Source organism: Pseudophryne corroboree, chromosome 8 (assembly GCF_028390025.1).
Source record: "Pseudophryne corroboree isolate aPseCor3 chromosome 8, aPseCor3.hap2, whole genome shotgun sequence".
NCBI classification, from domain to species: Eukaryota; Metazoa; Chordata; class Amphibia; order Anura; family Myobatrachidae; genus Pseudophryne; species Pseudophryne corroboree.
In genome coordinates this window covers 23,905,277-24,028,851 of record NC_086451.1, presented here as the reverse complement: position 1 = coordinate 24,028,851, position 123,575 = coordinate 23,905,277, and the positions used below count along the sequence as shown (strand labels likewise).

Here is a 123,575-nt window from a genome sequence, read left to right as displayed (position 1 = left end):
TGTCTGACCTTTTTTCCATGTCGACCTTGTTCCTGTCGACATTTTGTCCATGTCGACCTTTTGTCCATGTCGACCTAAGGTTTGTCGACCAATTGGCGTCAACCTAAGGTGGTGTCGACCTTTGTGCTGTCGACCTGGAGTCCGGATACCGTGCAGGGCGCAGAGGACCTGCAGGAACGATTCACAGAGGGCTGATGCACAGGGAAGACTTGTTTTTAAGAATCCTATGGCCTAATTCAGACCTGATCGCTCCGCTAGGGGTTTTTTTTACATATAGTCGCCGCCCACCGGGGAGTGTATTTTAGCTTTGCAAGTGTGCGATCTCATGTGGCAGCCGAGCGGGTACATAAACACTTTTGTTCAGTTTCTGATTTGCCCAGGACTTACTCAGCCGCTGCGATCACTTCAGCCTGTCCGGGACCGGAGCTGACGTCAAGACACCCGCCCTGCAAACGCATGGACACTCCCAGAAAACAGTCAGTTGACGACCCCACAAATGCCCTCTTCCTGTCAATCTCCTTGCGATCGGCTGTGCGAATGGATTCTTCGTACAATCCATCGCACAGACACCGATCCGCTTTGTACCCCTACGACGCGCCTGCGCATTGCGGTGCATACGCATGCGCAGTTCTGACCTGATCGCAGCACAGTGAAAAAATCCTAGCGTGTGATCAGGTCTGTATGACCCCATATGTCGGCTTGTTGTTGTTGTTGTTGTTGCTGCAAAGACTGGTGCGGGTTCCAGGTATCAGCAGTAGGAGCCACAGACGGGCCCCTCTCTGTCTGAGCCCAGGACTCCAGTACCGTCAGTCTTCCCCCCCTGATGGCGGCCCTGGGCCTGTGATCTGTGGTGTTGCGGACCCACCCCTTGCATGGAAAATTGTGTGACTTGCTGCAAATTACGTCGTTAAGCCCTGGGACCACCTACTGCGCAGGGATGCCGGCCTACACCCCCGGGAGCCAGGGAGAGATACCCTAAATACAGAGTCTTCCAGACATTCCGGGACTGTAGGCTTGTACCCTGCTGTTCTTCTGCTTGGCAAAGAGGTAGTTGATTGGAAGAAATGGGAGATTTATCAAGCAGTGAAAAGAGTGTAGAAGCGGAGTAACTCACAGTAAGATTGTAACTAGTAACATGGGGGATCATTCCGAGTTGATCGATAGCTGCATTTGTTCACAGCGCAGCAATCAGGCTAAAAAATGGCAGTTCTGCGCATGCGTATGTGGCGCAATGCGCATGCGCGTCGTACAGCCACAACGAACGATGTAGTTTCATACAGGGTCTAGCGATGCATTTCAGTTGCACTGGTTGCCGCAGAGTGATTGACAGGAAGTGGGCGTTTCTGGGTGTCAACTGACCATTTTCCGGGAGTGTTCGGAAAAACACAGGCGTGCCAGGAAAAAAGCAGGCGTGGCTGGGCAAACGCTGGTGTGAGTTGTGACGTCAAAACAGGAACTAAACACTCTGAAGTCATCGCAAGCGCTGAGTAGGTTTTGAGCTACTCTGAAACTGCACAAAAAAACTTTGTAGCCGCTCTGCGATCCATTCGTTCGCACTTCTGCTCAGCTAAAGTACACTCCCAGTGGGAGGCGGCATAGCGTTTGCACGGCTGCTAAAAACTGCTAGCGAGCGATCAACTCGGTATGACCCCCATTGTGTTGTAATAATAGTAATTTGCCTGCAGCTCCGGAGAGATGCGAGACAGGACTTACTGCGATCGCTAGCGAGACGGCGTCCAGCTCCACCTTCCCCAGGTGTCCGCAGAATGGAGCTCACCCACGCTGATCATGAAGGTCATCAGCTGAGACAGGAACTGAAGGGAGGACGAGAAGCAGCGTTAGCCCGCACAGAGGGCGGAGACACAGAACGCAAGCATTGCAAACCGCAGGCAGTTATTAGACATCTGCGTTATTCAGTCACTTTAGTTCAACCGAAATTAATCTGAAATGTACATAGTGGTTATATTCTTGTACGGAATTCACCGTTTTAGGATTTGGCCGTATCCCGAGTCCCCAGAAATACATTCAACAAATCCTGAACTGAATACGAAGGGGTATATTCAATTGAAGTCGGATACATTCCGACAAGGGCTATTCAATGACCATCAAAATCGAATTGAGATGAGGGAGCCGCCAGGAGGAGATGGGGGTTGGGGGGAGGGGGGTTTGGTTGGGGGGGAGGACATGGGAGGGAGAGCCGCAGGGAGACGGGGGGAGAGCCGCAGGGAGACGGGGGAGAGCAGCAGCTTCAGTAGCGTAGCGTTGCAGCAGGAGAATGTGGCACCGCTGCCAGACCACACGGCAGTGTCCACCCGGCTCCAGCAAGCGGGACCTCACTTTGCTGGAGCCGGGTGGACGCTGCCGTGAGCGACGGCGGTGCCACCATCCTCCTGCTGCACTGTGCTGTAGCCACTGCTCTCCCCCGTCTCCCCGCTGCTTTCCCCCGTCTTCCTTCTGCTCTCCCCCGTCTCCCCGCTGCTCTCCCCCGTCTCCCCGCTGCTCTCCCCATCTTCCTTCTGCTCTCCCCCGTCTCCCCGCTGCTTCTCCTCCCCCGTCTCCCCCCGCTGCTCTTCCCCGTCTCTCCCCGCTGCTCTCCCCCCCGTCTCCCCGCTGCTCTCGCCCCGTCTCCCCGCTGCTCTCCCCCGTCTTCCTTCTGCTCTCCCCCATCTCCCCGACTGCTCTCCCCCATCTCCCCGCTGCTCTCCATTCCCCCGTCCTTCCGCTGCTCTCCCCTGTCTCCCCCGCTGCTCTCCCCCCGTCTCCCCGCTGCTCTCCCCCGTCTTCCTTCTGCTCTCCCCCATCTACCCGCTGCTCTCCACGGTCTCCCCGCTGCTCTCCCCCGTCTCCCCGCTGCCTCTCCCCCCGTCTCCCCGCTGCTCTCTCCACCGTCTTCCCGCTGCTCTCCACCGTCTTCCCGCTGCTCTCCACCGTCTTCCTGCTGCTCTCCCCCGTCTCCTGCTGCTCCTGCTGCTCTCCACCGTCTTCCTGCTGCTCTCCCCCGTCTCCCCGCTGCTCTCCCCCGTCTCCCCGCTGCTCTCCCCCATCTTCCTGCTGCTCTCCCCCGCCTCCCCGCTGCTCTCCCATCTCCCCGCTGCTCTCCCCCATCTCCCCGCTGCTCTCCCCCGTCTCCCTGCTGCTCTCCACCGTCTTCCTGCTGCTCTCCCCCATCTTCCTGCTGCTCCCCCCCCCCCCCCCGTCTTCCTGCTGCTCTCCCCCGTCTCCCCGCTGCTCTCTCCCATCTCCCCGCTCTCTCCCGTCTCCCCGCTGCTCTCCCCCGTCTCCTCCTGTCGGCTCCCTCATCTCAATCTGACTTTTTTTAAAGTCGGATTGAGATGGTCGGAAAGGGGGCCAAAACCTGTCGGATTTGGCCCCATTTCCGACAGAAACACGCGGATCGGCAGCTGTTCCGCCGATCCACGTGCTTCCCGACAAATCGAATTCCCAGACTTGTCGGATAATTTCTCTAACGTCCTAAGTGGATGCTGGGGACTCCGTAAGGACCATGGGGAATAGCGGCTCCGCAGGAGACTGGGCACATCTAAAGAAAGCTTTAGGACTATCTGGTGTGCACTGGCTCCTCCCCCTATGACCCTCCTCCAAGCCTCAGTTAGATCTTTGTGCCCGAAACGAGAAGGGTGCACACTAGGGGCTCTCCTGAGCTTCTTAGTGAAAGTTTTAGTTTAGGTTTTTTATTTTCAGTGAGACCTGCTGGCAACAGGCTCACTGCATCGAGGGACTAAGGGGAGAAGAAGCGAACTCACCTGCGTGCAGAGTGGATTGGGCTTCTTAGGCTACTGGACATTAGCTCCAGAGGGACGATCACAGGCCCAGCCTGGATGGGTCCCAGAGCCGCGCCGCCGGCCCCCTTACAGAGCCAGAAGACTGAAGAGGTCCGGAAAATCGGCGGCAGAAGACGTCCTGTCTTCAACAAGGTAGCGCACAGCACTGCAGCTGTGCGCCATTGCTCTCAGCACACTTCACACTCCGGTCACTGAGGGTGCAGGGCGCTGGGGGGGGCGCCCTGAGACGCAATAAAAAAACACCTTGGATGGCAAAAAATGCATCACATATAGCTCCTGGGCTATATGGATGCATTTAACCCCTGCCAGAATACATAGAAAAACGGGAGATAAGGCCGCCGATAAGGGGGCGGAGCCTATCTCCTCAGCACACTGGCGCCATTTTCCCTCACAGCTCCGTTGGAGGGAAGCTCCCTGTCTCTCCCCTGCAGTCACTACACTACAGAAAGGGTTAAAAAAGAGAGGGGGGGCACTAATTACGCGCAGTATTAAACATACAGCAGCTATAAAGGGAAAAACACTTATTTAAGGTTATCCCTATATATATGTAGCGCTCTGGTGTGTGCTGGCAAACTCTCCCTCTGTCTCCCAAAGGGCTAGTGGGGTCCTGTCCTCTATCAGAGCATACCCTGTGTGTGTGCTGTATGTCGGTACGTTTGTGTCGACATGTATGAGGAGAAAAATGATGTGGAGACGGAGCAGATTGCCTGTAATAGTGATGTCACCCCCTAGGGGGTCGACACCTGAGTGGATGAACTGTTGGAAGAAATACGTGACAGTGTCAGCTCTGTATAAAAGACAGTGGTTGACATGAAACAGCCGGCTACTCAGCTTGTGCCTGTCCAGACGTCTCATAGGCCGTCAGGGGCTCTAAAGCGCCCGTTACCTCAGATGGCAGATATAGACGCCGACACGGATACTGACTCCAGTGTCGACGGTGAAGAGACAAATGTGACTTCCAGTAGGGCCACACGTTACATGATTGAGGCAATGAAAAATGTTTTACACATTTCTGATAATACGAGTACCACCAAAAAGGGGTATTATGTTCGGTGAGGAAAAACTACCTGTAGTTTTCCTGAATCTGAGAAATTAAATGAGGTGTGTGATGATGCGTGGTTTTCCCCCGATAACAACTGATAATTTCTAAAATGTTATTGGCATTATATCCTTTCCCGCCAGAGGTTAGGGTGCGTTGGGAAACACCCCCTAGGGTGGATAAAGCGCTCACACGCTTGTAAGGGCTCTACCCTCTCCTGAGATGGCCGCCCTTAAGGATCCTGCTGATAGAAAGCAGGAGGGTATCCTAAAATGTATTTACACACATACTGGTGTTATACTGCGACCAGCAATCGCCTCAGCCTGGATGTGCAGTGCTGGCTTGGCGTGGTCGGATTCCCTGACTGAAAATATTGATACCCTAGTTAGGGACAGTATATTTTTGCCTATAGAGCACTTAAAAGATGCATTTCTATATATGCGTGATGCACAGCGGAATATTTGCCGACTGGCATCAAGTTCAAGTGCGTTGTCCATTTCTACCAGTAGAGGGTTATGGACACGTCAGTGGTCAGGTGATGCGTATTCCAAACGGCATTTGGAAGTATTGCCTTATTAAGGGGAGGAGTTATTTGGGGTCGGTCTTTCAGACCTGGTGGCCACGGCAACAGCTGGGAAATCCACGTTTGTACCCCAGGTCGCCTCTCAACATGAGAAGACGCCGTATTATCAGGCGCAGTCTTTTCGTGGACAAGCGGGCAAAAGGTTCCTCATTTCTGCCCCGTGACAGAGGGAGAGGAAAAAGGCTGCAGAAATCAGCCAGTTCCCAGGAACAGAAACCCTCTCCCGCCTCTGCCAAGCCCTCAGTATGACGCTGGGGCTTTACAAGCAGAATCAGGCACGGTGGGGGGCCCGTCTCAATGAATTTCAGCGCGCAGTGGGCTCACTCGCAAGTAGACCCCTGGATCCTTCAGATGATATCTCAGGGGTACAAATTAGAATTCGAGACGTCTCCCCCTCGCCGTTTCCTAAAGTCGGCTTTACCGATGTCTCCTTCTGACAGGGAGACAGTTTTGGAAGCCATTCACAAGCTGTATTCCCAGCAGGTGATAATCAAGGTACCCCTCCTGCAAAAGGGTACGGGGTATTATTCCACACTGTTGTGGTACCGAAGCCGGACGGCTCGGTGAGACCGATTCTAAATCTAAAATCTTTGAACACTTACATACAGAGGTTCAAATTCAAGATTGAGTCACTCAGAGCAGTGATTGCGAACCTGGAAGAAGGGGACTACATGATGTCTCGGGACATCAAGGATGCTTACCTTCATGTCAAAATTTACCCTTCTCACCAAGGGTACCTCAGGTTTATGGTACAGAACTGTCACTATCAGTTCAGACGCTGCCGTATGGATGGTCCACGGCACCCCGGGTCTTTACCAAGGTAATGGCCGAAATGATGATATTCCTTCAAAGGAAGGGAATTTTAGTTATCCCTTACTTGGACGATTCCCTGATAAGGGTAAGATCCAGGGAACAGTTGGAGGTCGGTGTAGCACTATCTCAGGTAGTGTTGCGGCAGCACGATTGGATTCTCAATATTCCAAAATCGCAGCTGGTTCCGACGACTTGTCTTCTGTTCCTAGGGATGATCCTGGACACAGTCCAGAAAAAGGTGTTTCTCCCGGAGGAGAAAGCCAGGGAGTTATCCGAGCTAGTCAGGAACCTCCTAAAACCGAGCCAAGTCTCAGTACACAAGGGTTCTGGGTAAAATGGTGGCTTCCTACGAAGCAATCCCATTCGGCAGATTCCACGCAAGAACTTTCCAGTGGGACCTGCTGGACAAATGGTCCGGGTCGCATCTTCAGATGCATCAGCGGATAACCCTGTCACCAAGGACAAGGGTGTCCCTCCTGTGGTGGTTGCAGAGTGCTCATCTTCTAGAGGGCCGCAGATTCGGCATTCAGGACTGGGTCCTGATGATCACGGATGCCAGCCTGCGAGGCTGGGGAGCAGTCACACAGGGAAGGAATATCCAGGGCTTATGGTCAAGCCTGGAGACATCACTTCACATAAATATCCTGAAGCTAAGGGCCATTTACAATGCTCTAAGCTTAGCAAGACCTCTGCTTCAAGGTCAGCCGGTGTTGATCCAGTTGGACAACATCACGGCAGTCACCCACGTAAACAGACAGGGTGGCACAAGAAGCAGGAGGGCAATGGCAGAAGCTGCAAGGATTCTTCGCTGGGCGGAAAATCATGTGATAGCACTGTCAGCAGTATTCATTCCGGGAGTGGACAACTGGGAAGCAGACTTCCTCAGCACGACCTCCACCCGGGAGAGTGGAGACTTCACCCAGAAGTCTTCCACATGATTATAAACCGTTGGGAAAAACTCGACAGGTATTGCGCCAGGTCAAGGGACCCTCAGGCAATAGCTGTAGACGCTCTGGTAACACCGTGGGTGTACCAGTCAGTGTATGTGTTCCCTCCTCTGCCTCTCATACCCAAGGTACTGAGATTGATAAGATGGAGAGGAGTAAGCACTATATTCGTGGCTCCGGATTGGCCAAGAAGGACTTGGTAACCGGAACTTCAAGAGAAGCTCACGGAGGATCCGTGGCCTCTACCTCTAAGAAGGGACCTGCTCCAGCAAGGACCCTGTCTGTTCCAAGACTTACCGCGGCTGCGTTTGACGGCATGGCGGTTGAACGCCGGATCCTGAAGGAAAAAAGGCATTCCGGATGAAGTCATCCCTATCCTGATCAAAGCCAGGAAGGATGTAACCGCAAAACATTATCACCGCATTTGGCGAAAATATGTTGCGTGGTGCGAGGCCAGTAAGGCCCGACGGAGGAAATTCAACTGGGTCGATTCCTACATTTCCTGCAAACAGGAGTGTCTATGGGCCTGAAATTGGGGTCCATTAAGGTTCAAATTTCGGCCCTGTCAATTTTCTTCCAAAAAGAACTAGCTTCAGTCCCTGAAGTTCAGACGTTTGTAAAAGGGGTACTGCATATACAGCCTCCTTTTGTGCCTCCAGTGGCACTTTGGGATCTCAAATGTAGTTTTTGGGTTCCAAAAGTCACATTGGTTTGAACCACTTAAATCTGTGGAGTTAAGATATCTCACATGGAAAGTGGTCATGCTGTTGGCCCTGGCCTGGGCCAGGCGCGTGTCAGAATTGGCGGCTTTATCCTGTAAAAGCCCTTATCTGATTTTCCATTCGGACAGGGCGGAATTGAGGACTCGTCCTCAGTTTCTCCCTAAGGTGGTTTCAGCGTTTCACCTGAACCAACCTATTGTGGTGCCTGTGGCTACTAGGGACTTGGAGGACTCCAAGTTGCTAGACGTTGTCAGGGCCCTGAAAATATATGTTTCCAGGACGGCTGGAGTCAGGAAAACTGACTCGCTGTTTATCCTGTATGCACCCAACAAGCTGGGTGCTCCTGCTTCTAAGCAGACTATTGCTCGTTGGATTTGTAGTACAATTCAGCTTGCACATTCTGTGGCAGGCCTGCCACAGCCGAAAATCTGTAAATGCCCACTCCACAAGGAAGGTGGGCTCATCTTGGGCGGCTGCCCGAGGGGTCTCGGCTTTACAACTTTGCCGAGCAGCTACTTGGTCAGGAGCAAATACGTTTGTAAAATTCTACAAAATTGATACCCTGGCTGAGGAGGACCTGGAGTTCTCTCATTTGGTGCTGCAGAGTCATCCGCACTCTCCCGCCCGTTTGGGAGCTTTGGTATAATCCCCATGGTCCTTACGGAGTCCCCAGCATCCACTTAGGACGTTAGAGAAAATAAGAATTTACTTACCGATAATTCTATTTCTCGTAGTCCGTAGTGGATGCTGGGCGCCCATCCCAAGTGCGGATTGTCTGCAATACTGGTACATAGTTATTGTTACCAAAAAATCGGGTTATTGCTGTAGTGAGCCATCTTTTCTAGAGGCTCCTCTGTTATCATGCTGTTAACTGGGTTCAGATCACAAGTTGTACATTGTGATTGGTGTGGCTGGTATGAGTCTTACCCGGGATTCAAAATCCTTCCTTATTGTGTACGCTCGTCCGGGCACAGTATCCTAACTGAGGCTTGGAGGAGGGTCATGGGGGGAGGAGCCAGTGCACACCAGATAGTCCTAAAGCTTTCTTTAGATGTGCCCAGTCTCCTGCGGAGCCGCTATTCCCCATGGTCCTTACGGAGTCCCCAGCATCCACTACGGACTACGAGAAATAGAATTATCGGTAAGTAAATTCTTATTTTTGGGGTATATTGAATAGGTCGGAACCCCTTCCGACCTATAAAAGTCGAAAACTGATGTCTTAAGTTTCTGACAGACGGCAGCTTTCAACTTCAATTGAATATACCCCGAAGCCTTTTATATTGGTTGCTATCGGCAAAAACACTATTTTTTATATAATAATTTGTTTTATTAAACTTTCATATTGCAAAGCCCACCTTCACCCAAACCTCATATCTTCTGCCGTCATACTGTATCTCTAGGATAGTCAGTGACAGTGGGCAGTGGTGGCGTCTAAACCAACTGATGGCACGAGGGGAGGTCTGACGGGCATTTAAAGGGCACTCAGCTCCAGGGGGGGAGGGGGTGACAGAGCATGCGTTTGCTCCAGGCGACATGCCTCTCCGCTTGGTTATCTCTGCATCCACTCTGCCTGTAGGAGTAAGGTGGTCAAGGAGCAGGGAGGGCTGTCTTGTATTTGTGCTGGGCCCTACAAATTCTGATGGCAGCTCTGGGGTACCCCGACCATTCCGCTGATGGAAAGACTTACGTCCGAATTACATTTTCACTGTAAAAAACGCGAATTTACCGCGAATCGCGGTAAATTCACAAAAAGGCCTATTCAATTGTTTGTGAAAACAGATTCGCTTTTCAATTCACCACCTCCGAGCAGGTGATAAACTTGGGGAAGATACCTATTTTAATTTAAAAATGTCTGGATTTGATTCCGGACCCCTGGGACACCCCCCTGAATGACTAATTAGGCATTTAGTAGTTTCTAATTATTTTTAGTTAGCCAATAATGACATGTCATTTTGGGGGTGAAAAAGTGCAAAATTATGGAAATTGGGGTACAAGGTATGGGACAGGTATATTATGGTGCGTTATGAGTGGGATAAGTGTTTTTAGAATTGCAGGTGGGAGTAATCGGTCTGTTTCCACTTTTTTTTAAAGTTCCCTAAAATGACCCAAATAATATATTTATACCCATTTTTATGTACCCCAAATTTAATTTTAGCACTTATTTTACTGGGGGGGGGGGGGGGGGGGGGGACGACGACCTGCTTTCTATAGTTTTTTTTTACATTTAAAAATAATGCATATAACTCATATGACCCAATTTAAGTACCAGAAATACTTTTATTATAACCAATAATAAACTTTTATACTGTTATCTGACGTTAGTTTAGCTTGTTTTGAGGGGTACAGGCAGATTTAACAATTTTTTCACTTTTCACAGCCAGCAGCAATTTTTGCAGTAATCCCGCAATTGAATAGGTGAATCTGAATCAGCAAAAAGCCACAAACCTGTCCTGCTCTGACCCCGTGGTTGATGTTGCCCCAGATTACACTGTGAACCTTTGGTGTCATGTTCTCGAAGTGTGATAATAGTACATATATTTGCTTTTGAAATACTCACTGTTAGTACATGTTAATTTATAAAGCCCAGAGGTCGATGATAAGAATTGCAACACATTTGCAGAATTAGGGTAATGGGTTTGCGTCAGTATTGCAAATAGGTGCAAAGAATTCCAGAGAGGAATCTGTAAAACCTGGTGATATCCCTAGAGACGTGGCAGCTGATTTACCCTCCCCTTCCCTGTAATTGATGTCAATGTCACCATGATCCTTCTCTACATGGCTCTGACTCCACCTGGGGCAACAAACACACTCCCGTAATCCAATCCTATCATCACATTGTCACTTGTGTAATATATTGGCTACACTATAGGATTATGGGAAGTCTCTCGTTCCTATATGGCGTCAGTTGGCTCCGGTTTGATGTGTTGAGCGGATATGGCCAAAGCCGAATTCTTTGGGGAAAAGCTGGACCTGAGCACTGCGCTAAGGGGCTGATCCTGAGCCGCACAAAATTCATGTAAATCAGAGATGTTTTTTCGTGACTGCGCATGCGTTTAAATCTCTACAAAGTTGCGTCCTACAATGGGGGTCATTCCGAGTTGATCGCTCGCTAGCTACTTTTAGCAGCCGTGCGATCAGATAGTCGCCGCCCACGGGGGAGTGTATTTTAGCTTTGCAAGTGTGCGATCGCCTGTGCAGCCAAGCTCAGCAAAAACAGTTTGTGCAGTTTCTGAGTAGCTCAGAACTTACTCAGCCGCTGCGATCACTTCAGCCTGTCCGGTCCCGGAATTGAAGTCAGACACCCGCCCTGCAAACGCCTGGACACGCCTGCGTTTTTCCAACCACTCCCAGAAAACGGTCAGTTGACACCCACAAACGCCCTCTTTCTGTCAATCTCCTTGCGATCGGCTGTGCGAATGGATTTTTCGTTAAATCCATCGCCCAGCAACGATCCGCTTTGTACCCGTACGACGCGCCTGCGCATTGCGGTGCATACGCATGCACAGTAATGACCTGATCGATGCGCAGCGAAAAACGGCAGCGTGCGAACAGGTCGGAATGACCCCCAAAGTCTGCCTACAGAGTAGCAGGACCGACTGAGCCGCACTGGCATGTATCGGGTGCTTTTGGGTGGAGACTGGGAGGTGGTTATGGAGATGCGCAAAGATATTGCGTCTGATAGGCGTGCTATGGGAGTGTTGCAGACGTGTCGTAGGAGTGATTGTGAACTCAGACACTTAATCGCGTACATTGGCGGCTATACTCTGACGGAGGCCCTGCGGTATCCAGATGATAGGTCAACCATGTCTAGGTCGGCAGTCAATATGTCGACAACAAATGGTCGACGTGCATCAGGTTTACAGGTACAAAAGTTCAACAGATGAAAGGTCGACCTTCATTAAGATCAATAGGTTCAAAAGGTTGCCATGACAACTGTCGACAAACAAATGGTCAAAACCAGTTTTTGGGGGTGTTTTACATGTTTTTCCAACTTTTGTTTGACTTACTATCCACGTGGACTACAATTGGGAATAGTAACCTTGGCCAAAGTTTGTCGAGCGAAGCCAGTCCACGAGGGTATACTTTTGCACTGATTGCGGTCACATATGATGAAACATACAAAATGACACCCAATAAAAACAAAACAAAGAACTTGTGTCGACAATTGTCATGTCGACCTTTTGACCTATCGACCTAATACACGTCGATCATATGGGGTCGAAGGAATGATTGTCTACCTAGACACTGTAGATCCTCTATACAACACCTGTCTCGGCATCGCGCATTGGGCTGGTGCAAGTCCCGAAGGTACTTGCGGCAAAAGGTGCCAAAGCAGTTGCAGCTCGTAACCCGGAATCAGCACCTAAATGTGGCATCACTAATATTTTCCATCAAAGGCAGATACAATTGGCGATCACCGCTGTTGTTATGATGCCAGGAAGAATTGTGATTTTTACTGGCATACACTGTGTTTTGCTGACTTTGGCTGCTTTTTGGAAGGGTTGGCGGTAAATTTGGTGGCAGATGGCAACCCTGGTGATTGTAAGAGACTGGAATCTGTCTCTGAAGGTAGGTACGTATGCTTAGATCTTACCTGGTAGAGGAAGGTGGGAGCTAACAGACATTGGGTTTGATTCATGTTTGTAAGTAAAGCAAAAAAAGCAAGCAACTGGTTAACACCGTGCTGCACTGCAGGTGAGGCAGATGTAACATGTGCAGAGAGAGTTAGATTTGGGTGGGGTGTGTTCAAACTGAAATATAAATTGCAGTGTAACAACGAAGCTGTCTAACGTGTGGGCTACATGTAGAAGCAGCCAGTATTTACCCTGCACAGAAACAATACACATGTATTTACTCCCCTTGCATGGCAATGCGGCAAAGTTACTTGCTTTTTTACTTTACTTACAAATCTGAATCAGGTTCATTGTGCATCCAACTAATACATAATATTATGAACATTTCTCATTTTCATTGTGCAGAAATTTTTAGTTCTGAATTTGAAGCTCTAAAAACAGGTTCAGCCAGATGTAATATTCCACTATAAGGGCCTAGTTCAAGGTTGGTTGCAAAAGCAACATCTTTCTGTAATGGGAAAAACCATGTGCACTGCAGGTGGGGCAAATGTAACATGTGCAGAGAGAGTTAGATTTGGGTGGGTGGGCCAGTAAATACTGGCTGCTTTATTTTTGCACTGTAATTTAGATTTTAGTTCGAACACACCCCACCCAAATCTAACTCTCTCTGCACATGTTACATCTGCCCCACCTGCTGTGCACATGGTTTTTCCCATTACAGAAAGATGTTGCTTTTGCAACCAACCTTGAATTAGGCCATAAGACTGCAAAGGTGAATGTTGCAGACAAGCCTTGTTTCATTTAGGAAAATAAGTTCTTCACTGAAATAACCCAACCTTCCTGGCGCTGTGATTAATCAGGTGAAGTGCCGCAATTCTCAGGGGTAATTGGTCAAGCCCCTTATAATAAAATCCAAGAAAAAGAAATATGTTTTTTTTTACAAAAACAATGAGAATGCGCTACCTCAATCTGATATGATTTTTAATATTTATATAAAACAATACACATCACATTGATACCGGCCAGTATCTTAAATCTAAAAAACAATTGCTATACACATATACAATTCAAGGTATATATATATATATATATTCACTTAATAAAATGTGTTCTTTAAGGAATAAAACCTGTTTAAATGACCAATGTTAAGGCAATCCATATATTTTAATATTCCATTAAGCAATTCAGGCATTCCTATGCACATATGGTAGTCCGTGCCCTCTCACACCTGTGAGTTTCCCATTCACATGTAATGACGTTTTTGCAGCATTATAATACTCTTGTGCAAATATCAGTCTTTGTTTCACTGCACCGTGTATCCAGTGTACTATTATAGCTACCTTGTAGCAATGTCTCTTTGCCCGTGTTTCCTCTGGGCAATCCTGCGTTCCCCTCCCGGCTAGTGCTTTTAATTTCAGCCTTATCTGGAGTCCCGTGGGTACTTGGAGATAAATGCTCACCAGTAAACCCTTAGCACTGGGGTTTTCCGATGTTCTCACCGTCCGTCCGGTATACTCGTGCTGTGTAACAAGCTGTGCCCCGTGTAGGGAGATCCCGACAGCTGCGCTCCGTGTACAGAGATCCTGACAGACGCGTTTCTCCGCCTCCTTGCTTACGTCAGCGGTTTCACCAGTGATGTAAGCAAGGAGGCGGAGAAACGCGTCTGTCAGGATCTCTGTACACGGAGCGCAGCTGTCGGGATCTCCCTACACGGGGCACAGCTTGTTACACAGCACGAGTATACCGGCCGGCCGGTGAGAACATCGGAAAACCCCAGTGCTAAGGGTTTACTGGTGAGCATTTATCTCCAAGTACCCACGGGACTCCAGATAAGGCTGAAATTAAAAGCACCAGCCGGGAGGGGAACGGAGGATTGCCCAGAGGAAACACGGGCAAAGAGACATTGCTACAAGGTAGCTATAATAGTACACTGGATACACGGTGCAGTGAAACAAAGACTGATATTTGCACAAGAGTATTATAATGCTGCAAAAACGTCATTACATGTGAATAGGAAACTCACAGGTGTGAGAGGGCACGGACTACCATATGTGCATAGGAATGCCTGAATTGCTTAATGGAATATAAAAATATATGGATTGCCTTAACATTGGTCATTTAAACAGGTTTTATTCCTTAAAGAACACATTTTATTAAGTGAATATATATATATATACCTTGAATTGTATATGTGTATAGCAATTGTTTTTTAGATTTAAGATACTGGCCGGTATCAATGTGATGTGTATTGTTTTATATAAATATTAAAAATCATATCAGATTGAGGTAGCGCATTCTCATTGTTTTTGTAAAAAAACATATTTCTTTTTCTTTAAGTTCTTCACTGGCTTGTGCTGTTCATCAAAGGATAATTGCAGGAGAAATAGACCTCCGTGCAATCAGCTATGAGCATGCGTGATCTCCAGGCACACGTGCGTATTGCACTTGAGCCTTTCACAGACAGCTTTCCTGCTGAGGAGGGAGACACCGCCGCATGGAACAGAACAGGTGAAAAAAAATTGATAAATATCGGCGGTACTCGTTATGTATCACTGTGAGAAGCACCACTGCTAAACAAAACCAGTAGGGGCTACTGGTTCGGGACCATCTTGATAAACAGAGCCCCCACAATGGTACTTTGCAATTAATCATTGTGTTAACTCCTGAGCGATAACACTGTCTCATATTCACTAATATAGGTGGTCATTCCGAGTTGATCACTAGCCGCATTCGTTCGCTGTGCAGCGATGAGGCAAAAAAACGGCACTTCTGCGCATGCGTATGCGGCGCAATGCGCACGCGCGTCGTACTATTACAACGAACGATGTAGTGTCACACAAGGTCTAATGAAGCTTTTCAGTCGCACTGCTGGCCGCAGAGTGATTGACATGAAGTGGGCGTTTCTGGGTGTCAACTGACCATTTTCAGGGAGTGTTCGAAAAAACGCAGGCGTGCCAGGAAAAACGCAGGCATGGCCGGGCGAACGCAGGGCGTGTTTGTGACGTCAAATCCGGAAACTGAACAGTCTGAAGTCATCACAAGCGCTGAGTAGGTTTTGAGCTACTCTAAAACTGCACATAAAAACTTTGCCGCCGCTCTGCGATCCTTTCGTTCGCACTTCTGCTGAGCTAAAATACACTCCCAGTGGGAGGCGGCTTAGCGTTTGCACGGCTGCTAAAAACTGCTAGCGAGCGAACAACTCGGAATAACCACCATAGTTACACAACGAGCTTACAAAGTGCTACAGCTGACACTCTCCCAGACCTCCTATTGGCCTCAATTTCAGAACCGGTGAATCGTGTTTGTATATTTGATACAATGATTAATCTGGTTCCTCAAATACGTCCTTACCGCTGGAGCAGCCAATACAAAGATCTTCCGCATCTCCTGGAGGAATGTATCCGGCAGATGACACTTCTGTAGACATCCGCGTGTATCTGGAACCTGTACTGCGGGGACGGAATGGTTTGAGATGCTGACGACAGCTCTGTGCCGACTTGCGTCGTTTTCCTCCTCGTCCGCCTTGTCCATGGTGGGACGGTATCACGAGCAGCGCCTACGGATAAGCAAAGGACGACTGAACACTGAGAGATAACAATAGACAGTCTGTAAAATGCTCAGTTCATTCCTATCCTGACTTTGCACCGTAGTCTTAAAAATTAAAATGAAAGGAATATCCCCCCCCCCCCCCCCCCCACCTTCCTCTTTCTATAGCCAACAAGGCACGTTCGAGGGGCTGGAGGTAATGACTAAAAGGCTGCTTATATGGGCAAAGGGCAAACCTGGTTACAACTGAGAGGATCATTTACTAGCATTGCTGAAAGGTGCAAAACTGGACTCAAATCAGCAAACTAGCAATTAGCTTTTCTCTGTATAGCGCCAGTCAGGCAACGCATGCAAACAGCTGATTGGTCGTTTTATACAGGGCCGGTCCGAGACAAATTTATTTGGTAGGTGAATACATATTTTGGCGCCCTTAGTGGACTATATAGCGGTGTGGTTTCATGGGGAAGGGGGCATGGCCACAGAATAGCACCAATTCTCATTAACCACACAGTAGTGTCTGCTGTTCACATTACACTGCACAGTAGAGCCCCTTTTAAACATTACACTACACAGTAGAGCCCCTTATACACATTACACTACACAGTAGAGCCCCTTATACACACAGTAGAGCCCCTTATACACGTTACACTACACAGTAGAGCCCCTTATACACGTTACAATACACAGCAGAGCCCCTTATACACATTACAGTACACAGTAGAGCCCCTTATACATGTTACCCTACACAGTAGAGCCCCTTATACACGTTACACTACACGTTACACTACACAATAGAGCCCCTTATACACATTACACTACACAGTAGAGCCCCTTATACACGTTACACTACACAGTAGAGCCCCTTATACACGTTACACTACACAGTAGAGCCCCTTATACATGTTACACTACACAGTAGAGCCCCTTATACACGTTACACTACACAGTAGAGCCCATTATACATGTTACACTACACAGTAGAGCAGCTTATACACGTTACACCACAGTAGAGCCCCTTTTACACATTATACCAATGGTAGAACCCATCATACATGTTACACCACAGTAAATTTGCTTATACACGTTATGCTACAGTACAGTCACTCACTTTTACTTATACACATGTTATATAAACATATATATGAAGGCACATAGGAGATGGATGTAATTATGGCTCCCAGGGGGCACCCCCCACGGCCGCTCCTCATAGCCCTGATACATCCCCTCCAGCCCCCTGGATCCCAGCTCTCCAGCAGCACCTGCATACAAGTCTGTACCCAGAAGCATCGCTGTAATGCTGCCGCCTGTAAGAGGAACCATGCCAATTATGAGGGAAAACAAGGGAACAATTTTTAGGTAGATAACCTATGGGGGTTTCTGCGGGACCACCAATGGGTGGTTTACAATTGTAAACATCATAATAGGGAAAACACAGGCACTGGGGCACAATGCAGTACATATGGAGGAGGGGGGGTCAGTAATGAACTTACAGATGGAGGTATGGAACACAATAAGGAGCATACAAATATATGTGTGTGTATAGGTATATAGACATCAGGCGGCACTTGGCAGACTCGTTAAAAAGTGAATACCAGCAGGTCCTTTATTCACCTATACACATACACTTAAATATCCCCACCAGACCCCATTTGCAGATGCAGTATATGCAAAGTCACGTTTACAATATACTTTTTCACTTTTAAGTCCTTGAGTGTTTATTCCTTTTCTCTGTGCATCTATAATGATGCAATTCACACCAGCCCACCTAGTGGCCACCTACATCTCCCCTCCGAGAGGTGGTGGTGGTGGTGGTGGGGTTTACAGGTTAGGGGGAGCTAGGCTGAAACTTTGCCTAGGGTGCAGAGAGACCTTGCAATGACCCTGCATACAGTAGCGGATCTTGCCACGGGCAAGCAGGACTTTTGCCCGGGGCGCCGCCTTCCGGAGGGCGCAGGGCGCCATCCGGAGGGCGCCGCACCAGGGCACGATCCGCTGCTGTGTGCCCCCCGCTGCCCCCCTGCTGCCGCTGGCCGCTGCCGCTGGGAAGGGAAACTAGACGCGTCATGGTCGAGGGGGCAGAGCTTTCAACTGGCGCTGCCACTTACAGGCTGTCTACAACAGCACTACCCACCGCGGCGGGACCTGCTCATGATCTGAGGCTGCGGCTGTGATCGAGCTCCAGGGACCGCTTCCCTGCAGTTGCGGTCGGCAGGCCCAGGAAAGCATGTAAAAGCCAGGAGGTAGAGCCACAGTTAGGCTACCTCCAGCTGGTATATGCGTTGGGCCGGCCCTGGTTTTATAACAGAATTGTACCTTTAAGGAATCCACCAATCCACACCAAAGAATACCTTTCTGGAACAGGGCAAGATCATTTTTTCTAACCTACAACAGAAAGCTGAACTCCACCCCCACCCCTTTCAAAAGGTAAATATGGGGGAAAGTCTGGAAAAGCAAAATATTACTTTTATTTATATGCATTAAAATTGGTCATAGATCTGACAATATCTTCTTAGGAAGAAACCACCTCAACCTGAATCTTGGACACCTACTGTATGTTCCAGGTGAATATATTCCATTTAGTACACTCCTATAAATCTCTAGTGTACTTTCATGCAGCAACAATAATGTTATAGCAAAGGCATACCATAAAGAGGCATATAACTTAACTAAAAGTGAATATAAGCCAAAACTATCAACACATAGGGGTGTACGTACTAAACCTCAGAGAGATTAAGTGGACCGAGATAAAGTATCAGCCAATCAGCTCTATGGGTTAATGGCATAAATCACCATGTTTATACAAAAAAATAATAATGCTATAAAGTACATGTAAACTCCACACTCAGAGAAACATTCAGGTGTTTGAAATGATTCATCTGGAGCATTAGAAAGCACATATGTATGAATAAAACAGTACTAGCACATACAGTATGAGAGAAAGCTTACATGCCTGAGTCAAATAGTGTTTGCACAGCACACCAATGAATGTGGCATATAATCTAAGGTTGTTTTAGCTGCACTGAGGAGAAAGCAACCCCTCAAAGTGAGATGAGACGTCTTATATAGTATTATCATGCTGCTATATCATTGTTACTGTGTGACAATTCTCAGAAACCCACAGAAGCATATCATAGAACACAATGTTACTGTGCAGTTTAGAAGATACAGTGTGGCTGTGCTGTTAGACCTAAAGGGCCCTACACATTGCGCGATCCGCCGCCGAGCTGCCCGATGGTGGATACGGCTGACGGGCGACCCGGCGGCGGGGTGGGGACCAGTGACGGGGGGAGTGAAGTTTCTTCACTCCCCCGTCACCCGGCTCCATAGCAGTGAGGCAAATATGGACAAGATCGTCCGTATTGGCCTGCATGCACAAGCGACAGAGCACCAATGATAAACGAGCGTGGGGACGCGCATCATTCATCACTGGTGCCTCCACACTGAAAGATATGAACGGTATCTCATTCATTATTGAACAAGATCGTTCATATCTTTCACTCATATCGACCAGTGTGTAGGGCCTATCAGGATGCTGTTTAAATAGATGGGTGTAGTATGGTATGGCGGCGGCCGTGCTCCCGGCGACCAGCATACCGGCGCCAGGAGCCCGACCGCCGGCATACCGACAGTGTGGCGAGCGCAAAGGAGCCCCTTGCGGGCTCGCTGCAGTCGTCACACTGCGCTCGCCACGCTGCGGGCACGGTGGTGCGCTACGCGCGCCACGCTATTTATTCTCCCTCCAGGGGGGTCGTGGACCCCCACGAGGGAGAATAGCTGTCGGTATGCCGGGTGTCGGGATCCCGGCGCCGGTATACTGTACGCCGAGATCCCGACATTCGGCATACTGAAGACCACCCAAATAGATTACAGCTGGTTGTGTGAGAAGGAGTAAATGAAAGATCTAACTGCAGAGTCCTGTTGCTTCTGCTGCCCTTCCGTGAGACAACATGTCAGTGAATGGAATGTGAGGGAGCATCAAGTGTAGTCAGAAAGAAATGCAGTAAAAGGGCACTTCTGCTATCATGGGGGGCGTGCTAGCTCTGTCCTGGTATCATGTGAAATTGCAGGACCGAGTGCATGCAGAACCTGCTGAGAGAGTGCAGAAGGGGGCGGGTCTCATGTGTGCACCATGAGTACCGGGCAGAAGCCTTCAAGACACGTACGTTTCACCCACAAGTAGGGCTTGATCACTTGCAGCCTTGCCATGTAAGACATAGATACACGCTAAGGAGGCAGTTCTTCGTCCAATGCAGGGAAGTCATCGGACGCCTATCCAATGGTTCTTCTCTGCAAATGCATCTGGGCCACATCATGACGATTACAGAGGCGCAGATCAAAATTGCAATTACGACGGGTGTTTCTAGTTGGTAACTGTGGGTGGATAAGCAGTCGCATGTGTGCCGGTGTCAGCAGCTGCCTCTAAAGACGCAGTAGCACTGACACCAACGGCCATGGTCAGTGGTATATTCTGCGCAATGCCCTATGGTTCGGCTGATGGTGCGCTGATAGTTTGTCTTTGTACGCACATTGGCAGAATTTAGCCACAGCCAGTGGTGTTCTCAATAGGACGTCCATCACCACGGCATTAACATAAAGATGCAGAATCTATTATAGATCTAGTGATGTTAAGGAATCCTATTTTAATGTACACATTTTCATGTACCGCTGCAATCTCTGATCGCCATGGCATCTCCGCCAGGTGTGATAGAGGATAACTTGCTTTTTTCATGAAACCATTTTACTTTACTAATTTTTTAATTATTTCAGGAATCTGCAGCGGAAGCCCAAAACCATGTATAGGGCACATGCAGGATCCAGAACCAGGGCAGGCATCAGGGGGGGGACTGTGGGGACTAGTGTCCCGGGCCCTTACAGAGAGGGGGGCCCACCCCTGGCTCCTACTGCCAATACCTGGAGAGCTGCGCCAGGCTATAAAACAAGCCTTCGCTGGGCATCAGCTCTCTGTGAACTGTTCCTGTAGGTCCGTAATGCGGAACCTATATGTAACATCACAATGTATCACATCACATAGGGGTGGAGCGGTGCCGCAGAATGTTTTTTTTCCAGGGGGAGGGGCCTTGTCTATTTTGTCACTCCCAGGCCCCATAATTTCTGATGGCAGCCCTGTTCTGAACACATGCGTGCTGAAAGACCCTAACTGGCTGGCGAAGGGATAAGTTTGTTCTTACCTCTGTTGGGCCAATATCACTGAGGATCTGAACCCGGTTGGTCTTGCCTATTAAGGGATTGCTGCTTTAAAAATATTGCCAGGCCCGCCAAAATCTTTCAGGCTAACATACTAGCCCAACGGCCTACTTCAGGTTACCCATCCACCACCCATTTTGAACAGTTCAGGCGATTAGCTATGCTGAAAGCCCGAACCACATGCTAAGAAAGGAAAAAATACCTATCCGTTACTTATGATATATAATACACATGGAATGATAAATAATGAGAGCACAACTAAACATAAGACATTTAAAAATTAATATTAGTTGGTTGCATAGTCCTCCTAGTTGGAAAGGTCACTCGCAATAATTTGTGCCGGATGTATAGGTTCCGCTAATAAGATGGAGAGAATCCTGACTTGAAATAAAAAGTAATTAATAGAGAGCTCATGAACATGGGGGGTTAGTCCGAGTTGTTCGCTAGCTGCATTCGTTCGCTGTGCAGCGATGAGGCTAAAAAACGGCACTTCTGCGCATGCCTATGCGGTGAAATGCGCACGCATGACGTACTATTACAACGAACGATGTCGTTTCACACAGGGTCTAGCGAAGCTTTTCAGTCGCACTGCTGACCGCAGAGTGATTGACATGAAGTGGGCGTTTCTGGGTGGCAACTGACCGTTTTCAGGGAGTGTTCAGAAAAATGCAGGCGTGCCAGGAAAAACGCAGGCGTGGCTGGGCGGGTTTGTGACATCAAAACAGGAACTGAACAGTCTGAAGTGATCGCAAGCGCTGAGTAGGTATTGAGCTACTCTAAAACTGCACAAAAAAAGTTTGCCGTCGCTCTGCGATCCTTTCGTTCGCACTTCTGCTAAGCTAAAATATACTCCCAGTGGGCGGCGGCATAGCGTTTGCACGGCTGCTAAAAACTGCTAGCGAGCGAACAACTCGGAATGACCACCATGGTGTATAAGGTCCGTTAATTTCCAGTGGTAATACAGACATTAAAGTGTAGATGATTATTATCTCACCGCTTTTAGGGAGTCCTTAGCAACCATCCCGTTGTAGCAATAAGCGGTGGTAAGGAAGTGGCCGGGATCCGTCCTGCAGCAACTGACAGGTGTGGAGGAAGCTCCACTGTGGAGCGTCATCTCATAAGCCGGTTTGTGGACGTATTTCCTCCTCATTCCAGGGTACTCCCATCTATCACAACATCCAGCATTGCAAACTGCCCGCTGCCGCGGCTGTCATCAGCCTACCCCCGCTAAGCAAGCAGGCCAGGTATCATCGGGTGTGGATCATCAAATCGACAGTGTCTAGGTCAACAATGTTTAGGTCAGCCACTATAGGTCGACAGTCACTAGGTCGACAGGGTTGGAAGATCGACAGGGTTTCTAGGTCGACATGCTAGGTCGACAGGTCAAAAGGTCGATATGAGTTGTGTGTCGTTTTCTCTGTACAGTGACCGGGAACCCCAATTAGTGCACCGCGTCCCCTCGCATGGCTCGCTTCGCTCGCCATGCTTCGGGCAAGGTGCCTCGCTCCGCTACCGCTTTGCTCGGCACAGATTACTGTTCTAATCGTAGTCCACGTGGATCGTTAAGTATGAAAAAGTTTTTAAAAAAGAAAAAAAATTTGAAAAACTAATGTCGAACTTTTGACCTGTCGACCTAGCCCATGTCGACCTAGAAACCCTGTCGACCTTCCACCCCTGTCGACCTAGTGACTGTCGACCTATAGTGGCCGACCTAAACATTGTCGACCTAGACAGTGTCGATCTTCAGACCGGATCCCGGATCATCTCTTCTGACGCCATCTCTGCCCCTCGCACCTGTCAGTTGCAACCGTCTAATATTCATTTTTAAATGTCTTATGTTTATATGTGAATTATACTACTAATTTTACATTAGCGTTGCGCTCTTATTATTATCCATTCCATTACTATTGTCCAGGGTGATATTCCTGATCACCCATTGGGAGCTGCGTAGCAAGTCTAATTACTAATTATCGAGTGCTGTTTTTCTAATTTTTCAAGTATATTGTAGTTATTTATATTGAATAATTGCGCCCAATATATATGTGTAGTTTAATATATAATACACAGTATAGTACTTAATAAAATGTAAAAGTATACCTGTGCTTTAATGGCTAATATTCATCATTGCTTCTTCTGCTTTATTCCTTCATTTTGCCGATTCCATCATCAACTGCGCTGAAAGTATAATTAGACATTGAAATATACTGTATGTATATAACTTGCTGTTCTACCCGTTCTTCACACGGGAGTTTCTGATTTTCACGGTTGTACATATAAATGGGTGATGATAATTTGGTAAATCTATAGAGATGTAAATTTGAGACGTCTTGATGTAAGTAAATATTAATCCATGGTTCTTGGCGTTACCCGAGGAGCACCCATAGCAGATACGGTAAAAAGTGACAGGACCATTTCTGTAGTTTATTAAATTCTACACACTGGAGGCGCAATCCAAATTATGATCCAATGTCCGTCTATGCGTTATCATTTACACAACGCAAGCCACGCTTCGGTAATGATGTCATTATGTCAACCCCCTTTATTATACCCTTAGAGGAGGGTTATTCAAATTCTAATTACGTTTGTTTTTCTATTTCCCACCTGAAGAATACCCTGTGTTACATTTCATCTTCCTAACATATCGGGAAGTAAGAGAATTAGTGATGAGTGAGTGAGTGATGAGTGAGTGAGTGAGTCAGTGAGTGAGTGAGGGCTTTCACATTTATATACAGTATATAGATAACTTATTAGCAGACCCCTAGGCTGGACACTGCACAATGGGGCTTAAGGTTTGGGGGGAGATGTATGAAAGCTAATGGTGCCCATACACTTATGAGATAATCGGTGCTATCCTTCGATTTCGACCACATCTGTGAGAGAAATCGAAGGATTGTATGCACATTTTAGGTACCTTGAGACGCGATGCGCTGGCACGCCACTCGAATATCGCGTCTCAAGATATTATGTGCTGCACTTAATATTTCTCGCATCGCAGTGCGATCGCATGTGGTTTTAAGCCCACATGAGATATATCGCACTGCGATGGGCACCTGCCGGGAGCGGACAGAGGCCACTCCCACTCGGCGGTGACGTGCTGATCTATCGCATGATCGCATGGTAATCATTTTGGCAGTTCAGGTGCGATGCCCCGCGACGTGTATGGCCAGCATAAGAGAGAGATACAGGATGTGTTTGAAAAGTGACAGCTCTTTGAAGTTTGTTAGATCACCTCTTAAAGCAATGTAAGATTGGGGAGGGGGTGTTGTAAAATGCTGCATTATATACAAAATGATTATATATTAACACTGATATCAACACAGAAGTATATCTCTGGCTTGCTTTATAATTCCTTGTTACTGCAAGACGGCACAAGTTAGCTGCGTTTGGCAGGTGGCAGGATACGTTTAGCGAGCCCTCTCACTCAATCCCCGGATTTATGCTGCCGGCTGTGTTTTCATAACAGAAGGGATTTTGTTGTTACATTTTTAATCCCTCTACCTAATTACAAAGTAACAAGAGCCTCATTCAACTGCCGGACCTGCTCTGTACACTGTTATAAAGAGACTTGCTTGTGTTTATCCGCTGGCTGACTTATGCGGCCAAACTATGGGGCTTGATTCAGACCTGATTGCTGCTGTGCGTTTTCGCATAGCGGGTGATCAGCTAGTAACTGCGCAATGTGTACGTGCGTCGGACAACAACAAAGGGCAGTGATGGGACGGTGCGAAAAATCCGATTGCACAGGCGTTTGCAAGGTGATTGACAGGAGGAAGCCATTTGTGGGTGGTAACTGACCGTTTAGTGGGAGTGCCTGGAAAAACGCAGGCGTGTCCAAGCTAACGCATATCACGCCGATTGGCAATTAGCTTTTCGGGGCAATGTATTATCCTCCACCACTTCACTTCCAGGTTCAGATCAGGCCACGCATATGCAGTGCAATCAGCTCCAGTGCACCAGCGTGGCTGCTCCCATTGTAGTAACAGCATGGTTGGCACAGTGGTTAGTAGAGATGCCTCACAGCACTGAGCTCGTGAGTTCAATTCCTGAACAAGGCAGGGCCGTAACTAGGGGGGGCTAAGGGGGCATGCGCCCCGGGTGCAGGATTTGAGGGGGCGCTGATGAGTTACAGAGGAGCAGGGTTTTTTTACTGGCAGTGTTGTGCTGCTCCAGTGAGACAGCAGATGGCTCCCGGGGCAGTGTCTCTGACCGACCTGTCTGGCTGCAGCTGCCTGCGATGCTGTGCAGGTGAGCTTCAGTACCTGGAATTTCTCCTATGTCTGCTACTTTCTTAAACTCTCGTCTTTGCCATGCAGTGCTGCGACTAGTGTGCGGTGCACTATACATGCTATAGAAGCTAGCTGTTGGTGCTGTGTTTTTCAGCAGGCTATGATTGCGGCTGCCTGCCCAGCCCCAACCGATAACAAGCTGCAGGCTGCACCACACTGCCCCAGGCTGGGTGGTCTTCAGGTTGCCGGCGGCCGGGCTCCTGGCGACCACCATACCGGCGCCGGAATCCCGACCGCCGGCATACCAACATCTTTACTCCCTCTTGGGGGTCCACGACCCCCTGGAGGGAGAATAGATAGTGTGGCGCGTATGGCACGCGTGGCGAGCCCGCAAGGGGCTCATTTGTGCTCGCCCACCTGTCGCTATGCCGGCGGTCAGGATTCCGGCGCCGGTATGCTGGTCGCTGAGAGCCCGACTGCCGGAATATCATACTACACCCCCCCCAGGCTTATGCTTGCTAACAGGTGCAGTCACCGATGTTACAGAAATCAAAGGTTCACTTTGCTAGCTGTCCACTTGACAGTGGAAACTTAGAGCCTGGACAACCTCCAACTCTCACGAGAATCACTACAGCAGCTTTGTGGTGAGTTTAAAGACAGACTTTATTATCGGCACTGTGCTCCCAGTTAGCAGTATCAACCTCCGCTTTGCCTCCCAGATGGGGAGATTTGGTGTAGTATATAGGGGTATGTAGTGTAGTTTATAGGACCATGTAGTGTAGTGATGTAGTTCAGCATGTAGGGGATGTAGTACAACGATATAGTGCAGTGGATAGGGGAATGCAGAGCAGTGATGAAGTGTTATGATATAGGCATACTTGCCTACTCTCCCGGAATGGCCGGGAGGCTCCCGAAAATCGGGTGACCCTCCCGGCCATTCCGCGTCATCATAGCCACGCCCCCTGCAGTGTAATGCCGGGGATCGCGGCATTACAGAGCGAGGGGCATGGCTTAAAGGACGTGCCGTGATAACTCCGCCCCCGTCCTGCCCCCGTCCCACCTCCTCCCCACGTCATAGCCTGCCCCTGCCCCCCTGCTGAGCCGACCTGGCTGCTCTCTCCCGCAGAGAGCAGCCAGAATGTCGGCATGTATGGATATAGGACCTCATTCTGAGTTGATCGCTCGCTAGCTGCTTTTAGCAGCATTGCACACGCTAGGCGGCCGCCCTCTGGGAGTGTATCTTAGCTTAGCAGAAGTGCGAACGAAAGATTAGCAGAACTGCTCGTAAAAATTTTCATGCAGTTTCTGAGTAGCTCCAGACCTACTCCTAAATTGCGATCACCTCACTCAGTTTAGTTCCTGCCTTGACGTCACAAACACGCCCTGCGTTCGGCCAGCCACTCCCCCGTTTCCCCAGGCACGCCTGCGTTTTTTAGCACGCTCCCTGAAAACGGCCAGTTACCACCCAGAAACACCCACTTCCTGTCAATCACTCACCGATCAGCAGAGCGACAGAAAAGCGTCGCTCGACCATGTGAAAAACTGCATAGTTTTGTGTGAAAGTACTTCGCGCGTGCGTACTGAGGCCCGTACGCATGTGCAGTTTTGCCGTTTTTTTACCTGATCGCTGCGCTGCGAAAATCGGCAGCGAGCGATCAACTCGGAATGAGGGCCAAAGTGCAGTGATATAGTGCAATGTATGGGGACACACAGGGGAGCATGTAGTGGGGCATGTGACGCATCGGGCATTTGAGGCACATAGGGGAATATTGTCCAATAGTACCCCCTTTTTTTTTTTTTATTCCAAATTTTTCATAATCTAAGTATTTTAGTCTGGCAAGGTTTTTTGTGGAGGATGGGGTGGTGGTGTTTGTTTTGGGGGGGCGGGCACCAAATTACTGCCTTGCCCCGGGTGACGAAAATCCTAGTTTCTCTGACGTCCTAAGTGGATGCTGGGGACTCCGTCAGGACCATGGGGATTAGCGGCTCCGCAGGAGACAGGGCACAAAACTAAAGCTTTAGGATCAGGTGGTGTGTACTGGCTCCTCCCCCTATGACCCCCCTCCAAGCCTCAGTTAGGTTTTTGTGCCCGTCCGAGCAGGGTGCAATCTAGGTGGCTCTCTTAAGGAGCTGCTTAGAAAAAGTTTTTAGGTTTCTTATTTTCAGTGAGTCCTGCTGGCAACAGGCTCACTGCATCGAGGGACTTAGGGGAGAGAAGTTCAACTCACCTGCGTGCAGGATGGATTGGCTTCTTAGGCTACTGGACACCATTAGCTCCAGAGGGAGTCGGAACACAGGTCTCACCCTGGGGTTCGTCCCGGAGCCGCGCCGCCGACCCCCCTTGCAGATGCTGAAGATTGAAGGTCCAGAAACCGGCGGCAGAAGGCTTTTCAGTCTTCATGAAGGTAGCGCACAGCACTGCAGCTGTGCGCCATTGTTGTCACACACTTCACACCAACGGTCACGGAGGGTGCAGGGCGTTGCTGGGGGCGCCCTGGGCAGCAATGTATAATACCTTATTCTGGCTAAAAATACATCACATATAGCCCGTGGAGGCTATATGGATGTATTTAACCCCTGCCAGGTCTCAGAAAAACGGGAGAAGAAGCCCACCGAAAAGGGGGCGGGGCCTATTCTCCTCAGCACACAGCGCCATTTTCCCTCACAGAAAGGCTGGTGGGAAGGCTCCCAGGCTCTCCCCTGCACTGCACTACAGAAACAGGGTTAAAACAGAGAGGGGGGGCACTTATTTGGCGATATGTATATATATATATATTAAAATGCTATAAGGGAAAAACACTTATATAAAGGTTGTCCCTGTATAATATAGCGTTTTTGGTGTGTGCTGGCAAACTCTCCCTCTGTCTCCCCAAAGGGCTAGTGGGGTCCTGTCCTCTATCAGAGCATTCCCTGTGTGTGTGCTGTGTGTCGGTACTTGTGTGTCGACATGTATGAGGACGATGTTGGTGAGGAGGCGGAGCAATTGCCGGTAATGGTGATGTCACTCTCTAGGGAGTCGACACCGGAATGGATGGCTTATTTAAGGAATTACGTGATAATGTCAACACGCTGCAAGGTCGGTTGACGACATGAGACGGCCGGCAAACCAATTAGTACCTGTCCAGGCGTCTAAAACACCGTCAGGGGCGTTAAAACGTCCTTTTACCTCAGTCGGTCGACACAGACACGGACACTGACTCCAGTGTCGACGGTGAAGAAACAAACGTATTTTCCTTTAGGGCCACACGTTACTTGTTAAGGGCAATGAAGGAGATGTTACATATTTCTGATACTACAAGTACCACAAAAAAGGGTATTATGTGGAGTGTGAAAAAACTACATGTGGTTTTTCCTGAATCAGATAAATTAAATGAAGTGTGTGATGATGCGTGGGTTTCCCCCGATAGAAAATTATTGGCGGTATACCCTTTCCCGCCAGAAGTTATGGCGCGTTGGGAAACACACCTTAGGGTGGATAAGGCGCTCACACGCTTATAAAAACAAGTGGCGTTACCGTCTCCAGATACGGACGCCCTCAAGGAGCCAACTGATAGGAGGTTGGAAAATATCCTAAAAAGTATATACACACATACTGGTGTTATACTGCGACCAGCGATCGCCTCAGCCTGGATGGGCAGCGCTGGGGTGGCTTGGTCGGATTCCCTGACTGGAAATATTGATACCCTTGACAGGGACAGTATTTTATTGACTATAGAGCATTTAAAAGATGCATTTCTATATATGCGAAACTCTGGCATCAAGAGTAAGTGCGATGTCCATATCTGCCAGACGATGTTTATGGACACGACAGTGGTCAGGTGATGCAGATTCCAAACGGCACATGGAAGTATTGCCGTATAAAGGGGAGGAGTTATTTGGGGTCGGTCCATCGGACCTGGTGGCCACGGCAACAGCTAGAAAATCCACCTTTTTTACCCCAAGTCACATCTCAGCAGAAAAAGACATAGTCTTTTCAGCCTCAGTCCTTTCGTCCCCATAATATCTGCCCAGGGATAGAGGTAAGGGAAGAAGACTGCAGCAGGCAGCCCATTCCCAGGAACAGAAGCCTTCCACCGCTTCTGCCAAGTCCTCAGCATGACGCTGGGGCCGTACAAACAGGTGCGGTGGGGGGTCGTCTCAAGAGTTTCAGCACGCAGTGGGCTCACTCGCAAGTGGACCCCTGGATCCTACAAGTAGTATCCCAGGGGTACAGATTGGAAATTCGAGACGTCTCCCCCTCGCAGGTTCCTGAAGTTTGCTTTACCAACGTCTACCTCCGACAGGGAGGCAGTATTGGAAACAATTCACAAGCTGTATTCCCAGCAGGTGATAATCAAAGTACCCCTCCTACTACAAGTAAAGGGGTATTATTCCACACTATATTGTGGTACTGAAGCCAGACGGCTCGGTGAGACCTATTCTAAATGGAGTCACTCAGAGCAGTGATAGCGAACCAGGAAGAAGGGGACTATATGGTGTCCCTGGACATCAAGGATGCTTACCTCCATGTCCAAATTTGCCCTTCTCACAAAGGGTACTTCAGGTTCGTGGTACAAAACTGTCACTATCAGTTTCAGACGCTGCCGTTTGGATTGTCCACGGCACCCCGGGTCTTTACCAAGGTAATGGCCGAAATGATGATTCTTTTTCAAAGAAAAGGCGTCTTAATTATCCCTTACTTGGACGATCTCCTGATAAGGGCAAGGTCCAGAGAACAGTTGGAGGTCTGAGTAGCACTATCTCAAGTAGTTCTACGACAGCACGGGTGGATTCTAAATATTCCAAAATCGCAGCTGTCTCCGACGACACGTCTGCTGTCCCTAGGGATGATTCTGGACACAGTCCAGAAAAAGGTGTTTCTCCTGGAGGAGAAAGCCAGGGAGTTATCCGAGCTAGTCAGGAACCTCCAAAAACCAGGAAAAGTGTCAGTGCATCATTGCACAAGGGTCCTGGGAAAAATGGTGGCTTCTTACGAAGCGATTCCATTCGGCAGATTTCACGCAAGAACTTTTCAGTGGGATCTGCTGGACAAATGGTCCGGATCGCATCTTCAGATGCATCAGCGGATAACCCTGTCTCCAAGGACAAGGGTGTCTCTTCTGTGGTGGCTGCAGAGTGCTCATCTACTAAAGTGCCACAGTTATGCATTCAGGACTGGGTCCTGGTGACCACGGATTCCAGCTTGAAAGGCTGGGGAGCAGTCACACAGGGAAAAAATTTCCAGGGAGTGTGATCAAGTCTGGGGACTTCTCTCCGCATAAATATACTGGAGCTAAGAGCAATTTACAATGCTCTAAGCTTAGCAAGACCTCTGCTTCAAGGTCAGCCGGTATTGATCCAGTGGGACAACATCACGGCAGTCGCCCACGTAAACAGACAGGGCGGCACAAGAAGCAGGAGGACAATGGCAGAAACTGCAAGGATTCTTCGCTGGGCGGAAAATCATGTGATAGCACTGTCAGCAGTTTTCATTCCGGGAGTGGACAACTGGGAAGCAGACTTCCTCAGCACGACCTCCACCCGGGAGAGTGGGGACTTCATCGAGAAGTTGTTTCCACATGATTGTGCACCGTTGGGAAAGACCAAAGGTGGACATGATGGCGTCCCGCCTGAACAAAAAACTGGACAGGTATTGCGCCAGGTCAAGAGACCCTCAGGAAATAGCTGTGGACGTTCTGGTAACACCATGGGTGTACCAGTCGGTGTATGTGTTCCCTCCTCTGCTTCTCATACCAAAGGTACTGAGAATTATAAGACGTAGAGGAGTAAGAACTATACTCGTGGCTCCGGATGGGCCAAGAAGGACTTGGTACCCGGAACTTCATGAGATGCTCACAGAGGACTCAGGGCCTCTGCCGATAAGAAGGGACTTGCTTCAGCAAGTACCATGTCTGTTCCAAGACTTACCGCGGGTGCGTTTGACGGCATGGCGGTTGAACGCCGGATCCTAAGGGAAAAAAGGCATTCCGGAAGAGGTCATTCCTACCCTGGTCAAAGCCAGGAAGGAGGTGACCGCACAACATTATCACCACATGTGGCGAAAATATGTTGCGTGGTGTGAGGCCAGGAAGGCCCCACGAAGAAATTTCAACTCGGTCGATTCCTGCATTTCCTGCAAACAGGAGTGTCTATGGGCCTCAAATTGGGGTCCATTAAGGTTCAAATTTCGGCCCTGTCGATTTTCTTCCAGAAAGAATTGGCTTCAGTTCCTGAAGTCCAGAAATTTGACAAGGGAGTACTGCATATACAACCCCCTTTTGTGCCTCCAGTGGCACTGTGGGATCTCAACGTAGTCCTGGGATTCCTCAAATCACGTTGGTTTAAACCGCTCAAATCTGTGGATTTGAAATATCTCACATGGAAAGTGACCATGATGTTGGCCCTGGCCTCGGCCAGGCGAGTGTCAGAATTGGCGGCTTTGTCTCACAAAAGCCCATATCTGATTGTCCATTCGGACAGGGCAGAGCTGCGGACTCGTCCCCAGTTTCTCCCTAAGGTGGTGTCAGCGTTTCATCTGAACCAGCTTATTGTGGTACCTGCGGCTACTAGAGACTTGGAGGACTCCAAGTTGCTAGATGTTGTCAGGGCCCTGAAAATATAGATTTCCAGGACGGCTGGAGTCAGGAAAACTGACTTGCTGTTATCCTGTATGCACCCAAAAAACTGGGTGCTCTTGCTTCTAAGCAGACGATTGCTAGTTGAATGTGTAGTACAATTCAGCTTGCACATTCTGTGGCAGGACTGCCACAGCCAAAATATATAAATGCCCATTCCACAAGGAAGGTGGGCCCATCTTGGGCGACTGCCCGAGGGGTCTCGGCTTTACAACTTTGCCGAGCTGCTACTTGGTCAGGGGCACACCCTGGCTGAGGAGGACCTGGAGTTCTCTCACTCGGTGCTGCAGAGTCATCCGCACTCTCCCGCCCGTTTGGGAGCTTTGGTATAATCCCCATGGTCCTGACGGAGTCCCCAGCATCCACTTAGGACGTCAGAGAAAATAAGATTTTACTTACCGATAAATCTATTTCTCGTAGTCCGTAGTGGATGCTGGGCGCCCATCCCAAGTGCGGATTGTCTGCAATACTTGTACATAGTTATTGTTACAAAAAAATCGGGTTGTTATTGTTGTGAGCCGTCTGTTCAGAGGCTCCTACGTTTGTCATACTGTTAACTGGGTTTAGATCACAAGTTATACGGTGTGATTGGTGTGGCTGGTATGAGTCTTACCCGGGATTCAATATCCTTCCTTATTGTGTACGCTCGTCCGGGCACAGTATCCTAACTGAGGCTTGGAGGGGGGTCATAGGGGGAGGAGCCAGTACACACCACCTGATCCTAAAGCTTTAGTTTTGTGCCCTGTCTCCTGCGGAGCCGCTAATCCCCATGGTCCTGACGGAGTCCCCAGCATCCACTACGGACTACGAGAAATAGATTTATCGGTAAGTAAAATCTTATTTTCGACCCTGAACAAGGCGCTGTGTGGAGATTGTATGGGCGGGATGTATTAACATACATCGCCGCACCTCGCCAGTTACCGCAGCGATGTTGATCGCGTATGTACTAACATATGCGATCAACATCGCGATGCGGTGACGGAGGCCCCCCGCGATACCTGTTAGGTGGTCTGCGGGGGGTCTCCGTCACCTCCATGGGGTCCCCACACTGCCTTGATGCCGGGTAGCAGCAGCAGGCTGCTCCCGGCGCCTCCTCCTCCCCCCTGCAGCCGGAAGGACGTCCGGCTGCGTTGCTAGGGGGAGGAGGAGATTACCTTCCGGGTCAGATAAGCTGGGGGGGAAGGTAAGCTGGGGGGGAAGGGGGTCGGCGTCTGCGGCGGTGTCGACGGTGTCGGCGGGTTGCGGCGGTCGTCGAAAAGAAGCCCATAGGCTTCTATAGGGTATCGCCATCCAGAGATGGCGATACCCTGGACGCCGAAAACGCGGCGGTAGGGTGTTAGTAAATATGAAAATGCGGTAAACCCCCTGTTTTCGGGGTTTTTACCGCATTTTTGCTTTAGTACATCCCGCCCTATGTGTCTCCCCATGTTTGCATGGGTTTCCTCCCACACTCCAAAAGCACACTCCCGCACTCCCGTCAGCGACATCCTCCGTCGGACCGTGGGCAACATCACTGGCGACAGCCACGCCCCCGCTCCCCCTGTCATCGCTCTGTCGCTGTTGGCATCAGCCAGTGTATATGCACTTCCTGATGCCTGCGCCCCGGTTGGGTCCTGTCACTGGTGATGTCGTGCTGGGTACACATCGTCTAATGTGTACCCAGCTATAAAGTGCCAGCCAATCAGCTCTTAACTGTCATTTGTGAAACCCAGCCTGTGATATGGCAGTTATGAGCTGATTGACTGGTACTTTATCTCTCTTCAAGGCTATTAGTACATCTCTCCCTTTGTTAAAAAAAAAAAGACACATAGGATCTGATTGGCACTTTATCCCACTGCAAGGCTTTGTACATAGACCCCTATCCCTTGGAAAGAGATAAAGTACCAGCCAACCAGCTCCTAACTGTCATTTTTCAAACACAGCCTGTAACATTGCAGTTAGGAAGCTGATTGGCTGGGACTTTATCTCTCTCCACTATTTCTATCAAAGGCTTAGTACATCTCTCCTTGTGTTTGAAAAATGACATTTAGGAGCTGGTTGGCTGGGACTTTATCTCTCTCCAAGGTTTTAGTACGTCTTCCTGCGTTTGAAAAATGACAGGAGCTGGTTGGTTGGTACTTTATCTCTCTCCAAGCTCTGATACATATGCCCTTATTAAACACGTTCCCCACGTATTAGGGACAGAATTAGCGTGATAACTGTGCCCGGTACGCTGTTTGGAATGTAGAAGCCACGCCGGGACTCTTGGCAGCCAGCGGAGGGTTTGTGTATAGATAGTTACCATGACACATAACAATAGGGCTAATTTGGGACTACAGTAGGAGAGTGTACGAAGTGCAGGGAGAGCGAGGAAGAGGCAGGGAAATGCAGGGAGTGAGGAAGCCAAGGTTAGTCACTCACATCAGCACTTACTTTGCAGAGGGCAGCCTGCCCCCTCAGTGTTACACAGGAGCAGGACTCCTCCGGCTCTCCCCCACTGGCACGCACACCATCTGGGCAGTGCAGACTGGGGAGAGTTGGTGTAACACAGGCTCTGGGGGCTGGCCCTCCCTCTGTATTCCGTAATATTTCCATCATGCTCCTCCTTCAACTGTTCCCCCTACTGTACAAGCCCTGCTGCTGCTGCTGCTGCTGGTGGCTGCTGTGTGGGTATTTATTACCAATGCATACCAGGCAAGTGGCAGCAGCAATCACAGCCTGCCTGGCACATATATGTGGTGCATTAGTGGGTATAGCTGGGGACTGGGACGGGCGGCAGGAGAACTGGCTCACCTCCCAAATTTTGGTATGACGATGGAAAGGCAGCACAGCAGGAGGGGAGGGGTATATCAGCTCATGTGTGCTGCTAGTCGTGCCTGTGCATGTGTGAGCCCGCAGGTGCTGCGATGCACTGACTTGGAGTGCCAGGATGTAGTGTGGCACAGTCCCTCACAGGGATTCTGCCCTGCTCCGGCTATGGCGTGTGTATGGCATTCACCACAAGAAGGGTGCCAAATACTTGTCTGCTTAGCACATAGAGGGTCATTCCGAGTTGATCGTAGCTGTGCTAAATTTAGCATAGCTACGATCTTCTTCCCTGACATGCGGGGGGACGCCCAGCACAGGGATAGTCCGCCCCGTATGTCAGTCCGGCCCCCCCTCGCAGAAGTGCAAAGGCATCGCACAGCGGTGATGCCTTTGCACTACAAGAGTAGCTCCCAGCCAGCGCAGCTTTAGCGTGATGGCCGGGAGCTACTCATCGCTCCCTGGCCCACATCGGCTGCGTGTGACGTCACTCAGCTGCTGCGGCCCGCCCCCCGTTCGGTCCGGCCACGCCTGCGTTGGCCGGACCAAACCCACAAAACGGCGGCCAAATGCCGCCAACCCCCTCCCCTCCCGCCCAGCGATCGCCTCTGCCTGTCAATCGCATGCCTGGCGATCGCATCCCTGCTACGGCCTTCAGCTGTCTGGCATGCGCCAGCGCACTATGGTGCATGCGCAGCAGGGACCCGTTCGCTCTTCTGCGTTAAAACGCAGTGAGCGAACGGGTCAGAATGACCCCCATAGTACCCGATGGTGTGGAATATTACAGGCAGTGTGTGACCCTTCACCATACGGGGCGTGGCAGCTGTGTGACGCCACAAGCAGTCGCTCCCAAAAAAACTGGTTCCGGACTGCCCGCTAGCGCAGCCAGGAGTCAACCACAAACCTTGTGCTGGTGGCCCCCAGCATGTGAGGAGGTGGACGCAGATCTTGCTGCGGATGCAATGATCTGCGGCCTTCTCTGAATGAGGTCCAGTTTCCTGCTCACTTCTGTGGGATGCGTGAGGAAAAACCTGCGATATTGGTGACCGCGAGGTGCCGGTGCAAGGAGACGGTCAGAACACCAGCACCTTGCGGCAATCACCGCCGATAGAACTGCCCACGAAGATAGTTGGACTCCAGGTCATCTCATGATGAGCGAAACAATCTTTCTTCCGCAGATCAGACATAAGGGTAACGGCTACAGCTTTGCCAACTTCCTCCTGCGCACTGCTCCAACAGATGGTTCATACGGCAACATTACACCACAGCAGGGACGGACTGGGAGATAAAAGTGGCCCTGGAAAAAATTCTAGAAGTGGCCTCGTGGGTGGCACCAAATCAACTGTAGGCGGGACCAATACCAAAGTAGGCGGGATTACTGCTTCAAAGTGTAATGTAGGCAGAGTTACACCAACAAAAGGCAGAGCATGTCATAGTAGCTAAACCTAACATTAAAAAGTGTAGATGGTATTGTGTTGTAGCAGAAGTAGTTAAGAAATTAGAGCTGGGGTGACATTTAATCCTGCGCTCACTCACTAAATACATTTTACAGCAATTATAGCTACTTCATGCTATACTCTATTACAGTGGTTCTAAAACTCGGTCCTCAGGACCCCAAACAGCTTACATTATGCAGATAATCAGGCACGTGAAAAGGTACAGATGGAGCTTCGCTCATCTAGGCTCCTCTGCTGCACCTAGGTGCACCAAGGTTTATTAGCATAAGCCTTTCATCCATTGTTCTCAGCTACAATACAATACAGAGAGAACAATACAGCAGAGGATTAAATCATTACGGCAGGGGATTAAGTCCAACTGCTCTGGCTCAGTTAATTTCTATTACAGGCAAAGATGAGGAGGGCTCCATCTGTATATTCATTACTCACTAACACATTTCAAAAGATGAACAGGTGGAGCTAATTATTTCACTTGTGACTCTGCAAGGAGACCTGGAAAACATGCACTGTGTGTTGTCCTGAGGACTGAGTCTGACAACTTGTACCCTAGGGTACCATGATAGAAAGAAAGTTTGGGAACCACTGTGTTAAGGCATTTTAAAGCAGAAGAGAGAGAGAGAGAGAGAGAGAGAGAGAGAGAGAGAGAGCGGACAGTCCTGATGTATAGATGACTATACCAGTTGGGATGATTAATAGGTAAACTTTGCTGGTGCATACCTCCCAACTGTCCCGATTTTCACGGGACAGTCCCGTTTTTTGGGGACTGTCCCGCTGTCCCACCCGCCGGCCGCAGTGTCCCGCTGTGGGGGGGGGGGCAGTTGGGAGTCTCTGTCTCTCGCAGCGGTGAATAGACGCTGTGCACATGCGCACAGCGTCTATTCACTGGAGACAGAGGGAGAGGGGGCATGCCAGCGGCTCACAGAGCGCTGGGCATGCCCCCTCAGTGACGAAAATGGGGGCGTGGCTCGCGACCGCGGGTCCTCCCGTGAAGCCACGCCCCCTTTTCGTAGGCCACACCCCCTTTTCGGGAGCGCGTGTGCCCCTCTTACTGCAAGGGCAAAGTTGGGAGGTATGCTGGTGTCTTCTCTGCGGTGTTAGGCTTCCCTCTCCCACATTTGTGGCACGGTGTGCAGTGGTGATGGTACAGCTGCCGCTGCATTTGCTCTGCCTGACTCTGCTGCATGTTTCCTGGGTGCTGGAATGCACTATAGAGCGCACAGTGGCTACTTTCGGTGCTCGAGGTCTCTGCAGTCTTAATTTGCTTTTAATAAGGTCATGTACTTAATTTGCGGACCATTATTATACGCTACATTATTAAAACATTATTAGGCGCTGCAGTCCTGATTTTTGTGCTCCTTGTTCCAGGGGCCCTTGTGAACTTCGAGGCCCGGTACAAGTGTCCCTTTCACCCCCCCCTTGTTGCAGAGTCTAAAAATAGATCATCCCCTCCCTTTAGAACTAAATAACTCCCTTCTCTTCAGACAGCTCATCTCCCTTAGCGTAGAATAGAATAGAATAGAAGTTCAATCATCTCCGCTACAGAATATCCCTCATCATTGCCACCCTACACACATGGGTCAGTGCCAGCCTACATACACACACACAGTGGTCGAAGTGGAAATTTTTAAGTGGGGGTATGAAAAAAAGTGAAGGTTGAAATTATGTGCGCCCCGTCGGAAAAGGGACGTGGCCACTGAAAAGGGGGAGTGTCCTTTAGTGTAGTTTACCACACCATATACCTCTTATACACATTATGCACCACAATAGTAGGACCCCTTATACTATCTAGCACTGGTACCCCTTTCACATTATACCACACAGCATGAGCCGAAATTCTCATAGCACACAGAATGAGCCGAAATTCTCATAATAGCGCACAGAATGAGCCGAAATTCTCATTATAGCGCACAGAATGAGCCGAAATTCTCATTATAGCGCACAGAATGAGCCGAAATTCTCATTATAGCGCACAGAATGAGCCGAAATTCACATTATAGAACACAGAATGAGCTGAAATTCATATTATAGCACACAGAATGAGCCGAAATTCACATTATAGCACACAGAATGAGCCGAAATTCACATTGTAGCACACTGAATGAGCTGAAATTCACATTATAGCACACAGAATGAGCCGAAATTCACATTATAGCACACAGAATGAGCCGAAATTCACATTGTAGCACACTGAATGAGCCAAAATTCACATTATAGCACACTGAATGCGCCAAAATTCACATTAAAGCACACTGAATGAGCCAAAATTCACATTATAGCACACCGAGTGAGACGAAATTCACATTATAGCACACTGAATGAGACGAAATTCCCATTATAGCACACTCAATGAGCCAAAATTCACATTATAGCACACAGAGTGAGACGAAATTCACATTATAGCACACTGAATGAGCCAAAATTTACATTATAGCACACTGAATGAGTCGAAATTCACATTATAGCACACTGAATGAGCCGAAATTGCCATTGTAGCACACTGAATGAGCCAAAATTCACATTATAGCACACTGAGTGAGCCAAAATTCACATTATAGCACACTAAATGAGCCGAAATTCACATTATAGCACACAGAATGAGCCAAAATTTCCATTATGCCACATGTGAGTGACAGCGGGGACAGGAAAAGTGACAGCAGGGACATAGGGACAGGGAGAGTGACAGCAGGGACATAGGGACAGGGAGAGTGACAGAGGGACAAGGAAAAGTGACAGCAGGGACATAGGGACAGGGAGAGTGACAGCAGGGACATAGGGACAGGGAGAGTGACAGAGGGACAAGGAAAAGTGACAGCAGGGACATAGGGACAGGGAGAGTGACAGAGGGACAGGAAAAGTGACAGCAGGGACATAGGGACAGGGAGAGTGACAGAGGGACAGGAAAAGTGACAGCAGGGACATAGGGACAGGGAGAGTGACAGAGGGACAGGGAAAGTGACAGCAGGGACATAGGGACAGGGAGAGTGACAGAGGGACAGGGAAAGTGACAGCAGGGACATAGGGACATGGAGAGTGACAGCAAGGGCATACAGTAGGGACTAGGGAGAGAGAAAGGCAGCAGGGTAAGATTACCTATTTAGCAGCGGCAGTGCTGAGGATGCTGTGGTCTGCGGTGCGGTTGATGAGGAGGCTGTGGTCGGCATGGTGCGGAGCAGGCGGAAGTGCAGAGAGGGCGGTGGCGGCGTAGCGGAGGAAGAGGCAGAGGACAGCGGCGGTGCAAGGAAGAGGAGGCTGTGGTTTGCGGCACTGCGGTACCTATGACCGCGGCGCTACTATTTCAAATCTGCCGTGGCTGCTGGTCCACGGAAGATTTGAAATAGTAGCGCTGCGGTCAAAGGAGCGAGAGCTCAATGCGGAGGTGGAGGACAGCAGTCAGTGCTCGAAGAAGTGCCGGTATGCTATACCGTTGTATACCGGCCCACTTCGAGTACTGTACACACCAGGGGCGGAACTGTGGGAGGCAGTGGAGTCGGCTGCCGCCGGGCTCCTGACCTCAAGGGGGCACTTCTCCTCCACTGTCTCGCGCGCTGCTACTTTTTTTTTTATGATTCTTACAGACGGAGGAGCTGTGTCCGTGACACGGAAGCTGCCTCCTGTACATGCAGAGAGCTGGCACTGGCTGCAGCTAGGGGGAGCTCCAGAGCGCAGCTCCTCCAGGGCCCTTCCAGTTAAGTAAGCCAGCCGAGTGAAGCTCTCTGTTCCTCCATCAGGCTGATGATAGCCAAAGGTAGGCACTGGCCTCAAGCTGCACTGTGGTGGGGAAGGTGTAGTTGGGGTTGCTGGGGGGGCTTTGATAAATGTTGGAAGCACTGTGTTTTGTGTGTGCATGTTTTAAGTGAGGTGTGTGTGTGTGTGTGTGTGTGTGTGTGTGTGTGTTTAAGAAAAGTTGTGTGTTCAAGAAAAAAGAGGCATGTGTGTGTGTGTAAGTGAGAGGCATGTGTGAGAGGCATGTGTGTGTGTGTGTGTGTGTGTGTGTGTGTGTGTGTGTGTGTGTGTAAGTGAGAGGCGTGTGTGTGTGTAAGTGAGAGGCATGTCTAAGTGAGAGGCATGTGTGTGTAAGTGAGAGGCATGTGTGTGAGAGGCATGCGTGTGTGTGAGAGGCATGTGTGTGTGTGAGGCATGTGTGTGTAAGTGAGAGGCATGTGTGAGAGCCGTGTGTGTGTAAGTGAAAGGCACGTGTGTGAGAGGCAAGGATTAAAGGAGGCATTTGAGCATTTCTACAGGACTATGGGGGTCATTCCGACCCGTTCGCACGCAGCGGTTTCTCGCTGCGGTGCGAACGGGTGCGGAATGTGCATGCGTGGCGGACGCTGTGTGCGTGCGCAACGTTGCCCAGCGACAGAGGTCGCCGGGTTACGTCGCGCCTACCGACGTAAGATTGACAGGAAGGAGGCGTGGCAGGGCGGATCCAGACCGTTGGAGACCGTTTTTGGGGAGTGGTGAGTAAAACGTAGGCGTGTCCAGGACAACGGAGGGCGGAGGAGTGACGTTAAAGCCGGGCCCATCGTTGCTGGATCCATCGCACAGGGTAAGTATGTCCAGCCACAAGCGATCGCACCCTGCTAAGCTAAAATACACTCCCCAATAGGCGTGGACTATTGATCGCAGCAGCAGCTAAAAGTTGCTGGCTGCGATCAACTCAGAATGACCACCTATGTACAGAGCACACATCTGGTCTGGGTACACACTACCTTACAAAGATATGGAGGGGTGTATGTGAGGCGCGTGTGTGTGTGTGTGAGGCGTGTGCGTGAGGCATGTGTGTGTGTGTGAGAGGCATGTGTGTGTGTGTAAGTGAGAGGCATGTGTGTGTTTAAGTGAAAGTGGCATGTGTGTGTTTTTAAGTGAAGGAGGCATGTGTGTGTGTGAGAGTGAAAGGCATGTGTGTGTGTGTGTGTGTGTGAGAGGCATGTGTGTGTGTGTAAGTGAGAGGCATGTGTGTATTTAAGTGAAAGTGGCGTGTGTGTGTTTTTAAGTGAAGGAGGCATGTGTGTGTGAGAGGCATGTGTGTGTGTGTGTGTGTGTGTGTGTGTGTGTGTGTGTAAGTGAGAGGCATGTGTGTGTTTAAGTGAAAGTGGCGTGTGTGTGTTTTTAAGTGAAAGAGGCATGTGTGTGTTTAAGTGAAAGACGTTTGTGTGTTAAAGTGAAAGCGGCGTGTGTGTATGTTTAAGTGAAAGAGGCGTGTGTGTGCTTTTAAGTGAATGAGGCATGTGTGTGTTTAAGTGAGAGGCGTTTGTGTGTTAAAGTGAAAGCGGCGTGTGTGTATGTTTAAGTGAAAGAGGCGTGTGTGTGCTTTTAAGTGAATGAGGTGTTTGTGTGTTTTTTATATATATCGGCACACCGCTGCGCCAAAGCATCTCCATCGAGACCTGCTGGCGGGTGAGGGAGCACTGTAGGTGTACTATAAAGGTATTCTGGTGTCTGTTTTATTGTAATGACTGACTTGGAGTGCGTCCACTTTTTATGTGTATCTATATTACTATTGGGAAAGGTACCTGAGCACGCTGCTACTGTTCACCCTGAGTGCCGGATAGTTACATATGGTATGTGTGTGTATATGTAGGGGGGCACCAACATTTATCATGCCTCCGGGCGAATGGGACGAACTTACACCACTGGTACACACACACACACACACACAAACACACACACACACACACACACACACACACACACACACACACACACACACACACACACACACTCTTGAAATTTTGTATACACAAACCTAGTATACAGTACAACACTGGCATTTTGCACCTATCCCATTGTAAATGACCAACAATTCAATTATATATATATATTTTTTTACAGTGTTAAGATATTTATAAATCATATTTCAGTTATAATACGTAACTTTCTAATCACACACACACACACACACACACACACACACACACACACACACACACACACACACACACACGGGTCAACACACGCTGCAGGTAGAACCACACACCTTGGGACCAGCCACTTCTACTGCTTCTCAGCCTCTTCTCCCAGCTGCCTTCAAACTCCTGCCATAGTGGCTCTTTGCGCCAGTCCAGGTCTCCCATCATTCCCCCTCTCAATTGGCAGCAGTTCCCAATGTGCAGGGGGACAGGAAGAGGCACCCGCTCGAGCATGCGCAGTCAGGATTTGATGCGTGGCTGGGGATTCCGGGGACTTGAGTGGGCTTTCTGGGGCAGCGGGAGTACCGGCAAGTATGTGCTGCAGCTGACGGCGGCCCAGGGAGCGGAGAGCAAGCTGCTGGACACGCCTCCCCCTCTTCCTTTGAGGTGCATGCCGTCACTGGTGTGGCGTGTGGTACTCCTTTCATCTGGTGGGAAGGGGTGGGGCACAGTTGACAGGCGGCCCCACGCACCAGTCGGCCCGCCGGGGATCTCCTCGGTGGCTGCAATGGCCAATCCGGCCCTGCACCACAGGAATGATGGGTGGAAATCACAACTTGCTGTCACAGCTCCAGCTGAGTGTATAAATGCTACAGCAGTAAACGCTGGCCTTCCACAGTGATTCCACTGTCCACCTACTTCTGAGACATCACAAGTTGGAGAGAAGTTGACCGGTTGGCCGGTATGATGAAAAAGTTGGTGAGGTGCGTGGAGTCACCGTTTTAAGCCGGGTACACACTATTGCCTAATATATCGTTCCAACACGGAACGGAACAATTTATCGCCCATATGGTCTAGTGTGTATGCCCGATCAGGCCCACCGCTGCTGTCATTAGTGATGTCTTCTAGTCGGCCCTGTCTATCAGAAGACATCACTCAGGATGCAGTGCTGCCGAATACAGCATGGCATCCCGCGTCACTCCGTCGCTCGTCTATACTTGACGATGCAGGGTTCCGTCGCCCACAAAGTCTGCAGGGTACGCATCGTGCCAGTGTGCACCCGGGATTCGTTGGACAGACAAGTTGGTCAGTTGCTTGGTTGGAGGAACATTTGGTGTATGAGCAGCTGTAAGCTGGGTATACCCCTATACAATCGTCAGACCGTTTTTGCAATTTTGAGCTGTTCATGCGATATTGGAAGAGTGTGTACACACGTCCTGTTTTGTTCATACGTTTGTAAATCCAGTCATCAGGACACAGAGACATGTGAGTTCACTGCTGTGCTTTTTATTCCATCACCAACTCCAGGCACACTGCACACTGGACCACCCACTTCCCAGCATCCCCCTGGTCCCAGGGACCATCATGGAAGATTCAGGCTTACACAGATTAATAAGGGAGTGTCTACAAATATTAAGCTTTCTAATACACTAACATCACATCCTCTTTTCTTTAAAGATAAGCCCTGTACGCTTCAATGCAACAATTAACAACGTCATATTAAGAACATCATCTAACACGTTTCAATGAGTCTCTCAGGTCTGCGTATTTCCCTTTTGGGTCTTTCATACACAGTCTGTGTTTCATCTACCATGTTGGACCTTTCTAGAATCGTGGTTTGTTCACCATTATCAGGATCATCATACATGTCAGATGAAGGGTATTCTTCAGTCATGTTGTCTTCGTTATGGTTAGGTTGAGATCTTAAATCCACCCGATTTCTTCTTACTTCCGTTCCATGCTCTGTACGTATAGTATAAGATCTTGGTGCTACTTGTGCTTGCACAATACCTTTCTGTCCCCAAATACCTTTCTCGTGATCTCTGAGACGGACTTGGTCACCCGATTTTAGATCAGATAAGCTTTTTGTTCGCCTGTCATGTAACAGTTTCTGTTTCGCCTGTTGACGTTCCTTACTCAGTCTGACCAACGCTGAGTTATGTGTATTAAGCAGTTCATCATGTATCGGGAGATTTGCTCTAATCCTCCTTCCCATCAGCATTTGTGCAGGAGAAAGTCCATTCTGTAAAGGTGTACTGCGGTAGATTAAAAGACTTGTAGAAATCTTCTTTACCTTCTTGAGCTTTTTTCATGAGACTCTTTACAGTTTTTACTGAACTTTTCCACCAACCCATTTGAGCGTGGATAGTGGGGACTTGACGTAGTATGGACAAATTCCCACTCATCAGCAAATTGTCTAAATTCAGCACTGGAAAACTGAAGACTATTGTCAGTGAACACTTCCATAGGAACACCATGCCTTGCAAAGATTGACTTCATGCAATTGATTACGGCTTTACTAGTAATTGTATGTAGTGTCTTCACCTCTGGGTAGTTAGAGTAATAATCAGTCACAACAATGTACGTTTTCCCATTACAATCAAACAAATCTGCGCCAACTTTCTGGTACGGTCTCTCTGGCACTGAGTGAGGACTCAGTGGCTCGATTTGTTGTTTTGGTCTATACGAAAGACATAATTCACATGTAGCTGTAGTCTGTGCTATGTCTTGGTTCATTCTTGGCCAATACATAACTTCATGCGCTCTCCGCTTACATTTTTCTTCTCCTAAGTGGCCTTCATGTATCTTGCACAGCATAGTTTTTCTTAGTCGTGCAGGTATGACAAACCTATTGCCTTTGTAAATAATACCATCGACAACTGTAAGGTCACTGCGGTACATCCAATAATCATGGATAGACAGCGGGCACGCATGTTTTTCTGCTGGCCAACCTTTCAGAATGATATCTTTCAACACTTTCATTGTGTCATCTGTCTCAGTTTCTTTCCTAATCTGTTCTTGTCTTGCAAGAGACACTGGTAGAGAAGCTATGATCAAATTAACATAGGCTTCTATCTCTTCATTCATCAGACTTTTGGAACCTTCACTTTGGTCCACAGCACGAGAAAGTGTATCAGCAATGTACATGTATTTGCCGGGACAGTACAGCAAGTGTACATCATATTTCTGTAGTCTGATAAGCATTAGTTGAATTCTCATGGGACAGTCATGTAATGATTTAGTCATGATAGTTACCAATGGCTTGTGGTCAGTTTCCACTGTAAATGTTTGACCATACACAAACTGATGAAATCGCTCACATGCATATGTGAGCGCTAGAAGTTCTTTTTCTATCTGAGCATACCTTGTTTCAGCACTTGTCAGTGCTCTTGATGCATAGATTACTGGTTGCCATGTATCCTCATGTTCTTGTAACAGCACTGAGACTAGGCCAAATTGTGAAGCATCTGCTGAAATTCTTATTCTTTTCGCAGGATCAAAGAATTTTAGCACTGGTTGCTCAGTAATGATCTGTTTCAAGTTTTGCCAACTTTCTTCTTGTTCATGTGACCACATCCACTCGTTATCTTTGTCCAACAACCATCTAAGAGAGGCTGTTCGTTCAGAGAGTTGAGAAATGAACTTTCCTAAGTAAGTAATCATTCCTAGGAATCTTCTGATCGTCTTTGTTGTTAGGACGTTCCATGTTCACTATGGCTGATATTTACCTTGGGTCTGGTTTTACTCCTTGATCCGAGACCATGTCGCCCATAAAGGTAAGTGTATTCACGCCAAATTCACATTTGTCCTTGTTTAGCTTTAGATTCACTTTCTTGACAAGTTCCATTATTTGTCTCAATCTAGAATCATGTTCTTCCTTTGTAGATCCCCAGACAATAATGTCATCCATCATTGTTTCAACACCTGGAATATGTTAAAAAATCATGTGTATCTTTTTGTGATATACTTCTGGAGCAGACAATATTCCATATGGTAGTCGAATAAATCTGTATCGACCTTCTGGTGTGTTAAATGTACAAAGCTTTGAGCTGGCCTCATCTAGCTTCATTTGCCAGAATCCTGAAGATGCGTCCAATTTACTGAACCATTTTGCTTCCGCAAATTGCGACATGATTTCATCTCTGGTTGGTAGTTTGAAATGTTCTCGTTTAATAGCTTTGTTTAAATCTCTGGGGTCTAGACATATTCTGAGTTGTCCATTTTTCTTTTCAACAATTACTAAGGAGCTTACCCATTCAGTAGGCTCATCAACTTTCTGTATCACACCAAGGCTTCCATGCGATTTAACTCTTGTTTCAGTTTTTCTCTCAGCGCAAATGGCACTTTTCTACAGGGGTGTATCACTGAAGAAACTTGCGTGTCTATATTTATTTTATGCTCTCCAGGCAAACAACCTAGACCTTCAAACAAGTCTCTGTATTCTGTAAACATCGATTTGCAGTCATCTTCTACTTGTGATGTCACCATAAAAACTTTCTTTAGCAAGCTTAGTTTCTCACAGGAACTTAATCCTAGAATCGGTTGCACATTTTTATCCACTATCAGTAGAGATGTTTTAAACTGTTGTCCCTTATATTTCAGTGTCACTAAGCATGTACCTTTCACAGGAATTTCCTCCCCAGTATACCCTGTAACTTTCACTTTGGCTGGATGAATTTTAGGTTTTACTCTAAAAGTCTTATAGTCTTGAAACAATATTAAATTCACCTGTGTGCCAGTATCAAGCTTAAAGGGAATGACAATCTCGTTAACAGTTAAAGGGACAATCCATTCTTTCTTATCTGCACTGCAAAGTTCAATGCAATCCACAAAGAATTCCTCTGTTTGTTTAACAGCATGCACTTTGGTTGTTTGACTTTTCCTTTTACAGCATTCATTCTTGAGAATGGAGGTTTGCATGGCTCTGTTTTCTGCACTACATGGACAGCAGCATCAACTTCCTTGTGTAATGTTTTGGCTTGAAATCTAGTTATTTCTGCAGATCTACACATAGTCACTGCCTTGTCTAGTGTTAGGTCTTGCTCTCTCAGCAGTCTCTCTCTGAGTCCATTATCAGGTATTCCACAGACAATACGATCTCTAATCAGTGAATCCTTTAAATCACCAAACTCATAGGTTTTACTGAGTGATTGCAGCTCTGTAATATACTGATCAAATCCATCTACAGACTTCTGATCACATGTGAAAAACTTTCATATCTTTCATATGTCACATTTTTTCTTGGCACAAAGTAATCTTCAAACTTTTGCATTATAGAAGATAGCACCATATTCTGCCCCTCAGCAAACTGAAAACTATTATAAATGTCCAGCACATCCTCTCCTATCACATGGAGGAAAATGGATGCCTTAGTTTTGTCAGACTCTGAATCAGCTCCACATGCAGCAAGATATATATTAAACCTTTGCTTAAATCTTTTCCAGTTTTCAGACAAGTTACCAGACATCAGCATGCCGGTTGAAGGAGCTAGTTTATCCATGGTTACTCACTGTTTGAAGATAGGAGCGCACGGCAGTCTTTGCAGACACTGAGTATCACAGCCTTACAGACTTCTGCAGGATTCTTTCACACTCTGAGAGCACTAGCAGTCCAAGTTAAACTTCTTCTGACACCATGTTTTGCTCATATGTTTGTAAATCCAGTCATCAGGACACAGAGACTTGTGAGTTCACTGCTGTGCTGTTTTATTCTATCACCAACTCCAGACACACCACACTGGACCACCCACTTCCCAGCATCCCCCTGGTCCAAGGGACTATCACTGAAGATTCAGGCTTACACAGATTAATAAGGGAGTGTCTACAAATATTAAGCATTCTAATACACTAACATCACACGTCCGATCATGTTTTATGGAAGAAAATAGGTCAAATCGAAGGTATCTCATGTGCTGTTTAATATTCAGCCGATTTAACAGAGAAATCAGAAACTGAACAGTTGGGAGAGATCCAAGTAAAGGACCATCATGAGAAGTAGAAAAGGAAGTCCTCTGAGTAGTTTGAAGACTCAAGGAAAATGTGGATTGATATAAGGGATGTGGAAGATGGTGAGGGAGACCTCGGATAACTGTAGTAGCCCGGCTGAGAAACCATCGGAGGAATTGCTGAGGAGAACCAGGGGAATAATGGATGACAGCAGTGTGCACAGAGAACATCTGTTTCATACGTACTTGGGAGTGATGGAGCAGATGGTGGAACAGTGACTGAGCCATGTGGAAAGAGGAGGCCAACTCACATAGAGTCCTGGGGAAATCCGCTGCACGTAGCGACCCTCAGGGGTCTAGCTCCTAGGAATAAGGAGGTAGCTGTCACACAGCGCCAGAGACCCCAGCACTTACCTATCCGAGTGCTGACAGGTCTTCAGCGCTAATCACCGGAGATCTGCCGCCTGCTGTCTTTTTCTGTTGCTTTATCTCCTGCTTCTTCCGTTGCAGTGGCTCGTTTTCCCTGTCCCTGCCAGCGTAATAGGCCGGCCGGCCCAGGGCAGTGGCAAACGCAGGATTTCTAGAGGGGGGTTTCCAAATGCAATCCACAATCTCCCACTCTGCGGAACATTGGAGCAAGTGCGGGAGTCTAGGGGAGAGATAGAAGAACCTAGTAATGACCTTGGAGATTAATGTAAACATTGGTCTTTTTATACACTGGATACTATATGTAATACAGTATTAATATTTAACACTATAGATGGTCTATAGTATAGGCTGTAGCCAACATTTAAATAATATAACTAAATGGGTCAGGAAAAGTTTAAATATACTATAATAAATAAATAAAAAAAACATAATAGAACCAGTACTGCACTTTTTAGGCACACATTCTTCCACCTCATGGTAAGGCTCCTGTCTCTTCTTCCTGGTAGCTGCTATCTGGTCCAGTGCACTGATTGAGGAGTCAGATCCACACACACAGCAAACTTGGTAGAAGAAGCCGCTACCACTGAGCATGTGCAGCAGCTCCACTCTGCATGACAGAGCCGGCCCTAACCAATATGATGCCCTAGGCAAGATTTTGGCTGGTGCCCCCTAGCACCACCGCTGGTTCCGCCTCTGACCTTGCACCTCTTTCCCAGGTGTTTGTTCCCCCTATATTTTAAATAGGAACAGTTCGCACATTTGGTGCACAGCCCAAAAAGGGGTGTGTGTTTGCTGGCAAGGGGCATGGCCACACAATAGTAACCCCAATTCCAATTACGTCGCACAGTACTGCAACTTTATTCACATTTGATCATGCGATAGTGTCCATAATTCATATTACATCCCACAGTAGTGTCACTTTACCATATAAACGTTACTCCTCACAGTCTAGCCCCTAATTCACATTACATCACACTGAATTGCTCCTTATTCACATTACACCACACCCTATTGCTCTTTATTCACATTAGACGACACAGTAGTGCCCTTTCTATACACAATGCCACATAGAAGAGCACCTTATACAGTGGCAAACGCAGGATTTGCATGGGGGGGGTTTCCAGAACTGGGCGGAGCCAATCACGGGGGTGGGGACTGAGGTGACCCAGTATATGCTGGGTCTGTAAAACTAGTGTGTGTGTGTGTGTGTGTGTGTGTGTGTGTGTGTGTATATATATATATATATCTACACATATATATCTACACATATATATATATATACATATATCTACACACACATATATATATATATATATATATATATATACATACACACACACATACATATACACGGGTGGTCTTCAGTATGCCGGCGGTCGGGCTCCCGGCGACCAGCATACCAGCGCCGGGAACCTGACCGCCGGTATACCGACACTTATTCTCCCTCGTGGGGGTCCACGACCCCCCTGGAGGGAGAATAAAATAGTGTGGCGCGCGTAGCGTGGCGAGCGCAGCGAGCCCGCAAGGGGCTCATTTGCGCTCGCCACACTGTTGGTAAGCCGGCGGCCGGCCTCCCGGCGCCGGTATGCTGGTCGCCGGGAGGCCGGCCGCCGGGAGATCGTAGTGAACCCATATACACATATACATAGCATATTAAACATGCATACATATATATATATATATATACACACACATACAGTACACATATATATACACATGTATATATATATATATATATATATATATATCATATGTGTGTGTGTTTATATGTATGTATGTATGTATGTATGTATGTATATACATGTGTATATATGTAGGCACATGGATATATATGTACTATAATTAAAATAAAGTAAACTTTTATTGCACTTGCAAGTGCCACCAGGAAGACAGCAGGCTGCAGAGGACGCTAGACAGTCATTAATAATACTCATGCAGCTAAAAAAAAAAAAAAAAATTTTTTTTTTTTTTTTTTTTTTTTTAGTGGAGGGGGGTTTCTGGGTACTCGGAAACCCCCCCCTGGGTGCGCCACTGTTATACACATACTGCCACACAGTAATGCCCCTTACACATATGAGACACATTATTAATGTCCTTATAAACATAATGCGCCTTACACATTATGACAACCTTTTACACATAATGTCCCTTACACATATCCTGCACATTATTAATGCCCTTATACACATAATGACACAGATACAGTAGTACCCTGTTACACATATGCCGCACATTATTAATGCCCTTATGCACATAATGACACACATACAGTAGTACCCTGTTACACATATGCCGCACATTATTAATGCCCTTATACACATAATGACACACATAGTGCCCCTTACACATATGTTGCACATTATTAATGCATTTTTACATGACACACATAATGCTCCTTACACATATTCCGAACACTACTGCACAACCAAACCACTCACATGCACACAGCACTCACACTGCCACTAACACTGTGACCTCTGCCTCTGCTTGGATACAGATGTGTCCTCATAAATCTTGCCTCAGTGCTAACGTCGGGCACATTTTTTTTATGAAAATGCATCTTATTTGCATTGCTATGTGGCTAGGATGCACAAGCAGCTTCTGCTGATTAAAATGATATGCAGCATGCCTATATACTGTGTGAGACTGTGGCTGTATCTGCATATGAAATGCTACACACAGAATATAGGCATGCCGCATATCATTTTAATCAGCAGAAGCTGCTGATGCCCCTAGGCATATCAAATGCCCTAGGCAATTGCCTAGTTTGCCTATGGCCGGCTCTGCTGCATGATATGGCGGCAGCTCTAGTAATCATATTATATACCATTGCTATTGTCATAATTTGAGTCACTTGCCAAAAGGAGGGGGGTTTCCAGGCAACCGGAACCCCCCCCCCTGCGATTGCCTGTGCAGGGGATAGTGAGCATGAAAAGAACAGCGTGACTGAGGACCGGCGACTGTGGCAGGCGGAGCATCCAGGGTGAGTGACAGCCGTGGCTGTGAGGCAGACTCGGGAAGGCGCAGCTTCTAGAGTGCTCCAAGGAGAGGCCGGTGCCTGTGTCCCAGCTCCACCCCGGGTCCGCCTCTCAACGCTGCATAGCCCCATGTTCCGTCTCCTTCACTGACAGGGACTGGTGCTTGTATCGCAGCTGCTGTCCGGGTCTGCAATTACCGGAAGGGCCGATGGCCTGCTGGGACGGTCTGGCCTAAAAGCCTGGATAAGCAGCTCTGCTCGGCTACCCGGGCATATAGAGAGTTGGGGGCGTGCTGCGAGGCCAGACCCCTATGACACATAACATGTCTCCATGAAGCGATGACCCTCCCTCCTTTATTTATTAACAGTTTCTTCTATAGCGCAGCATATTTCCTTGACGTGCACACACGCACCTGCAGCATCTGCGCAGAGTAGAATGCCAGGGCTGTTTAAAGCCCCAGTCCATCCCAGGCTGTTACATTATTATAAACCCACCGGCGAGTGCTATGAGGATGAGAAGATCCTCATTCTATAACAAGCTGCTCTTAGAGTGATGTACAGTAGATTGAAGTTCCGTCCATTAGTTTTTATAGACTGGCAACAGAAAAAGGAGAATAGAAGTAACTGAACATTTGCAGGAGAAACAAATCAAATCCTTTGGTGAAATAGCCTACAGGCAAATGATTTTGCATTGACGTAAATCGCCCATCTGGAACAATACAATTGAATAATACATAAACATTTATAGCAGAATGAAGAGAACAAACTTTTCTGTAGCTACAGCCTTATCTGCTAGAGAAGATAAACGTATTGCAAATAGAATTAATACGGAAGCAAAGGCTGTAATACCACTTTCACACAGAAAAACCTGCATATCCTGGCTTTTACCCGGCGTTTGAGTGCTGGGTCATTTTCCTGGACCCAGCCTTACCGTCCTTTCACACAGGAAAGCAAATTACTGGGTGAACCAGTTCTACCAGGTCATTTTCAGATCAACTCGGTGTTTCTCCTGTGTGAAAGGGTCAGTCGGGTCACAATTGCTGGGTCTTTGACCCTGGTAAAAACCAGGATCAAAGTCCTCGGAATTTCAACCCAGTTTGACCCTTTCACACACAAAAAAGGACCCAAGCCGATCATCAAATTACCGGGTAAAAGTGCTTTACCCAGTAATTTGGTTTTCCGTGTGAAAGGGGTATAAGTTTATATGTAAGGATACATACAGGATTTTATTAAGGGCCACAACGTGCACCAACGTTACCACAGTACACAGAGAGACAATTAATACCCAGGTTCACATGTATGACTCATTTTTCCCCAACCTTTTTGGTACTTAGAATTTGTATTCAATATTTAATAGGGTTTATCTGGGTATATTTTATGTATTATTGCTAATGAACAAAGGTTACAGTTGATAATGTGGTAAAAAAAAAATGTACTAATATAATGCTAATACTTACCTAATGAGCTTGCGGGGTCATTCCGAGATGATCGTAGCTGTGATCACTCACACTGACATACGGGGGGACGCCCAGCACAGGGCTAGTCCGCCCCGCATGTCAGTGCCGGCCCCCCCGCAGAAGTGCAAAGGCATCGCACAGTGGCATTGCCTTTGCACTTCAAGAGTAGGTCTCGACCAGCGCAGCTTTAGCGTGCTGGCCGGGAGCTATTCATCGCTCCCCAGCCCGCAGCGGCTGCGTGTGAAGTCACCCATACGATGCGGCACGCCCCCCTGTTCGGTCTGGCCACGCCTGCATTGGCCGGACCGCGTCCACGAAACGGCGGCCAAACGCTGTCAATCAGGCAGAGGCAATCGTAGCGGCCCGACGGCCTTCGGCCATCTGGTATGCGCCGGTGCACTGTGGCGCCGGTGCATGTGCAGTCCTGAGCGATCGCACCGCTGCGATAAACTGCAGCGTGCCATCGGGTTAGAATGACCCCCTTTGTTCCTATGTAGCTTTCTTTGAAGAACCTGGAGAGAGAGAAGACCAGTACAGATGTAGCCATTTTTATCTTTGCTGCGATGTACCATGCTGCAACATGACTTGCCGCAAGGGATGCCAGGCTGCATCCCTTGCATTTAGAAATTAATGATGCAATCGGCGGCTGCAAATAATGATCTAACGTATTGACAGTGACCACAAATGTGAAAACTGCAATATGATTGGCGTTACACATATACGAGGCGTGACTATTAAATAACGAGACTGCACTTAATAAACCAGAATTTGTGAGTTCAAAGGCAGTGGGGGAACACTAGCCAAAAAACGGTTTTGCACATTTCATCCCTCTAGCACAGTTTGCTGACACAGCGTTTGTAGAAGTTGTGTTTTTTCCGTGCGTCGTAAAAGTGCTCAGTTCAAAAGTAGAGCGACGTGTTAACTTAAAACTTTTTGTTAAATTGAATAAAACGCCCTCCAAACCTTATTGTTGTTATTTGACTTTCTTGTCGTGCGCGAGTAATACTTCTGCTCACAATGGCTCGCTTTCTTCTTTAAGTCCTTCTACTATCGAGTAATTGGATAAATCTGGTTTGTTGTTTATTGTGCATAACTATTATATACTTTGAAAAATGTAATAAGATAGATTAAAAAAAAAAAAACACCCGCCAAATCTTTCCATATACTAACCAAGACTTACGGGGCAGCTTGTGAGCCAAATGTAATAGGATCTGAGTTTTAATGCGAGTTCAAAATTGAATGTACGAGTTTCTCCCACATTCATAGGGTGCACGTTTTCAGGCACAAATGTTACTCGTATGCAACTTCTCGTGAGATTTCACACCAGGGAGCATGTGAGTTTTTAGACCAACCGGAATGCGAGTTACATTGTGAGAGTTGCACAGTTTTAAAAGTAAATCATCCATTGGCATCCAAAAGTCCCCTGGTTTAAGCATCACACAACCTGATCCTCCATTTTGTCCTTTGATAAGTTTGTGCGGGAGACCGGGAAGAAGAGGAGGTTTTGGTTCAGTGAGAGAAAGTGAGATATTTTTGTGAGTTACCAGCATTATGGCATTCAGGTTAAGACAGCAGAGGATGGAGGAGGAGCTGATGGTTGTGGAGGAGGAGAGTGAGGAGGAGGAGGAGGCGCAGGAGGAGAGTGAGGAGGAAGAGGCATAGGAGGAGAGTGAGGAGGAGGCGCAGGAGGAGAGTGTGGAGGAAGAGGCATAGGAGGAGAGTGAGGAGGAGGCGCAGGAGGAGAGTAAGGAGGAAGAGGCATAGGAGGAGAGTGAGGAGGAGGCGCAGGAGGAGAGTAAGGAGGAAGAGGCATAGGAGGAGAGTGAGGAGGAGGCGCAGGAGGAGAGTGAGGAGGAAGAGGCATAGGAGGAGAGTGAGGAGGAGGCGCAGGAGGAGAGTGAGGAGGAAGAGGCGCAGGAGGAGAGTGAGGAGGAAGAGGCGCAGGAGGAGAGTGAGGAGGAGGAGGCGCAGGAGGAGAGTGAGGAGGAAGAGGCATAGGAGGACAGTGAGGAGGAGGCGCAGGAGGAGAGTGAGGAGGAGGCGCAGGAGGAGAGTGAGGAGGAAGAGGCGCAGGAGGAGAGTGAGGAGGAGGAGGCGCAGGAGGAGAGTGAGGAGGAGGAGGCGCAGGAGGAGAGTGAGGAGGAGGCGCAGGAGGAGAGTGAGGAGGAGGCATAGGAGGAGAGTGAGGAGGAGGAGGCGCAGGAGGAGAGTGAGGAGGAGGAGGCGCAGGAGGAGAGTGAGGAGGAAGAGGCATAGGAGGAGAGTGAGGAGGAGGCGCAGGAGGAGAGTGAGGAGGAGGCGCAGGAGGAGAGTGAGGAGGAAGAGGCATAGGAGGAGAGTGAGGAAGAGGCGCAGGAGGAGAGTGAGGAGGTGGCGCAGGAGGAGAGTGAGGAGGAGGCGGCGCAGGAGGAGAGTGAGGAGGAGGAGGCGCAGGAGGAGAGTGAGGAGGAGGCGCAGGAGGAGAGTGAGGAGGTGGAGGCGCAGGAGGAGAGTGAGGAGTAGGTGGCGCAGGAGGAGGAGAGTGAGGAGGAGGAGGCGCAGGAGGAGAGTGAGGAGGAGGAGGCGCAGGAGGAGAGTGAGGAGGAGGCGCAGGAGGAGAGTGAGGAGGAGGCATAGGAGGAGAGTGAGGAGGAGGAGGCGCAGGAGGAGAGTGAGGAGGAGGAGGCGCAGGAGGAGAGTGAGGAGGTAGAGGCATAGGAGGAGAGTGAGGAGGAGGCGCAGGAGGAGAGTGAGGAGGAGGCGCAGGAGGAGAGTGAGGAGGAAGAGGCATAGGAGGAGAGTGAGGAAGAGGCGCAGGAGGAGAGTGAGGAAGAGGCGCAGGAGGAGAGTGAGGAGGAGGCGGCGCAGGAGGAGAGTGAGGAGGAGGAGGCGCAGGAGGAGAGTGAGGAGGAGGCGCAGGAGGAGAGTGAGGAGGTGGAGGCGCAGGAGGAGAGTGAGGAGTAGGTGGCGCAGGAGGAGGAGAGTGAGGAGCCAGCTGCACCTGGCAAGAAAAGGACAGGGCATAATGTGCGCTTCTCATTTGAGGAGAACTGCGCCCTGGTACATGCGATGTTGCAGGTGCACCCAGATCTGCTGGCTGCCCAGGCGCACAACACCCCTGTGTCCACAAAGGATGCTTTGTGGGAGAAGGTCCAGGATGCAGTAAATGTAGTGAGTTCCTCGCAGCGGAACCTTAAAAATATATATTTTTTAAAACGCTATGACAGCATTAAGCGTGTAGTAAAAGTAAAGCTGGCTGAGGAGCGCCACGGGGGACGCCATGCAGCACTGGTGGAATATAATGCCTATGAGGAGGAACTTAAAGAAATGTTCTTCCTGGTGAGTAAACAAACAAATGTCTACCTTTTAACTGTACTAACCTAAATGTACTAACCCGCGGGGGGAGTGTTAAAAAACTGGGCAGACAATGCATGGCGCAGCTGTAGACATCTGTAGACATAGGAGGCCCGTAAATGGAACGCAAGGTGTCATTCCGAGTCGATCGCTAGCTGAATTTGTTCGCAGCGCAGCGATCAGGCTAAAAATCGGCGGTTCTGCACATGCGTATGCGGTGCAATGCGCATGCGCGATGTACGGGCACAACGAACGATGTCGTTTTGCACAGGGTCTAGCGATGCATTTCAGTCGCACTGCTGGCCGCAGAGTGATTGACAGGAAGTGGGCGTTTCTGGGTGGCAACTGACCGTTTTCAGGGAGTGTGCGGAAAAATGCAGGCGTGCCAGAAAAACGCAGGCGTGGCTGGGCGAACGCTTGGGCGGATTTGTGACGTCAAATCCGGAACTGAATAGCCTGAAGTGATCGCAAGCGCTGAGTAGGTTTTGAGCTACTCTGAAACGACACAAAATGTTTTTGTAGCCGCTCTGCGATACAACCGATCGCACTAGAGATGAGCGGGTTCGGTTTCTCTGAATCCGAACCCGCACGAACTTCATGTTTTTTTTCACGGGTCCGAGCGACTCGGATCTTCCCGCCTTGCTCGGTTAACCCGAGCGCGCCCGAACGTCATCATGACGCTGTCGGATTCTCGCGAGACTCGGATTCTATATAAGGAGCCGCGCGTCGCCGCCATTTTCACACGTGCATTGAGATTGATAGGGAGAGGACGTGGCTGGCGTCCTCTCCATTTAGATTAGAAGAGAGAGAGAGAGAGAGAGATTGACCTGATTTACTGGAGCTTAGGAGTACTGTAGAAGTGTAGAGAGTGCAGAGTTTACTAGTGACTGACCACAGTGACCACCAGACAGTGCAGTTTTATTTAATATATCCGTTCTCTGCCTGAAAAAAACGATACACACAGTGACTCAGTCACATACCATATCTGTGTGCACTGCTCAGCCCAGTGTGCTGCATCATCTATGTATATATATCTGACTGTGCTCAGCTCACACAGCTTATAATTGTGGGGGAGACTGGGGAGCACTGCAGTGCCAGTTATAGGTTATAGCAGGAGCCAGGAGTACATATTATATTAAAATTAAACAGTGCACACTTTTGCTGCAGGAGTGCCACTGCCAGTGTGACTGACCAGTGACCTGACCACACTGACCACCAGTATAGTTAGTAGTATACTATATTGTGTGATTGCCTGAAAAAGTTAAACACTCGTCGTGTGACTTCACTTGTGTGGTGTTTTTTTTTTTATTCTATAAAAAACTCATTCTGCTGACAGACAGTGTCCAGCAGGTCCGTCATTATATAATATATATACCTGTCCGGCTGCAGTAGTGATATATATATATTTTTTATATCATTATTTATCATCCAGTCGCAGCAGACACAGTACGGTAGTTCACGGCTGTAGCTACCTCTGTGTCGGCACTCGGCAGTCCGTCCATAATTGTATACCACCTACCCGAGGTTTTTTTTTCTTTCTTCTTTATACATACATACTACTACATCTCTTTATCAACCAGTCTATATTAGCAGCAGACACAGTACGGTAGTTCACGGCTGTAGCTACCTCTGTGTCGGCACTCGGCAGTCCGTCCATAATTGTATACCACCTACCCGTGGTTTTTTCTTTCTTTCTTCTTTATACATACATACTACTACATCTCTTTATCAACCAGTCTATATTAGCAGCAGACACAGTACAGTACGGTAGTTCACGGCTGTAGCTACCTCTGTGTCGGCACTCGGCAGTCCGTCCATAATTGTATACCACCTACCCGTGGTTTTTTTTTCTTTCTTCTTTATACATACTACATCTCATTATCATCCAGTCTATATTAGCAGCAGACACAGTACAGTACGGTAGTCCACGGCTGTAGCTACCTCTGTGTCGGCACTCGGCAGTCCATCCATAATTGTATACCACCTACCCGTGGTTTTTTTTTCTTTCTTCTTTATACATACTACATCTCATTATCATCCAGTCTATATTAGCAGCAGACACAGTACAGTACGGTAGTCCACGGCTGTAGCTACCTCTGTGTCGGCACTCGGCAGTCCATCCATAATTGTATACTAGTATCCATCCATCTCCATTGTTTACCTGAGGTGCCTTTTAGTTGTGCCTATTAAAATATGGAGAACAAAAATGTTGAGGTTCCAAAATTAGGGAAAGATCAAGATCCACTTCCACCTCGTGCTGAAGCTGCTGCCACTAGTCATGGCCGAGACGATGAAATGCCAGCAACGTCGTCTGCCAAGGCCGATGCCCAATGTCATAGTACAGAGCATGTCAAATCCAAAACACCAAATATCAGTAAAAAAAGGACTCCAAAACCTAAAATAAAATTGTCGGAGGAGAAGCGTAAACTTGCCAATATGCCATTTACCACACGGAGTGGCAAGGAACGGCTGAGGCCCTGGCCTATGTTCATGGCTAGTGGTTCAGCTTCACATGAGGATGGAAGCACTCAGCCTCTCGCTAGAAAACTGAAAAGACTCAAGCTGGCAAAAGCACCGCAAAGAACTGTGCGTTCTTCGAAATCCCAAATCCACAAGGAGAGTCCAATTGTGTCGGTTGCGATGCCTGACCTTCCCAACACTGGACGTGAAGAGCATGCGCCTTCCACCATTTGCACGCCCCCTGCAAGTGCTGGAAGGAGCACCCGCAGTCCAGTTCCTGATAGTCAGATTGAAGATGTCAGTGTTGAAGTACACCAGGATGAGGAGGATATGGGTGTTGCTGGCGCTGGGGAGGAAATTGACCAGGAGGATTCTGATGGTGAGGTGGTTTGTTTAAGTCAGGCACCCGGGGAGACACCTGTTGTCCGTGGGAGGAATATGGCCGTTGACATGCCTGGTGAAAATACCAAAAAAATCAGCTCTTCGGTGTGGAGGTATTTCACCAGAAATGCGGACAACATTTGTCAAGCCGTGTGTTCCCTTTGTCAAGCTGTAATAAGTAGGGGTAAGGACGTTAACCACCTCAGAACATCCTCCCTTATACGTCACCTGCAGCGCATTCATAATAAGTCAGTGACAAGTTCAAAAACTTTGGGCGACAGCGGAAGCAGTCCACTGACCAGTAAATCCCTTCCTCTTGTAACCAAGCTCACGCAAACCACCCCACCAACTCCCTCAGTGTCAATTTCCTCCTTCCCCAGGAATGCCAATAGTCCTGCAGGCCATGTCACTGGCAATTCTGACGAGTCCTCTCCTGCCTGGGATTCCTCCGATGCATCCTTGCGTGTAACGCCTACTGCTGCTGGCGCTGCTGTTGTTGCTGCTGGGAGTCGATGGTCATCCCAGAGGGGAAGTCGTAAGCCCACTTGTACTACTTCCAGTAAGCAATTGACTGTCCAACAGTCCTTTGCGAGGAAGATGAAATATCACAGCAGTCATCCTGCTGCAAAGCGGATAACTGAGGCCTTGACAACTATGTTGGTGTTAGACGTGCGTCCGGTATCCGCCGTTAGTTCACAGGGAACTAGACAATTTATTGAGGCAGTGTGCCCCCGTTACCAAATACCATCTAGGTTCCACTTCTGTAGGCAGGCGATACCGAGAATGTACACGGACGTCAGAAAAAGACTCACCAGTGTCCTAAAAAATGCAGTTGTACCCAATGTCCACTTAACCACGGACATGTGGACAAGTGGAGCAGGGCAGGGTCAGGACTATATGACTGTGACAGCCCACTGGGTAGATGTATGGACTCCCGCCGCAAGAACAGCAGCGGCGGCACCAGTAGCAGCATCTCGCAAACGCCAACTCTTTCCTAGGCAGGCTACGCTTTGTATCACCGCTTTCCAGAATACGCACACAGCTAAAAACCTCTTACGGCAACTGAGGAAGATCATCGCAGAATGGCTTACCCCAATTGGACTCTCCTGTGGATTTGTGGCATCGGACAACGCCAGCAATATTGTGTGTGCATTAAATATGGGCAAATTCCAGCACGTCCCATGTTTTGCACATACCTTGAATTTGGTGGTGCAGAATTTTTAAAAAAACGACAGGGGCGTGCAAGAGATGCTGTCGGTGGCCAGAAGAATTGCGGGACACTTTCGGCGTACAGGCACCACGTACAGAAGGCTGGAGCACCACCAAAAACTACTGAACCTGCCCTGCCATCATCTGAAGCAAGAAGTGGTAACGAGGTGGAATTCAACCCTCTATATGCTTCAGAGGTTGGAGGAGCAGCAAAAGGCCATTCAAGCCTATACAATTGAGCACGATATAGGAGGTGGAATGCACCTGTCTCAAGTGCAGTGGAGAATGATTTCAACGTTGTGCAAGGTTCTGATGCCCTTTGAACTTGCCACACGTGAAGTCAGTTCAGACACTGCCAGCCTGAGTCAGGTCATTCCCCTCATCAGGCTTTTGCAGAAGAAGCTGGAGACATTGAAGGAGGAGCTAACACGGAGCGATTCCGCTAGGCATGTGGGACTTGTGGATGGAGCCCTTAATTCGCTTAACAAGGATTCACGGGTGGTCAATCTGTTGAAATCAGAGCACTACATTTTGGCCACCGTGCTCGATCCTAGATTTAAAGCCTACCTTGGATCTCTCTTTCCGGCAGACACAAGTCTGCTGGGGTTGAAAGACCTGCTGGTGAGAAAATTGTCAAGTCAAGCGGAACGCGACCTGTCAACATCTCCTCCTTCACATTCTCCCGCAACTGGGGGTGCGAGGAAAAGGCTCAGAATTCCGAGCCCACCCGCTGGCGGTGATGCAGGGCAGTCTGGAGCGACTGCTGATGCTGACATCTGGTCCGGACTGAAGGACCTGACAACGATTACGGACATGTCGTCTACTGTCACTGCATATGATTCTCTCAACATTGAAAGAATGGTGGAGGATTATATGAGTGACCGCATCCAAGTAGGCACGTCACACAGTCCGTACTTATACTGGCAGGAAAAAGAGGCAATTTGGAGGCCCTTGCACAAACTGGCTTTATTCTACCTAAGTTGCCCTCCCACAAGTGTGTACTCCGAAAGAGTGTTTAGTGCCGCCGCTCACCTTGTCAGCAATCGGCGTACGAGGTTACATCCAGAAAATGTGGAGAAGATGATGTTCATTAAAATTAATTATAATCAATTCCTCCGCGGAGACATTGACCAGCAGCAATTGCCTCCACAAAGTACACAGGGAGCTGAGATGGTGGATTCCAGTGGGGACGAATTGATAATCTGTGAGGAGGGGGATGTACACGGTGATATATCGGAGGATGATGATGAGGTGGACATCTTGCCTTTGTAGAGCCAGTTTGTGCAAGGAGAGATTAATTGCTTCTTTTTGGGGGGGGGGTCCAAACCAACCCGTCATATCAGTCACAGTCGTGTGGCAGACCCTGTCACTGAAATGATGGGTTGGTTAAAGTGTGCATGTCCTGTTTATACAACATAAGGGTGGGTGGGAGGGCCCAAGGACAATTCCATCTTGCACCTCTTTTTTCTTTTATTTTTCTTTGCGTCATGTGCTGTTTGGGGAGGGTTTTTTGGAAGGGCCATCCTGCGTGACACTGCAGTGCCACTCCTAGATGGGCCCGGTGTTTGTGTCGGCCACTAGGGTCGCTTATCTTGCTCACACAGTCAGCTACCTCATTGCGCCTCTTTTTTTCTTTGTGTCATGTGCTGTTTGGGGAGGGTTTTTTGGAAGGGACATCCTGCGTGACACTGCAGTGCCACTCCTAGATGGGCCCGGTGTTTGTGTCGGCCACTAGGGTCGCTTATCTTACTCACACAGTCAGCTACCTCATTGCGCCTCTTTTTTTCTTTGCGTCATGTGCTGTTTGGGGAGGGTTTTTTGGAAGGGACATCCTGCGTGACACTGCAGTGCCACTCCTAGATGGGCCCGGTGTTTGTGTCGGCCACTAGGGTCGCTTATCTTGCTCACACAGTCAGCTACCTCATTGCGCCTCTTTTTTTCTTTGCGTCATGTGCTGTTTGGGGAGGGTTTTTTGGAAGGGACATCCTGCGTGACACTGCAGTGCCACTCCTAGATGGGCCCGGTGTTTGTGTCGGCCACTAGGGTCGCTTATCTTACTCACACAGCGACCTCGGTGCAAATTTTAGGACTAAAAATAATATTGTGAGGTGTGAGGTATTCAGAATAGACTGAAAATGAGTGGAAATTATGGTTTTTGAGGTTAATAATACCTTGGGATCAAAATGACCCCCAAATTCTATGATTTAAGCTGTTTTTTAGGGTTTTTTGAAAAAAACACCCGAATCCAAAACACACCCGAATCCGACAAAAAAAATTCGGTGAGGTTTTGCCAAAACGCGGTCGAACCCAAAACACGGCCGCGGAACCGAACCCAAAACCAAAACACAAAACCCAAAAAATTTCCGGCGCTCATCTCTAGTTCGCACTTCTGCTAAGCTAAAATACACTCCCAGTGGGTGGCGGCATAGCGTTGGCATGGCTGCTAAAACTAGCTAGCGAGCGATCAACTCGGAATGACCCCCTCAGTACGTAGTTGGGAGAAAGCTTTAAAAACATTGTTGTCGTACAGTTGGACAATAGAAACCACACCCTGAGAACCCCACACAGTATCAGTCTGTAAGGAGGACAATTCATTTAACAATTTAGAGTTCCACAGCGGAGTATCTGGATCTGACACCTCAAAACCTACCAATTTAGCAGGTAATTCCCAAATTCTTAGAGCTTGGAAAAACAACGGAAGGCTTATGCAAGAGCACTTACCTGCCTGTAATACCTGCACAGGGGTGTTATCACCAAGCCATCAGTGGCAGTACCAGAATTGGGGCTGCAGGTCAGTTCAAAATTTAAATAGGGGAGCCACACCCACTGCCACCAACTGCCATTTCAAACTGACAGTTGGTGCGGCTCCCCTATTTGAATTTTGAACTGAGCTGCAGCCGCACCTCCAAGCCATTCACTGGATCACTTTGCAGACACAAACATAAATGCGCCAGCTGGGCTGCCAGATAGTAAAGTCTAAAATGAGGTAGAGTCACCCCCCCAATATGGCTGTGTACCATACCGGAATGGCTGGGAGGGTCCCGAAAATCGGGAGAACAAGTGGGCAGCCGAGGGGATCCAATGACGTGATTCGTGCTGAATCACGTCATCGTAGCTCCGCCCCCCACTATACAGTGCCTATTTTCTCGGCACTGTATAGCGGGGGGCGGAGCTATGATGACGTGATCATGATGCCACGCCCCGGACTGCCCACTTCCCAGTTGTCACGCCCTCCGGACAGCCCACAATGGCTCTGACCATGCCCTCGGACGGCCCATCATGCTGCCGGCCACGCCTCCATGCGCCTACAATGCTGCCTCCTCCTGGAGGTAGGCAAGTATGCTGTATACATATCAGAATGATGTTCGCTCGACGCAACATCATCTGCGATGGGGCCCCGACATCGGCAAGTGAGCATTCGGCAGCATGTCATGTGTGATGTAGGATACGACCTGCGGGAGCGCACATCATATCCTGTATCAAGCGTACACACTATACAATATCGCAACGAACCGGCCGATATCAGCCGGATTGTATGTGATATTGCATAGTGTGTACTCACCCTGTCCCTGGTTCTAGTGAGAGTATTCAGCTGAATTTTTGGGGCGTCAGTTCGTCCAGACCAGAGAGGAGACCAAACTAATCTGTTTTCTAAATACTAATATTGGTATATAAATGGGAGGATGTTGAAATACATATAGAAATTTGGGTAGGACCACCATTTTCACCAAATTGAACCAACCGGTTACCGTGAGCGGAAATGTAATCCGTGAACGAGGCTTCACCCGGAGATACTCCTATAATGGCTGTACACAGGGCTGCCATCAGAAATTGTGGAGCCCGAGACTGACAAAATAATCAGGGCCACTCCCCCCCAAAAAAAAAAAAAATTCTGCCGCACTGCTCCACCCCTATGTTATGTCATACATTGTGATATTATATATAGGTGGAGTGTTGCGGATCTACAGGAACGGTTCAGAGATCTGATCAGCAGGGAAGGCTTGTTTTAAGACGTCCTCCCTGCGGGTCAGACTGCTGTTGATTCACAGAATGGTGCAGCTCTACAGGTATTGGCAGTAGGAACCAGGGGTGGGCCCCCCTTTCTGTAAGGGCCCAGGACACCAGTCCCCACAGTCCCCCCCAGATGGCTGCCCTGGCTGTACATTTAAAGGAACATAATCCCTCAGAGAATTGGTAACCCAGATCCCCAAATATTTGAAATGAACCACCCTCTCCAGGAGAGGTGGGACAGGACCCCCTAAGAATATGAGATTTCTCCCAGTTGATCGTCAAACCGGAATAGGCACCAAACTTTGTGATAACCTGAAGAACTACTGGCATGGAAACAGCATAATCAGCTAGAAATAATTAAAGGTAATCTACATATAAAGCAGCAGTATCTATTCTCCTGCCAGCCTGAAGTCCCAGTATATCGGGAAGGAAGTGTAATAAACCTGCCAGTGGTTCTATTACCAGGGCAAATAATGCTGGGATAAAAGGCATCCCTGTCTCGTTCCGCGGGATAAGGGGAAAGAGGGTGATACATAAGCCTTTGACTGTAACCCGGGCTCTAGGAACCATGGTGGTCATTCCGAGTTGATCACTCGCTAGCAGTTTTTAGCAGCCGTGCAAACGCTATGCCGCCGCCCACTGGGAGTGTATTTTAGATTAGCAGAAGTGCGAACGATTGTAACGCAGAGCGGCTACTAAATAATTTTGTGCAGTTTTAGAGTAGCTCACAACCTACTCAGCGCTTGCGATCATTTCAGACCATTCAGTTCCGGATTTGATGTCACAAACACGCCCTGCGTTAGCCCAGCCACGCCTGCGTTTTTCCTGGCACGCCTGCGTTTTTTCGAACACTCCCTGAAAACGGTCAGTTGCCACCCAGAAACGCCCCCTTCATGTCAATCACTCTGCGGCAGCCAGTGCGACTGAAAAGCATCGCTAGACCCTGTGTGAAACTACATCGTTTGTTGTAATAGTACATCGCGCGTGCGCATGCGCAGAAGTGCCGTTTTTTTAGCCCCATCGCTGCACAGCGAACGAATGCAGCTAGCGATCAACTCGGAATGACCACCCATATACAACAACCAGACCCATTTAATAAAACGTGGACCAATCACAATGCCCCCATAACCACCCAAAGATACTGCCACTCTACAGAGTCAGATGGTATCCGTTCACATGGTCGACCATGTTATGGTCGACAGTCATTAGGTCGACCACTATTGGTCGTCATTGACATGGACACATGGTCGACACATGAAAATGGTCGACGCATGGAAGGTCGACACATGAAAAGGTCGACATGAGTTTTTTTACTTTTTTTTCTTTTGGGGAACTTTTCCATACTTTACGATCCACATGGACTACGATTGGAATGGTAAAGTGTGCCGAGCGAAGCGGTAGCGGAGCGAAGGCACCATGCCCGAAGCATGGCGAGCGAAGCGAGCCATGCGAGGGGACGCGGTGCACTAATTGGGGTTCCCAGTCACTTTACGCAAAAAAACGACACCAAAAAAAGTAAAAAAACTCATGTCGACCTTTTCATATGTCGACCTTTCATGTGTCGACCATTTTCATGTGTCGACCATGTGTCCATGTCGACCATGTCAATATCGACCAATAGTGGTCGACCTAATGACTGTCGACCATAACATGGTCGACCATTCATACCGGAACCAGTCAAATGCTGTAGCAGCATAAAGTGAAACTACAACTGACGAAGAGTCGTCTCCAGGGTGAACTTGCAAATGGGTAAATAAACACTGAAGGTTCTCTGAAACAGATTTCCCCGGCATGAATCCAGTCTGATCTGGATGATCTATAGCAGTGATTACCTGATTTAGTCTTATCGAAAGAAGCTTGGCCAGGATTTTAGCCTCTGTGGGTATTAGTGATACAGGGGGAGATGTACTAAGCAGTGAAAAGAGTGGAGAAGTGAGCCAGTTGGAGAAGTTGCCCGTGGCAACCAATCAGCATTGAAGTAACATTTATCATTTGCATACTATAAAATTATACAGAGCAGCTGATTGGTTGCCATGGGCAACTTCTCCACGGGCTCACTTCTCCACTGTTCACCGCTTAGTACATCTCCCCCCCTAAGACTCGGGGAAAATGGGATCCTTGCCCAGCTTCAGAAAGACATTCTCCTCGAACAGAGCATTAAAAAGATCAAATAACTCAGTGACAAAGAATAAAGGGGCAGATGTATTAACCTGGAGAAGGCATAAGGAAGTGATAAACCAGTGATATGTGCAAGGTGATAAAGGCACCAGCCAATCAGCTCCATTATGTAAATTAACAGTTAGGATCTGATTGGCTGGTGCCTTTATCACCTTGCACATATCACTGGTTTATCACTTCCTTAGGCCTTCTCCAGGTTAATAATATATCTGCCCCAAAGCCACCAGTGCACCATCAACTGTCTTCATCATAGCAATAGTGTTAGCCGGCCGTTCTGACCAAAAAAGCAAAATGGCTACCTGTTCTGTTGGCTTGAAAATACTGGGAATGGGAAGTAAACAATAAGCGGCGGCTCTCTCGGCCTTGAACAAATTACTCCCTCAGGCCGTTAAACCAGGCTTTCCTAGAGGAATCTAACTTATCATCTACATAGGCCAGCTCAAGGGCCCGACACTGGGTCTCAAGCTCCAAATCTTTTCCCCTGTAAATCTTAAACTCCGTCACCCTTTTGAAAAGCGCCCCCTTCCCCCTCATGAAAGGTTTAAATGCAGCCCAGATAACACCGCTAGAAGCTGAACCCAGATAATCAGTAAAGTAACCCAGCCATGCCGCCTCCAAGTCAGACCCCGCCGCCATCTGCAACAGCCAGGAGGGATGAGCTTCCGTAAAGACTGTCCTCGATCGGTTGTCATATCTAATTGAAGAAACATCGGAGTATGGTCAGAGATGCTCCTAGTCTTCAGTAAGGGAAACACGGGGTATCAGATTCCTGGAAACCAGAGGTTATGTTATGGTTAGGCACTACCGGGGATGGTTAGGGTTAGGCTGCGGGGCATTAGGAGAAGTTGGGTTTAGGCTGTGGAAAGGGAAGGTTAGGGGACCTTTGGGGGAAGGTAAGTATACTGATTTGGTCTTATAGGCATCAGGCCCGGTGGCGACCTTCAGGGATTTCAACCAGCAATCGTGATTCTGACCAATGGTATTTCACCGGGTTTCGGGATTCCGGAGGTGGTATCCTGACAGCCGGGATCCCGACAGCCAGCAAATTGAATGTCTCCCGTTTAAGAACCAGGGAGTGCTCGACCTTATCGTTAATACCTGTCACACTCCAAGTCAAAATCTTAGTCATAAATGTACAGCAAGATAATTACCCGAATAGCCTAGCAGAGGCAGCCAGGCAAGTCTTGCCTAACCAGTGCATACTTGGATCCCGATACAGAAACAGGAGCAATGTATAACAAAACTCACCAAAACCAGGTGATCGCTCCAGCATAGAGGAGCAAGAAAAGCAACAGAGCCCAGACTATGAGGTAAAAAACCCTCAGTACCCCCCGCATTCCTATAACTAACCAGTCATAAGACCCAAGGTAAACATTAGAGCACAAGATCACAAACATTAAGTATCATATGAGCAGAAAACAAAATAACAATTGACACAGTAAACAGCGGGTAATTTGCTACGTAAAAGCCCTTCAGCTCATATAGGAAATAGGACCAATCAGATCAGAACTAAACATCGTCACTCTGGTGCCAACTGCCTCGTCCCGGGTGATCTATGATAAGCAGCCTCCCGCGGGGTAGCCACCACCCGTAACGTGGAGGGGAATGGCATAGCATAAGCCAACTTGAATTCACAAAGGCGTCGCTTGATGGGGAGAAATTTAGCGATGAAAGTGCATGGTGGGGCACCAGGTGGCAAGGGCCTAGGTGGAACACGATGCGCCCGTTCCACCGCAAAGTGGGTAGAAAAGGAATCTCAGCCATATGAAGCAATAAGCCATTTTTTCCAAAGAGCATCCAGAGAAGATCCCTCCTCCTTTTCAGAGAGCCCCACGAAACGAACATTGTTCCAACGGAGTCTGCCCTCCATATTGGAGATGATCTTATTCTGCTGAGTAGCCATTTGTGTGGTTGAGGAGGCAACTTGGCTTTGCAATGGGGGGGTACGATTGCTCCAAGGTAGAGACAGGGGTTTCCACCTCCTCCACACGCTCCCAAATCATTAAAGATACATGAGACTGTTCATGCTCAAAATTATCAGCCAACTTTGTCTTGCACGAAGTAATGGCTACCAACAGCTGCTGTAAAGTAACATCTAAAGGTGAGGCGGAGTCATTTGTCGTAGGAGAGGTAGCAGACGACTGACCAGAAGCCACCTGGGACTCAGTGTTTGAGGGCAGGTTGGAGGGATGACCATGGGGGACGACGACGACGATTACCATCAGTTAGTTGGTATTGAAACAATTGGTGAGCATCCAGCGAAGCGCCATCCACATCATTCTGCAGTTCTATTGAAGACTGAGGTTCACTCGGATCCCAAAGGATCTGCAACATCATGTGCACAATACCGATGTTCGGTCCTCTGCGCATGGTCCGTTCTGCACACATGCGCGAACGGGTCCTACGATGTAGGAAGTAGCACGGCACCAGACTGTTAGTGATTGACAGTCTGCTGCCATTTCGGGCATTTCCCAAAATGGAGGCGTGTTGCCGCCGTTTGTGGTGGAGGGGAAGCCTAGGATCTCTGTGGTTGCACATAGATTTTATGGCTTCCGCAATGGGCGGCTTGCTCGTCACCATGGTTGCCGCAAGCCTCCTGATGGTGGGTCAGTGATCCAATGCTAGGGCCTAGGACGCAGATCCGATCACTACTGCAGCGGGAGGTGCCTGCTTGTACTAGACGCCTCCTGCTGCGTCACCATACAGCGCTATCACTGCTGCTTCCAAGGAAGTGATAGCTATTGCGTCCATATCTGAATGAGGCCCACTGTGTGAGTGAACACTGTGCCGGTGTCAGTCAGGGGGCCCGCATCAGCACCAGGGGGTCCTAAAACACACACACTCTCCAAAGTCAGCTTTAGCGGCCAGCGGCACGACTATAGCCTGTGCATTGTAGTTGGGCTCATTTAGGAGTATCTTTGTATTATATGAGAATTTCTATGGCCATTCATTTTGTATTTAATTCACATTTGGGTTCTAATAAAACGTTTTGGTATTTTTAATTCTATGTAAGGTTAACAGTTAAGAATAATGCACTCAGCGCTCCTTATATGTGTCATTGCCCATACTAGGCTGGCGCAAAGACAAAACACTCTGAACTAAAAGACTGGAAGAAGCCAGGAATCTAATCCAAAGCCTGGGACTTGGGCCAAAGGAAACGAATACAGGAGTGTCCCAGTCTAACCTGTCGGCACAACCTTCCACAGTGAAATCACAAACACCCCCCACAATTGGAATGGTCCATCCTTGGGGGTGAGTCAGGGCTCTAAGCCGGGTATAATGAACCTGGGGCACTGGGAAGTGCCTGATCAACTAATCGGCTGATTAGGCCGCAGCCTGGAGCACCAGGACTTGAGCTGATCAGATGTTCCAAGGCGGTTTTGAGGAATTTTCTTGGAGGGGATCTAGCCTCATTGCACCTTACAGCAGGGGGAAAGCATTTGCTGTTATGTAGTGCCGGTCTAGGAGAGTCCAAGGCCTAGTGTCAGGAGATAAGCTGATTGCTGTTGCGGTGCATTTATACATCCTCTGGGTTTCGTCCTTCTCATACCAGGTACCACAGATATTTATTGACTGGATGGTAGCCTGGAGTACGGAAGACCCTGAAAAACGCACTTATGGTGTATATAGTAGAGCTGGTTGACATTGTTATACTGTATTTAACCAACATATTAAAGAGGAAACGAGATGGCCCTGCTTTTTGGGGTTTAAATAATGTCTGTTGTAGTAGCGAAGGGTAAGGTTCTTGGTGGTTGTCCTAGGCAACAATAACTAATAATTTGGACTGTGGTAGGTGACTTTTTTGAGGAATGAATCTCTAGGATATGGCCTTGATGGTGATCCTGAAGGTCTCTCTTCCCCCAGTGGGGGGTCCCAATTCCTGGATACCATTGGTTGATGGTTTGTCACCATCAGTAAGAAACCGTAGATGGTTTGGGTATGTGCATGTGCAGACTTCGCCCGCACATGTGCATAGCAGGGACAGCACTTACCATCGCTGATCACGGTGAGCATCGGTGACCTCCCACCGATAGTGAAACTACTCATCATCAGCATCAGACCATCGATGGTTGCTATCCATCAATGTTAATGGCCAACCCTAACAGCAGTGGACTGGCACAGTATCTGTTACCTTGGAGAATGCGGTTTGCTATATGTGACCCCTCTGGTATTGAGTGGCTGGCACACCCTTACCCTTAAAATTAAAAGATTTTATAGGGGCGCCGGCTGAGGAGGGGGCACTGCTCAGTTATGCCAACCACGGCCAGGGGGTAGAATCACAGTGGCAGCAACTGGAGTGCCCCTCTGGGCAGTGCCTGGGCCAGAGACTCACACAGCAGCCACTATTACTGACACCGGTGTCCAGCAGGCACCGCACCGCACTAGTGTGCGCCATAATTTGAATTAGGGGTACTATTGTGAGGCCACGCCCCTTCCCCACGGGACCACACCCTTTTTCAGCACGCAAGCCTTCCTTCTTTCAAGTATGGGGGGTGAAAGTCCCTTACTTTGCCAGGAGCACTAGGACCCCTAGATACACCCTTGAATAGACCATTCACGGTAGACTGGGTGTCAATCAGTGCCCCAAGCAGAGTTTTTCCAGCAATCATCCTTCTTGTGTGTGCTTGATATCATTCACGTATTTTTTATTGTTTTTTTCAAAAACTGTATATTGATGGATTTTATCAAAAGATAGCAAATTATTGGAGGAGGGGTGGGGGGCAGAAGGAAAAAAAACAGGAACGGGGACCGGGAGTACAGCGCATCAACTTTATACTCGTCAAGTATAAAGAGTAGTCATGACATCAAGTAACATCAATCAGAGTACAGTCATTTCGGTGCACACCTAATAAGGTTGGACTCGCGAAAGGATAAACAAGATAATACTTCTCAGAAACCGAATGTCAAAGGGGGAGTGGCATTATTATGGGCCAACCAGGGGGACCAGGTTGCAGCAAAAGAGGTGGCATTATTATCTGCAATGCTGGAAAGGAATTCCATCTGATAAGTATCCCATATAGCCGCAGATATAGCTGCCATGGAGGGAATTGTCTGAGACACAGCCGGCCCTAGGCATAGGCAAACTAGGCGAAAGCCTAGGGCATTTGGTATGCCTAGGAGCACCAGCAGCTTCTGCTGATTAAAATGATATGCGGCATGCCTATATTCTGTGTGTGACTGCGGCTGTATCTGCATACAAATTCCTACGTTACAGTGCATTCCTGGAAATCACTGAAATGTAGCATATTGTATGCAGATACAGCCACAGTCACACACAGAATACAGGCATGCTGCATATCATTTAGCAGAAGCTGCTCGTGCATCCTAGCCACATAGCAATGCAAATAAGATGCATTTTCATTAAAAAAAGGCGCCCGACGTTAGCAGAGCTGCCAGCTGACTCATGCCAGGCATCTCCTGCTGCATGGCGTATTGAGGCAAGATGTATGTGGACACATCTGTATCCAAGCATAGGCAGAGGTCACGGTTTTAGCGCCCGTGTGAGTGCTGTGTGCGGGTGAGTTGGTTGTGCAGTAGTGTTCAGCATGGGGGTGATTCCGAGTTGTTCGCGCGCTAGCTGCTTTTAGCAGCATTGCACACGCTAAACCGCCGCCCTCTGGGAGTGTATCTTAGCTTAGCAGAATTGCGAATGAAAGATTAGCAGAATTGCGAATAGAAATTTCTTAGCAGTTTCTTCTGAGTAGCTCCAGACTTACTCAGCCATTGAGACCAGCTCAGTCCTTTTCGTTCCTGGTTTGACGTCACAAACACACCCTGCGTTTGCCCAACCACTCCCCCGTTTCTCCAGACACTCCTGCGTTTTGCAACTCGAACGCCTGCGTTTTTCCGCACACTCCCATAAAACGTCCAGTTTCCGCCCAGAAACACCCACTTCCTGTCAATCACACTACGATCAGCAGAGCGATGAAAAAACTTAGTTACGCCGTGAGTAAAATACCAAACTTTTGTGCTAATTTACTTGGCGCAGGCACACTGCATACATTGCGCATGCGCAGTTTGCGACTAATCGCTCCGTAGCGAAAAAAAATAACGAGCGAACAACTCGGAATGACCCCCCATATGTGTAAGGGGCAATGTGTGTGTCACATGTATAAATGCATTAATAAAGGTTGGCATATGTGTAAGGGGCACTATGTCCGTCATTATGTGTATAAGGGCACTAATAATGTGCGGCGTATGTGAATGAGATATTATGTGTGTCATTATGTGTATAAGGGCACTAATAATGTGCGGCGTATGTGAATGAGATATTATGTGTGTCATTATGTGTATCAGGGCACTAATAATGTGCGGCGTATGTGAATGAGATATTATGTGTGTCATTATGTGTATCAGGGCACTAATAATGTGCGGCGTATGTGAATGAGATATTATGTGTGTCATTATGTGTATAATAATCGTACAGGTTTTGGATACCTGCGCTCACCCTCTATTTGGTGTTTGTATGTGAGAAATGATGTATCTCTATGATCTGTAAATACCTTTATGTCACAATGCTTAGTATAACAGATGGTACAATAATTCATATATAATTGATAATATTGTGATTACACATAAATGCCCTTATTTGCAAATCGTAACATGCATATTGTGTGAACATCCGATGTATCGGGAAATTAAACACAAGATGAAATAAAATATGGTATTGCCGCTTGATGAAGGCCAGTTGCGGCCGAATTGCGTTGGAAACAGATCCATGCAGACACCTCAAGCTTGCCAGCACATCACCGCAAACTACATCCACAAGACTCCTCGCCGGCCGGCGAGTGGAGCGGCCGTTGAGACCCCACAGGACATAGGAAGAAGCGGAGCGTTGCGGCAACGCAACTTCCGGTTGTTCAGTGCGGCTTCCGGCGGGACCCGGCAGCCTAGAAGCAGAGCCAGGAAGGCTTCCAGCCCTGTCTGCTGAGGAGCACCACCGGGGACGGATACAGCGGAAACAGCGCAAGTGGCCACATCATCACTCACCACAGAGTGAACAAAGAGAACTAAACATCACATCGTGAGGGTAAGTTGCACCTGGCAGGCCGGGACGCCGGCCTCCCAGAACACGACCTCCACCTACGATCAATTATTGACAAAAGAACCGCCTCTGGGCACACTGTTTAGACTCACACTGAGGGGAAAGGAAATCCCTTCAGATAAAGACTGACTTATATATCTGGAACAAAGATACTCCTTTTCTCACAAGATTTTTTTTTTTTTTTAGGATATTCATCAAGCGGCAATACCATATTTTATTTAACATAGAAACATAGAATTTGACGGCAGATAAGAACCACTTGTCCCATCTAGTCTGCCCCTTTTTTATTTTATCCTTTAGGCAATCTCAACCCTTTTTTAACCTTAATTCTTTGTAAGGATATTCATATGCCTGTCCCAAGCATGTTTAAATTGCCCTACAGTCTTAGCCTCTACCACCTCTGATGGGAGGCTATTCCACTTATCCACTACCCTTTCTGTGAAGTAATTTTTCCTTAAATTTCCCCTGAACCTCCCCCCCTCCAGTCTCAGTGTATGTCCTCAAGTTCTAATACTTCTTTTCCTTTGAAGAATGTTTCCCTCCTGAACTTTGTTAAGACCCTTGATATATTTGAAAGTTTTTATCATGTCCCCCCTTTCCCTTCTCTCCTCCTAACTATACATGTTAAGATCTTTTAGCCTTTCCGGGTACGTTTTGTGATGTAGGCCATGCACCATTTTAGTTGCCCTTCTTTGTACACTCTCTAATGTATTTATATTCTTCTGGAGATAGTTCATCTTGTGTTTAATTTCACGATACATCGGATGTTCACACAATATGTATGTTACTATTTGCAAATAAGGGCATTTATGTGTAATCACAATATCATCAATTATATATGAATTATTGTACCATCTGTTATACTAAGCATTGTGACTTATAAAGGTATTTACAGATCATAGAGATACATCATTTCTCACATACAAACACCAAATAGAGGGCGAGCGCAGGTATCCAAAACCTGTACGATAACACTAGCCCTAGAGTCTGGACAACTCTCCAGATACCAGCAGCCCCCTTGAACAGGATACACATACTGTGCGCTCCACGCAAACCCCTTGATTCCATTATGTGTATAAGGGCATTAATAAAGACTGGCATATGTAAGGCACATTATGTTTATAAGGACATTAACAGGGCCGGTTCTAGACCTTGTGGCGCCCAGGGCAAAAATCTCCTTTGGCGCCCCCCCCCCCCCAGCAGGCCAAATAGGGTTAGTAAAAAAAGAGGAGCGTGGCTTCATAGGGAAGGGGTGTAGTCACAGTTTTGCCCCCTGTAGAGTTGTGCCCCTTGTATATTTGTGCCCCCAGTAGTTGTGCCCTCTGTAGCTGTGCTCCCAGTAGTTGTGCCTCCAGTAGTTTTGCCCACAGTAGTTTTGCCCCATTAGTTGTGCCCCCATTAGTTTTGCCCCCATTAGTATTGCCTCAGTACTGTGCCCACCAGTAGCTGTGCCCCTAGTAGCGCAGCTTACCAAAAATAAAAAAATAAAAAATACCAGCCCCGCTCCTGCTTCCCGACCGCTGCTGCCCTCCATCTCCGGCTGCCGGCGCCGCTCAGCGTCTAGTTCCCCTTCGTGGAGAGGACCTTTCCTAGTGCACAGTTAGTAGCGGCTCTTGCTACGGCGGCAACACCCCCAGGAAAGCGGCACCCTGGGCAAAAATCCTGCTTGCCCATGGCAAATGCCGCTACTGGACATTAATAATGTGTGTCATATGTGTAAGGGGCATTACGTGTATAAGGTGCTCTACTGTGTGGCGTAACGTATAGAAAGGACACTACTGTGTGGTCTAATGTGAATAAAGAGCAATAAGGTGAGGTGTAATGTGAATAAGGAGCAATTCAGTGTGATGTAATGTGAATAAGGGGCACTACTGTGAGGAGTAATGTATATAAGGTAAAGTGGTACTACTGTGTGATGTAACGTGAATACGGGACACTATCGCATGATATAATGTGTATAACGTTGCACTACTGTGTGGCGTAATTTGAATTGGTACTTTTGTGTGGCCATGCCCCTTCCCAGCAAGAAGACACCCCTTTTTGGGCTGTGCGTTGAATGTGCGAACTGTTCCTATTTATATAATAGGGGGTAGGAACACAAAAATGAGGACTGCTATGGGTGAGGGGAGATGGTGCTGGGAAAGGGCACAGGGTCAGAGGCGGAACTAAATATGGTGTTAGGGGGCACCAGCCAAAATCTTGCCTAGGGCATCATATTGGTTAGGGCCGACTCTGTTCCCCACACACCACCACCACCCCTTGCACCCCCCAGCACCTACACCCTGATTTTGAGTGGGCCACTCTGAAAAGTACGGGAGATTTAGGGGGCCAAACATTTGAGTTTTAATATAACACAAGTAAAGTTTAAAATGTAAACATACCATCAGAGCCGCATTGGCCTCTTTCTATGCCATCAGACCCCTCCTCCGCTGGACACCAGCTTTAGTCACACGTCACCAGGCTCACCAGCTACTGACAGTAGTGCCCCTTATTCACATTATGCCACACAGTATGAGCCAACATTTGCAATAAGTCACATGGTATGAGCCGAAAGTCACATTACACTACACAGTATGAGCCGAAAATTCACTTTATGATACACAGTATAAGCTGAAATCCACATTATGCCACATGGTATGAGTATCATAATTCTCATCACTTATTATTCTATATTATAATACTAAAATCATATCTCCCAATTTCTGACCTTTGTGAATCGGGACACGGCGCAATGGAGGCGCCCGCTCCCAAAAATGGGAGCTTTGGGTAGAGGGGCGGAGTCTCACAGTAATGGGGCATGGCCTATATCTACGACCCCGTTTTCATCATTTTGGGGGCGTGTCCAGCGGTCCATGAGCTGCTGGACAGCCCCCGGCTCCCCTCCTTATGCTGATAGATGCCGTGTGCATGCCTCTCTCCCAACTGCCCCCCGCCTGCGAGACACTGAGACCTGCGGGAGGGACAGCGGGACAGTGTCCAATTAGCGGGACTGTCCCACTGAAATGGGGACAGTTGGGAGGTATGCTAAAATACCAATCTCATTATTACAATGCTCAAAAAAATAAAGGGAACACTAAAATAACACATCCTAGATCTGAATGAATGAAATATTCTTATTAAATACTTTGTTCTTTACATAGCTGAATGTGCTGACAACAAAATCACACAAAAATTATCAATGGAAATCACATTTATTAACCCATGGAGGTCTGGATTTGGAGGGCGCGGTGTGACATCAACATGTCACATCAGGAGGCAGAGTGTAACGTCAGTCCCCCCCAGTGCGGCCGGATAGGTGTATATTATCCGCGGCGGGCACGGGCGCAGCGGGGTGGTAGGCGCAGTGTAACAATGAGCAAAAGCCCAGGTCTCGGCGGCGTCTAAAGCAGGTGTGGCGTGTCAGGGGGTGCCGGACATTAGGAAGTGCTTGTGCGCACCAGGGACCCCCCATGCGCATGTCTATGTACACATCACATACAGGCCTGATTCAGAGCCACACACAAGGCCGAAGTTCACATCATTTGGGCGATTCTTTGGAACTGCGTATGCGAAAAAATTCTGAACACGATGGTGCACTGACACGGGACTGTCTGGTACCTCCGGAGGTGCCACTGCGTACGGGGGCACAGGACACGGGTGTCTCCGTGCTCGCACTGTCTGGTACCTCCGGAGGTGCTACTGCATACGGGGGCACAGGACACGGGTGTCTCCGTGCTCGCACTGTCTGGCACACGCTAGTGCACAAGGGGTAAGCTGTAACTAGTACAGGGAATGACGAATGAAGATTTGGTCCATGTACCTCCCTGACCCGTATCACACATCTTATTTCACACAAAACTCACCCTATCCTGCCCGACCACACCTACTTTCCAGTGAAGCCCCACCCACTTTATTCAAACCCTGCCCCTTTATGGGTGCATTGTACGGATGGGGCATCAAATCCCCAACATAATGTTACCATTGTAGTAGTTGCCATAAACACATGACCATCGCTGGTGGGGAAACACAGGCCTGATGCAGAGTGGGAACACATGACCATCGCTGGTGGGGAAACACAGGGCCTGATGCAGAGCGGGAACACATGACCATCGCTGGTGGGGAAACATAGGGCCTGATGCAGAGCGGGAACACATGACCATCGCTGGTGGGGAAACATAGGGCCTGATGCAGAGCGGGAACACATGACCATCGCTGGTGGGGAAACACAGGGCCTGATGCAGAGCGGGAACACATGACCATCGCTGGTGGGGAAACATAGGGCCTGATGCAGAGCGGGAACACATGACCATCGCTGGTGGGGAAACACAGGGCTGATGCAGAGCGGGAACACATGACCATCGCTGGTGGGGAAACATAGGGCCTGATGCAGAGCGGGAACACATGACCATCGCTGGTGGGGAAACATAGGGCCTGATGCAGAGCGGGAACACATGACCATCGCTGGTGGGGAAACACAGGCCTGATGCAGAGCGGGAACACATGACCATCGCTGGTGGGGAAACATAGGGCCTGATGCAGAGCGGGAACACATGACCATCGCTGGTGGGGAAACACAGGGCTGATGCAGAGCGGGAACACATGACCATCGCTGGTGGGGAAACATAGGGCCTGATGCAGAGCGGGAACACATGACCATCGCTGGTGGGGAAACAGAGGGCCTGATGCAGAGCGGGAACACATGACCATCGCTGGTGGGGAAACACAGGCCTGATGCAGAGCGGGAACACATGACCATCGCTGGTGGGGAAACATAGGGCCTGATGCAGAGCGGGAACACATGACCATCGCTGGTGGGGAAACACAGGGCCTGATGCAGAGCGGGAACACATGACCATCGCTGGTGGGGAAACACAGGGCCTGATGCAGAGCGGGATCACATGACCATCACTGGTGGGGAAACATAGTGCCTGATGCAGAGCGGGAACACATGACCATCGCTGGTGGGGAAACATAGGGCCTGATGCAGAGCGGGAACACATGACCATCGCTGGTGGGGAAACACAGGGCCTGATGCAGAGCGGGAACACATGACCATCGCTGGTGGGGAAACATAGGGCCTGATGCAGAGCGGGAACACATGACCATCGCTGGTGGGGAAACACAGGCCTGATGCAGAGCGGGAACACATGACCATCGCTGGTGGGGAAACATAGGGCCTGATGCAGAGCGGGAACACATGACCATCGCTGGTGGGGAAACACAGGGCTGATGCAGAGCGGGAACACATGACCATCGCTGGTGGGGAAAAATAGGGCCTGATGCAGAGCGGGAACACATGACCATCGCTGGTGGGGAAACAGAGGGCCTGATGCAGAGCGGGAACACATGACCATCGCTGGTGGGGAAACACAGGCCTGATGCAGAGCGGGAACACATGACCATCGCTGGTGGGGAAACACAGGGCCTGATGCAGAGCGGGAACACATGACCATCACTGGTGGGGAAACATAGTGCCTGATGCAGAGCGGGAACACATGACCATCACTGGTGGGGAAACATAGGGCCTGATGCAGAGCGGGAACACATGACCATCGCTGGTGGGGAAACACAGGGCCTGATGCAGAGCGGGAACACATGACCATCGCTGGTGGGGAAACATAGGGCCTGATGCAGAGCGGGAACACATGACCATCGCTGGTGGGGAAACACAGGGCTGATGCAGAGCGGGAACACATGACCATCGCTGGTGGGGAAACATAGGGCCTGATGCAGAGCGGGAACACATGACCATCGCTGGTGGGGAAACATCGGGCCTGATGCAGAGCGGGAACACATGACCATCGCTGGTGGGGAAACACAGGCCTGGTGCAGAGCGGGAACACATGACCATCGCTGGTGGGGAAACATAGGGCCTGATGCAGAGCGGGAACACATGACCATCGCTGGTGGGTAAACATAGGGCCTGATGCAGAGCGGGAACACATGACCATCGCTGGTGGGGAAAAATAGGGCCTGATGCAGAGCGGGAACACATGACCATCGCTGGTGGGGAAACAGAGGGCCTGATGCAGAGCGGGAACACATGACCATCGCTGGTGGGGAAACACAGGCCTGATGCAGAGCGGGAACACATGACCATCGCTGGTGGGGAAACATAGGGCCTGATGCAGAGCGGGAACACATGACCATCGCTGGTGGGGAAACACAGGGCCTGATGCAGAGCGGGAACACATGACCATCGCTGGTGGGGAAACACAGGGCCTGATGCAGAGCGGGATCACATGACCATCACTGGTGGGGAAACATAGGGCCTGATGCAGAGCGGGAACACATGACCATCGCTGGTGGGGAAACACAGGGCCTGATGCAGAGCGGGATCACATGAGCATCGCTGGTGGGGAAACACAGGCCTGATGCAGAGCGGGAACACATGACCATCGCTGGTGGGGAAACACAGGGCCTGATGCAGAGCGGGAACAAATGACCATCGCTGGTGGGGAAACACAGGGCCTGATGCAGAGCGGGAACACATGACCATCGCTGGTGGGAAAACATAGGGCCTGATGCAGAGCGGGATCACATGACCATCGCTGGTGGGGAAACACAGGCCTGATGCAGAGCGGGAACACATGACCATCGCTGGTGGGGAAACACAGGGCCTGATGCAGAGCGGGAACAAATGACCATCGCTAGTGGGGAAACACAGGGCCTGATGCAGAGCGGGAACACATGACCATCGCTGGTGGGGAAACACAGGCCTGATGCAGAGCGGGAACACATGACCATCGCTGGTGGGGAAACACAGGGCCTGATGCAGAGCGGGAACACATGACCATCGCTGGTGGGGAAACACAGGGCCTGATGCAGAGCGGGAACACATGACCATCGCTGGTGGGGAAACACAGAACCTGATGCAGAGCGGGAACACATGACCATCGCTGGTGGGGAAACATAGGGCCTGATGCAGAGCGGGATCACATGACCATCGCTGGTGGGGAAACACAGGGCCTGATGCAGAGCGGGAACACATGACCATCGCTGGTGGGGAAACACAGGCCTGATGCAGAGCGGGAACACATGATAATCGCTGGTGGGGAAACACAGGGCCTGATGCAGAGCGGGAACACATGACCATCGCTGGTGGGGAAACACAGGGCCTGATGCAGGGCGGGAACACATGACCATCGCTGGTGGGGAAACACAGGGCCTGATGCAGAGCGGGAACACATGACCATCGCTGGTGGGGAAACACAGGGCCTGATGAGGAGCAGGAACACATGACCATCGCTGGTGGGGAAATATAGGGCCTGATGCAGAGCGGGAACACATGACCATCGCTGGTGGGGAAACATAGGCCTGATGCAGAGCGGGAACACATGACCATCGCTGGTGGGGAAACACAGGCCTGATGCAGAGCGGGAACACATGACCATCGCTGGTGGGGAAACACAGGGCCTGATGCAGAGCGGGAACAAATGACCATCGCTGGTGGGGAAACACAGGGCCTGATGAGGAGCAGGAACACATGACCATCGCTGGTGGGGAAATATAGGGCCTGATGCAGAGTGGGAACACATGAGCATCGCTGGTGGGGAAACACAGGCCTGATGCAGAGCGGGAACACATGACCATCGCTGGCGGGGAAACACAGGGCCTGATGCAGAGCGGGAACACATGACCATCGCTGGTGGGGAAACACAGGGCCTGATGCAGAGCGGGAACACATGACCATCGCTGGTGGGGAAACACAGGCCTGATGCAGAGCGGGAACACATGACCATCGCTGGTGGGGAAACACAGGGCCTGATGCAGAGCGGGAACACATGACCATCGCTGGTGGGGAAACACAGGCCTGATGCAGAGCGGGAACACATGACCATCGCTGGTGGGGAAACACAGGCCTGATGCAGAGCGGGAACACATGACCATCGCTGGTGGGGAAACACAGGCCTGATGCAGAGCGGGAACACATGACCATCGCTGGTGGGGAAACACAGGCCTGATGCAGAGCGGGAACACATGACCATCACTGGTGGGGAAACACAGGGCCTGATGCAGAGCGGGAACACATGACCATCGCTGGTGGGGAAACATAGGGCCTGATGCAGAGCGGGAACACATGACCATCGCTGGTGGGGAAACATAGGGCCTGATGCAGAGCGGGAACACATGACCATCGCTGGTGGGGAAACACAGGCCTGATGCAGAGCGGGAACACATGACCATCGCTGGTGGGGAAACACAGGGCCTGATGCAGAGCGGGAACAAATGACCATCGCTGGTGGGGAAACACAGGGCCTGATGCAGAGCGGGAACACATGACCATCGCTGGTGGGGAAACAGAGGGCCTGATGCAGAGCGGGAACACATGACCATCGCTGGTGGGGAAACACAGGCCTGATGCAGAGCGGGAACACATGACCATCGCTGGTGGGGAAACACAGGGCCTGATGCAGAGCGGGAACACATGACCATCGCTGGTGGGGAAACACAGGGCCTGATGCAGAGCGGGAACACATGACCATCGCTGGTGGGGAAACACAGAACCTGATGCAGAGCGGGAACACATGACCATCGCTGGTGGGGAAACATAGGGCCTGATGCAGAGCGGGATCACATGACCATCACTGGTGGGGAAACACAGGGCCTGATGCAGAGCGGGAACACATGACCATCGCTGGTGGGGAAACACAGGCCTGATGCAGAGCGGGAACACATGATAATCGCTGGTGGGGAAACACAGGGCCTGATGCAGAGCGGGAACACATGACCATCGCTGGTGGGGAAACACAGGGCCTGATGCAGGGCGGGAACACATGACCATCGCTGGTGGGGAAACACAGGGCCTGATGCAGAGCGGGAACACATGACCATCGCTGGTGGGGAAACACAGGGCCTGATGAGGAGCAGGAACACATGACCATCGCTGGTGGGGAAATATAGGGCCTGATGCAGAGTGGGAACACATGAGCATCGCTGGTGGGGAAACACAGGCCTGATGCAGAGCGGGAACACATGACCATCGCTGGCGGGGAAACACAGGGCCTGATGCAGAGCGGGAACACATGACCATCGCTGGTGGGGAAACATAGGCCTGATGCAGAGCGGGAACACATGACCATCGCTGGTGGGGAAACACAGGGCCTGATGCAGAGCGGGAACACATGACCATCGCTGGTGGGGAAACAGAGGGCCTGATGCAGAGCGGGAACACATGACCATCGCTGGTGGGGAAACACAGGCCTGATGCAGAGCGGGAACACATGACCATCGCTGGTGGGGAAACACAGGGCCTGATGCAGAGCGGGAACACATGACCATCGCTGGTGGGGAAACACAGGCCTGATGCAGAGCGGGAACACATGACCATCGCTGGTGGGGAAACACAGGGCCTGATGCAGAGCGGGAACACATGACCATCGCTGGTGGGGAAACACAGGGCCTGATGCAGAGCGGGAACACATGACCATCGCTGGTGGGGAAACACAGGACCTGATGCAGAGCGGGAACGCATGACCATCGCTGGTGGGGAAACACAGGGCCTGATGCAGAGCGGGAACACATGACCATCGCTGGTGGGGAAACACAGGCCTGATGCAGAGCGGGAACACATGACCGTCGCTGGTGGGGAAACACAGGCCTGATGCAGAGCGGGATCACATGACCATCGCTGGCGGGGAAACATAGGGCCTGATGCAGAGCGGGAACACATGACCATCGCTGGTGGGGAAACACAGGGCCTGATGCAGAGCGGGAACACATGATAATCGCTGGTGGGGAAACACAGGGCCTGATGCAGAGCGGGAACACATGACCATCGCTGGTGGGGAAACACAGGGCCTGATGCAGGGCGGGAACACATGACCATCGCTGGTGGGGAAACACAGGGCCTGATGCAGAGCGGGAACACATGACCATCGCTGGTGGGGAAACACAGGGCCTGATGAGGAGCAGGAACACATGACCATCGCTGGTGGGGAAATATAGGGCCTGATGCAGAGTGGGAACACATGACCATCGCTGGTGGGGAAACACAGGCCTGATGCAGAGCGGGAACACATGACCATCGCTGGCGGGGAAACACAGGGCCTGATGCAGAGCGGGAACACATGACCATCGCTGGTGGGGAAACATAGGCCTGATGCAGAGCGGGAACACATGACCATCGCTGGTGGGGAAACACAGGGCCTGATGCAGAGCGGGAACACATGACCATCGCTGGTGGGGAAACAGAGGGCCTGATGCAGAGCGGGAACACATGACCATCGCTGGTGGGGAAACACAGGCCTGATGCAGAGCGGGAACACATGACCATCGCTGGTGGGGAAACACAGGGCCTGATGCAGAGCGGGAACACATGACCATCGCTGGTGGGGAAACACAGGCCTGATGCAGAGCGGGAACACATGACCATCGCTGGTGGGGAAACACAGGCCTGATGCAGAGCGGGAACACATGACCATCGCTGGTGGGGAAACACAGGCCTGATGCAGAGCGGGAACACATGACCATCGCTGGTGGGGAAACACAGGCCTGATGCAGAGCGGGAACACATGACCATCGCTGGTGGGGAAACACAGGGCCTGATGCAGAGCGGGAACACATGACCATCGCTGGTGGGGAAACATAGGGCCTGATGCAGAGCGGGAACACATGACCATCGCTGGTGGGGAAACATAGGGCCTGATGCAGAGCGGGAACACATGACCATCGCTGGTGGGGAAACACAGGCCTGATGCAGAGCGGGAACACATGACCATCGCTGGTGGGGAAACACAGGGCCTGATGCAGAGCGGGAACACATGACCATCGCTGGTGGGGAAACACAGGGCCTGATGCAGAGCGGGAACACATGACCATCGCTGGTGGGGAAACACAGGACCTGATGCAGAGCGGGAACGCATGACCATCGCTGGTGGGGAAACACAGGGCCTGATGCAGAGCGGGAACACATGACCATCGCTGGTGGGGAAACACAGGCCTGATGCAGAGCGGGAACACATGACCGTCGCTGGTGGGGAAACACAGGCCTGATGCAGAGCGGGATCACATGACCATCGCTGGCGGGGAAACATAGGGCCTGATGCAGAGCGGGAACACATGACCATCGCTGGTGGGGAAACACAGGGCCTGATGCAGAGCGGGAACACATGACCATCGCTGGTGGGGAAACATAGGGCTGATGCAGAGCGGGAACACATGACCATCGCTGGTGGGGAAACACAGGGCATGATGCAGAGCGGGAACACATGACCATCGCTGGTGGGGAAACATAGGGCCTGATGCAGAGCGGGAACACATGACCATCGCTGGTGGGGAAACACAGGGCCTGATGCAGAGCGGGAACACATGACCATCGCTGGTGGGGAAACATAGGCCAGATGCAGAGCGGGAACACATGACCATCGCTGGTGGGGAAACACAGGGCCTGATGCAGAGCGGGAACACATGACCATCGCTGGTGGGGAAACACAGGGCCTGATGCAGAGCGGGAACACATGACCATCGCTGGTGGGGAAACACAGGGCCTGATGCAGAGCGGGAACACATGACCATCGCTGGTGGGGAAACACAGGCCTGATGCAGAGCGGGAACACATGATAATCGCTGGTGGGGAAACACAGGGCCTGATGCAGAGCGGGAACACATGACCATCGCTGGTGGGGAAACACAGGGCCTGATGCAGGGCGGGAACACATGACCATCGCTGGTGGGGAAACACAGGGCCTGATGCAGAGCGGGAACACATGACCATCGCTGGTGGGGAAACACAGGGCCTGATGAGGAGCAGGAACACATGACCATCGCTGGTGGGGAAATATAGGGCCTGATGCAGAGTGGGAACACATGACCATCGCTGGTGGGGAAACACAGGCCTGATGCAGAGCGGGAACACATGACCATCGCTGGCGGGGAAACACAGGGCCTGATGAGGAGCAGGAACACATGACCATCGCTGGTGGGGAAATATAGGGCCTGATGCAGAGTGGGAACACATGACCATCGCTGGTGGGGAAACACAGGCCTGATGCAGAGCGGGAACACATGACCATCGCTGGCGGGGAAACACAGGGCCTGATGCAGAGCGGGAACACATGACCATCGCTGGTGGGGAAACATAGGCCTGATGCAGAGCGGGAACACATGACCATCGCTGGTGGGGAAACACAGGGCCTGATGCAGAGCGGGAACACATGACCATCGCTGGTGGGGAAACAGAGGGCCTGATGCAGAGCGGGAACACATGACCATCGCTGGTGGGGAAACACAGGCCTGATGCAGAGCGGGAACACATGACCATCGCTGGTGGGGAAACACAGGGCCTGATGCAGAGCGGGAACACATGACCATCGCTGGTGGGGAAACACAGGCCTGATGCAGAGCGGGAACACATGACCATCGCTGGTGGGGAAACACAGGCCTGATGCAGAGCGGGAACACATGACCATCGCTGGTGGGGAAACACAGGCCTGATGCAGAGCGGGAACACATGACCATCGCTGGTGGGGAAACACAGGCCTGATGCAGAGCGGGAACACATGACCATCGCTGGTGGGGAAACACAGGGCCTGATGCAGAGCGGGAACACATGACCATCGCTGGTGGGGAAACATAGGGCCTGATGCAGAGCGGGAACACATGACCATCGCTGGTGGGGAAACATAGGGCCTGATGCAGAGCGGGAACACATGACCATCGCTGGTGGGGAAACACAGGCCTGATGCAGAGCGGGAACACATGACCATCGCTGGTGGGGAAACACAGGGCCTGATGCAGAGCGGGAACACATGACCATCGCTGGTGGGGAAACACAGGGCCTGATGCAGAGCGGGAACACATGACCATCGCTGGTGGGGAAACACAGGACCTGATGCAGAGCGGGAACGCATGACCATCGCTGGTGGGGAAACACAGGGCCTGATGCAGAGCGGGAACACATGACCATCGCTGGTGGGGAAACACAGGCCTGATGCAGAGCGGGAACACATGACCGTCGCTGGTGGGGAAACACAGGCCTGATGCAGAGCGGGATCACATGACCATCGCTGGCGGGGAAACATAGGGCCTGATGCAGAGCGGGAACACATGACCATCGCTGGTGGGGAAACACAGGGCCTGATGCAGAGCGGGAACACATGACCATTGCTGGTGGGGAAACATAGGGCTGATGCAGAGCGGGAACACATGACCATCGCTGGTGGGGAAACACAGGGCCTGATGCAGAGCGGGAACACATGACCATCGCTGGTGGGGAAACATAGGGCCTGATGCAGAGCGGGAACACATGACCATCGCTGGTGGGGAAACACAGGGCCTGATGCAGAGCGGGAACACATGACCATCGCTGGTGGGGAAACATAGGCCTGATGCAGAGCGGGAACACATGACCATCGCTGGTGGGGAAACACAGGGCCTGATGCAGAGCGGGAACACATGACCATCGCTGGTGGGGAAACACAGGGCTTGATGCAGAGCGGGAACACATGACCATCGCTGGTGGGGAAACACAGGGCCTGATGCAGAGCGGGAACACATGACCATCGCTGGTGGGGAAACACAGGCCTGATGCAGAGCGGGAACACATGATAATCGCTGGTGGGGAAACACAGGGCCTGATGCAGAGCGGGAACACATGACCATCGCTGGTGGGGAAACACAGGGCCTGATGCAGAGCGGGAACACATGACCATCGCTGGTGGGGAAACACAGGGCCTGATGCAGAGCGGGAACACATGACCATCGCTGGTGGGGAAACACAGGACCTGATGCAGAGCGGGAACGCATGACCATCGCTGGTGGGGAAACACAGGGCCTGATGCAGAGCGGGAACACATGACCATCGCTGGTGGGGAAACACAGGCCTGATGCAGAGCGGGAACACATGACCGTCGCTGGTGGGGAAACACAGGCCTGATGCAGAGCGGGATCACATGACCATCGCTGGCGGGGAAACATAGGGCCTGATGCAGAGCGGGAACACATGACCATCGCTGGTGGGGAAACACAGGGCCTGATGCAGAGCGGGAACACATGACCATTGCTGGTGGGGAAACATAGGGCTGATGCAGAGCGGGAACACATGACCATCGCTGGTGGGGAAACACAGGGCCTGATGCAGAGCGGGAACACATGACCATCGCTGGTGGGGAAACATAGGGCCTGATGCAGAGCGGGAACACATGACCATCGCTGGTGGGGAAACACAGGGCCTGATGCAGAGCGGGAACACATGACCATCGCTGGTGGGGAAACATAGGCCTGATGCAGAGCGGGAACACATGACCATCGCTGGTGGGGAAACACAGGGCCTGATGCAGAGCGGGAACACATGACCATCGCTGGTGGGGAAACACAGGGCTTGATGCAGAGCGGGAACACATGACCATCGCTGGTGGGGAAACACAGGGCCTGATGCAGAGCGGGAACACATGACCATCGCTGGTGGGGAAACACAGGCCTGATGCAGAGCGGGAACACATGATAATCGCTGGTGGGGAAACACAGGGCCTGATGCAGAGCGGGAACACATGACCATCGCTGGTGGGGAAACACAGGGCCTGATGCAGGGCGGGAACACATGACCATCGCTGGTGGGGAAACACAGGGCCTGATGCAGAGCGGGAACACATGACCATCGCTGGTGGGGAAACACAGGGCCTGATGAGGAGCAGGAACACATGACCATCGCTGGTGGGGAAATATAGGGCCTGATGCAGAGTGGGAACACATGACCATCGCTGGTGGGGAAACACAGGCCTGATGCAGAGCGGGAACACATGACCATCGCTGGCGGGGAAACACAGGGCCTGATGCAGAGCGGGAACACATGACCATCGCTGGTGGGGAAACATAGGCCTGATGCAGAGCGGGAACACATGACCATCACTGGTGGGGAAACACAGGGCCTGATGCAGAGCGGGAACACATGACCATCGCTGGTGGGGAAACAGAGGGCCTGATGCAGAGCGGGAACACATGACCATCGCTGGTGGGGAAACACAGGCCTGATGCAGAGCGGGAACACATGACCATCGCTGGTGGGGAAACACAGGGCCTGATGCAGAGCGGGAACACATGACCATCGCTGGTGGGGAAACACAGGCCTGATGCAGAGCGGGAACACATGACCATCGCTGGTGGGGAAACACAGGCCTGATGCAGAGCGGGAACACATGACCATCGCTGGTGGGGAAACACAGGCCTGATGCAGAGCGGGAACACATGACCATCGCTGGTGGGGAAACACAGGCCTGATGCAGAGCGGGAACACATGACCATCGCTGGTGGGGAAACACAGGGCCTGATGCAGAGCGGGAACACATGACCATCGCTGGTGGGGAAACATAGGGCCTGATGCAGAGCGGGAACACATGACCATCGCTGGTGGGGAAACATAGGGCCTGATGCAGAGCGGGAACACATGACCATCGCTGGTGGGGAAACACAGGCCTGATGCAGAGCGGGAACACATGACCATCGCTGGTGGGGAAACACAGGGCCTGATGCAGAGCGGGAACACATGACCATCGCTGGTGGGGAAACACAGGGCCTGATGCAGAGCGGGAACACATGACCATCGCTGGTGGGGAAACACAGGACCTGTTGCAGAGCGGGAACGCATGACCATCGCTGGTGGGGAAACACAGGGCCTGATGCAGAGCGGGAACACATGACCACCGCTGGTGGGGAAACACAGGCCTGATGCAGAGCGGGAACACATGACCGTCGCTGGTGGGGAAACACAGGCCTGATGCAGAGCGGGATCACATGACCATCGCTGGCGGGGAAACATAGGGCCTGATGCAGAGCGGGAACACATGACCATCGCTGGTGGGGAAACACAGGGCCTGATGCAGAGCGGGAATACATGACCATCGCTGGTGGGGAAACATAGGGCTGATGCAGAGCGGGAACACATGACCATCGCTGGTGGGGAAACACAGGGCCTGATGCAGAGCGGGAACACATGACCATCGCTGGTGGGGAAACATAGTGCCTGATGCAGAGCGGGAACACATGACCATCGCTGGTGGGGAAACACAGGGCCTGATGCAGAGCGGGAACACATGACTATCGCTGGTGGGGAAACATAGGCCTGATGCAGAGCGGGAACACATGACCATCGCTGGTGGGGAAACACAGGGCCTGATGCAGAGCGGGAACACATGACCATCGCTGGTGGGGAAACACAGGGCCTGATGCAGAGCGGGAACGCATGACCATCGCTGGTGGGGAAACACAGGGCCTGATGCAGAGCGGGAACACATGACCATCGCTGGTGGGGAAACACAGGCCTGATGCAGAGCGGGAACACATGACCGTCGCTGGTGGGGAAACACAGGCCTGATGCAGAGCGGGATCACATGACCATCGCTGGTGGGGAAACATAGGGCCTGATGCAGAGCGGGAACACATGACCATCGCTGGTGGGGAAACACAGGGCCTGATGCAGAGCGGGAACACATGACCATCGCTGGTGGGGAAACATAGGCCTGATGCAGAGCGGGAACACATGACCATCGCTGGTGGGGAAACACAGGGCCTGATGCAGAGCGGGATCACATGACCATCGCTGGTGGGGAAACACAGGGCCTGATGCAGAGCGGGAACACATGACCATCGCTGGTGGGGAAACACAGGGCCTGATGCAGAGCGGGAACACATGACCATCGCTGGTGGGGAAACACAGGCCTGATGCAGAGCGGGAACACATGACCGTCGCTGGTGGGGAAACACAGGCCTGATGCAGAGCGGGAACACATGACCATCGCTGGTGGGGAAACATAGGCCTGATGCAGAGCGGGAACACATGACCATCGCTGGTGGGGAAACACAGGCCTGATGCAGAGCGGGAACACATGACCATCGCTGGTGGGGAAACATAGGCCTGATGCAGAGCGGGAACACATGACCATCGCTGGTGGGGAAACACAGGGCCTGATGCAGAGCGGGAACACATGACCATCGCTGGTGGGGAAACACAAGCCTGATGCAGAGCGGGAACACATGACCATCGCTGGTGGGGAAACACAAGCCTGATGCAGAGCGGGAACACATGACCATCGCTGGTGGGGAAACACAGGGCCTGATGCAGAGCGGGATGGAAATGCCTTTGCAGCTAGCAGTTAGTATACAGCAGCTGTGCGGCGTCTCTGAGCGGCCCTATGGAGGCACAACGTGGACGATGGAGGTAAGATGGAGGAGCCATGTTTCTGCGTACAGGATCGCAGTCACAGGCCGCCACTCGCCCCCACTCCCCTCTTACCTCCCATAAACCATCCCTGACGCTCACTCACATTGCCAATAACTCCTCCCTGCAACACAGGGTGAGTGACACTCAGGCTGTGACGGGATGATTACTGGGGTGGGTGAGACTCAGGCTGTGATGGGGTGATTACTGGGGTGAGTGATACTCAGGCTGTGATGGGGGTGATTACCGGGGTCAGTGACACTCAGGCTGTGACGGGGTGATTACCTGGGTGAGTGACACTCAGGCTGTGATGGGGTGATTACTGGGGTGAGTGACACTCAGGCTGTGATGGGGTGATTACCAGGGTGAGTGACACTCAGGCTGTGATGGGGTGATTACTGGGGTGAGTGATACTCAGGCTGTGATAGGGTGATTACTGGGGTGAGTGATACTCAGGCTGTGACGGGGTGATTACTGGGGTGAGTGAGAGTCAGGTGTGACAGGGATGATTCCCAGGGTGAATGAGACTCAGACTGTGATGGGGTGATTACCAGGGTGAGTGACACTCAGACTGTGATGGGGGTGAAAAATAAAATGTCCAAAATGACGACATTCGTGTCAAATCCATCATTTTTGGGGGGCCCTAAGTTGATCGCAAGTTGAAAATTGATATGTTCCTTAGACGGGTGTCGTACGGTATGCCGGCGCTCGGGCTCCCGGCAACCAGCATACCGGCGCCGGGAGCACGACCGCCGGGCATACCGACAGCGTGGCGAGCGCAAAGGAGCCCCTTGCGGGCTCGCTGCACTCGCCACGCTGCGGGCACGGTGGCGCGCTACGCGCGCCACGCTATTTTATTCTCCCTCCAGGGGGGTCGTGGACCCCCACGAGGGAGAATAGCTGTCGGTATGCCGGGTGTCGGGATTCCGGCGCCGGTATACTGTGCGCCGGGATCCCAACATTCGGCATACTGAAGACCACCCCCTTAGACTGTCCGTTATCATATAGGCTATGGATCGTCACGCCAATTCTTATAGGGGTTGGGTAGTAAACTTAAACTTGAAGATGGGCGTAATGAAAATAGTCATATTGCGTTAACATTTCCACGCGGCACATGTAAATGTGGCAGCTCTCACTCACTAACTAACTCACTCACCATCCACTCACTCACTCACTCACTCACTCACTCAATCACTCACACCCTCACTCACCCACTCACTCACTCATACACTCACTCACTCACACCCACACTCACTCACTCACTCATCACTAATTCTCACTCACTCAATCACTCACACCCTCACTCACCCACTCACTCACTCACACCCTCACTCACTCACTCACTCACACACTCACACACCCACCCACTCACTGACTCATCGCTAATTCTCTTACTTCCTGATACGTTAGGAAGATGAAATGTTACACAGATATTCTTCAGGTGGGAAATAGGAAAACTAAGTCATGAAATTTTAATAAATCTCCTCTACGGGGATAAAAAGGGGTTGACACAATGACATCATTACTGATGCGTGGCTTGCGTTGCGTGAATGATAACGCCCAAACGGACAAGATCACATCAACATTTAGATTGCACCTCCAGTGTGTAGAATGTAATAAACTACAAATATTGTCCTGTCACTTTTTACCGTATCTGCTACAGGTTCTCCTCGGGTAACGCCAAGAACCATGGATTAAGATTTACTTACATGAAGACATCTCAAATTTACATCTCTATACATTTACCAACCCGCGCAAATCAGAAACTGCCGCGCGAAGAACGGGTAAAACAGCTAGTTGAAAATAAAATGCAAGAATTCCTCTTGTAATAATATTATCCTAATGGCCGGGAATACGCTGATAATTGTGGGGTACATGGATTACCCTTATTTACAAATCTGAAGTGAATTTGTGAATTTCTGTATGCTATTCTGCCCCTGCTTACCCCTATACACAGTCTGATACTTTATGTCATACAATTATTTCCCTGTATGGCTGCTGCTAATGTCTGTGCTATGACATCATAATGGCCCTATGTGCTGTGACATCATAATGATCCTATGTGCTATGTCATCACATTGGTCCCACACGGTATGTTATAAGCCAGTGCAGCACAGTAGGGGCTTATTCTGTTGCCTGACCTCAGTAGAGCAGGAAGCGATTGCTGAAGCTCAATTACCGAGTAATTATCAGGTTCCAGTGTTGAGAAGCGCCCTTCGTGTAAGGATAGCTACTTATATACAGGTTTTTTTGGATCAGAAGTGAGGAGGCTTTAGACATGGGTGGAGCTTTGCCGATTAAGTTTCGCTGGCCGATCCTCCGGGATAAGGTAAGTGAGATGTTATTTTTATTTATTGTACTTTGCACAATTAGGGGTTTTCACGGTTCTCAAGAGGGGCGGGGCTCACATGAAAGTGGGCGTGTCTGGGCACAGAAGGTGGTGCTTTGTCCCAATTTAGTAGGCCTAAATGTCAGGAGGTGTCTGTGCCTACATCTGACTAAGCTAAGAGAGTATTATTATTTACAGCATTTCTGGTTCTCAGTAGGCGTTACATAGGAGCGGAAATGGCTGTACTAGCCAGAAACCTGTTAGTAGTTCAGGACTGGAGCTGAGAACCCTGGAATGAGGGGGTAGATCTGCTCCTATAGCCCTATATCTGTCATGTATTATATACAGATATGTGGCTACATTAGTGTGTAGCAGTTACACAATAGCTGTGTATGTAACTAGATAGTGAATTGTGTCTTTCTGTAACAGGTCTCCAGATACAACTTGGCTGACACAGTAACAGTCTCTCTGGTAAAGGGGGATGGACATCTTGGAATGAGGCTGATTCAGAATGATGAGAACTTCCTCGAGGTTTCCCACATAGTACAGAAAGGACCACTCTTCAATGTACTACATATAGGTAATATAATCCTTCATATATGTAACAGCACATTCAGTATTATCTAAATAAGAACATAAAGTATAAGTATTAGTACAAAGTAAGAGTAAAAAGGCACTTATATGACAATGGCAGTATATGGCATGCTGTAAGCTCTCACGTGCAGGGCCCTCTGTCCTCATGTGCTTCTCCTTCCCTTATACTGCCATCTACTCCCTACAGCGGCACATAACCCTCGGGTTCTGCCGCCCTGCTGCTTATTTGGCTATAATGACCGCTGATGCAGCAACGTGTATAATCCATGTCCTGCTATAGTCTGGCCTGTAAGTCGCTGCTTTCTTCTATTGTTTATACTGTTCCTGATTATATTTTATATTCAACTGTGTTATCATTTACAGGAGACGAAATAATAAAGTTCAACAACAAAAAAGTTCTGGGATGGACCGTGAAGGAATTCTGGGCTCTTGAGGGGAACACCAAGCCTGGAGATAAGATCAAGATATTAGTGTACCGCGGTCGCCCAGAAGGTTCAACTTTACGAGAAGATGATTCGTCAGAGGAAGGGTGAGTTCCATATAAGCGCTATCTATATATGACCAATGCATACTGTAACAATACACAGCCATAATGTTATATACTAGAATGGTTCCTATCTTATTATCATTACTGCGTGTGCACATTTAGGACTCAGCCATGTGTATATGATAACGCTGCCACATCAGGTGGAACATAATAAGTAGAAAATAGCGCTAATGCAGGTGACAGCCTGATGTAGAGTAGGCCGCCCAAACATCAGACACCTTGATGAGAATAAATCAGAAATATATATTGTGTGGCGTAACCCGTGGGCGAGGCAGTATTGCCACGTGGTATCCTCCTACATCCATAAGGAATATTCTTCCGTCTGTCGGGAAGAGGTCCTATTATACAAAAAGGAATAAAACGCTGATAGAACGATGAGGACTTGCTCCTAGCGGGGAGGACAGAAGGAAGAAGATTCCTCATAGAGTTACAGTAATAATACAGTGGTAATCAAGAGACTTGGTGACTATTTACTTCATGTAAACCATTAGTATACGCCCAAGGGAATACATGGGCGGCATACAAAGGCACGGCTCAGCGCACTACGTTGCACATGTACCTAGGCATGGAGCATCTCTTCGCACCCATGCCGCACGCTGGATGAGCATGGCTACATCTGTAACTTAAGCTTGCACGCCCCTGAACCAGGTACATATGACTTGCATATTTGCCATCTTCCGCCACTGGAATATTCCAGGAGGGGACATGCAGCGGGTCACTGAGGGGGCGTGGCTGGACCCACCCCCTCACAACATAACGCTGTAAATTACAGGTGTCGGGAGGGGACAGGGCCAAGATGATGCGATTCTCTGAGAATCAGGTCATCGTGTCACCCATTTCTCCTACTTCAGTAGGGAGTCCGCTGGACTTCCTAAATAAATGTGGATGTTCCAGAAGAGTAGGCGAGGGCAGCTTAATCGTATGTGGGGAAAAGGTGCTAATTGTTCAACTAGCGAGCACAGCACTAATGAGCAAATGATTAACTCACTCTTTATGTTTTACAGACCAGCACCAGCAGTTCAGCACGCCGCATCTAGCAGAGGACCAGCAGATAATGCCACACCTGCTGTATCACCAGTTCCTCATCATGCCGCATCTGCAATATTACCAACATCAGCAGTTCAGCGTGCCGCATCTGCCATATTATCAGCAGTTCAGAGATCCGCATCTGCCATAGTCCCATCACCAGTTCCTCAGAATGGAGCATCTGTCGTAGATCCGGCGGAGAATCAGAATGGCGCATCTGTCGTAGATCCGGCAGAGAATCAGTGTGGCGCATCTGCCGTAGATCCGGAAGAGTATCAGAATGGCGCATCTGCCGTAGATCCGGAAGAGAATGAGAATGGCGCATCGGCCGTAGATCCGGAAGAGTATCTGAGTGGCGCATCTGCCAGTAAGCGTAGTGTTATCATCTCACACGCAGATAGGGTTGAAATATCACACGCAGCGCATGTTATAATCTCGCACGCAGCTCGTGTAGAAATCCTACATGCAGATAGTATTGAGATCGCCCACGCAGATCACGTTGTTCTCCCACAGAGAGCCAGAGGAAAAAAGGTCAAGAAGATCAGTTGGATGGGCAGATTTGTTAAATTCGTGGATGAAGCGATCGCAGATTTGAGTGACTGCTGCAGCGCACCAGGATTACTGTGGTGCCTGTTGTAAAGCTGAATGCAGCACAGCGTAAGTGTCATGGCTCCTGGCACCGCTGCCAGCCACTTACCTCTCCGTGGCTGAGGAGGTCTCCAGAGCTCTGATGACCTCCTGCTGCTTCCATTCCAATAAACTACTTCAACATAGCCGTTCCATCCCGCTATACCAGAATAGCCAGTTCCAGCCCGGTGACTAGCCGATCCCAGACTGGCCTATCAGCCTAGCCAATAACAGCACGGCATAGGTTTCCCAGAGGTTTCCCCCACAGGGGGTTTTACTCTGAGGATGACTCTTCGTGAGTCACGAGACTTAAATTACCAAAAGATCCAAGTTGTAAATAAAATCTCTGATCCCTTTTCCCTCTACATCCGTCTCCTTGTCTTTATTTGAGTTGAAGTTCATGGGGTGGTGTAATTTGGGCTGAGAAGAGAGGGGGGCATCAGCCATAAGACAGCGTATAGATCCTGTGGGGGGGAATATAAATGTTATCGCACCCCCAATAAGATGGGAGATCGAGGGGCGAGATTCAAATGCCCCAGTTATCGCTCTGATCGCGCCCATTACACTCGGGTTTAGGCGCACAAAGCACCTAAACCCGATGAAAATAATGGGTGCAAGCATGAAAAGACTTGTTTGGGTGCCCAAACGGGTATCTTTGCGTATTTCAACTCGCTACCCCTGGGCAGAGCTGGCCCTAGGCATAGGCAAACTAGGCAAATGCCTAGGGCATTTGGTATACCCATGAGCACAAGCAGCTTCTGCTGATTAAAATGATATGCAGCATGCCTATATTCTGTGTGTGACTGCGGCTGTATCTGCATATGTAATGCTACATTACAGTGCATTCCTGGAAATCACTGTAACGTAGCATTTTGTATGCAGATACAGCCACAGTCGCAAACAGAATATAGGCATGCTGCATATCATTTTAATCAGCAGAAGCTGTTAGAAGCTGCTAGTGCATCCTAGCCACAAAATATTGCAAATAAGATGCATTTTTGTCAAAAAGGCACCCGACGTTAGCAGAGCTGCCAGCTGACTCACGCCAGGTATCTCCTGCTGCATGGCGTATTGAGGCAAGATGTATGAAGACTCATCTGTATCCATGCATAGGCAGAGGTCACAGTGTTAGCGGCCATGTGAGTGTTTTCTGCGGGTGCGTTGGTTGTGCAGTAGTGTTCGGCATATGTGTAAAGGGCATTATGTGTATAAGGGCATTAATAAAGGCTGGCATGATGTGCAAGACTCATTATGTTTATAAGGACATTAATAATGTGTGGCATATGTGTAAGGGGCATTACTGTGTGGTATTATGTTTATAAATGCATTATTAATGTGTGGCATTATGTGTATAAGGTGCTCTACTGTGTGGCGTAACGTATAGAAAGGGCACTACTGTGTGGTGTAATGTGAATAAAGAGCAATATGGTGTGGTGTAATGTGAATAAGTAGCAATTCAGTGTGATGTAATGTGAATAAGGGGCACTACTGTGAGGAATAACGTATATAAGGTAAAGTGGTACTACTGTGTGATGTAACGTGAATAAGAGACACTATCGCATGATAACATGTGAATAAAGTTGTACTACTGTGTGGGGTAATTTGAATTGGGGTGCTATTGTGTGGCCATGCCCCTTCCCAGCAAGAACACGTAGCTTTTTGAGCTGTGCGCCAAATGTGCGCACTGTTCCTATTTAAAATATAAGGGTTAGGAACACCAAAAATAAGAATTTACTTACCGATAATTCTATTTCTCGTAGTCCGTAGTGGATGCTGGGGACTCCGTAAGGACCATGGGGAATAGCGGCTCCGCAGGAGACTGGGCACATCTAAAGAAAGCTTTAGGACTATCTGGTGTGCACTGGCTCCTCCCCCTATGACCCTCCTCCAAGCCTCAGTAAGGATACTGTGCCCGGACGAGCGTACACAATAAGGAAGGATTTTGAATCCCGGGTAAGACTCATACCAGCCACACCAATCACACCGTACAACTTGTGATCTGAACCCAGTTAACAGCATGATAACAGAGGAGCCTCTAGAAAAGATGGCTCACTACAGCAATAACCCGATTTTTTTGGTAACAATAACTATGTACCAGTATTGCAGACAATCCGCACTTGGGATGGGCGCCCAGCATCCACTACGGACTACGAGAAATAGAATTATCGGTAAGTAAATTCTTATTTTCTCTAACGTCCTAAGTGGATGCTGGGGACTCCGTAAGGACCATGGGGATTATACCAAAGCTCCCAAACGGGCGGGAGAGTGCGGATGACTCTGCAGCACCAATTGAGAGAACTCCAGGTCCTCCTCAGCCAGGGTATCAATTTTGTAGAATTTTACAAACGTATTTGCTCCTGACCAAGTAGCTGCTCGGCAAAGTTGTAAAGCCGAGACCCCTCGGGCAGCCGCCAAAGATGAGCCCACCTTCCTTGTGGAGTGGGCATTAACAGATTTTTGGCTGTGGCAGGCCTGCCACAGAATGTGCAAGCTGAATTGTACTACAAATCCAACGAGCAATAGTCTGCTTAGAAGCAGGAGCACCCAGCTTGTTGGGTGCATACAGGATAAACAGCGAGTCAGATTTTCTGACTCCAGCCGTCCTGGAAACATATATTTTCAGGGCCCTGACAACGTCTAGCAACTTGGAGTCCTCCAAGTCCCTAGTAGCCGCAGGCACCACAATAGGTTGGTTCAGGTGAAACGCTGAAACCACCTTAGGGAGAAACTGAGGACGAGTCCTCAATTCCGCCCTGTCCGAATGGAAAATCAGATAAGGGCTTTTACAGGATAAAGCCGCCAATTCTGACACGCGCCTGGCCCAGGCCAGGGCCAACAGCATGACCACTTTCCATGTGAGATATTTTAACTCCACAGATTTAAGTGGTTCAAAACAATGTGACTTTTGGAACCCAAAAAACTACATTGAGATCCCAAAGTGCCACTGGAGGCACAAAAGGAGGCTGTATATGCAGTACCCCTTTTACAAACGTCTGAACTTCAGGGACTGAAGCTAGTTCTTTTTGGAAGAAAATTGACAGGGCCGAAATTTGAACCTTAATGGACCCCAATTTCAGGCCCATAGACACTCCTGTTTGCAGGAAATGTAGGAATCGACCCAGTTGAATTTCCTCCGTCGGGCCTTACTGGCCTCGCACCACGCAACATATTTTCGCCAAATGCAGTGAAAATGTTTTGCGGTTACATCCTTCCTGGCTTTGATCAGGATAGGGATGACTTCATCCGGAATGCCTTTTTTCCTTCAGGATCCGGCGTTCAACCGCCATGCCGTCAAACGCAGCCGCGGTAAGTCTTGGAACAGACAGGGTCCTTGTTGAAGCAGGTCCCTTCTTAGAGGTAGAGGCCACGGATCCTCCGTGAGCATCTCTTGAAGTTCCGGTTACCAAGTCCTTCTTGGCCAATCCGGAGCCACGAATATAGTGCTTACTCCTCTCCATCTTATCAATCTCAGTACCTTGGGTATGAGAGGCAGAGGAGGGAACACATACACTGACTGGTACACCCACGGTGTTACCAGAGCGTCTACAGCTATTGCCTGAGGGTCCCTTGACCTGGCGCAATACCTGTCGAGTTTTTCCCAACGGTTTATAATCATGTGGAAGACTTCTGGGTGAAGTCCCCACTCTCCCGGGTGGAGGTCGTGCTGAGGAAGTCTGCTTCCCAGTTGTCCACTCCCGGAATGAATACTGCTGACAGTGCTATCACATGATTTTCCGCCCAGCGAAGAATCCTTGCAGCTTCTGCCATTGCCCTCCTGCTTCTTGTGCCACCCTGTCTGTTTACGTGGGTGACTGCCGTGATGTTGTCCGACTGGATCAACACCGGCTGACCTTGAAGCAGAGGTCTTGCTAAGCTTAGAGCATTGTAAATGGCCCTTAGCTTCAGGATATTTATGTGAAGTGATGTCTCCAGGCTTGACCATAAGCCCTGGATATTCCTTCCCTGTGTGACTGCTCCCCAGCCTCGCAGGCTGGCATCCGTGGTCACCAGGACCCAGTCCTGAATGCCGAATCTGCGGCCCTCTAGAAGATGAGCACTCTGCAACCACCACAGGAGGGACACCCTTGTCCTTGGTGACAGGGTTATCCGCTGATGCATCTGAAGATGCGACCCGGACCATTTGTCCAGCAGGTCCCACTGGAAAGTTCTTGCGTGGAATCTGCCGAATGGGATTGCTTCGTAGGAAGCCACCATTTTACCCAGAACCCTTGTGCATTGATGCACTGAGACTTGGCTCGGTTTTAGGAGGTTCCTGACTAGCTCGGATAACTCCCTGTCTTTCCCCTCCGGGAGAAACACCTTTTTCTGGACTGTGTCCAGGATCATCCCTAGGAACAGAAGACAAGTCGTCGGAACCAGCTGCGATTTTGGAATATTGAGAATCCAATCGTGCTGCCGCAACACTACCTGAGATAGTGCTACACCGACCTCCAACTGTTCCCTGGATCTTACCCTTATCAGGGAATCGTCCAAGTAAGGGATAACTAAAATTCCCTTCCTTCGAAGGAATATCATCATTTCGGCCATTACCTTGGTAAAGACCCGGGGTGCCGTGGACCATCCATACGGCAGCGTCTGAACTGATAGTGACAGTTCTGTACCATAAACCTGAGGTACCCTTGGTGAGAAGGGTAAATGTTGACATGAAGGTAAGCATCCTTGATGTCCCGAGACATCATGTAGTCCCCTTCTTCCAGGTTCGCAATCACTGCTCTGAGTGACTCAATCTTGAATTTGAACCTCTGTATGTAAGTGTTCAAAGATTTTAGATTTAGAATCGGTCTCACCGAGCCGTCCGGCTTCGGTACCACAACAGTGTGGAATAATACCCCGTTCCCTGTTGCAGGAGGGGTACCTTGATTATCACCTGCTGGGAATACAGCTTGTGAATGGCTTCCAAAACTGTCTCCCTGTCAGAAGGAGACATCGGTAAAGCCGACTTTAGGAAAACGGCGAGGGGGAGACGTCTCGAATTCTAATTTGTACCCCTGAGATATCACCTGAAGGATCCAGGGGTCTACTTGCGAGTGAGCCCACTGCGCGCTGAAATTCATTGAGACGGGCCCCCCACCGTGCCTGATTCTGCTTGTAAAGCCCCAGCGTCATACTGAGGGCTTGGCAGAGGCGGGAGAGGGTTTCTGTTCCTGGGAACTGGCTGATTTCTGCAGCCTTTTTCCTCTCCCTCTGTCACGGGGCAGAAATGAGGAACATTTTGCCCGCTTGTCCACGAAAAGACTGCGCCTGATAATACGGCGTCTTCTCATGTTGAGAGGCGACCTGGGGTACAAACGTGGATTTCCCAGCTGTTGCCGTGGCCACCAGGTCTGAAAGACCGACCCCAAATAACTCCTCCCCTTATTAAGGCAATACTTCCAAATGCCGTTTGGAATACGCATCACCTGACCACTGACGTGTCCATATCCCTCTACTGGTAGAAATGGACAACGCACTTAGACTTGATGCCAGTCGGCAAATATTCCGCTGTGCATCACGCATATATAGAAATGCATCTTTTAAATGCTCTATAGGCAAAAATATACTGTCCCTATCTAGGGTATCAATATTTTCAGTCAGGGAATCCAACCACGCCAACCCAGCACTGCACATCCAGGCTGAGGCGATTGCTGGTCGCAGTATAACACCAGTATGTGTGTAAATACATTTTAGGATACCCTCCTGCTTTCTATCAGCAGGATCCTTAAGGGCGGCCATCTCAGGAGATGGTAGAACCCTTACAAGCGTGTGAGCGCTTTATCCACCCTAGGGGGTGTTTCCCAACGCACCCTAACCTCTGGCGGGAAAGGATATAATGCCAATAACATTTTAGAAATTATCAGTTGTTATCGGGGGAAAACCACGCATCATCACACACCTCATTTAATTTCTCAGATTCAGGAAAACTACAGGTAGTTTTTCCTCACCGAACATAATACCCCTTTTTGGTGGTACTCGTATTATCAGAAATGTGTAAAACATTTTTCATTGCCTCAATCATGTAACGTGTGGCCCTACTGGAAGTCACATTTGTCTCTTCACCGTCGACACTGGAGTCAGTATCCGTGTCGGCGTCTATATCTGCCATCTGAGGTAACGGGCGCTTTAGAGCCCCTGACGGCCTATGAGACGTCTGGACAGGCACAAGCTGAGTAGCCGGCTGTCTCATGTCAACCACTGTCTTTTATACAGAGCTGACACTGTCACGTAATTCCTTCCAACAGTTCATCCACTCAGGTGTCGACCCCCTAGGGGGTGACATCACTATTACAGGCAATCTGCTCCGTCTCCACATCATTTTTCTCCTCATACATGTCGACACAAACGTACCGACATACAGCAGACACACAGGGAATGCTCTGATAGAGGACAGGACCCCACTAGCCCTTTGGGGAGACAGAGGGAGAGTTTGCCAGCACACACCAAAGCGCTATATATATACAGGGATAACCTTATATAAGTGTTTTTCCCCTTATAGCTGCTGTATTGTTAATACTGCGCCTAATTAGTGCCCCCCTCTCTTTTTTAACCCTTTCTGTAGTGTAGTGACTGCAGGGGAGAGCCAGGGGAGCTTCCCTCCAACGGAGCTGTGAGGGAAAATGGCGCCAGTGTGCTGAGGAGATAGGCTCCGCCCCTTTTTCGCTGACTTTTCTCCTGCTTTTTTATGGATTCTGGCAGGGGTTAAAATTCATCCATACAGCCCTGGGGGCTATATGTGATGTATTTTCGCCAGCCAAGGTGTTTTTATTGCTGCTCAGGGCGCCCCCCCCTAGCGCCCTGCACCCTCAGTGACCGAAGTGTGAAGTGTGCTGAGGAGCAATGGCGCACAGCTGCAGTGCTGTGCGCTACCTTGGTGAAGACAGGATGTCTTCTGCCGCCGATTTTCCGGACCTCTTCTGTCTTCTGGCTCTGTAAGGGGGCCGGCGGCGCGGCTCTGGGACCCATCCATGGCTGGGCCTGTGATCGTCCCTCTGGAGCTAATGTCCAGTAGCCTAAGAAGCCCAATCCACTCTGCACGCAGGTGAGTTCGCTTCTTCTCCCCTTAGTCCCTCGATGCAGTGAGCCTGTTGCCAGCAGGTCTCACTGAAAATAAAAAACCTAAACTAAAACTTTCACTAAGAAGCTCAGGAGAGCCCCTAGTGTGCACCCTTCTCGTTCGGGCACAAAGATCTAACTGAGGCTTGGAGGAGGGTCATAGGGGGAGGAGCCAGTGCACACCAGATAGTCCTAAAGCTTTCTTTAGATGTGCCCAGTCTCCTGCGGAGCCGCTATTCCCCATGGTCCTTACGGAGTCCCCAGCATCCACTTAGGACGTTAGAGAAATGAGGATTGCTATAGGTGAGGGGAGATGGTGCTAGGAAAGGGGAGGCGGAATTAGCAGCGGTTCTAGGGGGCACCAGCCAAAATCTTGCCTAGGGCATCATATTGGTCAGGGCCGGCTCTGGTCTGAGATTTACAAAGAAAAGCAATTTTACATTTCACTGCATTCGTAATGTGCCAGATAAGTTTTTGAAGGGTTTTTGCTAATCCTGGAGCATTCAGAGGAAGAAGATAAAAAGAAGGGGAGAAAGGCATATCGGGGGTCATTCAGACCTGATCGCACGTTAGCTTTTTTTTGCAGCGCTGCGATCAGGTCAGAACTGCACATGCGTATGCACCGCAATGCGCAGGCGCGTCACACGGGTACAAAGCGGATCGTTGCCGTGCGATGGGTTTTACGAAGAATCCATGTGCATTCAAAGGTAAGTAATTTTAATATCGGCGCTTGATTTGTTACATAAGAAGTATATACATTCCTTCACTCCTTGGGGTAGATGTATTAACCTGGAGAAGGCATAAGGAAGTGATAAACCAGTGATATGTACAAGGCGATAAACCCACCAGCCAGTCGGCTCCATTATGTAAATTAACAGTTATGATCTGATTGGCTGCTGCCTTTATCACCTTGCACATATCACTGTTTTATCACTTCCTTATGCCTTCTCCACGTTAATACATCTACCCCCTTATGTCAAGGCGGTGAGAGGGGCCTTTTTCCTCCCTCCTTATGTTATTCTGTCAAAGCTCGTTCAGATGTGACTTCAACCACATTTGGTATGAAATAGAAAACACGAAAAAACGCATAGCATAGTACGTTTTTTAATGAACACAACACTTGTAAAACTCTAAAAACACTTGATCCCAGTTGGAATCCTAAATGACAAATCCCAAATAATTACCAGATGGTAATAAAGGTTACTAATCCGCTAGCCGGACCTCTTTTTAAATATCATGTGGGAAACAGTGTGGGACACTCATCACCTTGAAAGAGACCCCAGACAGGGGTTGAAACGCGTCGGTGGTGGTGCGGCAGCGGTGTCAGGGATTCGGCAATACCAGGAGGGAGCAGAGGTCCAGGTAGCGGATCCGGAATGCTGACTGGTGATATACCATCTTCTTTGCTTCTAAAGGACTGACTTTTGCAAGTTAATTCCTTTCTCTGGTAATTACAAGTGTTGTGTTTATTAAAAAACAAATGTGTAATAAATCAAGCGCCGATATTAAAGTTACTTATCTTTGAATGCACATGTATCCTTTTTTTTAGAGTTTTTGAGGAATACTCTTATTAGTAACTGTTTTCTGGCTGCTGATATTTGCGCATACAAGGGACCTACCTGTTATTGTAATTTACAAATAATCCATTCGCAAGGAGATTGACAGGAAGAAGGCGTTTGTGGGTGGCAACTGACCGTTTTCTGGGAGTGGTTGGAAAAACGCAGGCGTCTCCGAGCGTTTGCAGGGCGTTTGTGTCTGACGTCAATTCCGGGCCCGGACAGGCTGAAGTGATCGCAGCGGCTGAGTAAGTTCTGGGCAACTCAGAAACTGCACAAAGTTTTTTTGCACCGCTCGGCTGCACATGCGATCGCACATTTGCAAAGCGAAAATACACTCCCCGGTGGGCGGAGACTATCTGATCGCAGGACTGCAAAAAAATGCTAGCGAGCGATCAGGTCTGAATTAGGCCCATCTACAGCAGTAATGCGTGAAATAAGCCCCCGAATAGCTTTCCAGAGTGAGATTAGCTTGGGACATTCCCAGAATATATGGAGCAGGGTACCTTTCTGCCCAAAGCCTCTCCAGCACAAATCTGATGTGGAGAAGAAGATACGGTTTAAGCGTGTCGGAACTAAATACCAACGGACATATATTTTAAATGAGTTTTCCCTGTGTCTAATAGAAGTGGCCGAGGAGACTAAATTCTGTCTAATTTGACCCCAGGTTTCTTGGCCTAATTGTTCTCCTAATTCGCGTTCCCAAATTGCCTCATGAGGGGCTAATATAGGTAGATTATGTTTAAGCAAAAGTCAGTATATCGTAAATAAAAGGCCCTTAGAAGGAGAGCGGAGAAAGCACAAGGACTCTAGATGGGACCTAATTAGAGATCTATTCGATTGGAGAGAAGCTAAATGAAAACCACGTCATTGTAAGTACTGCAAGAAGCATTGTGAAGGGAGACCAAATCTATTCTGTAAATTCAGAGAAGACGAAAAGGTAAGCCGTAAGGCTGTCATTAATTAATAATAAACCTTTAACTAACCAAAGTTTAAAAGCATGTTTATTCATGCCCCCAGGGAAAGACGGATTATCCTATAAGGGTAGGAGAGCGGGGGGGGGGGGGGGCGACAAAAGAGAATGTTAGCCCCAGCACAGGTATTATAATTACAGAAATAAACAGCTTGTCTCTTTTATATACTTATGACTTAATCCCCTGCTGTATTGTTCTATGTATTGTACTGCAGCTGAGAACAATACATGAAGGGTTTATGTTAATAAACCATGTTGTGCCTAGGCGCAGCAAACTAGCCAAGATAACTGTGGTCCCATCTGTAGGTGAGTATGTTACTCAATAATCAGAGCATTCACAACGTAATCATCACAAGAGCACAATCTTTTAATAAATCTTTTTATTGCTGTGATAAGAAATTATAATCACCAGGCCTCAAACTCAATAATTAATAAATGGACCCCTTAGCACATCCATATGTACAGTCTATGGGGCATATTAAGCAATTATTGGGACTAGTTGGACCTGATGATTATACATTCTTATCGTCGCTCATCACGAGAAATCGAGGATTGCCATATTTACCAAAGAATAGATACAGGAATGGGGGCTCTGATAGGAGCACGCCCCTGTGATATGTACGATGTATAGCGATCGCTAATATTATCACTCTACTTCCAGGTTCGGGACCAAGCAGGGGCGTTTTAAGAGAGAAGGAGGCCCGTGTGCAGCCTTCTGCATCAGGGGCCCCCTCGTCTCTGACTGATGCACAGGATTTAATACTTACCTCTCCGGAGTCCCCCGGCGGTGCCATCCTTCTCCGCAGTGGCAATAGAGTCTGAGAACAGACTCTATTGCGCATGCGCAAACCTCCGGGAACACGGCGCAGCGGCCATTTTCCAGAAGATTTTGCTAATGCGCATGCGCGAAACTCCGTAAAAATGGCCGCTGTGCCATCTTTCCGGAGTTTCCAGCAGGCGCAATAGAGTTTGTTCCCCCTAGTGTTCAAACTCTATTGTGCTGCCAAAAAGGGATGGATCCGACGGGGGACATCAGAGAGGTAAGTATTAAGCAAATGGGTGCAGTGTGTGCGGGGTGGGCCCCCCTGGACCTGGGGGCCCTTGTGCCTCGCACACACTGCACCCATTATAGAAACACCAATGGGACCAAGGTCTCCTGACTGCTCCTGTGCGAGCGGCCATCGTTGGTGAGGCATCCTGCGGATCCGATATCTTATGTGTTCCTCTGTACATACATTCAGGGGATACTTAGGGGTCTATTCATGAAGCAGTAAAAAGAGTGGAGAAGCGAAGCTGTGGAGAAGTTGCCCATGGCAACCAATCAGCTGCTTCGTACAGTTGTATAGTATGCAAATTATAAATGTTACTTGAATGCTGATTGGTCGCCATGGACAACTTCTCCACTGGCTCACTTCTCCACACTTTTCACTGCTTCATGAATAGACTTCTTAGCCATTTTTAGTACCCCAAACACCTGGGTCTGGGGGAAATCCTGCAAATATTGGGGCAGATGTATTAACCTGGAGAAGGGATAAAGAAGTGATAAGTGCAAGGTGATAACGCACCAGCCAATTATTACGGATTTGAAAAATGACAGTTAGGAGCTGATTGGCTGCTGTTTATCACTTCTTCATCCCTTCTCCAGGCTACATCTCTTTACCAATGCAGCTACATTTACCCTTTTCACTGCACCTCTTTACCCTCTTCCCTGCCCCTCTTTACGCCCTTCCCTCCCTTATTTGGTGTATAGTAAAGGAACACTATCCAGTTCTCTCCACTCCACAGTAGAAGAGCTGGATCCTTGCACCAAATTACATGATGAAGAGCCTCCAAGACACCGGTAGGCTGTTCAAGTATCTGCACTGTGCATTCCCAGCCAATCAATGGCAGGGATTCGCCGCATCATATGATCTGGTCCTATGACATTGCAGCAGGGCTGGATAGCAACACAAGCTGGTGATGGGACCACCCAATGGGTGCAGGAGGGGGGGGGGGGGGGGTACAAGTCATGGGGCTGACTCATGGTCCCACGTGCACTGCACACCCTGCACCTGTGGTGGCCACACCACCGGGATTAAAGGCAAACTCTGGTTACAAGTCGGTTTAAATATTTGGTGAACAATTGCATTGCTGGGAAGAAGAGGAGATGAGGATGATGAAGAAGAGGACATGTGGTTGCTGGTATCTGAGGGTTCTATTCATAAAGCAGTTAAAAGAGTGGAGAAACAGACCAGTGGAGAAGTTGCCATCAGCAACCAATCAGCATCTCCCTTACATTTTATAGAATGTACTTGATAAAGGCTTCCTTCAAAGCTGATTGGTTGCTATGGGAAACTTCTCCACTGTTCCTTTTCTTCACTCTTTTCACTGCTTCATGAATAGACCCCTGAGTTATAATCTTTTTTTTTTTTTTTCTTTGTGGTGTATAATCATTTTCTAATATTTCAAAAGTGTTTATATATATTTTATGTTAGTTATTATAAAACCTGAGGCAAATGACGTTTGTGTTATTCTAGGACACTGATATGACGCACACGGCTGAATGTAAGAAGATGTGCCGTGGGACGGCCGCACGAGAGCAAAAACATTCTTCTGTGTGAGAAAAAAAATAATAGAAGGAAAATAAATGAGAGAGCCGCCCGGCACGGAGAGCAACCCTGCAAGGGAAAGAGCGGCCAATGTGAATAGGGAAGAGGCGAAGCCAAACATGGAAGGAAATGAAAATATAAATCAATATTAGTGTTTCAATATAAAAATAAAAATGATCCCACAATTGAGGATTGTACCCAGATGTGATTATTGGGACACTTTTTGTTTCCATCACTACCATCAGCATTTCCCCCAGCCCCATCCTGGGTGCAGGAGACTGAAATCGGACGGCTCTCTGTGTGCGCACAGCTCTGTCTACACGTCCATGTCTAATTTATTCCACGTGCCACTCGGTAACACATGTGCAGATGCCACCGAGATATGTGTGCCCAGTGGTGCAAGTAGAAAAAATGTCTTACGGGTACTGTGTGCGCGCGCAAAAAAATGGGTGTGGCCAAATGCCACATGGGGCGTGGCCAATGAAAATGGGGGCGTGATACACATATGGGGGGAGGGGCAGATACACGTATGACCCCAATAGTGCCAGATACACATTGCCCCACAGTGCCAGATATACATTGCCCCACAGTGCCAGATACACATTGCCCCACAGTGCCAGATACACATTGCCCCACAGTGCCAGATACACATTGCCTCACTGTGCCAGATACACATTGCCTCACTGTGCCAGATACACATTGCCTCACTGTGCCAGATACACATTGCCTCACTGTGCCAGATACACAAATGCCCCCAGAGTGCCAGATACACAAATACCCCCAGAGTGCCAGATATACATTGCCTCACAGTGCCAGATACACATTGGGGGTAATTCCAAGTTGATCGCAGCAGGATTTTTGATAGCAGTTGGGCAAAACCATGTGCACTGCAGGGGATGCAGATATAACATGTGCAGAGAGAGTTAGATTTGGGTGGGTTATTTTATTTCTGTGCAGGGTAAATACTGGCTGCTTTATTTTTACACTGCAAATTAGATTGCAGATTGAACACACCCCACCCAAATCTAACTCTCTCTGCACATGTTATATCTGCCTCCCCTGCAGTGCACATGGTTTTGCCCAATTGCTAACAAAAATCCTGCTGCGATCAACTTGGAATTACCCCCCATTGCCCCACAGTGCCAGATACACATTGCCCCACAGTGCCAGATACACATTGCCAGATACACATTGCCCCACAGTGCCAGATATACATTGCCCCACAGTGCCAGATACACAAATGCCCCCACTGTGTCAAATATATATTGCCCCCCCAGTGCCAGATACAGAAATGCCCCCACAGTGCCAGATATCCCCCAGTGCCAGATATAAATGCCCCCCCCAGTGCCAGATATCTCCCAGTGCCAGATATAAATGCCCCCCCGTGCCAGATATCTCCCAGTGCCAGATATAAATGCCCCCCCCAGTGCCAGATATCCCCCAGTGCCAGATATAAATGCCCCCCCCCCCAGTGCCAGATATCTCCCAGTGCCAGATATCCCCCAGTGCCAGATATCCCCCAGTGCCAGATATAAATGCCCCCCCCCCAGTGCCAGATATCCCCCAGTGCCAGATATAAATGCCCCCCCCCAGTGCCAGATATCTCCCAGTGCCAGATATAAATGCCCCCCCCCCAGTGCCAGATATCCCCCAGTGCCAGATATAAATGCGGGGGGCATTTATATCTGGCACTGGGGGATATCTGGCACTGGGGGGGGGCATTTATATCTGGTTTTGCCCAATTGCTAACAAAAATCCTGCTGCGATCAACTTGGAATTACCAGATATCTCCCAGTGCCAGATATAAATGCCCCCCCCCCCAGTGCCAGGTATAACATGCCCCCCCCCCCTGCTCACCGCTGCCGTCCTGTCTGTGTGAGGGAAGGAGAGCGCAGCCTGCACCTCTCCTTCCCCTCAGTCTCCGGCGGGTGTCTCAGTTTAATTCAGCGCCGATCCGTGAGCCAATCAGAGCTCGCACCCGCGAGCTCTGATTGGCTCACGGATCGGCGCTGAAATAAACTGAGACACCCGCCGGAGACTGAGGGGAAGGAGAGGCGCAGGCTGCGCCTTCCTTCCCTCACATCAGCGGCGGTGCGGCGGGGACGGCGGGGAGCAGCAGAGGGAAGGAGGGAAGAGGAGCGGCGGCCCGTCGGTGTGGGTACGGCGTACCCACGGCTAAATTCTTACGGGTAAGCCGTACCCACCCGTACCCACACACTTGCACCACTGTGTGTGCCTCAGAACCTCTTATACGTACATCAATGAGCGAGTGCAGCCCGCGTACTCATGTGAGGTTTGCAAAAAATCACTTCATACGCCGTCATTCGGAATTTGCACGCAACTCTGAATCACTTCATAAGAGATCAAACACATACAGGTTTCTTTATATGAGTGTTTCAGTGCATCCCACCCACACCATATACAAGGGGTAGGAAATGGATGGCTGTGGATCATTGAGGTGACCTGATGCCTGTCGACCATATGGGATCGACCTATTGACAGTTGACCTTATTGTCGACCTATCGCCCCGGATACCAAATGGCTATATTATACTCGCACAGGGCAAATATGATGGCCACAGATATATCACACTGAAACACTCCTGGGCTCATATAAAGAAACCTTTATGTGTATGATCTCTGTTTCTTATGAAGTGAGTATGGTACGTTTTATGTGTAAATACAGTGATAGGTTATCCCTCACCTGTTTTACCTACACGGGGTGAAAAGAATGGGGCATATAAAGATTAAGAAAGTGCTACACATTGTTTATCTTTTTATTTTATGGTTTTGACCCGACGAGGACATTTATATCCGGAAAAGAAGCTATAAAGGATGAAAAACATTCATAATAAATTCAAGGGCTCTCTGCAAGTGCTGGTTATATTGTTTTATGTTATTTTGCCACATTGCTCTGTATATGGTTCAGCACTTTGATCTGCACTTAACACTTTTTGGTTATTGTCTTGTATACCTGTGTTGGGCAGGTCTTTGTGCAGATTGGGCAACTGAATAGACAGTTGTGCTCAGACCAACTCTGTTCTATTAGCTGGTACTCTCAGGCTTCAGAACCACAAAGGTTTGATAGCTGGTGGCGTGTAAAGCATTCGCTCCCACGTGACTTTACTACCCTCCCCCTCATATATTATACCTCCCAACTGTACCGATTTTCGCGGGACAGTCCTGTTTTATGGGATCTGTCCCGCTGTCCCTCCCGCAGCCCGCAGTGTCGCAGTGTGTGTGTGTGTGTGTGGGGGGGGCAGTTGGTAGGCTCCCTATCACTCGCTGCTTTGCTCAGTTCAGGGCAGAGGTGTATAGACGATGTGCGCACAGTGTCTATTCCAGTGAGGGAGAGGGAATGGGGGAATAGCCAGCAGCTCACAGAGCGCTGGCCGTGCCCCCACTGTGATGAAAATGGGAGGCGTGGCTCGCAATCGCATCATTCACGCGAAACCACAGCCCCTTTTTAACAGGCCACTGCCCGTTTTCAACAGGCCACGGATTGAAGCCTCCAGTTGTTGGGAGGTATGCATATATGTATATTTATATAAAATCATTACCAAGTGACTTCAGTATATACCAATAGAACATAGTATACAACCTCATAATGTTAATATTCCCCACCACACAAAATATTACTACGAAACCCTCCAGACACAATACTGCTGAAGGTGGAGGGTGCTAACAGGGGCAAACGCTGGTTTTACTGAAAGGGGGGGGGGGGTGTCCGCTCACAGCTGAGCCGAACTGGAGGATGTGGCTAGTGACAAAACCGGAAGCAGAAGTGATGTGCACGAGGGTTGCGTGCATGTGCACGAGGGAGTGCACCAAGTGCCGGAACAAGCCGGGCACCAGTGCGCCGGAGAAGTGAGAAAGGGGGTGCGTGGGGAGATCCATGGGGAGATCCCTGTTCAACGGCGGGGTGCTTTAGGAGTAAGGAGCAAGTCTGACTGAGGCTGGAGCCAGGAGCAGGGCACTGCGGGGAGTCTGACTGAGGCTGGAGCCGGGCGCAGGGCATTGCATGGAGTCTGACTGAGGCTGGAGCCGGGAGCAGGGCACTGCATGGAGTCTGACTGAGGCTGGAGCCGGGAGCAGGGTACTGCGGGGAGTCTGACTAAGGCTGGAGCCGGGAGCAGGGCACTGCGGGGAGTCTGACTGAGGCTGGAGCCGGGAGCAGGGCACTGCGGGAGTCTGACTGAGGCTGGAGCCGGGGAGCAGGGCACTGCGGGGAGTCTGACTGAGGCTGGAGCCGGGAGCAGGGCACTGTGGGGAGTCTGACTTAGGCTGGAGCTGGGAGCAGGGCACTGCGGGGAGTCTGTCTGAGGCTGGAGCCGGGAGCAGGGCACTGCGGGGAGTCTGACTGAGGCTGGAGCCGGGAGAAGGGCACTGCGGGGAGTCTGACTGAGGCTGGAGTTGGAGCAGGGCACTGCGGGGAGTCTGACTGAGGCTGGAGTCGGGAGCAGGGCACTAGGGGGAGTCTGACTGAGGCTGGAGCCGGGAGCAGGGCACTGGGGGGAGTCTGACTGAGGCTGGAGCCGGTAGCAGGGCACTGTGTGGAGTCTGACTGAGGCTGGAGCCAGGAGCAGGGCACTGCGGGGAGACTGACTGAGGCTGGAGCCGGGGAGCAGGGCACTGCGGGGAGACTGACTGAGGCTGGAGCCGGGAGCAGGGCACTGCGGGGAGTCTGACTGAGGCTGGAGTTGGAGCAGGGCACTGCGGGGAGTCTGACTGAGGCTGGAGCCGGGTGCAGGGCACTGTGGGGAGTCTGACTTAGGCTGGAGCTGGGAGCAGGGCACTGCGGGTAGTCTGTCTGAGGCTGGAGCCGGGAGCAGGGCACTGCGGGGAGTCTGACTGAGGCTGGAGCCGGGAGCAGGGCACTGTGGGGAGTCTGACTGAGGCTGTAGCCGGGTGCAGGGCACTGGGGGGAGTCTAACTGAGGCTGGAGCCGGGAGCAGGGCACTGCAGGGAGTCTGACTGAGGCTGGAGCTGGGAGCAGGGCACTGCGGGAGTCTGACTGAGGCTGGAGCCGGGGAGGGAGCAGGGCACTGCGGGGAGTCTGACTGAGGCTGGAGCCGGGAGCAGGGCACTGTGGGGAGTCTGACTTAGGCTGGAGCTGGGAGCAGGGCACTGCGGGTAGTCTGTCTGAGGCTGGAGCCGGGAGCAGGGCACTGTGGGGAGTCTGACTGAGGCTGGAGCCGGTAGCAGGGCACTGCGGGGAGTCTGACTGAGGCTGGAGTTGGAGCAGGGCACTGCAGGGAGTCTGACTGAGGCTGGAGTCGGGAGCAGGGCACTGGGGGGAGTCTGACTGAGGCTGGAGCCGGGAGCAGGGCACTGCAGGGAGTCTGACTGAGGCTGGAGCCGGTAGCAGGGCACTGTGGGGAGTCTGACTGAGGCTGGAGCCGGGAGCAGGGCACTGCGGGGAGTCTGACTGAGGCTGGAGCCGGGGAGCAGGGCACTGCAGGTAGTCTGACTGAGGCTGGAGCCGGGAGCAGGGCACTGCGGGGAGTCTGACTGAGGCTGGAGCCGGGTGCAGGGCACTGCAGGTAGTCTGACTGAGGCTGGAGTTGGAGCAGGGCACTGCGGGGAGTCTGACTGAGGCTGGAGCCGGGTGCAGGGCACTGGGGGGGAGTCTGACTGAGGCTGGAGCCGGGAGCAGGGCACTGCATGGAGTCTGACTGAGGCTGGAGCCGGGAGAAGGGTACTGCGGGGAGTCTGACTGAGGCTGGAGCCGGGAGCAGGGCACTGCGGGGAGTCTGACTGAGACTGGAGCTGGGAGCAGGGCACTGCGGGAGTCTGACTGAGGCTGGAGCCGGGGAGCAGGGCACTGCGGGGAGTCTGACTGAGGCTGGAGCCGGGAGCAGGGCACTGTGGGGAGTCTGACTTAGGCTGGAGCTGGGAGCAGGGCACTGCGGGTAGTCTGTCTGAGGCTGGAGCCGGGAGCAGGGCACTGCGAGGAGTCTGACTGAGGCTGGAGCCGGGAGCAGGGCACTGCGGGGAGTCTGACTGAGGCTGGAGTTGGAGCAGGGCACTGCAGTAAGTCTGACTGAGGCTGGAGTCGGGAGCAGGGCACTGGGGGGAGTCTGACTGAGGCTGGAGCCGGTAGCAGGGCACTGTGGGGAGTCTGACTTAGGCTGGAGCCGGGAGCAGGGCACTGCGGGGAGTCTGACTGAGGCTGGAGTTGGAGCAGGGCACTGCGGGGAGTCTGACTGAGGCTGGAGCCGGGTGCAGGGCACTGGGGGGGAGTCTGACTGAGGCTGGAGCCGGGAGCAGGGCACTGAAGGGAGTCTGACTGAGGCTGGAGCCGGGAGCAGGGCACTGCAGGGAGTCTGACTGAGGCTGGAGCCGGTAGCAGGGCACTGTGGGGAGTCTGACTGAGGCTGGAGCCGGGAGCAGGGCACTGCGGGGAGTCTGATTGAGGCTGGAGCCGGGGAGCAGGGCACTGCAGGTAGTCTGACTGAGGCTGGAGCCGGGAGCAGGGCACTGCGGGGAGTCTGACTGAGGCTGGAGTTGGAGCAGGGCACTGCGGGGAGTCTGACTGAGGCTGGAGCCGGGTGCAGGGCACTGGGGGGGAGTCTGACTGAGGCTGGAGCCGGGAGCAGGGCACTGCATGGAGTCTGACTGAGGCTGGAGCCGGGAGCAGGGTACTGCAGGGAGTCTGACTGAGGCTGGAGCCGGGAGCAGGGCACTGCGGGGAGTCTGACTGAGGCTGGAGCTGGGAGCAGGGCACTGCGGGAGTCTGACTGAGGCTGGAGCCGGGGAGCAGGGCACTGCGGGGAGTCTGACTGAGGCTGGAGCCGGGAGCAGGGCACTGTGGGGAGACTGACTTAGGCTGGAGCTGGGAGCAGGGCACTGCGGGTAGTCTGTCTGAGGCTGGAGCCGGGAGCAGGGCACTGCGGGGAGTCTGACTGAGGCTGGAGCCGGGAGCAGGGCACTGCGGGGAGTCTGACTGAGGCTGGAGTTGGAGCAGGGCACTGCAGGGAGTCTGACTGAGGCTGGAGTCGGGAGCAGGGCACTGGGGGGAGTCTGACTGAGGCTGGAGCCGGGAGCAGGGCACTGCGGGGAGACTGACTGAGGCTGGAGCCGGGGAGCAGGGCACTGCGGGGAGACTGACTGAGGCTGGAGCCGGGAGCAGGGCACTGCGGGGAGTCTGACTGAGGCTGGAGTTGGAGCAGGGCACTGCGGGGAGTCTGACAGAGGCTGGAGCCGGGTGCAGGGCACTGGGGGGAGTCTGACTGAGGCTGGAGCCAGGAGCAGGGCACTGCAGGGAGTCTGACTAAGGCTGGAGCCGGGAGCAGGGCACTGTGGGGAGTCTGACTGAGGCTGGAGCAGGGCACTGCGGGGAGTCTGACTGAGGCTGGAGCCGGTAGCAGGGCATTGCAGGGAGTCTGACTGAGGCTGGACCCGGGAGCAGGGCACTGCATGGAGTCTGACTGAGGCTGGAGCCGGGAGCAGGGTACTGCGGGGAGTCTGACTGAGGCTGGAGCCGAGAGCAGGGCACTGCGGGGAGTCTGACTGAGGCTGGAGCCGGGGAGCAGGGCACTGCGGGTAGTCTGACTGAGGCTGGAGCCGGGAGCAGGGCACTGTGGGGAGTCTGACTTAGGCTGGAGCTGGGAGCAGGGCACTGCAGGGAGTCTGTCTGAGGCTGGAGCCGGGAGCAGGGCACTGCGGGGAGTCTGACTGAGGCTGGAGCCGGGAGCAGGGCACTGCGGGGAGTCTGACTGAGGCTGGAGTTGGAGCAGGGCACTGCGGGGAGTCTGACTGAGGCTGGAGTCGGGAGCAGGGCACTGGGGGGAGTCTGACTGAGGCTGGAGCCGGGAGCAGGGCACTGCAGGGAGTCTGACTGAGGCTGGAGCCGGTAGCAGGGCAATGCGGGGAGTCTGACTGAGGCTGGAGCCGGGAGCAGGGCACTGCGGGGAGTCTGACTGAGGCTGGAGCCGGGGAGCAGGGCACTGCGGGGAGAATGACTGAGGCTGGAGCCGGGAGCAGGGCACTGCGGGGAGTCTGACTGAGGCTGGAGTTGGAGCAGGGCACTGTGGGGAGTCTGACTGAGGCTGTAGCCGGGTGCAGGTCACTGGGGGGAGTCTAACTGAGGCTGGAGCCGGGAGCAGGGCACTGCAGGGAGACTGACTGAGGCTGTAGCTGGGAGCAGGGCACTGCATGGAGTCTGACTGAGGCTGGAGCCGGGAGCAGGGCACTGCGGGGAGTCTGACTGAGGCTGGAGCCGGGAGCAGGGCACTGCGGGGAGTCTGACTGAGGCTGGAGCTGGGAGCAGGGCACTGCGGGAGTCTGACTGAGGCTGGAGCCGGGGAGCAGGGCACTGCGGGGAGTCTGACTGAGGCTGGAGCCGGGAGCAGGGCACTGTGGGGAGTCTGACAGGCTGGAGCTGGGAGCAGGGCACTGCGGGTAGTCTGTCTGAGGCTGGAGCCGGGAGCAGGGCACTGCGGGGAGACTGACTGAGGCTGGAGCCGGGGAGCAGGGCACTGCGGGGAGACTGACTGAGGCTGGAGCCGGGAGCAGGGCACTGCGGGGAGTCTGACTGAGGCTGGAGTTGGAGCAGGGCACTGCGGGGAGTCTGACTGAGGCTGGAGCCGGGTGCAGGGCACTGGGGGGAGTCTGACTAAGGCTGGAGCCAGGAGCAGGGCACTGCAGGGAGTCTGACTGAGGCTGGAGCCGGGAGCAGGGCACTGTGGGGAGTCTGACTGAGGCTGGAGCAGGGCACTGCGGGGAGTCTGACTGAGGCTGGAGCCGGTAGCAGGGCATTGCAGGGAGTCTGACTGAGGCTGGACCCGGGAGCAGGGCACTGCATGGAGTCTGACTGAGGCTGGAGCCGGGAGCAGGGTACTGCGGGGAGTCTGACTGAGGCTGGAGCCGAGAGCAGGGCACTGCGGGGAGTCTGACTGAGGCTGGAGCCGGGGAGCAGGGCACTGCGGGGAGTCTGACTGAGGCTGGAGCCGGGAGCAGGGCACTGTGGGGAGTCTGACTTAGGCTGGAGCTGGGAGCAGGGCACTGCGGGGAGTCTGTCTGAGGCTGGAGCCGGGAGCAGGGCACTGCGGGGAGTCTGACTGAGGCTGGAGCCGGGAGCAGGGCACTGCGGGGAGTCTGACTGAGGCTGGAGTTGGAGCAGGGCACTGCGGGGAGTCTGACTGAGGCTGGAGTTGGAGCAGGGCACTGCGGGGAGTCTGACTGAGGCTGGAGCCGGGAGCAGGGTACTGCGGGGAGTCTGACTGAGGCTGGAGCCGAGAGCAGGGCACTGCGGGGAGTCTGACTGAGGCTGGAGCCGGGGAGCAGGGCACTGCATGGAGTCTGACTTAGGCTGGAGCCGGGAGCAGGGCACTGCGTGGAGTCTGTCTGAGGCTGGAGCCGGGAGCAGGGCACTGCGGGGAGTCTGACTGAGGCTGGAGCCGGGAGCAGGGCACTGCGGGGAGTCTGACTGAGGCTGGAGTTGGAGCAGGGCACTGCGGGGAGTCTGATTGAGGCTGGAGTCGGGAGCAGGGCACTGGGGGGAGTCTGACTGAGGCTGGAGCCGGGAGCAGGGCACTGCAGGGAGTCTGACTGAGGCTGGAGCCGGTAGCAGGGCAATGCGGGGAGTCTGACTGAGGCTGGAGCCGGAAGCAGGGCACTGCGGGGAGTCTGACTGAGGCTGGAGCCGGGGAGCAGGGCACTGCGGGGAGAATGACTGAGGCTGGAGCCGGGAGCAGGGCACTGCAGGGAGTCTGACTGAGGCTGGAGTTGGAGCAGGGCACTGTGGGGAGTCTGACTGAGGCTGTAGCCGGGTGCAGGGCACTGGGGGGAGTCTAACTGAGGCTGGAGCCGGGAGCAGGGCACTGCAGGGAGACTGACTGAGGCTGGAGCTGGGAGCAGGGCACTGCGGGAGTCTGACTGAGGCTGGAGCCGGGGAGCAGGGCACTGCGGGGAGTCTGACTGAGGCTGGAGCCGGGAGCAGGGCACTGTGGGGAGTCTGACTTAGGCTGGAGCTGGGAGCAGGGCACTGCGGGTAGTCTGTCTGAGGCTGGAGCCGGGAGCAGGGCACTGCGGGGAGTCTGACTGAGGCTGGAGCCGGGAGCAGGGCACTGCAGGGAGTCTGACTGAGGCTGGAGTTGGAGCAGGGCACTGCAGGGAGTCTGATTGAGGCTGGAGTCGGGAGCAGGGCACTGGGGGGAGTCTGACTGAGGCTGTAGCCGGGAGCAGGTCACTGCAGGGAGTCTGACTGAGGCTGGAGCCGGTAGCAGGGCACTGTGGGGAGTCTGACTGAAGCTGGAGCCGGGAGCAGGGCACTGCGGGGAGTCTGACTGAGGCTGGAGCCGGGGAGCAGGGCACTGCAGGTAGTCTGACTGAGGCTGGAGCCGGGAGCAGGGCACTGCGGGGAGTCTGACTGAGGCTGGAGTTGGAGCAGGGCACTGCGGGGAGTCTGACTGAGGCTGGAGCCGGGTGCAGGGCACTGGGGGGGAGTCTGACTGAGGCTGGAGCCGGGAGCAGGGCACTGCATGGAGTCTGACTGAGGCTGGAGCCGGGAGCAGGGTTCTGCGGGGAGTCTGACTGAGGCTGGAGCCGGGAGCAGGGCACTGCGGGGAGTCTGACTGAGGCTGGAGCTGGGAGCAGGGCACTGCGGGAGTCTGACTGAGGCTGGAGCCGGGGAGCAGGGCACTGCGGGTAGTCTGACTGAGGCTGGAGCCGGGAGCAGGGCACTGTGGGGAATCTGACTTAGGCTGGAGCTGGGAGCAGGGCACTGCGGGTAGTCTGTCTGAGGCTGGAGCCGGGAGCAGGGCACTGCGGGGAGTCTGACTGAGGCTGGAGCCGGGAGCAGGGCACTGCGGGGAGTCTGACTGAGGCTGGAGTTGGAGCAGGGCACTGCAGGGAGTCTGACTGAGGCTGGAGTCGGGAGCAGGGCACTGGGGGGATTCTGACTGAGGCTGGAGCCGGGAGCAGGGCACTGCAGGGAGTCTAACTGAGGCTGGAGCCGGTAGCAGGGCACTGTGGGGAGTCTGACTGAGGCTGGAGCGGGGAGCAGGGCACTGCGGGGAGTCTGACTGAGGCTGGAGCCGGGGAGCAGGGCACTGCAGGTAGTCTGACTGAGGCTGGAGCCGGGAGCAGGGCACTGCGGGGAGTCTGACTGAGGCTGGAGTTGGAGCAGGGCACTGCGGGGAGTCTGACTGAGGCTGGAGCCGGGTGCAGGGCACTGGGGGGGAGTCTGACTGAGGCTGGAGCCGGGAGCAGGGCACTGCAGGGAGTCTGTCTGAGGCTGGAGCCAGGAGCAGGGCACTGCAGGGAGTCTGACTGAGGCTGGAGCCGGGAGCAGGGCACTGCGGGGAGTCTGACTGAGGCTGGAGTTGGAGCAGGGCACTGCGGGGAGTCTGACTGAGGCTGGAGCCGGGTGCAGGGCACTGGGGGGGAGTCTGACTGAGGCTGGAGCCGGGAGCAGGGCACTGCAGGGAGTCTGACTGAGGCTGGAGCCGGGAGCAGGGCACTGCCGGGAGTCTGACTGAGGCTGGAGCCGGTAGCAGGGCACTGTGGGGAGTCTGACTGAGGCTGGAGCCGGGAGCAGGGCACTGCGGGGAGTCTGACTGAGGCTGGAGCCGGGGAGCAGGGCACTGCAGGTAGTCTGACTGAGGCTGGAGCCGGGAGCAGGGCACTGCGGGGAGTCTGACTGAGGCTGGAGTTGGAGCAGGGCACTGCGGGGAGTCTGACTGAGGCTGGAGCCGGGTGCAGGGCACTGGGGGGGGGAGTCTGACTGAGGCTGGAGCCGGGGAGCAGGGCACTGCATGGAGTCTGACTGAGGCTGGAGCCGGGAGCAGGGTACTGCGGGGAGTCTGACTGAGGCTGGAGCCGGGAGCAGGGCACTGCGGGGAGTCTGACTGAGGCTGGAGTTGGAGCAGGGCACTGCGGGGAGTCTGACTGAGGCTGGAGCCGGGTGCAGGGCACTGGGGGGGAGTCTGACTGAGGCTGGAGCCGGGAGCAGGGCACTGCATGGAGTCTGACTGAGGCTGGAGCCGGGAGCAGGGTACTGCGGGGAGTCTGACTGAGGCTGGAGCCGTGAGCAGGGCACTGCGGGGAGTCTGACTGAGGCTGGAGCTGGGAGCAGGGCACTGCGGGAGTCTGACTGAGGCTGGAGCCGGGGAGCAGGGCACTGCGGGTAGTCTGACTGAGGCTGGAGCCGGGAGCAGGGCACTGCGGGGAGTCTGACTTAGGCTGGAGCCGGGAGCAGGGCACTGCGGGTAGTCTGTCTGAGGCTGGAGCCGGGAGCAGGGCACTGCGGGGAGTCTGACTGAGGCTGGAGCCGGGAGCAGGGCACTGCGGGGAGTCTGACTGAGGCTGGAGTTGGAGCAGGGCACTGCAGGGAGTCTGACTGAGGCTGGAGTCGGGAGCAGGGCACTGGGGGGAGTCTGACTGAGGCTGGAGCCGGGAGCAGGGCACTGCAGGGAGTCTGACTGAGGCTGGAGCCGGTAGCAGGGCACTGTGGGGAGTCTGACTGAGGCTGGAGCCGGGAGCAGGGCACTGCGGGGAGTCTGACTGAGGCTGGAGCCGGGGAGCAGGGCACTGCGGGGAGTCTGACTGAGGCTGGAGCCGGGAGCAGAGCACTGCGGGGAGTCTGACTGAGGCTGGAGTTGGAGCAGGGCACTGCGGGGAGTCTGACTGAGGCTGGAGCCGGGAGCAGGGCACTGCGGGGAGTCTGACTGAGGCTGGAGTTGGAGCAGGGCACTGCAGGGAGTCTGACTGAGGCTGGTGTCGGGAGCAGGGCACTGGGGGGAGTCTGACTGAGGCTGGAGCCGGGAGCAGGGCACTGCAGGGAATCTGACTGAGGCTGGAGCCGGTAGCAGGGCACTGTGGGGAGTCTGACTGAGGTTGGAGCCGGGAGCAGGGCACTGCGGGGAGTCTGACTGAGGCTGGAGCCGGGGAGCAGGGCACGGCAGGTAGTCTGACTGAGGCTGGAGCCGGGAGCAGGGCACTGCGGGGAGTCTGACTGAGGCTGGAGTTGGAGCAGGGCACTGCGGGGAGTCTGACTGAGGCTGGAGCCGGGTGCAGGGCACTGGGGGGGAGTCTGACTGAGGCTGGAGCCGGGAGCAGGGCACTGCAGGGAGTCTGACTGAGGCTGGAGCCGGGAGCAGGGCACTGCAGGGAGTCTGACTGAGGCTGGAGCCGGTAGCAGGGCACTGTGGGGAGTCTGACTGAGGCTGGGGCCGGGAGCAGGGCACTGCGGGGAGTCTGACTGAGGCTGGAGCCGGGGAGCAGGGCACTGCAGGTAGTCTGACTGAGGCTGGAGCCGGGAGCAGGGCACTGCGGGGAGTCTGACTGAGGCTGGAGCCGGGGAGCAGGGCACTGCAGGTAGTCTGACTGAGGCTGGAGCCGGGAGCAGGGCACTGCGGGGAGTCTGACTGAGGCTGGAGTTGGAGCAGGGCACTGCGGGGAGTCTGACTGAGGCTGGAGCCGGGTGCAGGGCACTGGGGGGGGAGTCTGACTGAGGCTGGAGCCGGGGAGCAGGGCACTGCATGGAGTCTGACTGAGGCTGGAGCCGGGAGCAGGGTACTGCGGGGAGTCTGACTGAGGCTGGAGCCGGGAGCAGGGCACTGCGGGGAGTCTGACTGAGGCTGGAGTTGGAGCAGGGCACTGCTGGGAGTCTGACTGAGGCTGGAGCCGGGTGCAGGGCACTGGGGGGGAGTCTGACTGAGGCTGGAGCCGGGAGCAGGGCACTGCATGGAGTCTGACTGAGGCTGGAGCCGGGAGAAGGGTACTGCGGGGAGTCTGACTGAGGCTGGAGCCGGGAGCAGGGCACTGCGGGGAGTCTGACTGAGGCTGGAGCTGGGAGCAGGGCACTGCGGGAGTCTGACTGAGGCTGGAGCCGGGGAGCAGGGCACTGCGGGTAGTCTGACTGAGGCTGGAGCCGGGAGCAGGGCACTGTGGGGAGTCTGACTTAGGCTGGAGCTGGGAGCAGGGCACTGCGGGTAGTCTGTCTGAGGCTGGAGCCGGGAGCAGGGCACTGCGGGAGTCTAACTGAGGCTGGAGCCGGGGAGCAGGGCACTGCGGGGAGTCTGACTGAGGCTGGAGCCGGGAGCAGGGCACTGTGGGGAGTCTGACTTAGGCTGGAGCTGGGAGCAGGGCACTGCGGGTAGTCTGTCTGAGGCTGGAGCCGGGAGCAGGGCACTGCGGGGAGTCTGACTGAGGCTGGAGCTGGGAGCAGGGCACTGCAGGGAGTCTGACTGAGGCTGGAGTTGGAGCAGGGCACTGCAGGGAGTCTGACTGAGGCTGGAGTCGGGAGCAGGGCACTGGGGGGAGTCTGACTGAGGCTGGAGCCGGGAGCAGGGCACTGCAGGGACCCTGACTGAGGCTGGAGCCGGTAGCAGGGCACTGTGGGGAGTCTGACTGAGGCTGGAGCCGGGAGCAGGGCACTGCGGGGAGTCTGACTGAGGCTGGAGCCGGGGAGCAGGGCACTGCAGGTAGTCTGACTGAGGCTGGAGCCGGGAGCAGGGCACTGCGGGGAGTCTGACTGAGGCTGGAGTTGGAGCAGGGCACTGCGGGGAGTCTGACTGAGGCTGGAGCCGGGTGCAGGGCACTGGGGGGGAGTCTGACTGAGGCTGGAGCCGGGAGCAGGGCACTGCAGGGAGTCTGACTGAGGCTGGAGCCGGGAGCAGGGCACTGCAGGGAGTCTGACTGAGGCTGGAGCCGGTAGCAGGGCACTGTGGGGAGTCTGACTGAGGCTGGAGCCGGGAGCAGGGCACTGCGGGGAGTCTGACTGAGGCTGGAGCCGGGGAGCAGGGCACTGCAGGTAGTCTGACTGAGGCTGGAGCCAGGAGCAGGGCACTGCGGGGAGTCTGACTGAGGCTGGAGTTGGAGCAGGGCACTGCGGGGAGTCTGACTGAGGTTGGAGCCGGGTGCAGGGCACTGGGGGGGGGAGTCTGACTGAGGCTGGAGCCGGGAGCAGGGCACTGCATGGAGTCTGACTGAGGCTGGAGCCGGGAGCAGGGTACTGCGGGGAGTCTGACTGAGGCTGGAGCCGGGAGCAGGGCACTGCGGGGAGTCTGACTGAGGCTGGAGCTGGGAGCAGGGCACTGCGGGTAGTCTGTCTGAGGCTGGAGCCGGGAGCAGGGCACTGCGGGGAGTCTGACTGAGGCTGGAGCCGGGAGCAGGGCACTGCGGGGAGTCTGACTGAGGCTGGAGTTGGAGCAGGGCACTGCAGGGAGTCTGACTGAGGCTGGAGTCGGGAGCAGGGCACTGGGGGGAGTCTGACTGAGGCTGGAGCCGGGAGCAGGGCACTGCGGGGAGACTGACTGAGGCTGGAGCCGGGGAGCAGGGCACTGCGGGGAGACTGATTGAGGCTGGAGCCGGGAGTAGGGCACTGCGGGGAGTCTGACTGAGGCTGGAGTTGGAGCAGGGCACTGCGGGGAGTCTGACTGAGGCTGGAGCCGGGTGCAGGGCACTGGGGGGAGTCTGACTGAGGCTGGAGCCAGGAGCAGGGCACTGCAGGGAGTCTGACTGAGGCTGGAGCCGGGAGCAGGGCACTGTGGGGAGTCTGACTGAGGCTGGAGCAGGGCACTGCGGGGAGTCTGACTGAGGCTGGAGCCGGTAGCAGGGCATTGCAGGGAGTCTGACTGAGGCTGGACCCGGGAGCAGGGCACTGCATGGAGTCTGACTGAGGCTGGGGCCGAGAGCAGGGTACTGCGGGGAGTCTGACTGAGGCTGGAGCCGAGAGCAGGGCACTGCGGGGAGTCTGACTGAGGCTGGAGCCGGGGAGCAGGGCACTGCATGGAGTCTGACTTAGGCTGGAGCCGGGAGCAGGGCACTGCGGGGAGTCTGTCTGA

At 51.2% G+C, this 123,575-nt stretch overlaps 1 protein-coding gene and 2 long non-coding RNA genes across 4 annotated transcripts; 2 read left to right on the top strand and 1 right to left on the bottom strand.

Moving 5' to 3' along the window:
• Window positions 1-16,012: 16,012 nt before the first annotated feature.
• On the bottom strand, window positions 16,013-34,589 carry LOC134948220 (uncharacterized). Its single transcript, XR_010182933.1, has 3 exons — window positions 34,482-34,589; window positions 23,327-23,404; window positions 16,013-16,034 (listed from the first exon to the last, which is right to left on the bottom strand). It is a non-coding gene; the product is annotated as an uncharacterized LOC134948220 (long non-coding RNA).
• A 5,390-nt stretch (window positions 34,590-39,979) lies between these two features.
• On the top strand, window positions 39,980-107,974 carry LOC134948221 (uncharacterized). The gene is made up of 2 exons (XR_010182934.1): window positions 39,980-40,055; window positions 107,714-107,974. It is a non-coding gene; the product is annotated as an uncharacterized LOC134948221 (long non-coding RNA).
• On the top strand, window positions 55,655-95,983 carry LOC134948219 (uncharacterized). 2 transcript variants are annotated; one of them, XM_063936071.1, is made up of 4 exons: window positions 55,655-56,065; window positions 93,254-93,404; window positions 93,782-93,947; window positions 94,970-95,983. In XM_063936071.1, exons 1-4 carry the CDS (start codon window positions 55,796-55,798, stop codon window positions 95,628-95,630), a joined length of 1,248 nt encoding a protein of 415 aa, XP_063792141.1. In that variant the 5' UTR covers window positions 55,655-55,795; the 3' UTR covers window positions 95,631-95,983. The 2 variants fall into 2 exon arrangements, with proteins under 2 accessions (XP_063792141.1, XP_063792142.1); XM_063936072.1 differs by lacking the exon at window positions 55,655-56,065 and adding an exon at window positions 92,135-92,824.
• Window positions 107,975-123,575: the final 15,601 nt, after the last annotated feature.

What these genes read in the sequence shown, in the direction of transcription:
- LOC134948219 (XM_063936071.1), top strand. Translation starts at nt 55,796, where the DNA reads ATGTTGCAGGTGCACCCAGATCTGCTGGCTGCCCAGGCGCACAACACC. An exon ending in CTTCAATGTACTACATATAG is followed by an intron (nt 93,405 to 93,781) that starts GTAATATAATCC and finishes TATCATTTACAG; the next exon opens with GAGACGAAATAATAAAGTTC. An exon ending in GATGATTCGTCAGAGGAAGG is followed by an intron (nt 93,948 to 94,969) that starts GTGAGTTCCATA and finishes TATGTTTTACAG; the next exon opens with ACCAGCACCAGCAGTTCAGC.